Here is a 144,179-nt window from a genome sequence, read left to right as displayed (position 1 = left end):
CTACGTGATCCTGCCTCTCCCTCCTCCAGATCCTTTTCCTCATACTTTCTCTTGCCGTCCAGGCTCCAGCCACATGAAGCTCTTTGATGTCCCTCAAATTTGCTACATTCCTTTCTACCTCAGGGCCTTCACATGTGCTGTTCCTCACCCTGAAATGCTGTTCCCAATCTTTTCTTACTTGGTTAACACATTCACCCTCCAGATCTCCCCTTAAATGTCATCTCATCCTGGAAGACTTTATTGTTTTAATATAACAGCTTTATTGAAATATAATTCACATACCATATAATTCATCCACTTTAAAGTACACAATTCAATTGTTTTTAGTGTATTCACAGAGTTGGGTACCTATCACCACAATTTTAGAACATACTCATCACCCCAAAAAGAAGCCCTGTATCCATGAGTGGTCACTTCCCATTTCCCTCAACCCCTAGCTCCTAGCAATGACTAATCTACTTTCTGTCCCTATGGCTTTGCCCATTATAGACATTACATATAAATGGAACCAAACAATACGTGGCCTTTTGTGTCTGGCTTCTTTCACTGAGCCTCATATTTTCAAGGTTCATTCATGCTATAGCATGTAACAGCACTTCATTCACTTTTATGGCTAATATTCCATTGTGTGGACACACCACGGTCTATTTAACCCATACATCCGTTGATAAACATTTGGGTTGTTTCTGCTCTTTGACTATTATGAAGAGTGTTGCTGTGATGTGTGTGTACATATTTGTGTGGACATATTTTCGTTCCTCTTGGGTCTATACCTAGGAGTGGAATTTCTGGGTCATATGAGAACTCTGTGCTTAACCTTTGAAGAACTTCCTGATGGTCTAAGGAAGCCTTTCCTGACTCTCCAAGACTGAGGTTCCCTCTCACCATTTGTATATTCTCCTCATACCTTCTACTCCTCTTTCGGAGCAATTGTGACAAATATGTCAGCGACCTGGTTAACTCTCAACTTAATGCCCATACCCCCTCTGGACCATCAATGTCCAATAGAAATATGATGTAACCACATGCTTCCTTTCACAATTTGTAGCAGTCACATTAAAAAATAATCATAATAAGGGACTTCCCTGATGGCACAGTGGTTAAGGATTCACCTGCCAATGCAGGAGAACGGGTTCAAGCCCTAGCCAGGGAAGATCCCAGATGCCCGGAGCAACTAACCCCATGCGCCACAACTACTGAGCCTGCGCTCTAGAGCCCGCAAGCCACAACTGCTGAGCCCACATGCCACAACTATTGAAGCCCATGCACCTAGAGCCCGTGCTCTGCAACAACAGAAGCCACCACAATGAGAAACCCGCACATCACTACAAAGAGTAGCCCCTGCTCTCCGCGACTAGAGAAAGCCCACATGCAGCAACAAAGACTCAATGCAGCCAATAAAATAAATAATAAATAAATAAATTTTTTAAAAATAAAATAATCATAATAAAATGAAACAGTTGAAAGTAATTTTAGTATCTTTTATTTGACCAAGTATACCCAAAATAGCATTTCAGCATGTATTAAACATTTTTAAATAGTAATGAAACACTTCACATTATTTTTTTTTATATTTTCTTCAAAATCCAGCATGTATTTTCACTTCTGACACATCACGATTGGTACTCACCCCATTTCAAGTGCTCAGTAACCCCACGTGGCTAGTGGTTACCGTATTACTGGATAGGTGTAACCTAAACTTCTCATTCCCTGAAGGAAGGAACTTTGCCTTCTTTTACCAATTATCATATCCTTAGTTCCTGGTACAGTGTCTAGGATGGAACAGGCATCCCGTGAATATATGCTGAATACTGAATAAGTGAATCCATCCTAACCTGAACTCCTCCAAAAAACTCTCAAAACTTCACATAGATCCATCTAGTCTTTCCAGCAACTTGAATATGTTAAGAAAGGCAATGAAATGTGGGACTCCTGTGTGCAGTACCACAGGTCACCAGGACCTTCCACTCTTCAGGGAAATAGAGTTTTTGTTGAAGCCAGAATCAATTTAACAAGTAGGTGTTTTGTTTTGTTTTTTAATGTGACTGTGTTTTATTTTGTTTTATTTGTTTTATTTTTTGATGTGTGAACCACTTTGAATGGGCAGAGTGGCTGTTTGGGGAAGCCTATTTAATGTCCTCCTTTTATTTTAAAATGTTGACTAATGTTATTATAAAAGGAAGTAGCTCCAACAGGTAGGTGTGCATGTACTCTCTCTCTCTCTCTCTCTCTCACACACACACACACACACACACACACACGCACACACAGCCCATGAGTCCATGGGGCAAATGAATCTAAGAGCAGCTCCCTAATACCCAGCCTTCTTTGTGGTAAGGAAATAATTACCAGCATGTAAAAAGCCTATAGACATTCAACCATTCTCACTTCCTGCAAAATTCAAATCTACAATTGATTTTCCTTCTAGGCTCCTGAAACCAGCTTTGTCAAAATTACTCAGGAATAGAATGAGGCCAAGTATTGCCCCTCAGGGACTCAGGACAAAGCAAGTTAGCCATGGTCAGTGCAGAGTTGGACACATGCAATTACACCCAGACCTACGGGACAGCAATGCCCTGTATGGTTCCTTTCCAGCCAGGTCCCCACTGCCTGGGCTGCAGCCAGAAGCATTCAGGCACAGGTGCATTAAGCAAGTATTTATTGGATTTTATTGGTGGTTAGAGGGTTCTAGTCGATTACAGTGCATTAATGGACCCAATTCTTCACAATGCCCTAAATCCAGGCCTTTTGCCATATGATTTCACAGTCCTTCTCACTGAAGAGTCAGAGTGTATTTCTCCAACCCTTGACATTGGGTTTAGGTGTATGTCTTGCCTTGGCCAATGGAATGTTGGCCTATGTTACATGACCAAAAGTTTGCAAAGTAAGTGCTCAATCCTTCCTGCTCTCTTGTGCCTCTGCCATCATCATCAGAACACACCCAGGCAACCCTGCTAGTCCTGAGAGAAGATAAGAGACACTAGGAGCACAGCGCAGCTTCCCAGATGTACTCAGCCTAGATCAACCAACCCTTAGCTGATCTGCAGATCCACAAAAATATATAGTTATTGTGTTAAACCATTGGTTTGGGGTGGCTTGTTACATAGCACTTTTGTGGCAATAGTTGACCGATACAAAGGCCACTGTCCGTTATCTCTGTAAGTTTTAACTACATTTGAACAGACAGACAGCTACACGGGGATCCTCCAATTGCCTTTATTTATAACAAAGTGGACTGGAGAGCTAGTTTGGCCCTAACACTATCAGTTACCTACCCAGAAACTGGTTATTCCTTTCTTCTTCCCTGTTCACAGAACTCCTATTTCACTCAGTTATGGGGCAGCCTTGTTTTTTAGAAACACTGGCCTCAGAGAATGAATCATGATTGGTTTAAGCGGGGTTTGGCAAACCCAAACAGCCCAAGGGCCAAATCTGGCCCACTGACTGTTTTTGTAAATAAAGTTTTATTGGAGCAAAGCCATGCCCATTCATTTATGCACTGTCTGCTGCTTTCACACTACAATAGCAGAGTTGAGCAGTTGCAACAGAGGTCGTCTGAATCAAAAAGACTAAAATACTACTATTTTTTAACAGAAAAAGTTTGTTTTTCCCTAGTCTGAGGCTTAGATCCTAAAGTAATGTTATTCAAACTCCCCTGAGCCAGTGATTGGTTTAGGACTGGTCCCAAGATTCCATTCCAACTGCCCTATTGAGGGCTAATGTGGCTGAGATGCAAGAAGTCTGCTGAGATTTTCCAGGAGAGGCTTTAATATACAAATGTTCAGGGAGATGTTGTGCCCCTTCCTTCTTGCCTGTGTCTGTTGTCACGTGAGGACTTCATATTTGGATTGTGTCAGCCTCCTCCATCCCTCTGTGACGGGGAGAAAGGCAAGAGCATCACAGAAAAGGCAAACTAGAAATCCATTGTCTCAAGATATTCATTCTGCAAACTCTGCAGTCAGCTACCTCTGGTCTTAGTGTTTGAGACAGTAAACCCCTGTTGTTCAAGATGGGTGGATAGTAACTTACTGGCTGGATCTGCCTGGCAGGTCTTGTCTGTCTTGCCCCAAAAAGCCTGGGGTCTGTGCAAGGGACTGAGGAGGTGAACCCCACTGCCACAGTTTAGGCAAAGTAACCCACCCACTAATACGTGAATGTGGACAGATAGAGTCAGCATTTCCTCTGTCTCACCAACCAGATCAAAAGGAGCAGAGAGAGATGTGGAAACTTCCCTCCTAGCTCATCCCCAAGGGGACAAAAGTGATGCTGGAACCTCCTACCTCTATGGACCGAAGAGGGGAAACTAGGGAGAGTTCCAGGTAGGAGAGATGCAACAGTGGTCACAATGTTTACGGAGCTTTGGTCTGTGGACCCAGTAGGAACTGCATTTCTAGACACAGGGTTTAAGAATGGAAACTTGGAGTCATGTCTGCTGGCATTCTCCTTCCCTCCAAGCCAGAGGGAATACATTTTGCTCCACCACACCCGGGTGTAAGAAATGTCACATTCCTATTTCTGTAACTCCAGTTAAATCTGCTCAGAGTCCCCATACGCCTGGCAGGTGGGGAATTCAGTCTTGTCATTATCGGGGCTTCTTTTCCTTCTCTGTGATTTTACATAAGAACTCTGGGCTTACACACTGTTGGAAGGCCAGGCAGGAACTAGGTCCCTGGAGGTCACCATTGTTGCAGCTGCTTCTGGTAATATCTGGGGGCCATCTGCTACAAGCAGACCCTCATATGGTCATTCCACTGACCACAAGCTCAGCCACAGGGATCCTCACTATAGCAGGTTGCTACTACACATGGAAATTCCAAAAAGTCTCCTGTTAATCTTAACTCCCTCTAAAATCAAACTGCCCTCACTTTCCTACCTCTAAACACAAATGTTAGCTCCTCCCCATCACTCCAAACTTTGGTGGCAACTCAGCTAATCCTCCTCAAGGGCCCTCAGACACAAAAGCTCTTCACCTTTCCTCTTTAGGGAGGTGATGTGAGGTTATCTGAGATCTTCAGAAGCCCAGTGGTGGCTTCTTTCTTTAGAGGGGGGTGGGGAGTTTGACAGTAGGAACCACAGTCTCCTGTTCAAGTGCTGTGTTTACCTTGCTTGCCACTATATCCCCAGGGCTTGTCACATAGTAGGTGCTATAAGGACAGCACATAGTAGGTGCAGTTAGTGTCTGTTGAACAGAACTCTTGAGATTGATGCTATTAGCAGAAACCAGCCAAGCAAGAGGATGGAAAACCAACCAATTAAAAAAAAAATTCAAGTAATCATGGTTTTGAGCTCTGAATATACAGGGCACCAGCCCAAGTTTGGGCAATTTTAATACAACAACCATTTTGCCTCCAAACAAACTGGCATCAGCTCCAGAACCCTCCCTCTGCCTCTCAAAAAGAGCCAGTTTCTCCTTCTTTAAGTGGCAGCATTCCCCCTCAGGTTGCAAAGGAGCAGTATTCACCCCAATTGCCTCCAGCCAAGGACTGCAGCCAGGTGCCAAAGTTTTGATAGCTAAGCAGTATATTTTAGAGAGAAAAGCAAAATAACATCTCATCAATCTGTAAGTACCACCGCTTTCCAGAGGGCAGATCCTGTCTGTGGAAACTTCTGCAGGTTGAGCACTGACATGGCTCAACTACATACTTTGGGGATTTTTGCAGGGAATAGTGAAGGTGCTCTGTAAAATAAAGGGACAAGAACTCAGAGTTCCCAGAGCAATCCAGGAGGGAGGAGGTACATGGAAAAATGCAGGGGTGAAGCAAAGCAAGAGAAGTCAGTGAGTCGGCCAAGACCAAGCAGGAAGCGATGTGACCCTGTCCTTGGCCCCAAATCTCAACGAGTCAACAAAATCCATTCACGCTTGGTGCAAATGGTTTATGCTTTGGAGATTAAAGCAGACTGGGGGACAGAGGCAGCAGATGTGGACTCAAATCAAGCCTAGGACCTTGGGAAGGTTGTGAGATGTTGAGCCCCACCCCAGTCTCAGCAGAAATCTCAGGTAGGGCTTCATTTTACCACCTCAAAAATAAGTCCCATATACTTTAGCTCTCACCCCTCACTCCCAGCCCCACACCTCAGGCCTAGACAACCACTAATCTACTTTCTGTCTCTATAGATTCCCTATTCTGGGCTTTCATATTAATGGAATCATATAATCATATAATATGTGACCTTTTGTGTCTAGCTTCTTTCACTCAGCATAATGTTTTCGTGGTTCATCAATATTACAGCAGGTATCAGAAGTTCACTCCTTTTATGGACAAATAATATTCCATTGTGTGGCTATGCCACATTTTGTTTATCTGTTCATCTATTGAAGGGCATTTGGGCTATTTTCACCTTTTGGCTATTATGAATGATGCTACTATAAATATTCAAGGATAAGTTTTTGTGTGGACCTATGTTTTCATTTCTGAATAGACCTATCTCCAAGTAAGATATATAAATGGCCAATAGGTACATGAAAAGACACTCAACATCCTTAGCCACTGGAGAAATAAAAACCAAAACCACAATGAGATCTCACTTTACACCACAGGATGGCTAGAATCAAAAAGACTGCCAGTAACAAGGGTTGGTGAGGATGTGGAGCAACTGGAACCCTCACGCACTGCTGGTGGGAATGTCAAATGGTGCAGTACTTTGGAAAACAGTCTGGCAGTCCTTCAAACAACTAAATATAGAGTTACCACATGACCCAGCAATTCCATTCATAGGTAAAGATCCACTTGGGCTCTTCTAATATGTGGGAAATGAACCATCGGTACTTGGCAAGAACAAAGAGAGGGGGAAAGAGAAAGAAGTAGGAGTTGTGAGCAAAGCCTTCATGCAGGAGCTTGCGCTTGCTTTCCTTAGTGAGGACATCTTATTTTGATGAATGATTTTGGGGTTGAAGACACAAATATTCGTAAAAGGTAACCCCCTCAATGACTTCATCTGCTGCTCACCAAAGAAACCATTGTCTGTTCCAACCTGGGGAAGATGTGCTGGATGGAAGCTGGTGAGCCATAGTTAGTCTGACCTCTGCACTTTATGAAAGATGGAGGGTATTCTCAAGAGTGACATGAACTGTACTGAATTTTTTGCTTTGCCCAGTGACTTTAGAATCTCCTGCATAAGGCCTGGCATTCCTGTGTTTTTTATTGCTCCTGAGTAAATTTCCAGTTCAGCATAGTCTAGAGATGATTTGCTGAGAAACAAATCTTTTTCAAAGAAAATGCTAAGAATATGGGCGTAATTATACTGCAGTTAACACAAATTGCGTTTGTATATATGAAGCACAATATATTTTCATGTGTAATTTTTTTAAGTCTTTCATTCTCGCATAGCCTGCAGGATGAGGTCTATCAAGGCACCTGCCCCTCAAGACCCTGGGCTCTTATCTGATTTGTGTTAGGGTAGAGTCGCCTCTGATGGATCCATGCCTCAGTCATCCTTTTATCCTCCTCTCCTGGCAAGTTCTAGGTACAGTGGTACCCTGCATGTTTGTTGAATGAATAGGAGACAGGTAGCAACTGGGAATTCCAGAAGTGCAGTCAGGACTCCAGAAACTGTGGGTATCTCCAAGACACGATGGCCAAATTCCTCAGTCTCACCGTGATTCTCCATCTCAACTCGACCCCTATGTGTGGCCCTTGTTATAGAACTCCTGCACAGGGCAGTCCCAGCAGGGAAATATCCAGCCTAAAAGGTCAACAGTCTCTCAGCTGAGAAATCCTCATGTACAGAGAATCATGTGCTATCTATTCTTCTGTGCTCTTGATCAATTTTTAACCCTTTGATTCTGATCATTTAAATAAAGAAGCAAAAATGTCACATGGTGGCAGGTAGAATCCCAAACAAAGAAAAATCCAGAGCTGCCCACAAACCTTGTGCTTTCAAAGCTGGGATTTGATTTCAATTCTTTCTGTCTCATTTTTGAGTGATTTTTCTTAAAATGGCATCTACTGGGCTCAAGGCCCTAAGATTCCCGCAAAGCTGAGGTTCACATGGGAATTTTGCACACACCCACACAGGTACACACTGTCATTTGCATGCAGACATCCACCCACAGACACACACACCCGGAGACACACACACCACCAAAGACAGAAAGCAAACTTCACCATAAAAGCACGGTCCCCCAGAAAGGCAGAAATGCACCCTTCTTTCCAGGGGGACGTCTATTTTATTTGTTTAACTCAGACCCCAACAGTCAAGCTGTTGCTAAGCCCAGCTCTCAGTCTTCCCCCTCTAGAAAAGAGAGATGGATTTTTTTTTTCTTTACTCAAGAATATAGATTTTTAAAACAAACACTTCTGCATCTCAAAGCAGACTGTACTTTCTGAGCTGCACATATTGATCAGCATTTTATTGTCAATTTTCTTTCAGTTGAACTGAAAAAAATATAATCTAATTACGTCCTTAGTGACAGTTGGGAATCAGTCGCACTAAATCCAACGGGGTGTGTTTGTGTGATTGAGGTGTTTAATTTGGGGGACAATGAGGCTGAAGCCTTGGCTGTGTTTTGATGTAATTAGTGCAGAATCCCTCTAAAGTGTTGAACTATCACAAGGGCACAAAGTTCCTTCCAAAGCAGGAAGGGATTCAACCCCTAGAACTGAGTCAGCGTGGTCCGAGGCTCCCAGCGCCATTTAAGCCGTAACATTTTACCAGTGTCTCAAGAGTCCCTGGGATGTGGAATAGGAAAGACGGAAATTCTCCAAGTCTTGGCTAAGCTTCTATAAAGAGAAATAACCTGGGCTTGTAGATACTCCACACTGTGGTTCTCTAAGCTGCTGACTCCCAGATTGTTCTATTTCATAAGCCAATAAAATATTTTTTTTATTTGGGAACCAACACAAGGTTGACATTTTTTTGGAGTGGTGGGGTTTAAGAATGGACATTTTTAACCACTGATTTCACCCCCACCCCCCAAAAAAATAACACCATAATCAATCAACCTGGATTAGGCTTTGGTGCAATAACAAACCACCCCTAAGTCTCAGTGCCTTAGGATAACAGGAGTTGCTTTTCTCACTCACACTCATGTGCATTCCACATCAAGGAGCAGGCTGGAGGGGATTCTGTTCCCATGCTGAACTTACTCACGTAACAGAGGTTCCATCACCACTCAGAGCAGCACACGGAAAACAGAGCCAGAAGACCATGCACTAGTGTTAAATGCTCCAGCCTAGAACTGACACCGTGCACTTTTGCCCCCAGCCCATTGGCCAATACTAGTCACATCCTTCCCCCATCCCACCCAAGGAAATGGAGGAAGGGGGTGTCATCCTCCCACTGCCAAGAAGGATACAAGAACTGGATATGAGTAAGTACTGGACATTTCTACCCCATAGCATTTCAGAAGAAAAAGAATCCAAAGATGCAGAACAAAATCGAACAGAATAGACATCACTTCAACATAAAGAACAATCCCCTAGAAAGGCTAAAGAGCAATTTTTCCCCTATGTGCACATTCCCACAACATGTTCCCAGTTGTTTTTCATTTCATCCTTGACCCATGAACATTTTACACAGAATGGTCATGATACAAGGAACACCACTTGGGGACCACAGCTCTGAGACAGGTGATAAAAAGGCCCTAAGAATAGACCACAGAGGCCCTAGGAAAGATCTGGCAGGGCCAGGATGCTCAAATTTCTCACCATCAATGAGCAGACATTCACGGGGAGCATGTATGCATCATAGCCTCAAACAGGGGGGCTTTACAGCTTCCTTCTAATGCCCTTGCTCTGATCCCCACCATCACTAAAGCTGTCTGGTCTCAGTATCTAAAGTTCCCACTCTAGCTACGTTCCCCCCCCACCCCGCCCCCACTCCTCCTCCCTTCTAAATCTGCTCTTCACAACCTCAGCACCCTTCTTGCTTTGCCTTTCTCGTCAGCCTGGACCATACACTCATCTCAAGATCCCTCAGTTTCTTTCACTTGTTTCTTTTTCTTCAATTAAATTCATGCAACATTAAACGTAGTACTTTTTCTTTAAAAAAAAAAAAAACCCCATTTTGTCTGATCAAAAGTGTCTGTCCAGGGACTTCCCTGGTGGTGCAGTGGCTAAGAATCCACCTGCCAATGCAGGGGACACGGGTTCAACCCCTAGTCCGGGAAGATCCCACATACCGAGCAGCAACTAAGCCTGTGCCACAACTACTGAAGCCCTTGCGCCTAGAGCCCGTGCAAAGACCCAACACAGCTAAAAATAAATAAATAAATATTTTAAAATAAATAAATTTTAGAAAAAAGAAGTGTCTGTCCATCTCTCTAGCCATCCTTCTATCTGTGTACAGGCTTAGTCTGGGATGATGTCCACTTTATAGTTAGGAGTTTTATTTCTTGAGGTGGTAAGATTTGAGGTGATTCTGCTATCTTCCTTGTACTTTTCTGTATCCCTTGAACTTTTTAAACACCTATTTCGTTAAAAATAATCAAGGTTGGGACTCCCCTGGTGATCCAGTGATTTAAAAATAAGACTCCTTGCTTCCACTGCAGGGGGCTTGGGTTCGATCGCTGGTCAGGGAACTAAGATCCCGCATGCTGGGTAGCATGGCCAAAAAATTTTAAAAATAATAAAAAAATAATAATAAATAGGGTATTGTTTTTTTAATCTACTCTGTATTACACCTATTCATATACTCTCCTAATCTCCCTACTTGATTACAAACTTCCTGAGTTATTAGTTCATTTTGTGGTCCCAGCATCAGAGACTCTGATTCAAAAAGGTGGGACCTTGGAATCTGCAGGTCTAGAAACCATCTCAGAAGATTCCCTCACAGGTGTCCTAAGGCTAGCATTCTAAGAAGCCTTGATACAAAAGAAAGGATCCTTGAGAAGTTTCTACAGTTTATCTTCCTTCCCAGCACAGGAAGCAACTGAAGTATTATCCAATCAGTACCAAACATGGTACTGAGTGTGTGTGTGTGTGTGTGTGTGTGTGTGTGTGTGTGTGTGTGGAATTCAGAAACAGTTTGATCAAGTTTGAGGATGTAAAGGAGGTTCCTCTTTTATATCCCAAGTTCCACCTCACACATGGTGGTAACTAGTGAGGACACCTGTTCCTCCAGCTTTGTGTCCCATGGTTTTTGTTCATAGATGAAGTGTGTTCATCCCCAAATCCAATCTCAGTTAGCCACAGTACACTTGTACAGGAGATTTGATGGTACCCACTCCACAGGAGAAATCAACATGGCCCTCATGGTGGTGTTAAGCGGAAGTGAAAATCTGAATTCAATTAGTGAGGATGACACTGAAGCATTTCCCAGGAAAAGCTTTCGGCAGCTCCGTCCATTTATAACCTTGCTCCATTTCAGGGCAAAGCCTTCCTTAAGCTATAGTGGCTGCCATTAGAGTAAATCACACTGACTCACAGCAAATGCAGATGAAAGACAAAAAGGTTCTTTTAACAAAGATTCACATCACACACACACACACACACATGCCTCCCTAGAGCCTGACTGCATTCAGCAAGCAATGCTGTTCCACTGAGCACCCATGGAAACTGGTTCAGTGATGCAAATGTGAGAGATGACCCTGACATCAAGGAGCTTACAGTCCTGGGGGAAGAAACTGGCTTGGACACAAGTGAAGACTTTGAAATGGAGTAGAAGAGCCCACCTTGACAAAGTAGCACCAAGGACTAGTTTCCAAACTGGGTCCCTGAGGCAGAGCCAGGCCTGCTACAGGAGACTCACTTGGCGGCTTTTGTAACCATAGACCCCAGCTGAGCCCTAAGCATCAGAATCTCTGGGCATGAGCCCCAGGAATTGGTGTATTTAATAAACACCCCCATTGTGATCCTAATGTTCCTAAAGGTTAGAGAAATATGGAACTACGGAAAACATCAAAGAAGGCACTAAAATAAACCCACAAGTGTTGACTTCTGTGCTGACTACTGTGTTAACATCCTGTCTGCATGACCCCTGATACTTAGAAAACCTTGCAAGGGAAGAATTTGTGGGAATGACTGTGGGTATTGTCGACCAAACCCAGGCACCTTCAAGACTCAAACCCTGCCCTGCTGGTCACCGCTCCGCCTACAGGAGCCAGCAGGGAGTCTTCCTACAAGTTTTAATACAATGCATCCCATTTTACAAGGTCATTGGGGCCCCGTGATGTTAAATAACCTGCCTAAGTTCTCCCAGCTTATAACTGTCAAAAATCCGGGGTTCAAACCCCAATCCACCTGACTCCAAAGATGTTTCCACTTGCTTCAACCCCAGAGCTGTCCCAATTGTAGAGATGACTGAACCCACCCAACAGCCACTTTTATTTTTAGAAACTGTCTCAGGTCCCCCTTCAAATATTAGAGGAGGGCCATTTCTTACAGAGCAACCCTGTAGAAAGCATACAAAGCAGTTCCCCCATTTAAGACCCTAAGCAGTCCTGGGTCCTGGTCCCGCTTCTGTACTTTCCTTAGTTTTCCCTGTGCATGAAATAGCAACAACAATCTTTGACACATTCCTTCCCCCAGTGGAGATAGGGAGGAAGGGTTAACTCCATTCGGTTTTTGAATAGACAGTTTCAGGGTCAACAATGATTTCACAGGATAGAAAATATCAGTCACAGAACACTTTGCATTCAAATAGAATGTTTTCATTTTCAAAGGGCCCTCACTTACCATCTCATCTTATCCTAATAGTCCTGGGAGGGAAGCAGGCTTGGTATTTCTAACCCCGCTCCCCAGACAGGAAACAGAGGCACAGGCTTTCCAGATGCCACACAGGGAGGGTGATAATAGGTGAAGGCCACATTCATGGCCAGCCCCCTCCCCTCTGAGACACTCCCAGATCTGGTGGACTTTTGGCAGAGGGGACAAAAGGGGTAGGTCACTCAACTCTACCAGTGGAGACCAGGACCCAACCCCGCCAGGCCCTGGTTACTCAGCCGCACCCTGTCTGGGACCTCCAGGTGATGTGCCAACTAGTAACCACTCTTCAAGTCTCAGCTGACACAGAAATTCCTTGGGGAACATTTCTTTGAGCCACCAAGATTGGGCCAGAGCCCCCCCATAACTGTCTGGGCTTCCCCTACTGCAGGACATATCACCCTGTGTGCCACTATTTGTTCAAATATGTGTCTTCCCTATGCTTACCATGTTATCTGCAGCACCTACAAAGAATAAGAAGAAACTGTAAAACTTAACATCTATTGTGTGTGGATGATGCCCTTTTTATGCGGCACCTTATTTAATCCTCAACTATATCTGCAACAGTAGGAGCAATTAATAGCCAATTGTCAGATTAGAAAACTGAGCCACAGAGAGACTATGTAACTTGCCCAAGGAGTTAGCTAGGAGGTGGTGGAACTCTGTTCAAGCCCAGGTTTAGCCTGTGTTCTCAACCACTAGAGTAGGTGCCTTCCCAGAATCTACTAGGTGGTTGATGAGTCTTTGCTGAATAAATGAACAGAGGTACAAGCAGATAGGTGGATGGATGGATGGATGGATGGTATGGTGGATGAGTAGATGGATGGAAGGAGGGAGGAAGAGGGGGAGGGTTTGGTGGGTGGATAAATGGATGGAGGGAGGGACGGGTGGGAGTGCTGGGTGGATGGATGGAGGGAGGGAGGGTTGAGAGTGTTGGGTGAATGGATGGGTGGGTGGGTGGGTAGATGGATGCGTGGAGGAAGGGACTTGAGCAGCACTATTTGCCATTTATTCAGAGCCCTCTAAACAACCAAATGAGTTATTTAGGATATCTTTTCACCTGTGGCTGAGCAGGCAAGAAGCTTGCCCAGGAAATACACATCATTTGGGGTAGTGCCCAGCCTCAGTCACTGCTCTCTGAACACCCCCGTTATTGACTAGGAAAGTAAAAACTTGCATTGATAATTAATGCAAATTATGGCTATAACTGAAGGCTGATGAACTGATGACAGTTGGGCAATCAATAATCAATGCCTTGGCAGTGTCACACTGCTGGCATTCTAGGTAAATCCCACGAAAGGATCTTTAATCCCTCCATCAAATTTAACAGCCTCATCAATTATTCCCCAACCATGAGGAGAAGGAGGGGTTTATTAAATACTTGAAGTTCACCCCAGTAGACTCAGCCCCTTTTGTCCACCTGGACCTGACCCTCAGCCCTGAGAATCCTTCAGTCCTCCAAGTCAGCCCTTCTTCCAGCCTTTGGATTGACCCTAGTGACTGCCCAGCCATCAGGTAGCTTCACTTTCTTCACAGACCCTCTTTTTTAAGGCTTTCCTTCAATCTGGCCTTCACCAAAGGCTAGGGTAGTTGTTGACAAAATCCAAGTCAACCTGGGTAAGGGAGGCGGGTAGGGAGCAGGCCTCAGTTATGGGATCAAGTTCTAAGCAACCTTGAAGAGGGAAAAGAAACTGAACATCTACCAAGAGAGACAGTGTGGATTTTACATAACTGAAGCTAAAGAAGATTAGGGGGCCATGGCAGACCACAAGATCTAAATATGACATAGACTCTATCCTCCCACACCAACAACTGCTCTTCAAATATTATGAAGGCCTTTGCTAAGGGTAAGACAGAAAGATGGGGCATTCTATGCTATACAATAAGAAGGTGCATAGGCAGATATGTTCCTACATCACCTTCTGGGGGACCCCTGGGATTCTGGTAACACATGTCCTGCATATTATCTCTCACTTCTGCTGTTGGAGAGCTACCATAGTTAAGTGGTTAACAGCATGTACCCAGAGACCAACCAGGTGGATTCAAATCCAGCCCCACCTCTGAGTGACTGCATAACAACCCGCAAATTATGTAATTTTCCTGAGCCTCAGGTTCCTCATCTGTAAAATGGGTATGCCTTGTGCATTAATCAAATTCTACCTGGACAGATGCTAAACACCAGAAACACAGTGGGAATCAAGAACAAGCATGGCCCCTGCTCCCACGGTGATTATAGTGTAGAAGGAGACAGGTATTCATCAAAAAATCATGCCCAAAGAAATATGTATCTCTAGTTGGGCTAAACCTAAACAGAGAGTCAGCTGGTGCTATAAGAACAGGTAACAGGGGGTTGTTGTGACTTAGTGTGGCCAGGCTGCCCTGAGGCAGTGGTGACTCAGCTGGAAGATGAGTTGTTTACCAGGTGAAGAGGGGAGGGAAAGAGCTTTCTAGGCAGAGAAAGCAGAATGTGCAAAGGCCCTGTGGCAGAAAAGAGCATAGCATGTGTACAGGAGCTTGAAAGACACTAGAGAAAGCAAGTGAGGGTGCAAATGATCATAGCACCTGCCTCACAGAGGAGCTGCAAGGAAACAGAGACCTTGTCTATAACAAGTTCAATAAAAGACTAAACAGTAACACAAGACAAGTTTCTTTCCGGCTTTTCCCATGAAGGGCTGCAGTGGACTCAGAGGTCGAGTCCAGTGTCCTCCTTGTCAGCCCCCCAGCCAGCTAGATGCAAATGCACCCTCAATCACAATCAAATATCAAAACCACACAGAACCTGCCAAGGGGGAAGAGGCAGCTTTCTTACAAAGCTGTGGTTGGTTTCTACCGAGTCTTTCAGATGGAAATTAGGCAGCTCTTCACCAGGGCCTGAGAGAAGAGCCTCTTGCCCCACCCAGCAGAGAGCAGATGAATCAGGCACACTGGTGGATCAATCACCCCGCGCATGTGAACAAGTTTATGGTGGAAATGAAGGGCTTTATTTGTTTGGCAAAACACAGAGTGGTTTAATCACCAGGAGGGAAGAGTGTCTGCTGGCCCAGCCTTTCTGGAAGGGGGAGCAGTGCAGACGAGGGCTTCCGTTTCATCTGCAGGCCCCTTGCAGAGGGAGCTGGGGAAAGCTTTGCATCCATCTGGCACGCTGTTTGCATCTCGCCTGGCTGGGCGGCTGGGCTCCAAACGAGGGTGGATGGGGCGGCTCTTGCCCTGTGTTTGGAGAGGGATGGGAGGGAAACCAATGGAAGTGGCAGGGGGAGGGCAGGGACCAGAGTATCCAATCCCCCAGACTCTGGGCCACTAAGCAACCTTGGATGGTCGTCGCAATCCATCCTCACCCTGGTGCCTACAGACAGTCCCTCATATGGAGATACACCAAAGCATATTCACAACCCCCCACAGGATTGCCAGATGTAGCAAGTAAAAAAACAAGATGCCATTCAAACTTGAATTTCAGATAAACAACAAATCATTTTTTAGTGTAAGTATGTCCCAAATATTGCTTTGGGATACACTTATTGTAAAAAAAAAAAATTGTTAATTTGAAAATCAAGTTTAACTGGACCTCCTGCATTTAATCTGGCAACCCCACAAACAACCCAAGACTCGGAAACTCACAGAGAAGGTCACACACGCACAAGAATACCAGCGTACAGGCTAACACACATACATACACACATACAAGCCCACATGCCTCGCAGGGTCCAAAGCAAAGGGGGAAGCAAGGGCAAAATTATGGGTGCTGCCCCCACCACACTTCCCTGTCTTCTGTGTCTGGGCTCAGAACCAGCAGAGTCCCAGCCATCTTGGGGTCACTTGGCATCCAGGACCAAGCTGGGGCTGGAGGTACCCTGATGCAGCAGGACACTGACCTGCATCTGCCTGGATTCTGGCCTGGAAGACACAGCAGAGCCCTTTGGGCTTGCCAAGTACAGCAAGGGGCAAGGGGCTCTGAGGACGGAGGTTCATCTTGGAGCCCACCAGCTGGGGGCTCACTAATGAGCCTGTTTCCTTTCATCTACTCCCGCTGCCTTTGCCCCAATCTCCATCCCTGCCAATCACTCACTTCGTGTTTACCGAGCAGCTACTACAGGCCTGGCACTGGACTCAGCACAAAAGACATATCCCTGGTAAAGCCATAGCCCAACATGCCAAAAACTCAGCAACGACCTGCCCAGCACTGGCTGAAAGTGCACGACAAGCCAAGCATCACGGAAGTGGTGGTCATTTCCTTGAATCCTCCCAACAGCCAAGGAGGCAGCTGTCATTGTTATATTATCCCCATTTTACATCTGAGGAAACTGAGACCAGAGAGCTGAAATGGCTTGCTCAAGGGCACACAGGTGGGAAGCATCAAGGCCTGGAGGAGGCACATGCCAACCTTGAATCTTGCAGTAGCATAACCAAGAATGTTTGGGAAAGAGAACTTTCCCTCGGGTGAGGCCACCTGCCAAAGTCAGAAGCCGGGGTCCTGCCAGGAGAGGCTGGTAGGATAACTGGGGCCCCAGTGGTGGCAGGGTGTAGATTGACCCCAGTAAAAGTGAGGCAGGCAATGCCATCTGACCAGTGCCCTTCAGGCTTCAGAGGATGACCCCAATAGAGGATGGTATATGTGAGCCTTGAGGGGCTGGGGAGGCAGGGAGATATTTAACCAGGATGCAGATTCAGCACAGATCCCTCTCTGCCCTGGATATGCTGCCCCTAGAAAGTTCCTAGAGAAGCAAAGGCACAGAATCCCAAGCAATGTGTGCCAGCATATTCATCACAATGCCATCTGCAACAGGGAAGAAATGGGAACCATTCAAAGACCCAGCAATCTAGGGTCTGCCAAATAAAGTACAGTGCATCCACACAGAAGAATAACTGCCTTACAAGCAAGGTTGAGTCCAGGTTTCCCAGTAAGATGATGCCAAAGACACATCATGGAGTGAAAAGGAAGATTTTCCAGACAATAAATGAAGCATTGTCCCATTTTTATTTTAAAAAGATTAAAATTAAACTATTTATGGGCAACTATACATGCTTGAATACACAGAGAGAGATGGAAGGGTATACGCCAAGCCCCCAGCCCCCCGCCCCTGGTGTCACCTCTGAGAAGCAAGGTTGAAGAGCGGCAGATAAAAGTGTTGTTTGCTCTGTTTTATATATACTTGTATTGCTAAAATTCTTTACAATGAGCAAATAATAATGTGTACTGCTAATAACCAGAACAAAAGCCAAGAAATTCTACTCAGACCATGTAGATGCTTTCATCCAGCCCGATTCCTAGAAGCCAAGGCTTACAACTCCATCAGGACAATACAGAACACAGAATCAAAAAGAAAAATGAAAAGGGCAGTAGATTTTCCCTCCCAGGCATCACACGCCTTCAAATTTAAGCCAACATGTTTCCAAGTCACAAAGTCTTCCTTATCCAGAGACGCAAGACACAAGCCCCAGAGCAAAGACACAAGCTCTGCTCAGGTTTCTTCAGGAAGGAGGTCTGACAGGCAAGGCAAGGCAAGGCAGGTCTGCTCACAGTCAGGGGTGGAGGGACCGGGCAGGAGGGGCCACAGAGCCAAGGAAGCCCATTGGGCAGCCCCTACTTTCCCCAAAGACCCTCAGAACCCAGAGATGCACAGAGTCCCTGAAAGCCTGTTTCTATGACACCCTGGAACACAGTGAGAGGAGCCAGAGAGATGGAAACAAGCAAAATTCACAGAACCCAGTCACGCTTGGAGCATGCTAACAGTGTCTGCTCTTCTCTCTGTTTTTGGAAATCCACCTTTCTCCTTTGTGCCTTCAAGGTCCTTGCTTCTGCACGCTGGCTCTCCTCTCTGCCTGTTTGCCTCTACCCTCTCTTTGGAGTTCTTCCCCTGCAGCTTTTCCCAGGGCCCCGCCCACTCCAGACTGCACCCTGCCTGGGACACTGGCTCCCCAGGCAGTGAGGTCTAGGGTTCAGATGCAGCTGAGACTCTCTGGAGAAGCAAAGGCAGGAGCCTTATGGACTGTGAGTAACCTGACAACTTCCCGCTGGAGCTGATAAGGGAAAAGGTCAGCTACTCCTCAGAACAGCCCCACGAATATAGGGCTCTCTCAGTGGCCTCCCAGGGGATCTGTGCTGATGGTCAGAAGTACTGCCACCTCCACGTGCAGCTGCCTGCAAGGAACGCAGGAAGCCATGTGTTGCTCAGAGAACAAAAAAGGAGGGAATTAAATGCACCATCTGCTTATTAGTGAGAGATTTTGAGGCAGACGCTTAAATATGCATGCCCAGACATCATAAAACTTTGGGGTAAATGTTAATTTCAATAATCTGAGTTATTGTGCTTGCAAAAAAAAAAAAAAATCTTTCTTTTCCCTCTCTTCTTAGTGATTTGGAGGCTCTGTACTCCAGAGTCACAATGCCAAGAAGGTTGAACTCATAAGATTTTGGCAGCTGTGCAAAGTGGGACCTCAAACTCACTGGGGATCCATCTTAGAAAGATGCTTAGAAGGAGGCCACCAAGTCACCATTTCCTCCCTCCTTTCTCACCCCCATCCAAAAGTCAGACAGCACTAGCCTGGTGCCCAGCTGTAGAGATAAGGAAAGCCCATTCAGAATCTCAGTCCTTCCCCTGACACCAAAGACTCAAAAAGTTGAGAGGAGGGGGAGCTGTCTCCTCCTCTGGAGTCCCACAAGATGAGTACTTGTTGCAAACCCAGCCCACAACTATGTGCATTTCAAGGGCAGCTGTACTCACTCCCCCATAGGACACCATGGGGGTACAAAACCCTTCACCTGAGATTCTCAGTATAAATGTTTTCAGCTTTCTGTCCGAACTATTCAAGTCTCCCATTGTAGCAGGAAAGTGGCCACAGACAATATGTATGTGAATGGGTGTAGCTGTGTGTCAATAAAACTTTATTTACAAACACAGGTGGGAGGCAGCTTAGGCCCGTGGATCAAAGTCTGTCTCCTCCACTAGAGTAGCGTCTCCAGGAGAACAGGGACTGATCCAACCTGTAGACCAGCACCTAGTCTGGCATCTGGCACACAGGAGCTGCTCAAATACTTGGAGAAGGAATGAGAAAGGAAAGTGGCCCCCAGCATAGAGAGGTGAGGGTCTCCCGACGGCACCATCTTGTGCCGAGGAACACAGCCAGGGCAGGGCTCTCCACCAAGGCTGGGTCCTTTTCCAAGATAGCAGAGGAAAGTGATAGCTGAGTGTTTTAAGAGGACAGAGGCTTTGGAGCCTCACACACAAACTATAGTTTTGCAAGAGTGTCACGACCACGGAGCATCCTGTGTTTCACTGCACACACCCTGGCTGGGTGCTGGAGTGTTCAGACTTAGGATGAATCTTTGCACCCCTCTCCTAGTTGGCCTCCATTAAAATTCTAGCAAGAGCCAATGAGCACATTAAATCCAATGGGGTCTCTTCAACACAAATGACCCTTGTCCTTCTCCCTCTCCTATGGAGTCACAATTCTCTGCCTGCTGGTCCTCCGACCCTTCTCATGGATTCTTCTCTCATTGTTAAGATTTCCCAGGCTTATACTAAAGCCCCTTCTCTTGCCACTCCTCTCTCTCCCCAGTCAATCTCGGGTGTCCTCTTGGCCTCAACTACCATCGACACCGATGACCCTCAAGTCTGAATCTCCATCCCTGACCCATTTATCCATTAGATGTTGCTACCTGGGTCTCACAGCAACGTCAGCCAGAGTCCAGAATCAAATCCATGGTCTTCCTGCCTTTCTGGAGGTCGACTTGACTCTGCATCTTCCTCATTTCCAATACCCAATAGATCCTTAAGTCCTTTGAAATATGTCTCATAAGGTACACAACTCAGGGTCCTCAATTCAGGTACACAACTCCACCACTGCCACCACCATCATCCAGGCCACCAGCATCCCTGACAGAGACTCCTGTCCCAGCCCCCAAACTGGTCTCCCTCCTTTTCCCTGAGCTTCAAGTCATGCTCTAGAGGACACAAAGGGACAATGACCATCTTGCTGAAATTTTTTAAATTAGGAAGACACTGGCTTGCAGTCCAAGTCTTTCCAACTGAGAAGCCCAAATCAAGCTCCAGTTTGCCAGCACTGGGGTTCGATATTTCTGAAATGATTAAAGCCAAGGGCAACACAGCTCACACTCTAAAAGTACTCCAGACAGCAGCTTCCCTGATGGCACAGTGGTTAAGAATCTGCCTGCCAATGCAGGAGACACGGGTTCGAGCCCTGGTCCAGGAAGATCCCACATGCTGCAGAGCAACTAAGCCCGTGTGTCGCAACTATTGAGCCTGCGCTCTAGAGCCGGCGAGCCACAACAATTGAGCCCATGCACTGCAACTACTGAAGCGCACGTGCCTAGAGCCCATGCTCCGCAATTAGTGAAGCCACCGCAATAAGAAGCCCGAGCACTGAAATGAAGAGTAGCCCCCGCTCTCCACAACTACAGAAAGCCTGAGCACAGCAATGAAGACCCAAAGCAGCCAATATATAAAAAATAAGTAAGCAACTAAATAAATTTTTAAAAAATAAAAATAAAAAATAAAACTACTCCAGACACAAAGGGATCCACCTCCCCAGGGACTGAGGGGTCTGAACTGTCCAGTATGCAGCCTGTGCCTCTCTGTTTTAGCTGAAAGGAATGCCCTCCATGCCTTCTTCCTCCTCCAAGGACCCTCCACATCTGGCACCCCACTCTTGGCCCTTGGAGGATGAGGAAACCTCCTGCCGTTTCCCACTCCAGCACAGCATTCCACAGACGCTTGCCTCACAAATTACAGAAGAGCTGAAACAGATACACCGTGCTCTGGTGGGCGGCCATGTCTTCATGTCAGCTTGAGAGATCGTTGCCAGGGAAATATCTATATCTCGGCAAAGAGAGCTTCCACCCTGTGGAGTCCAGCTGTGCTCAAATGGGAATCCTGAAACCCAGATGTTGGTCCAAACGCCCTGTCTCGGCAGCCAGCTTTGGAACTCTCCACTGTGGGAGTGAACCCCACGTGCCGCCTGCCCTGCCTACCCACACCCCTGCCCCCAGAATCCTGGACCCCAAGAACCAAGGAGGAAATTGGGGGAAGCCAATGAGTTCCACGCAGAAAGCTGAGACACTAACTGAATCCAATCTGAGGTTTAGGTGGACAGTATTCCCCTCTTACATGTCACCAGTGAATAAGCGGATGGAGGACGGAGTCTGATCCACCCAAATTATTAAAAAAGGAGATGACCATTTGTTTTGTGCTTTTTCCATGTCTAAATGCTATGCCAAGCATTTTCTATTTATTATCTTGTTGTTTTATTGAACGCTCACATAACCTGCTACTGAGATTATCTCCATTTTATAGATGAGGAAACTGAAGCTCCTGGAGGTTGTGTAAACTTCCCAAGGCCACATAGCTCATAAGGGGTACAGCAGGGACCCAGACTCAACACCCACACTCTGAAATATTTTTTTGCAAGTCTAGATTCATGGCTCTAAGCCAAGGTGATTTCACCCGCCGGCTCCTGCTACCACAGACAATGTCTGAGGACACTCTGGGTTGTTGCAACTGGGGGCAGGATATCAACGCTACTGGTATCTAGTGGGTAGAAGACAGGGATCCTGCTAAGTATCCCTACAATAACAGGGCAGCCCCCTCCCCATAACAGAGAATGATCTGGCTCCAAATGTTAATAACAGCGCCAAAGTTGAGACACCCAGGTGCAGACCACCAGTAAGAAGGGGAAAGACCTACAGTCTGGATTCACCCCTACGGAGAGCCCCATACTGACAACAACCTTCTCTGCTCTAGTCTCAACCCCAGGGACTCTTGAGTGGAGAGTCCAATGAGGGATTTCACAGATTCCAATGAGTTATTACCCTTGAAAGCTCAATGCTGCCCAGAAACAACCCAGCAACAACCCAGAAATCTATGCCAAGCTGTCTGATCTTGGGAAAAGCTGAACAAACACCTGGGGTTGATAACCAATTACCTAGGAAAGATTTTTCTCTCCTTCCAGGAAGAGCTGCAGGTCAGACTCACCCCTGGGGTCACTCTAAAGGAATCAATAAAGGCTCTGGGAGGACCAGTTCTTCAATACCTTCTCAGCCTCACTGGTCCTGGAGGGGCAAAAAGAGTCTGTAAAACTTCTGATCCCTGGTGGGGAGGTCAGCACTCAGTAATCACACACAACCTCCTTCCACCGCACATCCAGCAGGATTCGGGTGCTGAGAGGCCTCCTGGGGCTCCAGTTTAGCTCCTAAAAGCATCTCCTAAAAGCATCCCCAGCAGAGGAAGCAACCCCCTCCTTAAAGACAAGAGCCAAGCCCAGGAGCCACTCTGAGGGACAAACAGTCATATGTAAACCTCAGCCATTCAGAGCACCAGACACAGTAATGGGAAAGGGTATTTTATTCTTAAAAACATCTAGATACAACATGGACAGGGAGGTGTTGCCCATGCAGCTTCTGCAGAGAAAAGCCCAAATTGATTACATCCAAAAATAATCTGCTATTAAAGAACAAGGATGATTTTGACATTTCAACCAAGCTAATGGTCTACACAGACAAAATCTCATGAAAAAGCATTCTATTTTTCTTGATCCATTTGGATATGGTCTGTGAGTGAAGAAATGGCTCTCCTCCTTAAAGAAATAGCTGCTGCTCCTGGCACCAGCCTGAAACTGCTTCTAGGTTCTTTAAAGAGAATATTCCTATAGAAACTAAAACAGAAAAATCTGTCTGGTGGGCATTCTGGGCAGCCTGTACTTTGGTCAACCTTTAAACTTGAAAACCAAGACACCAGCTCCATGAGGAGCCACTGCCCCCAGAAGATCCAAAAGGAAAGAATCATATTCAGGTTCAGAAAACAAGGATGATTTCTGTTCAGTTACGACATAACCCTTCAAACCATGGTATTCCCACTTCCCTTCGTGAACCAAAAAGTTCAGTGGAGTTTCTGCCTTGTAAAAACGTTTTCCCCTGCACATAAATCCTTTAACCTACAAAAGGCATTTACCACTTACCATAAGATCCTTATCTCTTGTAATGAACCCCCAGAACCAAACATGGCTGCAAGCAAGGTGCACAGAGAGAATTTCAGCACTAAATCGCATTCATTGAGTAAATACTACACACAAGGTACAACGCTAAGTGCTCTCTATGGATAACCTTCACTTAATCTCAGGAACAATAACCCCATGAAACAAGGCCTGTTGACATATCCTTTGCACCACTGAGAATACTAAGGCTCAGAAAGGCTAAGTAACTTGCCCCCAGTCATCAGCTAAGAAGGGCCATAACCAGGATTCAGACCCGAGTAGACTGGCTCCAAACCCACATCCCTAAGCATCCCACTGCACTTGGTCGCTTCATTCCATTCTGGTGTCCTGGTCTTTGGCAAAGTTCCATGTAAAAGAGGGAGGTGACAGAAGGAGGGGAGGGCTTCTAACAGTGGAAGTTTCACAGCACTGCATGGCCCCCATAATTGTGTCTCAGACCGGGGACCTCTCCTCTCACCATACTGGGACATGTCCCTTCCCACTCTTTCCACGATGTGTCCCAGGAACCTTCCATAAATATCATCCTTCTCTTGGCATCTCAGAGAGAAATTCTCCTGGTTCGGGTGTCCAGGTGGCCCACGATCTGAACACAATCACAGCCACAGGGAGGTGAGGGCTCTGAAGCAGCGCCTGGGAGCAGCTCCACGCCGAGTCAGCCAGGCTTTGATGCAGCCTAATGAATAGGAGGCAGGCTGCTGCCGTCTGCGTGGATTCGGGAGAAATAAGGGGACCTCTCCCTTGTGGGCTCACTAGCCACAAATCAAATTTTTAAGATGAGCTCAGCGAAGCAAATGGTCAAGAATAAAAATGTTTGGAAGAAACAAAAAGGTCAAACCCATTATCAATTTAAAACTCTCAAGGTGGCAGCCCTTGTCACAGGGACAGCTGTCCAGCCAGCCCTCATCTGTCCTCCAGACACTTGTACCCCCAAGTGTAAGGTCAGACAGGTCACAACTGGAAGATTCAGAAGAGGAAGCAGAAAGAAGGGGTTGGGGGGGGGGTCAAGCTGGCCATGGAGCTTCATCCTACACACACCTGGTGACTCACAGACCCACGCACATATGCAACAAATCACCCCCTCACGTACCCTCAGCTGGTGGGGACCAGAGCCAGGCGGCACCCGAGGGGATACAGAGAACTTTGCTTCACTGTCCGTCTCTGGAGGGATGGGGAGAGAAGAGTGACTTCAGGGTTGGAAGCCACCTGCCTTCTCTCTCAACTCTCCAGGCCCAGCCAGCCTGGGGAGCAGTGACAAGAAGATGAGGGGCAGGTGAGGGTCTTGGTGAGCTGCCACCCACACACATGCTGACAGAGCAGGGTCTGCAGAGCCTGTGACCAGCACTTCCCACCCAAGCCCCTTACCAGGTGGAAGACAACCAGCAAAGTCCCAGAGAGGCGCTTAAACAGCTCTGCCCAGGTTGGGGGGTGCAGGGTGAGGGCTGCTCAGAGTAAACCCCCACCTCCTTTCCCTTCTGGGCGCCCCCGGGACACAGAGCTCCCCCTCCCTTTTTGACAACCGCAGAGCCCACGGGTCTCCCGGAGCCAGCGACGACGTCGTGGGAGAATCAGCAAGTCGATCCCACATAAACAAGAAGGGAGTTGCCACCAACAACGAAGCATCTAGTTTCTCAGGAGGTCCCCACAAGCTGTCACACCGCGCCTGCCCGCCCGCAGGAGTTGCTGCCCGATTATCAACTTGGACCTGACCGCCGACGGGGAGCATCCCTGCCCACCCCCCAGACCCCGTCCCTCCTGCGCCCCCGCTCACTTACACCTCTGTCTTCGACACCTGTCTGGGTGCCGGTCTCTTCCCTGCCCAGACGTGGCGCGTCTTCTCCTTCCTCCTTCGCTGCGCTTCCTCCTTCCAGCCCCAGCCTCAACCTCTTCTCCTCCGGAGGGGCATCCTCCTCCTCCCGCCTCTGCCGGCCATCCCTCGCTCTAAGCTTGCCCGTGTCCTCGGGGCTCCCGGAAGAGCTGGCCATGGCTCCAGGGGGCTGTGCCTGCACTTGGGAGAAAGGAAAGACCCAGCAGCCTTCCGAATCCAGCGGCCTGTCGGTGGGAGATCGGGCTTCTGAGCGCGGGCTCGGTGGGTTCGCGCGGCTCGGCTCGGAGCTGGGCTCCTCCGTGGACCACTCCTGTCTCTCTGCCGCCCCCTGCTGGCTGCTTACGTGCACCGCGGGCACGCGTGTAAGAGGCCTGCGCGGGTCTCACCTGCCTGGGGCCAGGCACGCTCAGGCAAATCCTGGCCCTCAGTTTGCACACGGATGGTCTCCCTGCCCAAGGAAGGGAGGGGAGAAGGGACAGGCAGACGTCCACTCCTCCAACGACCTGCAAGGATGGACACCCTGGTCCTTGGTACTGTTCTGCATCTTGAGTGGTTTGGAGGTGGCTGGAAAACTGAGAGTGCTCAAAACACAAGGAGAATTCAGTCTAGAGAATGATGTGCTTAATGCAAAGGCACCATCTTTCAAAGCTGTGCTTACCTATCAAGGGTGTTTACTGAGCATCTTTATGAGCCAGGCATGGCGATGCAGGAGGGAGTTACAACAGTGACCATGGCAGGCATTATCTCTGCCCGGTGGAGCCCAGCGCCTGCAGGGGAAGGTGATGATTGATTGACATTGTCAACGGGGCAAAGAGCTGCAAAGGAAATGTGCTAGGGGTACAGAAACCTAAAACAGAAGAGCCTCAGAAGGTCTGGGGCTGGGGGAGGAGCAGAGGAAGTGAACACTGAATGGAGGTGTACAAGATGAGTAGTTCTCAGCCAGGTGCAGGGTGTTCAGGCAGAGGGAATAGCACATGCAAAAGCCCAGAGGCTGGGGGTGGGGGGGAGGCAGCAAGAAGCCTGCGGGGATGCCGGAGGATGGGCGAGAGGAGAGTGGTGTGGTGGGTGGAGAGGTTGCCGGGGTTTCCCAGGCATGCAGGGCAGGACCAGATAGAGGACCACTGCAGGGGCTCAGCACTGCAGCAGTGCAAATGGACAAAGGGAGGAGACACTGAGAAATACTTTGGAGTGATGGGTTGATAACTCTGAGTGTGCCCCCCACGTGCCCTTAGCACCAATGTGGGGCTCCCTCCTTGGCTGTGTGAGTTGGGCCAGGAGGTATATTCTGGACATTAAAGGGTTATACCTAGTGTCCAGGGCAGCGTGAATGAGCACCAGGCGCCTATGTGTCCCGAGCTTACCCAACCAAGAGCTGAGACCATATTGTAATTGCTTGTTAAATTTTTTCTGCCACTAAGCTCCTGCAGGCAGTTGCTGCCTCTGCCTTTTTCATGATTTTATCCTTAAAAGCTATCACAGTGGGTGGCACACAGTAGGTGTTCAAGAAACAATTGTGGGGTAAGTAAAAAAGATCTGCTTCCGCCCAGGGTTCTCTGAATCCTGCATGTTCCCCTTCTTGCTTCAGCCCCTTCTCCTCTCCTCCATCTCTTCCCTCTGCCCCAGCACAAATAAAACCCTGTTATTATCCCCACTGCACAGAGAAGGAGACAGCGGAGTAGAGAAGGCAAGCAATGTGCCCAAGGCACCCTATAGTGGGAACTGCTGCCACTGAATTGAGAACCCTAAATGCAGTGGCGGGGGGCAGGGGTGTCACTGGATCTTAGGGTGGCAGAGGCCAAGTGGTGGCTCTCAACCACCAAGGCAAATGGTCATGGGCAGAGTCAAAGCAGAAGTCAGAAAAGTCTGACTCACACCGAACTGTAGCAGTGGCCAGTTGAGCACAGTGTTCCTAGAAGTGAAATAGATGGCTAGCCTATTGAATTCTTACTTGATCTGTATAAACAAAAGAGTTCTAGGTCAAGTGAACAAAAGCCTAACTTGAATCATAAAAACAGATGGTCATGACCCCTCAATCAATTCCCAGGCTTGAGCCAGTTTACAGACCCAGGGAGGCTGGGTCCCCTTAAGCAAGGACCTTGATACACTGCCAAAAGTGTATACTCTTAATCTTTCTCCCAGCCTTCCCCCAAAGGGACCCACACCTTTTATCAGAGTGACTGCATTGGGAAAAGGGGGGAAAATCAGACATATCCAGGATCACTGAACACAGGCTCAGAACTGACACTAATTCTAGGAGACCCAAAACATCACTGGGGTCCACCAGTCAGAGTAGGGCTTATGTAGGTCAGACAATGAATGGAGTTTTAGCTCCACCATCTCACAGTGGGCCCAGTGGGCCCCCAAACCCATCCTGTGGTTATTAATACAATGGCAGAGCTGAGATTCAAACCCAGAGTGTCCAGCTTAGAGGCTGTGCTCTTAACCACAAAACAGTCTGACATCCCTAGGAAGAAAGTATAATATCTTATACCATGGAGAAACTAATCCCATGTTCCACAACTACTGAGCCCGCGTGCTGCAACTACTGAAGCCCATGCACCCAAAGCCTGTGCTCTGCAACAAGAGAAGCCACCACGCTAAGAATCCCACGCACTGCAACAAAGAGTAATCCCCCCTTGCCACAACTGGAGAAAAGCCCACGTGTAGCAATGAAGACCCAAAAACGCAGCCAAAAATTTAAAAAAAGAAAAAAAAGAAATTAAGCAGAAAAATTAGGGACAATCAAAAGGTCATAGGCCTGACATCCAAAAAAAGGACACAAGTTTACTAAGTAGGGCTAGATCCCCAGGGACCACTCCTCACCTTCCCAGCAGTTTGACTAGATCTGATGATCAAGGTGGGGGAAAGGCCAAAACAAAGGTAAGCCCTTCTGTTTTCCCCTGAGAAAAGGTCTGTAAATTCTTTGGGAGGCCTCTCAGATATAGAATAAACAAGTAATAAAACAACAAGCTACAGTGATGGAAACTGTGAAAGAGGTTATGGACCATGTGAAGGAAGATACGCCCTCTGCATTGGTGGGGTATTTGGATTGCCATCCTAACCCACACACCCACAGAAAAGAGGCACCTGACCCCAAAGAAAGCCTGGAAAATAAGATTCCAACACAAGGATTCAAATGCAAGTAGTTTATTTTGGAGGTGATTCCAGGAAACTGGTGATAGATTAAGAACATGGGTTGGAGCAGGGAAGGAAGCTTATAAGGGGCTTGTTGGCAGTCAAGTTACCACTGTGGACCTAAAGCTAATCCAACTGGGAGAAAATGTAAATGGTGCACCTCTGAGTTATCCCACCTAGCGGTATGGGAGCTAGGTATTCACTCAATCTTGACTGACAGCTACTCCCTGGAGGTTCCTAATTCCTGTGTGCTTCTGGCAAAGTGGGCATTGGTGGCCGTAGAGAGCTTCAAGCAAATGCAAGTCAGAATGTGCAGCAGTGGCGAGGGCAAGCAATGGGGGCAAGGGCACCAACAACATCTGCTGCAAAGCCTCACCCCATCCTTTGGCAGGTCCCAAAGATGCCTGGATTCTCACCCTACCACGGTGGGGCTGAGAGAGCAGGTTAGCTCAGCTGGGGCTTTGGGGGCAGAGCTCAGTCGGGGCTCTGGCTTTACGCTTAACCACATAACCTCAGGCAGGAAAACTGACCTTTGGGAGCTTCAGTTTTCTCATCTATAAAATGGGTGTAATAGTACCTTGTGGAATATTGTAAGAATTGAACAGAATTGTGCATATTAAACTCTTAGCCTAACATATAATAACGGCTCAAAAAGAAAGTGTATTCATTTGGGAATTCCCTGGCAGTCCAGTGGTTAGGATTCAGCACTTTCACTGCTAGGGCCAGGGATCAATCCCTGGTAGAGAAACTAAGATCCCACAAGCTGCATGCCACTGCCCAGGAAAATAAACAAACAAACAAACAGAGAGGAGAAAAAAATGTTTTAAAAGAAAGTGTGTTTACTAATATCATTAACTTTTCTTTTCTTACAGGGAAGGCAAGTCTGGAGCTGAAGTTGGCAGGCCCTGAGGCTTCCAGATGCAACGGTGGAGAGAAGGAGGAAGACTGAATAAGGATGAGACTGACAGCCAAAATCAGGAAGTCAGAGGCAAGGGCCGGGAGGACAGCGGCATCCCGCACTGCAGCCAGGTCAGCCACGAGAAGCTGTGAGTCCGACATCTGAAGCTGGTCATAAACTGGGGCATGAGGAACATAAACCCCATGGCTTCCCTGCTGAAATCCCTCTTGCAAATGTTTAGCCATCGGTGAGGTACAGGGAGGAATTCAGTGCTTGGGACCACACTCTTTGCACTAACACCAGCCTTAGGTGGTTAGCTGAGGGCCAGGACTCCATCAAGATGAGACAAAGACTCTCCCTAAGCTCCCATCTATCCAAGCTTTCTGGGCACTGACCCTCCCATCAGGGCAGACCCCCTGATCCCAAGGCACTGCTGTTGCCTCTCCAATGAGATATCCCAACAGAGGGTACTGACCCCTCCAAACCCGTAACTTCTTCAGGAAACTGACCCACAAGCCATTATCTCCTGGTGCCAGCTACACATCACCCACAGCATGTCCATTGGCTGTATGGACCCCCAATGTACCCCCCAATGCTAGCCATGACCCCCAGTGTCAGTCAGGACCCCCAATGTGCTGAACTGAAAAGTTAGGATTTGTGCTGTTCTGCACCATTGCTGAGAATCCCATAAATCCCATCTTACTTCCCATCAGCAGTCGCTGGGGACAGGTAGCTTTCTCCTCCACACGGTATCCCAGGTCACCAGGCATCTTTGCTCAGAGACTCTCGGCTTCTACTTCATTTGGAATGCATGTGTATCTGTATCCTGCACCTATATTTACACAAGGACTCATCGTTCCTACCAGGGGTATCAATGAGCTTTCCATCAGCCCAGCGATAAGGGCATAATCTTGCTGGTGGTTTATTCTTTTTTAAAATATATATATATTTCTATTTTTTAAGATTTATTATTTATTATTTTTTTTTATTTTTGGCTACATTGGGTCTTCGTTGCTGCGCACGGGCTTTCTCTAGTTGTGGCAAGCGGGGGCTGCTCTTTGTTGTGGTGTGCAGCTTTCTCATTGTGGTGGCTTCTCTTGTTGCAGAGCACAGGCTCTAGGTGCACAGGCTTCAGTAATTGCGGCACATGGGCTCAGTAGTTGTGGCTCACGGGCTTTAGAGCGCAGGCTCAGTAGTTGTGGTTCATGGGCTTAGTTGCTCCACAGCATACGGGATCTTCCTGGTTGAGGGATCGAACTTGTGTCCCCACCACTGGCAGGCAGATTCTTAACCACTGCACCACCACGGAAGCCCTGGTGGTTTATTCTTAACTTTAATTTTTTTTGTTAAATGTTTTATATTATCAAGATGCAAATGACAGTCCAACAAGTCACCAGATTCCAGGTTCAAAAATGTCACTTTTTGCCTTTGTCACATCTCACCTTTAATTCTGGGATGTGACCAGAATCCCGTGTTTTTCTTCTCCTCATCCCAAGGATCATCACAATCCAACCCTTCATCTACTTAAACAGTTCATGCACAGGGTTTCTGAGGGTCTCTCCTAAGCCCCCAGAACCCAGATTTGTCCCTCCTCAGCTCTGAGCCAAAGTGGTGAACAGGTGTCTGCCAGGATGAGAATGCAAACACCAGACGTCAGCATTTGTCTAAACCACTCCTGCCGGCCCTTCCTACAGGTGTCCTGACGCGTGCATATTTGTCTTGATTGTCCCAGTCCCCCTCCCCTTGTTCTTACTAAGTGGGTACGCGCTGTGTCCCATTGTTTTCTGCCAGGAGGCGCTGATTGCTGCAAGAGCCTTTTAATACACATACAACACTTAGAACAAAGACGAATCCCTGCCTTCTCTCTGGCACGACTGCACCATAAATTGCAGAGTTTAGAGAAGAGAGCGTCAAAGGCAGCGCCCACACAGCCTGTATGTGTGAGAGACAGCACCGGGAGAGGAGGGAGGCAGCCCCCATCCCCAACACCCTCGTCCTGAGCCATGAGGAGGCCCAGACAGGGCCCTGGGGCAGCAGTGGGAGTGAGCACAGTGAGACCTGGGGCAGGCGGAGGTCCTGAGCTCAGAGCTTCTGGACAGAACCAAAGCCAAGCTCTCTGGGCCCCTAGGACCCTCGACATCTCACCATTACCATCTTGACGTTTAAGGGCTCATTTTTGTGCGTCAATTTTTTTTTCCAGAAATCTCCATGTAATTCATTGTGTGAATGGGGAGATTAAAATGAGTTTCTATGGGCCATGGGATAAAAACCCATAATAGCTCATGAACTGTTGAACCCACTAAGATTATATGTGTCTGTTTCCATTTTTCTCAGAGGGAAGATTTTGAATTCAAAATCACAAAGGGTTCCATGAGTCCCCAAGGCAAACTGTGCATTCATTTCAATACTGAATATACCTTGATCTTGGATATGACCAAGAAAAGGAGAAAAGGGGAAATGTCATTGTTTGGATGCCTCCACTATGCAGGGCACTAATGTGAACCATCTCATTTCTGTTTTTTTGGTTTTTTGTTTTGTTTTGTTTTGGCTGTGTTGGGTCTTCACTGCTGCATGTGGGCTCTCTCTAGTTGTGGCAAGCAGCGGCTACTCTTCATTGCGGTGCACGGGCTTCTCATTGTAGTGGCTTCTCTTGTCCCAGAGCACGGGTTCTAGGCACGCAGGCTTCAGTTGTTGTGGCCCATGGGCTTAGTTGCTCCGTGGCATGTGGGATCTTCCTGGACCAGGGATTGAACTGGTGTCCCCTTCATTGGCAGGCAGATTCTTAACCACTGCACCACCAGGAAAGTCTCCAACTCATTTCTTTCTCGTGCTAACTCTATGAAGTACTTATTAACAGCCCCATTTTTCAGATAAGGAGACTGAGGACAGAGAGTACAAGTTACTTCCACATGCCATCCAGTTGGTAAGAGCTATGGTAATAATATTAGCAAGATAATAATAGCTGATGTTCCTGAGAGCTTACAATGTCTCGGGCACTGTTCTAAACATTTTATATATGTTAACCAATTAAGTCTTCAATACAGCCCACTGAGGTGATTATTATTATTATTACCACTATCACCATTTTACACACAGGAAGCTGAAGGATAGAGCTGGAACTTGCATCTCAATTATCTGCCTTCAGTCCATGTTCTTTAACCTTTCAGTGACACCATCTCCCAGAACCTTCTGGTGATTCCTATAAGATCAGGCTGACGACTGTTTAAACCAGGAAAGACCACAACGTGTTCTGTACTCATTCCAGGTTTAGCACTAGCAAGGGTCTCATCCTTAGTTCTCTCTGTGTTCAAACACCACTTGCCCCCCCAGAAGCTTGCACATTCATGTTAGTAACAAAACAAGAGGCAAAGAAAGCTCACCCAAGACCACAGTGAGTAACGGAAATAAGGTTTGAACCCAGGTGTCTGTCTTGTGAGCCTGAGCTCTTAGCCACAATGCAGTCACCTGCCCAACATTTTACCTTCCTATAATGGGAAGCTCTGGCTTAACAGAAGACAGTGAGGTCCCTGGAAGGTCCATGTGAGGCACAGAAGGTAGACAGCAAGCCCCTGGTCACCTTCAGAAGATTATTCCAGAGAAAATCAAATAGCAACGTGGGTTGGAAGACACCCTTGATTAACCAGATAGAGGAGGAAATTCCCCATCCCTTGGGCTGAGAAAAGAGTCTCCTAAGACAGAACAGAAGTGTCTTTCATCTTTCCTCCCACATTGCTGCCAACACTCAGCAAGAGTCCCAGTGGGTAAGACTACCTGTGTTTGCACCCCAGCTATGCCACTATTTATTTTATGAACGTGAGCAAAATCAATTTCCAAGCAATGCCTCCAGTGCCGAGTAGAATTCATACAGTAATAATTACCACTGTTCTTACACACAAGCACACCTATTAACACATACACAGACAAAATTTAAGGATCCTGAGGGAGTGAACACTTGCAAAAAAGATACATGTTATCTCCCTATCATGGACCTCTGGCATCTGACCCCTCATCTACACCTAAGTAGGACTCATTATCTCCCTCTCTCTCTCTCCCCCCTAACTCTTCCCTCTCTTCCTCCTAGGCCTCCTCATGTTTTTCTCAATACATAAACCCTGATAACCCTTCCAGATACCCCTTTTCTTGCTGGCTGACTCCCTGGTTTCTAATCCCTCGAAGCTGGAGCTGTACTTCAGCACCACGGCCAGAGCAAATCTCCCCTTTTCTGTCAGGACAGTAGATGACTGCATTTCTGACTCACCCTCTGTCCCCATCCATCCCTCTCACTCCCTCTTGCTCCCCTTCTCAGTCCCCTCCCTCTCCTTCTCTTCCCCTCTACTTAATGCTGTTCGCACACACCTGTGGTGATGTCGAAGCTTTAACCAAGGAGAGAAGTTGTTATGACAGATACAGGGACACAATCCAGCTGGCCAAGAAAACACAGCTTGTGCGGGTCCCAGGCAAGAGCACCACCTGGAGATACCATGTCTTGGCTCTGACATCTGACTGATTTGGGCACTGACCCCCTGTAGAAGGGACTAGGGGTCAAAGGGGTTAAATACTGAGGTCCACACTGTACTTACCAGACATTTCCACCCCAGTCCAGAGCAGGGGAAATATTGAGGAATAAAAGGGCTAAGAAGTGAGCACTCAGGTTCTTCCTCACTGCCCACACTTGCTACCCTCTCCTACTCACAACTAAGAAAGGACAGTGTGTGTTATGTATACCCAAGTGTGTGTGTATAACTGGTTCTGTGTGTACATATATGCTGTGGAGTAGGTAGGGAGGATTAGGGAGAGAGGGAGGTGTCCATGAACAACCCTAGCAGTAGGATGGGATGCAGTCCAGATCAATTTGAGAGCAGAAAAAAAACAACAGATGTTAATCGCCTGGTGAGAGGTTCATTACCCTGTGCAAATAATCTTAAAAGAGCTAACATTTGTGAGCAATTGACATAGCCAGGCACTGCTAACTGCTTTATATTCATCATGCCATAACAATCATAACAACTCTATGATGTAGGCATTATTCCCATTATACAGATGAGAACACTAAGGCTCAAAGAGGTTGAGTAACTTGATCAGAGTCACACAGCTAGTAAGTGACAGACAGACAAAAGCATGAGCATGAAAAAGGCAAGAGCAATCTGGTTGAAAGGGCAGAAACTAAGTCCTACACACAGAAGGTCAATGAATTAGGGTTTCATAAGCGTGGAGATTATCTTTTCCCCTGCCTTCCAATCTCAGTAAAGAATTTTTATAAAGACAATGCTGATAAGTTCTTCTCCATGTGTGTGGAATACCAAAGAAAAAGGGGAAAAAAGTAAAGTGACAAATCAAAGCATAAGTGTTTTCAGTTGGATAAATGATAGACCTTCCTGTTAAGGTGTATTTTTTTTTAAGCTAGGACATTAACACTCTGATGCAATAGCACTGGGCAAGGGAACTGGGAGGCTTGAATTTGAATTCTGCCTCTTCCCATAGTTTGCTCAGTCCTTTGGGTCTTAGTCTCCCTCCACTCCACCCCACCCTCCAGCTACCAAAAAAGGAGGGGCTCCGACCAGGTTATCTGATCCTTCCGGCTAAAGTGGTGCTTATGTTCCCAAAAGGTGCTTCATGACAAGGACTCCTTCCTTTCAAGAGAGAAAAAAAAAAACATCAGCAGCACTGGACCCTCTTTCCCCCTCTTTCCCCACCAAGGAGATTAAGGCACGGGGCATCCCCAGCCACCAATGGGGGCCACATATGACTTCAGTCCCTCAGAAAAATGCTCGCTGAGTCTGCCTGCAGTGCCAGCTGCCCCCCAGTCCCCTCTGAAGCCAGTCACACACACACCCCCCTTCAGGTGCTAATCCATCAGCTGGGTTTCCTGGGGAAACAGAACTCATTCTTAAGCTCTCTTTTATGGCTTTTACCCAGAATTGATTTGAATAAATCACTCTAATGCTCTCTCTACAATGGAACCAATTGTAAAAAAGGTTTATTTGCTCAGTTTTGAAAGCGGGTTGGAGCTTTCTTCTTCCCATTCCAGGGCTGATGGAAAAAAAGGAAGCACGCACATTAAATTTGACAAAGAAGGATTCCTCAAAAGGTAGGGACCCAAAACCCTCCCAGGATTCCCCAGCAAGGGGGTTCCCTGCTGGACTCATACCTGGAGAAGGAGGCCATAGATAACTAAATGGGGTTTATCTGCTCCTGATGCTAATACCTTGATATGATACCTGCTGTGCTCAGCCAGAGGCTTGAGGAAGTAAGCCTTCCCTGAAATCCCCTGTTTTCCTGGTTTTTCTGATTTCTCCTCTCTCAGAAAGGACACAGCGAGAGCTAACCTCCACTGAGTTCTGCCAACATACCAGGCACTGCATTGTCTCAAAGGCACCTCCAGTTCAATGATCCCAGTGACGAGGGTTTTCTTTCTATTTTGCAAATGCCCCTGAAGTCTTGCCTACCTCAGGACCTTTGCATGTGCTGTCCCTCTGCCTCTCTCCAATTCCCACACACACCCAGCTCTGCAAAGCTAGCTCCTACTCTTCCTTCATTTCTCTTCCCCAGTGCCACTGCATCCTAGGGGTCTTCCCCAAACAAACTGATATAAATGTTATTCTCTCATGGACCATCCTGTTCTTTTTCTCCATATTATTTTATGGCATAGAAGCAAGATGCTGTCTTGTTTAAGGATGCAGGTTTGGGAGCCAGGGACCTGAGAGTGAACCCTCACTTCTCTTATTAGATGTAGACTTGGAGAAAGTTACTTAATCACTCTGAGCCTCAGTTTCCTCACCTGTAAAATGGGGGTTCTAAAAGTGCCCACCTCTTGGAGCGGCTGTAAAGATTAACTGAGCTGACATCTGTAAGGTGTTTAGAAATGTTCCTGGCAGGAAGTAACCACCCCATCAATGTTTGCTGCTACTTGTGTTGTGACTGCTTGATGCATGTCTGTCCCCTCACCTGCCTGTGTGCTCCAAGAGCACAGAGCTTGGTCATCCTGTTTCTTGTGAGAGCTTCAGGACCAAGTTCAGTGCCCAGCACACCTGGGTACTAAAAAAATACTTGTCAAAAGAATGGAAATTTTGTTTGTTTGTTTGTTTTATGTTCACTTCACACAGACTTTAAAGAGACAAAGCAGAAATGGCACTGATTTTTACCATTTTACAGATGGGAAACTAAGGCTGAAAACCTCGATTTATCCAAGCCTGGCCAATCAGGTGTCCAAGCAAGGCGAGAGCCCATGTGGCCAGCACTTTTCTCACCCGAGGGCAGAAAGCAGAAACCTGGGACCGCCCCCTCTCCCTCTGGAAACTGAGACCACCGCACCTTGGCAATAAGGAAGTCATAGCTCAGTTCCAGACCCAGAGAATAGGCTTAAAGGGCTGCTGCAAACTTGCCCCACCTGCCCCTCCCAGGGGATCCTGATGAGCTGCAAAGATCGGGCCCAGGGCTCTGCCTGGTGGTACAAGAGGAGGGGTGGAGGCCACGATAGGGGGGCCGAGGACCCAGTGCTCAGAGGGTCCTCACTCTCCAATGAACACATGCAACAGGGGAGCACACTCACGAAGAGCATTGACCTTCAAAATCAAGCAGAGGTAGGAACCATGTGTACTTTTGTTCACTGAAATCCCCAGCACTCTTGGCAAAGCACTGCCCTTGATAATTATTCATCAAATGAGTCAGTGAATAAACTGATGGTTGAATAAATGAGTGAATCACAGCAACAATGATAACACTTATTTGTCCAGCTCCCTTCTCTCTCTAACTCCTAATTTGGGGAGGTAGAGCCTCATAATGGCTAAGAGGGCACACTGTGAAACTGCTAGGGTTCAAATCCCAGCTCTACCATTTACTAACCCTATGACACTAAACAAGTAACCTAGCCCCTCTGTGCCTCAGTTTCCCCATCTGTGAAAGAAGGGTGTAAATAGTTCCTTCCTAGTGAGACTGTGATGTTTAGATGAATTCATACCTACAAAGCACATGGAACAGTGTCTGGCACACAGTAAGTGCTCAAAATAAGTGTGCTGTTACCGTTACCGTACTGGCTTTTCTCCGTATGTTTATTATCTTCAGGCTTTATTTGATTTGCCTCTTGCTATAAGCTTCCTTGAGCCCTTTTGGGGAAGAGGCAGAACACAAATCAATTTAATAAATGAACTACTCAAATATAACATTTACAGGGTGAACTTAATCTAACAGATTTTCTCCTAATAAGACACACTTGCAAATTAAACTGTCTAATTTGGTAATATCTTTCAAAATGTTAAATGCTCATACCCTCTGTCCCAGAAATCTCACTTCTAGGGACTGATCTTAGAGATACACTCACATGAGTGAGCCAAGGTGGCACACAAGAAAATTCATTGCAGCATCATTTGAGAAAGCAAACAGCCAGAAACAACCTACATGTCCATGCACGGAAGACTGGCTAAATGAATTTATGGTGTAGCCTAAAGCAGGATGTATGCTGGTACTAAAAATGGAGCAAAGTTTTATGCATTGACATGGAAAAATCTCTAAGATATACTGTTTATGGGGGGAAAAAAGTTGCAGAATGTTGTAGAGAGCATGACTTCATTTGTGCTTCTAAATACACCCCCCCCACACACACACACATCCACAGTCATTATGCACATCATGCACATATTAAAGTTGAAGAAGCTGAGGCTCAGAACCCTAAGATCCCACAGCTAGGAAATGACAACCTACACTCTTACCCACTCTGCCTGGTGACAGGATCTCAGCCCAGGGAGACACAGTAGTGATCAGAGCACAGCTCCAAGGAGTCATCCTGGGAACAGATAAAGAGAAGCTAAAACAGCCAAGAGTGCTGACATTGAGCAGAGCCTGGGGGTGTGCACTAGCTCTTTTTTCCCTGCTAGTTCCAATGTCTTGTTGTGTCTTTCTCTTCCAGACCTCAGCATTTGGGATAATACTTTTGGAAAATGTGCCATCCTCCAAAAAAAATACATCAATAAAATAAAACAGTAAAAATAAAAAATAAACAAAATGTAGTATGTGCACATATGGAATATTATTCAGTCTTAAAAAGAAAATAGAATTAACACATGCTACAACATGGATGCACCTTGAGGACATTATGCAGTGACATAAGCCAGACATGAGAGGACAAATGTTGCATGAATACACTCATACGAGGTTCTTAGAGCCGTCAAATGTGTAGAGACAGAAAGTAGAATGGGGGGAGGAGAGAGTGGGAATGAGCGTTTAATGGGTAAGGAGTTTCAGTTTGGGAAGATGAAGAAGTTCTGGAGGTGGATGGTGGTGGTGGCTATACAACAATGTGAATGTACTTAATGCCACTCAACTATATGCTTAAAAATGGTTACAATGGTAAATTTTATGTTACATCTATTTTATCACCCATAAAAAGGTTTTTTTTAATAAATATCTCTTATAGCTTTTTTCTTTTTTCTTTTTTTTTTTTTTTTTTTTTTTTGTGGCCACACCACACGACTTGCGGGATCTTAGTTCCCTGACCAGGGATCAAACCCATGCTCCCTGCAGTGGAAGCACAGACTCTTAACCACTGGACCGCCAGAGAAGTCCCACAAAAGTTTTTAAAAGTGTGCTATCCTGCTAAACCACATAGAGTATCCATGGAAATCCATGTAGAAAAAACCTGAGGGAGATGAGTGGGATCAGATTTGGCGACAGAGGCTCAACTCTGAGAACTACCCACCCAACCCTCACCCCCTTTGTCTCTGCCCTACCCCCTGCCTTCAAAATAAAGCAATTGGTTGAAACCTTTTGTTTTGACTTTCTTTGAGAAAGTATCTCATCCTAAATCAATAGATCCTTGACAATTATAAATTACTTTCAAATTTAGTCAAAAGACCAGATAGTGGCTCCATGACAATACTCATGGGTCCCAAATTCACACTCTTGTGCTCTGAGCACATTTTCCACATAATAGGAATTTCCACCCTGATTAAGTGGGTTTGAAGTATGTGTGGCTTCCCCTCATGACATCACCCTCAAAAGTTTAAGGCCATGTCCCCCAAGCCACTCAGGTTTGCTCAGTGACTGCTGATGCACAGACTCATCCAAATCTCCTTGAAGCTTGTATTGGTTAGGATGCTTTTGGAATCAAGTAACAAAAAATCTGGGCTCAAGCAGGCTCACCCAGTAAAGAAATGTAGTTTCTCATACAAGTGGCAGGCCAAGGGAGGGTGGGGCCCAGGTGCCTTCCGCATCTGAATAATTCCATCAAGACCTAGTCTCTTTCCATTTCTCTCCTCTGCCAACCTCAATCTACACTCCATCCTAAGGCTGGTTCCCCTCCTGGTCATAGGATGGATGGGATGGTATTTGGGGCTCCATGTTCTATATACTTTAATGTCCAGGAGGATGTAGGGAATCCCTCTCCCTCATTCAGGAAATACAAGTTCCCCTCAGCAAAACTAGGTCAACTTGAAGACACACTGCCCAGACAGATAACAGTCACCAGGGTAATGACATGTACTAATTAGGCTAATTCAGGGGTCAGCAAACTACAATCTGCATCTCAAATCTGGCCCACCGTTTGGTTTTGTAAATTAAGTTTTATTGGAATACAGCTATGCCCATTCATTCATATATTGCCCGTGGCTACTTTCTCTCTACAGTGGCAGAGTTGAGTAGTTGCAACAGGCCACACAACCTACAAAGCCTAAAATGGTTACTCTCTGGCCCTTTACAGAAAGAGTTTGCTGGTCCCTGGATTAACTCGCCAGATGAAGTATAAAGGCCATTGGGCAGTCAACTCCAATGCCCACCACTCACCTGTTTATTACTTTTAGCCAACATTAACTCTTAGACTAACAAGGTTCTATTAGTTTATCACCCACTGGGTAAAATAGTACTTCCTTTTGAATGCTCTTGTCTCCTTTTAAACTTCAAGGAACGTCATTTAGTTCTTCCAATCCGGGATTTAGTGTTTGTGAGAAAACTGATATAACAGAACTCACGTGAGACCTGGAGTAAACAGCCAAGCCAGTAGCCAAGTGGAAGCACTGTGATGGACATATGATGTCACCACCCACCAAGCATCCATTCCCCTTTCTCTTGGTAAGGTCACTCCCACTTTTCCTTTAGGGCCTGTATCAGTTGTCTATCACTGCATAACAAATGACCCCAAAATTTAGTGGCTTAAAATAACAACAATTTATTCTGCTCACAAATCTGCAGTCTTGGCAGGGCTCAGCAGGGCAGCTCACCTCCACTGCATCCAACCTCACCCTGGTTAATGGAAAATTTACTTTCAAGATGGTTCCTTCACATGGATGGCAAATTGGTGCTTGCTGTTGGCCCTGGAGCTTGGTGAAAGAGGTGGGCTTTGGGCCTCTATGCCTCTCCATGTGGTCCTCTCCATGGGCTGCCTGGGCTTCCTCATGACATGGTGGCTAAGTTCTGTAGAGTGGAGGAACGAGGAAGCTGTATCACCTTTTATGACATACGCTCAGAAGTCACAAATTGCCATTCTCACCAGAGTCACGTGCACAGATTCAGTGGGAGGGAACAGAGATCCCACCTCTCAGTGGGAGGGGGGTTAGTCAGAACCATTCTGACTGGAGCCATTGGATATTCTTGTTTTAATAAAAACAGTTCAGCACCATATTTTTGCCTTATTTGTTGACATCATCTCTCTCTGGATGGAGTAATATATTTGCAACATTCCAGACTCAACCAATACACTCATTAAGACTCTTTGACTTGCAAACAGCAGAAACACAATTCAAACTAGTTTGTATTAAAATGTTATTGACTTATGGACCCAGGAAGCTTGAGGGAATGGTCCTAGCTTCAAGCTCAGCCAGATCCAGGTTCAAATAGTGTCATCAGTGCTCTCCATATCTCTCTCTCTTTTTATCCCTCATTTCAGCTCTGCTTTATTAGCAGACAAGCCTGATCCAGGTGGACACAAGACAGCAGTTCACAGCCTCAAACCTATGTCCTAGACACAGCTCTCAATGCCAATTTACGAAGAAGCATCTTTCCTGAAACCTCTAAGAAAAGATTTGTGGAAAACCATGATGGGCCCCATTCTTATAATATGCCACTCCTGAACCAATCAATAGCTGTCAGGATCAAGCCTTCCACTTGGACAAGCTTGAGTCACATGACTACCCTGAACCACAGGAACTAAACAAGATTACTCTTAAAGTGGGAGAGAGTGGTTGACCTAAGATAGAGGTGCTGACCTGTCCTTTGTATCCAGTGGTCAACCAGCATGATCTGAAGAAGCAGGAAATCACAAAGGGCTCTAAGACCAGTATCAAGTAATGCTCTAGGACCCCAAAGCTACAGTTGTTTCCAAATTCCAAAAGGACAGCTGGGTGAGCTGCTTGTTTGTTGGTTTGTTTTGATTCAGTAAAGAAAGATGTGAGCTCCAGGATCTCTTGGGAGGCTTCCAGATAAAGAAGTACATGGTTAAAATTCGCTTTTGGAGCCCACACTCACGACAAATGCAATCATGGTTCTATACGTCTGGCACCAGCAGACAGTAATCTTTCAACAAGTTTGAAATCTCACTTCGTGTATTTTTCTCAGCCTTGTCACTAGAACTTCAAAGTTAATCTGAAGATACTCCTGAGTTAGTAGGAAGCTCAGCAATATTTCCTTCCTGACAAATCTTTGTGCTTCAGCTCCAGCAATCTCGGGAATGCAAGGTGACTCCTCATTGGCAAAATACTGCATTTGTCCCTTCCACAGGAAGGGCTGTTGCTCACCATACGTAGTGAGGTTTTTCCAAATCCAAGAAAGAAATATGTCCGCTTTGTTCCATAACCCAAGAAGAAAATAAAACAAAGATTCTCACATATAAGAGAAGGTTGAATTGTGTTTGTTATTCTCAGCTTCGAGGCTACATTGATTACTTCTAGACAAAAAAAAAAAGAGAGTTCCATTTCTAATATACAGTCACCCTACATCAGATTTATATACTTGAGTTTAAAGGAAGCCAAGTAAAGTTATCTGTTCTTGTTGTACCTGATTAACCTCAATACACAAATCCTACAAATCAATAGTTAATTAAAAATGTGGCACTGCCTCTGTAGTTAAGTTACCTCATCCCTCTGCAAACTCTACCCACCTTGTATATTATGAAGCTAAAAGCCATGCAGGCCACCCTCTAGGGCAAGGTAGAATTGTACATACAAGAAAGTAAACATATTTCCAAAATATTTCTGCACAGGGACCTCAAATGTAATCTTTTGACTGTACTTATAACTCGAGACATCCCATAGAAGCTGTCTCGAGTGGTCTGCAGAGCTTCCCAAGTCTTGGAATCATTTCCTCATGTGGCCATCCAGGCCCTATCCTTTGCATAGTCAAGGTTTGTAAAGATGCTCCCATGGTGATCTGAAGTACAGGTTTTCCATTTTCAAATTGTCTCCAGGGTGAGAGCTTAAGAACTCACCCTCACCCTGATCTCATATTCACCCACGTCTTCAAAGCTACAAATAATCAAGAACAATAAGGTAGAACTGATTTACTTGTCATTTCCTGGTTACTGGTAACTCTTTGTGGGTTTCTTTGTTTTTAACTTCACACTCATTTCTGCCATAACAAAATCATATATTTTTTTGATAAATGCATTGGTGCCGTGCCTTATTTCAAAGGGGGATCGAAGTTGCTAAGAAAACAGTGCAGTGGAAATAGCTTTGCCAGAATTACCCGTTGCAGTAGACTCAAGTCACACATTGATTTCACAAAGATTTCTCCTGATGGTCTTCTCTGTGCTCCCACCACCAGCAGTCTTCTTCTGGTAAGAGATGCATCCAACCCTTGCCCCGGACTCAACTTGGGCCAATCATAGTATCTCAAACCCCTGGTCTACAGGTGGAAAAGTGGCCCAGGAGGGCCCATCACAACCCTTTCCTGGGAGTTTTCACATGGGCGCTGGGAAGGGAAGTCTATTTTCTTCCTGGTGACAAAGCCATGAAGATGAATAGCCAAGACATATCTGCCAAGATCCCCACCATATACAAAGATTCCATCTGTTGTAGGAGGAAAGAAACTAAGACATAGAAGTGAGAGATGGAACAAAAATGGGCAAGAGAGAGCTGCTCCATGGTCTGGTTATGAAACCCAACACATTCCCTTTTCTGCTTCAGTGGGTTAGAAGCTGAAGTCTGGAAGAATACCGCACGAAGAGATGAAGACAAGACACCCATCCCTCTGGCCTTTATTGAAGTCAATGTTTAAGTATTTTAACTGGTCCTCAATACCCAACTTAGCTGACAGAATCCAAAAGATCAGAATCTCACCAGCCAGGGGTTGGTTCCTGCCCGTCCATCCTCCTCAATTGCAGGAACTGGGGAAGACTCCACTCCTCCTTTTTGTAAACCAACCCCTACCCAGGACCCGGAAATCAGGGGCACCTGACCACTCCTCTTGGACTACCTGGGGTTGGATTTTCAAGAACATGAACTCAGCATTTGGTGAGCACCATTAGCCAATGGGCTACCTAAAGAGAAGTGGAATCCTGGGAGACAGGGAAACAAATTGGGTATCCAAAGAGTCTAGACAGAAGGATGGGATCTGAGGATCCCAAGGGAGGGGAGAATCAAAGAGAAATGGGGGAGAGTCTGAGGGGACTGTCTATGAAGATGACATAGTGGCTCTAGCCATTTTAGAGAAAGCCTACAGCCTCAGGAATGGGCATGGAAGATGTCAACTCAGTTTGGACAAAGTATTGGGTTGGCCAAAAAGTTCATTCCAACAGCTGACCAACAGCTCAGGTCAACAGCAGTGGTTCCAGGAAGCCACCTTGCAGCTGTAGAGTTATTCGTAGTGGTCCTGGGATAAACCAAGAGCATCCACTTTCATGCCCAGCAAGCGACAGCCTCCCCAATTTTTATTAACAATAGTTAACATGTTTTAGCACTTTTTAGGTGCCAGGAACCATGGTAAGAGTTTATCAGGCATCATATCAATTATTTCTTGCAATAATTCTATGAGGTATGGATTCCATTTTTTTCCCCATATTACAGATGAGGAGAATTTATAGTCTTATAATTCAGAGAAATTAAGTCAGTTTCACCAAGTCAATGGCACAGCCGGGATTCCGAATGAATTCTTTCTGACTCCAAAGCAGCAATGCCAGGGTGCACTTCTGCCCAGACCCTCCCGGTTCTCCTCCAAGACATTGGACTCTGTCACTGACACCCACACCTTCAGGCACTGGATAGCACCTTTTTTCCAATCCTCAGACCACCAAAATTGGATCAAGGATCAGCACTGGTTCAGAATTGCAGTTGCTGGCTCTATGCCCATGGTTGGACCACCTGGGATAGCATCAACCTCCACCAAAGCCTGCCTACATTCTCCACCCCCTCTTTACATAGTAATGAGAATGCTGTGGTTCACCACCCCCTCATTAAAGCTGACTCGGTTCCCCCAGCCCCACTCTACTCAGTCTCCCTGCCCTTCCCCATCAACCCACCCCAGGCAGGCCCAGAATGCCTCATGGTCAAATCCACCCATGTATTGACAAAGGTTCACAATTTTCCATCTCAAGTTCACAGCCAAGGTCTGTGCACTGGGCACAAAAGAGAGAATAGTTTGGCTTATTTCCAATGAAATGAAAGTACAGAGCAGAGGAGAAATGAGGAAGACCAGCCCTGAAGCTGCACCAAGTACCATAAATGACAAATGCTGTACACTCATGTCAGGAAGCCAAGGCTATAAAATCCACAAGTGAATTAGGAAGGAGTCCAAAGCAGTGATGTCATGTGAGAACATCTTTATGTAGTGCTGCTGCCTTGCAATGAGGCTGGCGCTCGCCTCCTGGTCAGACAAGCTCTCAGACCCCAGTGGTGCCTCCCATCAGGAGGAGGTGAAGAAAAGGCAGAAATGAATCTAAAATGAATTCTGAAGTCACTACTTCTCCCAAGGAAGCCACGGTGGCCAGGAAACACAGCCACCCTCTCCTTCTCCATGAAAAGCATTCCAAGAAAGATGTCAGAGTGGACATTTGTCCATCTGTGGCCAACACCCCCATTAGCATCTTGATCTGTCTTTGGGGAAAAGTCCTCATTGTGTACAGCCTTGGCAGGAGGCAAATCCCAAAGCCCATTTCCCACTGCCAACCCCCTTCCCAAACACCCATGATACTTCCTACCAGGACTTTGACTCTTGCTGAAGGGTTGCAAAGACAGGGGTCAGTTCTATCCTAATAGATAGCTCCAGCTGTCTGACTCCAACTGCCATACACACACACACACACACACACACACACACACACACACACACACCATTCCTGCCCATTCCCCAAGCTTGGTCCTGTAGCTGCCTGTGGATTCTGTGAGTCCCTAAGAACCTTGTAGTGAACTCTCTTTTTGCTTCATAGACTGGGTTAGTTGCTGGTGTTGGCAGCCAAGAATCCTGACTCATGCACTCTTCTTTGTGTTCGCTGTGTTTGGGTTTTGGAGCCAGTAGCCCTGAAGATATTTCAAACCATGGGCATTGGTGCAATTCTACAAAACAGAGCCAGAAACTACTTAGATACTTGCCAGGAAGAAGCACTTACAAATGCTTGAGGAATTGTTCATGATAGTGATGTACTGAATGAGGCCCAAATTGGGGGAGGTCCTCTTTTCAGAGCCTCAGGGCCTTTGCACATGCTCCTCCCTGGGATTCCCATCTGCCTAACACCCACACCTCATCCAAGCCTCAGTCTAAATGTCACTTCCTCAGAAAAGCTATCATAACTGGCCATCATATGTTGGCTTGTTGTTTATCTGTTTAAGGTCCATGTGTCCCATCAGACTATAAACTCCACGGCTATTTTTCTCATCACTTTCTCCCCAGTGCCTAGCAAAGTGTGGCATCTAATAGGCATTCCAGGGGCTTCCCTGGTAGCGCAGTGGTTAAGAATCCGCCTGCCAATGCAGGGGACACGGGTTTGATCCCTGGTCACATGCCACGGAGTCACTAAGCCCCTGCGCCACAACTACTGAGCCTGAGCTCTAGAGCCCATGAGTCACAACTAATGAGCCCACATGCTGCAACTACTGAAGCCCACGCACCTAGAGCCAGTGCTCCACAACAAGAGAAGCCACCACAATGAGAAGCCTGTGTACCACAACGAAGAGTAGCCCCTCCTCTCTGCAACTAGAGAAAGCCTGCATGCAGTAACGAAGACCCAACACCGCCAATAAATAAAGATAAAATAAATAAATAATTCTTTTTAAAAAATAGGCATTCCAAAAATATTTGTGAAGGAATTCACATTCATGGGATAGAATCACCCATCCAAATTATTATTATTATTATTATTATTATTATTATAACTTTTGTGACATCCATGAGGTAGATGTTATTATCATCCCTATTTTACAGGTGAGGAGTCTAAGAAGCAAGGAGCTTCAGGAATTTGCTGTAAGTCACCTAGACAGTGCAGGGTGGAGAGGGGATTTGAACCCAGGCATTCTGACTCAAGTCCTCTTAATCACCCCCACAGAGCTTTATGCAAAGTAGATGTTCTGATTATTTTTTTCTGTATAACAAACCACCCCAAAAGTTAAAAAACTACACAATTTGCTCAGGGATCCACAAGAAAGGCTTATTTTTGCTCTTCACAGGATCAGCTGGGGTGGCTTCAGTGGGAGCTGGAGGGACATTCTTAACATGGCTCATTCCATGGCTGGAGAGTTGATGCCAGTGTCAGCTGAGATCGCAGCCAGGGCTGTGAGCGAGCAGCCTCAGTTCCTCCACATGGGCCTTGCCACAGGCTGCCTGGGCTTCCTCACACCATGGTGGCTGGGTAAGAAGCATGAGTTTGCAAACAGAACTTAGCCTCCAAAGTCACAGAGAGCTACTGCCGCTGCATCCTATTTGTGGAAACAGTCAGATTCAAAGGGAGGGGAATCGCAGTTGGCCTCTCCGTGGGGGTGTGATAGATTTCTAAAAGAATCCATAGGATGAGAGATAGTATTGATATTACAATCTGCCACAGCAAACAAGATATTGCATGATTTCTCCAAACTGTCCTAACTTACTAACCTGACTTTAAAATAACCACCCCAATCACCCACCCCCAAGCACCCTAACTACGAGTTTAGAAAACCACTGGACTTGGGACTTCCCTGTTGGTCCAGTGGGTAAGACTCCGAGGTCCCTAATGCAGGGGACCCGGGTTCAATCCCTGATCAGGGAAGTAGATCCCACATGCTGCAACTAAGAAGTCCACATGTCACAACGAAGACTCAGCACAGCCTAAATAAATAAATATTTCAAAAAGACAAAGAAAACCACTGGACTCAAAGAAAAGAAGCTAGGGAAAGTAAAAGTCACTTGTGGGGCAAGCATGGAGAAGAGAGACATTGCCCACAATATTTACATATTTTCACTTCATTTCCCTACAATGCCTGAAGCTCTACTCATTAGAAACTCATTTGAGATAACTAGTAACCAATTTAAAAATGCAAACACCTCAGGGTCTAACCAGAGTCCTCCAAACTGTCCTGTAAATGGGATTCATCAAGGATTTCCTCCTGCCCCCTGCTGAGAGGCAGTGACAAGGGGAGACTGGAGGAGGGCTATGGGTAACTGTTGCTAAAAACCCTTATGGATAAAGTATGTGGGGTAAAGAGCAAGTGGAGTTCAGTAGAGGAGTAGAGAGGTAAGCTTTTTTATGCATCTGAACTGCACTCTGGTTTGGGGCTCTGCAAATATAGCCCCAATCAGGCTGCAAGATCAGTCGCTCCTGGTGGGCCAAGCCACTTTTCAAAACACCCTTGCACAGCTGTGCAGAGTGGCCAGCTCCACTGGCAGCTGGCAGAGCCATAAGTCACGCTGTCATCACTCCCTTCAAACCTCTTCTGTAAATACTTTGAATCAATGCGATAGGAATGAACATTTGCTGCAGAATGGCAGGTGCCACAAGGAACACAGTTCCTCTCCACTTGGAAAGCAAAACCTTCTGGCTGTTTGCACCTATGAGAGCCCACAGGAAAAGCCTTTTATATTGGTGTGGCCGTTAGGCTGGGCAAATTTTCTCCAGGGGGTGAGTTTCTCTCTAAGAGTTAACTTGTACTCTGAGGTGCCATTTGTCAATGACACTGTTCTCCAGCTGACTTTTCAAAGTATTGCTGCTCCCTAAATGGTCATCAGCCTTGCCCTGCAAGCCCCCAGGTGACGCTGAACTTAGGTGAGAAAGCAGGAAGTTTCAGGGGAATTCCAGTTCAGCATCTTAGAATCTCAATGTGGGATAAATTTTTTCCCCCAAGCTCTGGGCCAAACCTTGTTTGTAATCTGCTTTGGTTTTTGGAAAGTGCTAGGATAAGGGTCTGTACGGACATTGGAAGGGGCACCTAATCGAGTATCAGATGGTCAGAAATACCTCCCCCATCAGACAACCTTAAGTTGAAGACTAGAATGTGATATGAGTTATCTAGATGAATGAGGAAGATGGTGGAAGGTTGTTCCAAGCAGAGGACCAGCATATGCAAAGATTGAGAGATGAAAGAGTGTTCAAGGAGCTGAAAGAAGTTCATAAAATTGTTTGAGTAAAGAGTGAGGAATGTGGAAGTAAGTTGAAGCCAAACCATAAAGGTTTTTATCAGCCATGTTTATCATGTGTACAAAGGGAGCCAGTAGGTGTCTTTAAGCAGAGGAGTAACGATCCTCTTTGTGCTCTAAAAAGAGAAATCCAGCTGGAGAATGGATGGGAGGGCAGGATATCAGGTGGGAGGCTGCTATAAGCCAAGTGAGACAAGCTAGTTGGCCAAACCAAGGTTGTGGTGATGTGGATGGAGGGGAGTAGACTAACTTGATTGAGGTGGGGGCGGGGGAAGAATGCAGGATGGCATCTTGCAAGTTTTTTGGAAGCATGATGGATACTGGGGTGAGTTGGACCTGATGAACCCAAGCAGAAGAGGAAGTCAGGAAAAGAAGGGTAAGCTGAGGTGAGTGCAAGAGGGACACACAAGTGGAAGTGACCCGTGTGCAGTTTGATATGCCAGAGTGGAGTCATGTGGAGAGTTCTGGAATGTAAATAAACATTGAAGTATTAGGGAACCATTGACTGAAACCACCCACCTTGGTCAGGCACAATGATAACCACCTGCATGAGATGTCTTGAGAGAGGTCCTGATAAGGAACACGGTGCTGCCGTGAAAACTAACCAGGAAATTTGGGAGGGAACAAAAGGAGGGAGGACACGCCAGTCCAAATGTCCTACCAACCTCCCAGAATCCTCCTCACTGGAATCCACCTTGGCTGAGAGATGTGCACACCACCAGGAACGACCCTGAGTCAGACCAAATGTGGGCCAAGCAAGATAACTGGCCAGAGACAACACGGAAACCAACCCCATTACCATAAAGCCTGACACTGGGACCATGTGGCAGAGCAGTTCTCCTGGGTTCCTTTACCCTGCTGCTCTCCACCTGGGCACCCCTTCCAAATAAAGTCTTTGCTTTGTCAGTACGTGTCTCCTCAGACAATTCATCTCCGGGTGTTAGACAAGAGCCCACTCTCAGGCCCTGGAAGCGGTCCCTATTCCTGCAACAAAAGGACCCTGGGAGTAGGTGATCCCCCAGAAGAAGGTTCAGAGGAATAAAAATAGAATACAGGGGACAGATGACGGAAAGTAACCTTCCAACCCTCAGACATCTTTCCAAAAAACACTGATTGGAGGTTTCCTCAGTATGAGTTATTCAGGACCATATTTAAAGATCATATTCAAAATCATTCAAGACATTTAATACTGCTTTAAGAAAAAGTAAACCTAAAAAACAAGAGTTCAGCTATTGCACAGACTGTGAAGCAATTTTCCAGCAAGTGTCTATCAAACAAAAATCTGATCTGACTCCAGAGGGTGTGACATCAAGTGTAAGAATCCAATTCCATTGTCTAAAAGAGCCTTTCTGCCAGGTACAAGACCCTAATCCAATTGAAGTGATTTTCTATTGATTAACAGGCTGGGAATACACAGGTTGTTGGTTTTTGAGATTCCTTCCCTGGGTCTTGATACCAGCTGTGAATAATTTTCAGAGTTAGAAACCTCCCAACCATCAAAATAAAAATGACACTCAGTCACGAAGGAGGCAGATTACAGGTCAATCACCTTGATTATTTTTTAACTGTGAGGAGCCATTAATGTTACTGAATAAGCAAATCTGTTTGCATAACCAGATTTTTATAGGCTACTGGGAATAAAGGTTTTCCTAAGTGGATGATTTGTACAACGATAGCCTTTGGGTCTCTGATGGTACAGCTCTGATGAGGAAATGTTCCTTTAATTATGGGGAAGGCCAATTACCACGTTATAGCCACATTGTTTTGCAGATTGCATATAATTTCGCCATTTCCATAGCTTCAGCACTATAATTCTGGAGAAAACGCAGGCACCAAGAAGACACTTGAGGCACATTATGCTGGAGATGAAGATGTTTTAGCGAATTCAATTTAAGCTACAACATTAAAGTTATTTTGTTGAATAAAACATAACGCAATAATGAGCTTGTGTATGTCAACTCTATAGTGGAGGTAATAATAGCTAGAGAGAGAGCGTCCTCTCTCCCCTTTTTCATGCTCATTAGAGTAATAGATAATGCTATGGAGAGGACCTTGCTCTAATATGTGCTTCAACTCAGGTTAAGTGTGTTTCCTGCAACTGCACTTCATGGGGGAAAAACAGTAAAGGGACTAATTTGGGAGCCATTTACAGAAGTGCTACTACTTGATGTTCTTTATCCACTGAGATTTCTTGTTCCCAGTGCCAACCAGGAAAGGACTTTCTTGAGAAGCTCAGGTTAATCACTATCTTTTACGTACTCAGCACTGGGAGGTTTGTAGAGAGAAACTGAAGAAATCAGTAGAGTGGAGAGAGAGGAAGAACATGATGGCAGAGAGGCAAAGCTATTGCAGTGTTGATCTCAATTCTGCCACTAATTAGTGGGACCAATGACCTCCCCCTCTAGAATTCAGTTATTCTTGTCTGTAAAATGGAGGAGTTGGAGGGTCTTCAAGGCCCCCTCAAACTACTACCATTCCAGGACCACATCCTGAACGTGCAGGAAGATTACATTTCCCAGACTCCCTTGTGGTTACCATGTAACTGCATTTCCACCAATAGGAATGTAGGAAATCACATGTCACTTCTGGTCCAAGCTAATGAAAAGCAAGTGTAGGTTCACCATGCTTCCTCTCTTTCCCATCCACATGGTTACAAGAGATGGCAGAATTACAAGATGGAAACCTCCAAGATCTCTGAAACACTGTTGGAGGAGAGCCACCAAGAGAGCCCCTGACTTGCACTGGACTGTTATGTGGGTGATAATTAAATAATCATTGTGTGAAACCTCTGAGATTCCAGGGTTTCTTTGTCACAATAGCACTGTGTAGTGTTACCCTGACTAACATATAAGGTTCTGAGAGATCTAGCAGACAGAGAAAGAAGTTAGACTTCAATTACACTGCTAACCTTGATTATACATTTAAAAATTAAACAGATCATCCACATTTCTTTTGAGCATGCATGGCATGTATGCAAAATACTGGCCACATATATAGATCATAAGAGAAATCTCAACAAAATCCACATAATTGTCATTATACAGATGACATTTTCTCACTATAATGCAGCAAAATTAGAAATCGATGGTAAAAAGACAGCTAAACACAAGCATACATTTGGAAAATTCAAAAATCCTTCTGAGTAATCCATGACTTAAAGGAGAAATCACAATAGAAATTACTAAGTATTTCTAACTGAATGACAACAAAACTATATATTTTTATGCCTTTTTCCACATGGATTCATTCAGCTACTTGGCTTTCACTTTCATCATGTTCTAGGAGGCAGTGGTTGCTTATTCCACCCCTACCTACATTTACGGTGACATGTAATTGATAAGAACATACTTCTTTCTTCCAGAGAGCTAAACACTGAGCTGAATTGTGCAGCAACACAACCATGGAAGGCACAACTATGTGTAACTGGTGGGGCAGGGTGTCGGGGGGTGAGGGGGTGGGACAGTGAGCATGCACAGATTTGCAAACTTGTGCAGTGACAGGCACAAATAATCCCCTGGGCATCCCTCTTTTGCTACATTGAGCATCCGGGCAGAAACTAAAAGTCAATCACTGAGCCATCTCAACACTCATTTTATTTTAACTTTTGGCAACATGTTGCAACTGAGAGAAAGAAAAGCAACAAGAGTGTAAAATAATGTACACACATGTGTAAAAGAAAATGATGAAACCAATTGTATGTTTATCTCTCCTTAGCTCCTCAGGCCATCTGTCTCATCATATACCAAGCATCCATCTACAGACTTGTTCCTGAGGTAGTGTCCCAGACATATGAAGCCCTTTCCAGGAGCCTCCGTGCAGGTTAGCCTGTGGGGCAAGCTTGCACTAGGGGAATCATGTGTAAGAAGGAGCTTCAGACAGTGCTTCCCTCTGGGAAGGAGGGATACAGGATTGGGTGGGGTGGCTTGGCTGTATCTGTGATGTTATTTCTTTAGAAACCAAAAAAGGTCTGAAGCATATATTGCAAAGTTATGTTGTTAAGGGGGTATTTTTCCTTATTGTCTGTTTTTTTCTGCATGCTGGAAACGTTGCACAATTTAAAAGAAAATAATAAATCACAAGAAAAAAGTACTTAGAGAAACACCTAAACCTCCTTTGAAACAACATTCCAACTGACTTGAAGTTGCTGAAAGCTAAAAGTAGACCCAGATGGAAAAGTGACTGAGAATTGGTCGGAGAACGCCTCCAAGGAGGGTCTCCCAAGGACATGTCTTATGCAGCCCCGCCTCTCCTGCTGCAGGTTCACCCAGTGCCAAGGAGTTCCACATCTGGCCAAGAGCTAAGTTCTAAAACAGAGTTTGATTCCTGAGTGTCCAGCTTGATGTGTCTTTGTGAACTCCAAGGTCGATGTTATAACTGCAGATATAACAGCAGATGGGAATGTGGTTCTGGAAGGAGCAGGACAGCAGCCCCACTTCCCCCACTGAGGGATCCTGCAGCACACTCACATGCCCTCAAATGCAGGCCCCCTGCACCCCCTACACCCACTCCTGCTCCATCCTGATTTGGGGGAAGAGTGCCTGGAGCCCCATCTTGTATCAACACATCAGGGCTCTGGGAATGATCCTGGAACATTTTCGGATCCATCTCAGGCACCAGAAAACCCAAAATGTTTTAAGCACTTTCCCCTCTCACATCTGAAACACCAAAGTTCATCACAAATTTTAGCCTAAATTCAAATGTTTCTCTGCAGGTTTTATAATCAAATTCTAGCCTAAAACCAGTCATCCACTTACACTTTTTGTTTGTTTGTTTGCTTCTGTCTTTTAGGTACCAGGTGAATTTCTGATGAAGGTTCCAAACTTTTTGGTGGGGCATCCAAACCCTCCCTATACTGGCCCAGGGTTCAGAGGGTGGGAGGAGAAACAAAAAGTTTAAGGACAAGGCTGCTACTATGCCCCAGATGCAACAACCAGGAAAATCCTGTCAATCAAGGAAACAAAAATCCTTCTAAACTCTGCAATACTACTATACTACTGCACACCTAAAAAAAAAATTAAATGAACAAAAATAAGATGCCTTCCAGGACAGGGTTGCTGTAATCAGAGTTCCCTGATCAGCCGTGGACCCAGTCATCCCTCAAAAAATGGTTATTGAGCACCTATTGTGTGCCAGGCACCGCTTCAGACACTGAGGATAGAGCAGTGAGCAAGATGGACAAAAATCATGGATCTCATGAGGCCTACAGTCTAGGTGAGGGAGACAGTGAAAAAAATTAATATATTAACATGTGTTATTAATATATCATGTATGGAATGTATTAATATAGAGTTATAGCTAATTAATATATCATAATGTAATAATATATGTATATATAACTATATAAGATTACATGTATAATACATACATGTTACATATACATATATATGTACAGGTAGAAAGCAAGTGACTGAGATGTAAGTGCTAAGTAAAGCAAGAAAGGGAATAAGTGTGGGGCTTGAGTTGCAGCCCAGCCTCAGCTGAGTGGCCAGGGAAGACGACCCTGAAGGCCAAGGTCAAGTCCTGCAGCTCTCTTATAAGAAGAGCATTCCAGGTGGAAGGAACAGCAAGAGTGAGTGGTCTGCGGCTTGGTTGGTTGCAGGAATCACCCGGAGCAGGTGGACAGTAACTGGACGGTAAGTTATCCTCCCATCAGTGTCATGAGTGTTGGCTCCTTTCTGAGTCACTGAATCTAATGAAACATCCCAGGGAAGCAGGCAAGGTGATGTCATGCCCAATTTCAAGATGGGGGAAAAGAAGGCACAGAAATGTAAAAGGACATAGAAATAAAAACACTCCCAAGATCTGCATCCCCCCTCACATCCCAGTAGTGATTCCCAGCAGCGGTTCCCCAGGGCTTCTCCCTGCCTCCACCTCCACAGCTGCCTCTCTGCTCAGGGTCCACTGCATCTCTCCTCTGGGTCATTACAGCACCTCTGACTGGCTCTTCTGCTTCTGTCCTTCCTCCTGCAGCAGCCAGAATATGTCACCCCCATGCTCACATCACCTCCTGTTGCCTCCATCTCACTGGGCAAAGCCAAGCCCCCCACCTCCTGCTGCTCTACCCACACCCTCCTCTGGGTGAGGAGGAGCCAACACTCATGACATTGATGCGAGGATAACTTACCTTTCAGGTTACGCTGTCATAAATGCCACACGCTTGAACTCACCAAGATAGAGTCCATCCTCCATCGAGGTAGGAGTGGTGGAGAAAACCACACCCCACACACAGACAGCCAGTCTCCCCAAAAGCCCACCCCCACTCAGATCCTCTTTTATTACTCTCAGGAAAATGGTGGGAAAATTGGATAAAGCAAGATACCAAAGTTCTGGTGTGTGACAGAGAGGGCTCCTACTTGCTGATAACATGCAGACACGGCAGGTCAAAAGTACCAGTTTATTGCTCCAGGGCCGCTCAGTATCAGAGTTCCAAAGCAGCGGGCTGAGTCAGCTCATTCCCAGCCACTCAACCTTCCAGAACATCATCTCCGCAAATCTGCAGTGCAATGCTGATTTCTGAGCTCATCTTCTGGGTGAAAAGGAACTGCCTCTGGGGGTGGGGTGGGATGGGCCACTATCTCCACAACAAGTGGCAATGATGGCAGATGGCAGATGCCCAGGCTTTCCCAGGTTGGGGGGGGGGGGGGGTCACTGTCCTAGGAACACAGGTGTTCCGAATGTAACATCTGTGAAGCATTCTCTTCTCTATTCAGTCCTGCCACAAGAATCTCATTAACAGATGCTTCTGTGTTTAAAAATTTAAAATCTCTCCTTTGGAATATATGATGTCTGGGTTTTGCTTCTAAATTACAGAGGCAGTGGGGGCAGGGGTGGGGAGTGTATGGGGGTGTAGATGAAACAAGATTGGCCATGAGCTGGGAATTGTTGAATGGCGTCATGGGTACACAGCATGCATTAAACTTCTCTCTCTACTTTTAATATATTTGAAATTTTCTGTAATAAATTTTTAACCACCTTAGAGCAGTTTGGCAATATCTAATAAAATTACATTCCCTTTGACACTGCAATTCCACCTCTTGAAATTCATCAGATATACTAGCAAAAGCTCCAAATAAAGTGCTATTCCTTGCAGTACTGGTTCTAAGAGTAAGAGGCTGGAAACAAGCTAAGTGTTCATCAAGAGGGGATTGGTTAAATAAATTACACCACATCAAACAACGGAACAGATCTGTGCAGCCAAAAGGTAAAGAGCACCCTATACTCTACCATGGGACAAGCTCCAAGATAAAATGTGATAGGCAGAAAAATGCACCCCTCCAAAGAAAAAGTCTATGTTTTATCCCTGAGAATATGTCCCCTAACATGGCAAAATGGACTTTTAAGGTAGGATTACGCTAAGGATTTTGAGATCAGGAGATTATTCTGGATTATCCAGGTGAGTCCAATGCAATCACAAGAGACCTTATAATAGGGAGGAAGGAGGGTCAGAGTCAGAGAGGGATTTGAAGATGTTATGCAGCTGGCTTTGAAGATGGAGGGAGGAAGGGGCCTTGAGCCAAGGACTGCAGGCAGCTTCTAGATGCCAGACAAGGCAAAATAGCAACTTGGTTTTAGCCCAGTGAGACCCATTTGGGATTTCTGGCCTCCAGAGTGTGCCAAAAAAAACTTTATAAACTTTTTATTTTATATTGGAGTATAGCCACAATGTTGTGATAGTTTCGGGTGCACAGCAAAGTGACTCAGCCATCCATATACATGTATCCATTCTCCCCCAAACTCCCCTCCCATCCAGGCTGCCACATAACATTGAGCAGCTGTTTTAAGTACTAAGTTTGTGATAATTTGTTACAGCAGCAATAGGAAACCAATACATCATTTAAATGGAAAAATAAGATGCAAAACAGTGTTCATAGTAAGATATCATCTATAGGAGATGGGTAGGTATAGGTAGAGATATAGATATAAATATACTCCCTTGAAGGAGACAAGAAACTGATAACACTGATTGCCTGTGAGGAGAACGAGGAGCAGATGAAAGGGATGGAAGGGTGACTTTTCAATGTGTACCCCTGTCTTAGTCTATTCAGGCTGCTATAACAGAATGCCATAGACTGGGTGGCTTACAAACAACAGAAATTTCTTCTTCACAATTCTGGAGGCTAGGAAGTCAATGATCAAGGTGCTGACAGATTTGATGTCTTCTCGCTGTGTCCTCATATGACAGAAGGGGTGAGGGAGCTCTCTGGGATCTCCTTCATAAGAGCACTAATCCCATTCATGAGGGCTCCACTCTCATGACCTAATCACCTTTCGAAGGCCCCACCTCCTAATACCATCGCATTGTGGGGTAGGATTTCAACATATGAATTTGATGGGGTTGGGGATGGGGAGGGCGTGGGACACAGACATTCAGTCTATAGGAGGCCTTTTGTACAATACTTTTTTAGTTTTGTACAATACTTTTTGAGTTTTGTACCATGTGAATGGTTTGGCTAGAGAAAACAATAACATTTCGATTAAAATAAAGCTCCTTCCATTACTATGATGTACAGATTTTCAAGGTTCAGATTATTTTAAATGTATAAACTCAAAAAGCATGGAAACAGAGTAATCACTACCCAATGGTTGGGGCTCCTGGGTATCTGGGAAGCAGAGACAAAAATAGGAGGAAAATCTTACCAAATTTCACTGGCTACATGGCATTCAACAACTCCAAGGGAGTTGGCCAGTGGCCCCTTCCAGGACTGACTTGGGAAATTTCTCCCAAATAATAAATAAGCCCATACCACCAACCTTCTCCAGTCTCATCTCGGTTCTTCTCCCTTCCCCGAACACACCCCAAAATGGCAGAAGGAACAAGGCCAATGCCACCTTTCCTGGAGCCTGGTCTGTCCTTCCATGCTCCACGTGGGCCACAGCTAGACTCTTAAACACCCCTTGCTCCACCTAAAAAAATTCTCAATTCCCCTGGTTTTATATATCAGCTAGGAATAGTGGAAGACTGTAACAGCCCCAGGCAAAAATGCTTCCAGACCTAAAATGATTAGCTTTACGGGAGCTATTATGCAAATGTATGGCCATTTCAAAGCTATTCAGCCTTGCAAAGACCTAACAGAGAATGGGGAGTGGAGTCAAATTCAAAAGTTTTTGATTATCCAAGTTCACTCAAATTCTACTTTGAATATTAAAACCCACTACAATTATTATGTGATCCCCCGTACCATCAGATCTTTTTAAGCCTTACTTCTATCGTGCTCAAAATCAGGGCGGTGGAGAACTAACCCAAGAACAAAGTTTAGTCTAGTGTTATCAGTCCCTGGGGATTTTCTCTCTCCTCACCTCTGTACCTGGACCACAGCATCAGCCTGATCTCTTAGACAACCGAGAGGAGGCAGCTGCAGGCACACCCAAACTCAGACTATGAGCCAGGTCCAGACCGAGGTCCCTGACTACCCAGAAAGAGATAGGAGAACATTTACTCAGCACTTGCTACCAGCCGGACACACTTTAGAATATATCACTTGTAATAACTCATATACTCCTCTCAGCAACCCTATGAGATTGGTATTGTTACTACCAACCACTCTGCCAAATGGAAATCGAGGCAACGCTGATGCATGGCAGAGCTGGGCTTCCACCCAGCGATTCAACCACTGGGCCCCACCACCTCCTGGATCCATGTATGTTTCCCCTCAAAAGTATATAAAACTAGTAATTCGAGATTTCTTAGGTACGACATGAACATATCCTACTTGGATGGACAAGGATCTGGAAAGGATGGGATTGGACCCCGGAAACAGCCTGAGTTCAGCCTTGGCCCTGACAATACTCCTTGTGTCATCATGGATGAGAGTCTTTTATTATTATTGTTGTTGTTATTATTATTATTATTTTAATATTAAGATATGACTGTAATATTCACCCTCTTATTTTATAAGTAATTTTCTATTTTTTTAATTTTTATTTTACATTGGAGTATAGTTGATTAACAGTGATGTGTTAGTTACAGCGAAGTGATTCAGTTATATCCATGCAAATATCCGTTCTTTTTCAAATTATTTTCCCATTTAAGTTATTACAGAATATTGAGCTGAGTTCCCTATGCTATAAAGTAGGTCCTTGTTGGTTACCTATTTTAAATATAGTAGTGAAAATTCACCCTCTTGAAGCGTACACTTCAGTACTTTTTAGTATATTCACAAAGTTATGCAACCATCACCACTGTCTAATTCCAGAACATTTTCTTCACTTAAAAGAAACCCTAGGACTTCCCTGGTGGTCCAGTGGTTAAGACTCCACGTTTCCACTGCAGGGGGCATGGATTCAACCCCTGGTCAGGGACTAAGATGTCATGTGGTGTGGCCAAAAAAAAAAAGGAATCCCATACCTATTAGTGGTCACTCCCCATGCCTTGAAGGCCCTGAAGCTGCTAATCTAGGTTCTGAGAGACAAGACTCTTATCCTCTCCATCTGCACAGAAGGGCTGGTAACAGCACCTGCCTGTTGGTCTGTGATGAGAATGAGATGAGATCGTGTGTAGAAACCCACTGTGTGATAAGTGGCATACGTATGCTGAAATCTAAATCCAGGCACTGGGCTGATACACGCCTCTCCTCTCTATTCACCATCCTCAAGGGTGTGTCAAGAGAGACTCCCAGCTCCAAGGCCTAACTCAGAAATGCGGGATATTCGTCAGTACGTTCCCTCCTTTCCCAAATAAATTACTCTCCTGAGAAGACTTTCATAGATGAGTGCAGACCCTGCCTGATGAGTCCCGGACCCCACATCCAGCAAAGGACTTGGATGTGACGGTCTCAGACTAACTGATCATGCCACTTCTTTCCTTAAAAACCTTCAGTGTCTCCCCATTCCCCAAAGATGAAAATGCATGTCTGACTCTCCACAATCTGGCCTCCACCTACTACCTCCAATGATCACTGAATGTTGCAGAGATTCCAGTTACTCTGGAGAAGCTCCTTTGAACTCAGGTTCCTCCTACTGCTCACTTGTGACCTTAAAAAAATCACTTTACCTAAAGAAGATGTGGTACTTATATACAATGGAATATGACTCAGCCATAAAAAAGAATGAAATAATGCCATTTGCAGCAACATGGATGCACCTAGAGATGATCATACTAAGTGAAGTAAGTCAGACGAAGAAAGACAAATATCATATGATATCGCTAATATATGGAATCTAAAAAAGAATGATACAAATGAACTTACATACAAAACAGAAATAGACTCACAGATGTAAAAAACAAATTTATGGTTACCGGGGGAAAGGCGAGGGGAGGGATTAATTGGAAGATTGGATTGACACACACACACTACTATATATAAAATAAATAACTAATAAGGACCTACTGTACAGCACAGGGAACTCTACTCAGTACTCTGTAATGACCTATATGTGAAAAGAATCTTAAATAGAGTGGATATCTGTATATGTATAACTGATTCACTATGTTATACAGCAGAAACTAACACAACATTGTAAATCAACTATACTTCAATGAAAATTTTTTTTTAAATCACTTTACGTCTCTGAGCCTAAGGATCCTCATCTTTAGGATAAGGGAGCAATGATGGCTCCCTTGCAGGGCTGCAGTGGTTATTAAGTGGGGTTATAATTGAAGGGGACCTATATGGCTCCTGACATACACTGGACCAGAGCTCATGTATTTTTTTTTTTTTTTTTTTGGTAAAGAGCCACATAGTAAATATTTTACATTTTGTGAGCCACACAGCCTATCACAATTACTCAAGGCTGCAGTTGTAGCACAAAAGCAACCAAACACCATATGTAAAGGACTGAGCATGACTGTGTTCCAATAAAACTTTATTTACAAAAGCAGGTGGTGTTCTGGTTTGGACTGTAGTTTGCCAGTCCCTGCACTAGTCGATAAATCTCTCTCGTTCACCTACAACACTTTTTTCCTGACTCCTCACAGTTTCCTGCCCACAACCCTGCACCCCCCACTCCATGCCTTCACTCTGGCCAGTGCACCATCCCAGAATGTCCAGCATGAGCATCCTACTTCTTTTCTGGGTATTTGCCTGGCTTTCCCATGCTCTGCAGGCTCCCAAAGCCCATACTCCCATCAGCAAGTATCCACAGCATCTCGTGGTAAGTGGTTTACAATTCTCTCTTCCAAACTGGACAAGGAAGCCCTATGGTCCTCCTGTTCTCAGGGGCTAACACAGCATCCAGCACATTGTAGGCGATTAGCAAATGTTTATAGAAAGAACCAACAGTAACCGCCACATACAGCAGGATGAGGAATCTCACAGACATGATGTTGAGGGAAAGAAGCCAGACATAGAAGAGTTGCTACTGGATGACTTCAGTTTTACAAAGTTTAAGAATAGCCAAAACAGATCAATGACCATAGAAATCAGAATAGATGGTTACCTCAGTGGAGTAGGAGGTGATGACCTGGGCAGGAGCCCAACAGAAATGTCTGGGTGCTGAAAAGGTGCTGTATCTGCATCTCGGTGGTGGCTACACAGGTATATCAGTTTGCTAAGCTACCATACCAAAGTACCGCAAAGCGGGCAGCTTAAGACAACAGAAATTTGTGATCTCAGAGTTCTGGAGGCCAGAAGTCTGAGATAAAGATGTCACAGGGTTGTGCGCTTTCTCCAGCAGTTCATGGAAGGGGAGAAACCTTCCATGCCTCCCTTCTAGCTTCTGGTGGTCGCCAGCAATCTTGACTTCTTAGTTCATAGAGGCATCATCTTAATCTGTGCTTTCATCTTCACATAGCCTTCTCTGTGTGTGTGTGTGTGTGTGTGTGTGTGTGTGCATGCACGCCCAAATTTCTCTCTTCTTATAAGGACACCAGTCATATTGGACAAAGGGCTCACCCTAACCCACTACGACCTCATCCTAACTAATTATATCTTCAACAACCCTGTTACCAATCAGGTCACATGCTGAGGTCCTGTGGGTTAGGACTTCAGCATATCTTCTATGGGGACACAATTCAACCTGCAACAACGGGTGTACACGTGTGTAGGAAAAAATCATCAAATTGCACATTTAAGATAAGTGCACTATACTGTGTAAATATTATATCTCCATAAAAAAATAGAAGGAGAAATAAATAAGTGATAACCAACAAGCCCCACTTCTCTGTCAGCATCTGAGAGAGCCAGTAATAATATCCCCACTTATGCAGAAGGTATAATGTGGTGGTGTTGTTTTTGTAAATATTTATTTATTCATTTTACTTTTGGCTGCATTGGGTCTTAGTTGCAGTACATGGGATCTTTATTGCAACATGAGAGATGCAGGATCCTCCACTGTGGCATGTGGGCTCCTTGTTGCAGCTCGCGGGCTCCTCCCTAGTTGTGACATGCCGGCTCAGTAGTTGCAGTGCATGGGCTCTCTAGTTGTAGCCCGCATGTTCAGTAGTTGAGGTGAGGCATGTGGGATCCTAGTTCTCCGCCCAGGGATCGAACCCGAATCCCCTGCATAAATCCCCTCCCCATAAAATCTGCTGGGTTCCTGAGATGTGCCTCTTCCAGAGGTCAGGGAGAGACTGAGGGTGAAGCAGTCATCATTTTCAGAGTGAAGCCGCCTCAAAATTAGCAAGGACCAGCCAGCTGCTCACTTCCACCCTCACATGCTGCCCTTGGCAGACAAGAAGGAATTTTTAAAGACTGATTACACATTCTTTTTTATTGGTGCCATGTTTGTAGTGTTTGCTGTCCCCAGCTGGTGCCACAGTAGGTGATGTAAAAAGATGTATGAATAATGTATACAACCACTCCAGAGTCATCAGAGAACCTCGCTGCCAAAAACAGGGAAGGCACGGCAAACCGAGATAATGGATTTGAGAGGGAAGCAAGAGACATGCATATTCCTGCTCAGTTTTCCCTGAAAACTGTGGGCTACTGTCAGCTTGAAGATGAGCAAGTGGGATCTGTATCCAGCCCTAGAGAAAGCTCCCATCAAGAACACACAGGGTATTCCAACACAGCAATCCCACATTTGGAAATGCAACCCACCAAAACACAATTGTGGATGTACAAATATTTATAGACAAGGATGTTCGTTTCAGCACTGTCCTAATGGGGGTAGGGGGTGGGAGAAGAACTTAAAGCTACTGATTTAATAGAGTTTCTCCAGAAAGTCTCCCTCTTGGGGCAGGAGCCCTCCAAACAGAAGCTGCCTCATAATGAGACAATCGCTGATGTGAGTTGATGCATGTAAATCTTGAGAGATAGTAAGATGATAGGACTTTCTTGCAGCAGGGAGACAATATAGGGAAATAGAAGAGCACAATGCATTGGTTGGAAATTTATTTGGAAGAGTTGGGGGGTTGTTCATCCATGGGTAGAGGCCCTTGCTCCACTCTTTCTTTCTCTCTTAGTTCCATCTAAGGAGGTTGAACAAAAGAGATGCTTGCTTTCCCAGCCTCCCTTGCAGCTTGGGGTAACCACACAACCCAGTCTTGACCAATGAGACGCAAAGGGATATCTCCTGGGAAAGATGTCTCCTCCTACATAGGAAGACTGATCTCATTTTTTTTTTTTTTTTTTTTTTTTTTTTTTTTTTTGCTGCATTGGGTCTTTGTTGCTGTGTGCAGGCTTTCCCTAGTTGAGGTGAGTGGGGACTACTCTTCATTGCGGTGCGCGGGCTTCTCATTGTGGTGGCTTCTTTTGTTTCAGAGCATGGGCTCTAGGCACATGGGCTTCAGTAGCTGTGGCACATGGGCTCAATAGTTGTGGCTCATGGGCTCTAGAGTGCAGGCTCAGTAGTTGTGGCACCTGGGCTTAGTGGCTCTGCAGCATGTGGGATCTTCCAGGACCAGGGTTGAACCCGAGTCCCCTGCATTGACAGGCAGATTCTTTTTGTTTGTTCCTTTGTTTGTTTGTTTTTTGTTTGTTGGGGTGGTTTTGTTGTTGTTGTTGTTTTAAGCTCTTTATTGGAGTGGCAGGTGGATTCTTAACTACTGCACCACCAGGGAAGTCCCTAATCTCATTTCTTCTCCTTTTTCCTCTTCCCCCTCCTTCATGCCCCCCTTCCTCTTCTTCCTATTTCTTCTTCTTCCCATCCACCTTCCCCTCCCTCTCCCTCTCCTTCTTTCTCTTTCTCCTTCTTCTTCTTCTTCCCTCTGTCTCTCTCTCTCCAGACACAGACGGAGCTCTATAAAGTTTTCGTGCTTGAGCCACAGCAGCCATCTTCTAATCATGAGGGAAAAGCTAAGAGAATGGCAGAATCCCCATCCCAGAGCCCTGACGTCAGGGAGCTTCTGAATCATCCCCAGAAACAGCAAACTCTAGGCTTCTTGTGGATCTCCCCAATCACAAGCTGAGAGGTGGGTTCTTGGTTGCTTGCAGATTAATGTGCCCTTAACCACTCTGTGACCTGGCCACGGTAGCACCCATTCAGCCTCAGAAAAGTCCCGGCCTTTTGCCTGGGTACTTGGAAATACCAGGACAATCCATGTAGTAGGTTGAAGAGTATCCCCCCAAAATAATCACATCTACCCCAACCCTCAGAACATGACCTTAATTGGAAATAGGGTCTTTGCAGATATAATTAAGGTAAGAATTGAGATGAGGTTATTAGGGTGGGCCCTAAGTCCAATGACAGTATCCTTATAAGAAAAGGACATACAGATACACAGGGAAGAAGGCCATATGAAGACAGAGGCAGGGATTGGGGTGACGCAGCCACAAATCAGGGATTGCCAGGAGCCATCAGAATCTGGAAGAGGCAAGAAAGGATTCTCCCCTAGAGCCTTCCAAGCGAGCATGACCATGCCAACACATTAATTCCATACCTCTGGACTTCAGCACTGTGAGAGAGTAGATTTTTGTTGTTTTACACCATCAAGTTATGGTAATTTGTTGCAGCAGCCCCAGGAAACTACAACACTCAACTGTATTCCATGGCACTAACACTTGCTGGGACCCACTGGCAAAACCACTGTGCCTCCCTGACCAGGCTGTGGGTACGACCACCTTGCCCCCATCCCATGGTCAGCAAACCTCCTCCCTCCCTGCCTGGCTCAGAGACCAATTCCTTCCTCCCCAGTGGGTCTGGGATGGCAAGAGGCAGCAATGAAGCAAGCTGTCATTTTACTCAAGTCTGGAGGGTCTGCATCCTCAGTATAAGGGCCCCTATAGAGGAGGAAAAAATACTTTCATTTAATTCACATTTGCTACTAGAAAATGTGTCTTTACCTAGATTAAACACAGCTGAAATTCCCATTGATAAGAGACTGGATAAATAGGTTACGGTATATATTTATCAGTGAATATTACACTGTAGTTTAAAAGGAATAAGGTATACTGAGATATTTATAAATTCAGTGATACAACATTTGCGATTTTCTATTTTGTTTTTGTTCTTAATATTTATTTGTTTGTTTGTTTGTTTATTGGCTATGTTGGGTCTTCATTGCTCACGTGGGCTTTAGTTGCGGCAAGCAGGGGCTACTCTTCATTGTGGTGCATGAGCTTCTCATTGCAGTGGCTTCACTTGTTGTGGAGCATAGGCTCTAGGCACACAGGCTTCTGTAGTTGTGGCAGGTGGGCTCAATAGTTGTGGCTCGCAGGCTCTAGAGCTCAGGCTCAGTAGTTGTGGTGGGCTTAGTTCTTCGCAGCATGTGGGATCTTCCCAGACCAGGGATCGAACCCATGTCCCCTGCATTGGCAGGAGGATTCTTAACAACTGTGGCACCAGGGAAGTCCCAAGGGATTTTCTTTAAAATAATGTGGAAAGGAGAGAAGCAGATGGAGGGAGCATCTAGATAAAATGTTTGGCCAAGAGTTGATAATTGTTGAGCTGAGTAAAGAGGGATTCATCTTACTACTCTCTCTACTTTTTTTTATGTTTGAAAGTTTCTGGGAAAAGGAGTTTTTTTAAATGAGGCAGTCTTTCTGCACTGTCTTAGAAAGAAGTTCATGATATATTCTAAATTAAGAGAAGCAGCAAATTGAAGAATAATATATTACAGTATAATCCCACTTATTTGTGTGGGGGTGTGTGTGTGCCCACGCTTTATATGACTAAGTATGGAGAATCATCTATAATTATTATTACAGATAATAATTACAAGATCTATAATGATTTGATTATGAAATCTATAAATTCTGTAATAATCTATACAACAAACCCAATAACGGTGATAAAATTTGGCCCACTGTTATTCTCTCTCAAATCACCATTTCTTTTCCACAATAGCACTTCTCGCCATTGTGATTACACATTCACAGGCCCGTGAATATTAATACTCCATAGATATTTGCCAGGAGAGTGTGTGGCTTCTCTGCCTCATACCTGTGGAGCCCGAGAACTTGGTGAATTCACCAAATGAGCAAGTGAGAGACTGGACCCCAGGAGACTCTGGAAGTTTATTACCATTCCAGAGTGGTTTATTATTTACTTTTTTAAAAATAGAAATTCTGCTTTTGGCAGAATAGGCTGTGGGCTCAAGTGCAAAATTATAACATGAAGGCAGACCTTGGGAACCACCCAGGCAGCCACAAACAAGATCACAGGCTTGAAATCGATCAACACAAAAACCCTGCAAGCCTTCCCACCAGGAAAAGTCAGTTTTGACAGAAGCATTTTGCTGGAACCCAGGGGTCAGCTCAGGGGGGTTGGGGGTGGCAGCAGTGCTTAAGCCAAGAGCATTGGGGAGCGAGGGCTTCGTTACAAAGAGTCGATCTTGCCTAGGGTTCGTTCTGCCAAGTTCAGCCCAAGTAGTTATGAAAAGGCTTGGACACAAGTAAGCCAGGCCCAAGGTAGGCACACTGGCTCAACATGGGGCAAGGTACCTCACGTCAGGATTCTTGCCTTCTGTACCTGTATTGGAAGTTTAAAGATGTGCACCATGAATGCCCTCTTGGCTCGGAGGAAGGGCAGGTTGTGGCAAGAGAAGATCAGAACTCACCCAACCCAACACACACTATGTACCACCCACCACTTACCCAAAAACACCGTACAAAGTAGAGGCTGAGAGTTTGGGCACTGGTGCCAACAGACCTGGGTTCCAGTCCTGGCCTGGCTCCTAGTCTTGGCCACGTGGATTCAATTCTCTAAGCCTCCATTTCCTCATCTATAAAGTGGGGCATGATGTTCCTACTGGACAAGGCTGGTGTGAAGATTAAATGAGATGATAATGCTTAAGACAGCTGAAGCACATGATGTCCCAGAAGCAGAACCCTTGAGATAATGATTTGGGTACAGCAGTTGATCTGGGCAGTGATCTTAAGAAGCACTGATTGGAAAGTGGAGATGTGAGACAGTGAGGAAGCTAATACAAGAGGTGTGATGACGAGGTCCCTGCTATGGACAACTGGAGCTCAGTCACACTGGGAAACTCAGGGAGATGACCTGGAGCAAGTCTCAGAACTTTGTCTCCTGAAGGGGAAGGAAGCTGGGTTTTGGAAGGAAGATGCCTATAGTTGGTTGAGGATGTTCCCAGACTGGTAACTCGCTGATACATCTGGTCTACCCCCTGCATGGCTGAGCAATCAGGTGGTCATGGTGCAGGAAGAAGCTCTGTGTACACAGGAGTGTCTGCAATAGCCACATGCTATGGTGGACAAGAGAGCACACTTCGAAGCCCAGGCTGCCTGGCTTGGAATCCTGACTCCACCACCTACAAGCCATGAGGCCTTGAGAGAGCAGGAGAGGCAAGAGTTCCCAGCCAATAACCAGGGCTTTTGACAGAACATGAGGACATGAAGGCAAGCAGCAAAGGTCACTCCACTGGGGCACAGTGTTCATTTAAAACATCAACCCAGTGATCCCAGAGAAACATAAGTGCTTTGTAATATAAAATACAGGTACAAGCAAGAAAACCACCTAAAGGTAGGTGGGATGACCCAGTAGACATCCAGAAAGAACCCTGTGAGTCTCACCTACAACAGTGATTCTCTAGATTCTGTGCATCAGGGTCACCAGGGAGGGTGGATAAAATGCAGATTCCTGGGCTCCAGCACCAGAGATTATAATACAGCAGATCCATGGTGGGGCCCAGGAGCTCGTGTTTTAGCAAGCTCTCCAGATGATTTGATGCAGGTGGACAAAGAACCCCGTTTTGAGAAACACAATGCTAACAGAACCCAAGGCATTAGATTTCAGATCTCCCGGCAACACCAGGTGGGTAAGAGACACCTCCAGGGAGAGGGCACTACTCAGCTTTTAAAATGAATGTGTACACGTGAATTCACATGACACACATAAATGCGCACGTTAAGAACACCAACAAACAGGACTTGGAAAACCAGCTGTGCTGACTCAACAAAATAAATGACTCTGCTCCCAACATACTCCAGAAATTATCAAAGAATAATTCATAAGTTCCACCACCACCACAACTACCACCAATTCTACCCTCCCCCCCAAGAAAAACCCTGTTGAGAATAAGCCATGGTTAATGAGGCTGGTGGTTATCTGCTGAGTAAGTGCTGGCCACGCAAGTTAAACTGCCTGAAGATGGATTCAATTTATAGGTCCAATTTTTCCAGAAATGCAAAGAAAAATGTTTGCATGAGAAGAACGGCCAGATGCCACAGGCCTGGGTGAGAGAGACAGCAGCGTTCCACCAGGACAAACTTGGAAGTTGGTCTAGGAAGGGCAGCTGGCTCCCCAGATGCCTTTGTTTCCTCTCTATTAGACTCATTCTTTTTTATTTTTTTTATTTACTTATTTATTTAGGCTACACCCATCTTAGTTGCAACGAGTGGGATCTTCATTGCAGCATATTTAATTGTGGCATGCGGACTCCTTAGTTGCAGCACGTGGACTTCTTAGCTGTGGCATGCAAACTCTTAGTTGCGGCATGCATGTGGGATCTAGTTCCCCGACCAGAGATAGAACCCGGGTCCCTGGCACTGAGAGCAAAGAGTCCTACCCACTGGACCACCAGGGAAGTCCCTCTCTCAGACTCATTCTTTTCCCCCTCCATCTCCTGAGCCAAAGGCAGCAGAAGGAAACTCTCCTACACCTTTCTGTCACCTTGAGCGATGCTCCCTACCCCCTGCTTCTGCAAGTGAAGGTAGTTCCCACCTCTTTTGCTTATCCCCCCATCTGTCTCCAGACAGTGGACAGACAGGCTACATTCAATGCGTGTCAGGGCTGAGGAATTTTTCCACAGTGCCTTGAAAACTTTATTGCTCAAAGCAAGGTCCTCTGACCAGCAGCATCGTTATCAGCACCTACTCAGGATCTCATCAGAAACGCAGAACCTCAGACTCCTCTCCCACAGACCCACTGAATCAGGATGGGTGTTTGCCCCGTCCCCATCTAGCCCCTGTGGGCAATGGAGTCGGCAATTCCCCATATCACATTTCCGGTGCTTACATGGCTTTCCTCCTTGGGGAAACTGGAGGAACAGGTATGTTCCCCTCACACGTGCCACCCCTCTGTGTTAGTTTCTCATGGCTGCTATAGCAAACAAGTTGGCTTAAGACAACAGAAGTTTATTCTAACATAGTTCTGGAGGCAGATGTCCAAAATCAAGGTGTCAGCAGGGCTGTGCTCCCTCTGAAGACTCTAGGGAAGACTCCTTCCTCACCTCTTCCAGCTGCTGGTGGCTCCCAGAGAGCCTTGGCATCCTTGGCTTATAGCTGCATCACTCCAGTCTCTGCCTCCATCGCACATACCCTTTTCCCTGTGTCTCTGTGTCTCTAGATATAAATCCCCCTCTTCTTTGTCTTATGAAGACTCTAGTCTTTGGATTAGAACTCCCTGCTCTCAATCCAGTATGATCTCACCTTAACTTGATTGCATCTACAAAAACCCCATTTCCAAATAAGACCACATGCACGGGTGCCGGGTGTTAGGACTCATATATATCTTTTTGGGGGACACAATTTAGCTCACTGTGTACACCACTAACCACACTCCCCTCCACCTCATTGCTTACCCTTCTCTCTGCCCATACCAGCCGCCTACCACAACCCTCGGAAGCTCCACTCTGTCCCCCAATCCTTCACAGGGATACTTTTCAGCATTCCTCCTCCTGGTGCCCATCTCAGTCTCAGCCCAGCCATCACCTCCCCTAGGAAGCCTTCTCACCCCAAGTTCCCCATTAAAGGGCCCTTGTCTTTTCCCAAGCTATACGCCATGCTTTGTAGTTGCCTTTTAGACTCTCTCTCCTACCACTATCCATAAACTCCCAGAGGGAGTCTGTCTACTATTTTAACTCTAGTATGTAGCACTATGTGGATATGTAGTAGGCACTCAGATATTTGTTAAAGAATGAATGAGCAACAGAATGAATGGAAGGGAGAGAGCGGGAAAGAAGGGGGGAGACAATAACATGTATCAAACCCCAGATTTACAAGGATGTAGGCTGTGGCAAGAGACACTTTAAACAAAAATGCCTTAGATTGTCAGGAACTACTCAGCACTTTTTATTTCCTCTCTTAATCAATACTGCCCCATCTCAGCGCTTGCTCTTGTCTCATTAACATTTATCAACAAGCTCGATGATACGTGGGCTTTTGCAATTGTTTCCTGACTCTGAATTTTAGTTCATCTCACAGGCGGCCCATTTAGCATCAGGAGAGGACAAAGGCTTCTTCTAATCTGTATCCCACGAGCAACACTGGCTTTATCAATGTCATTCCCAACCCAGGCTGGCGGGAGCCCTCCCTCCTCCTCTGGAGCTGCATGGATTCTAAGAATCCTTCATAATCCAAACTGATGCTCCATCTTGCTCTATCATGCCACCTTTTTGTTGAGAGAGGAGGGTCCTTCCCCATCCTGCCTGGCAGTGATGTACAAGCAAGCAGCTTCCGTACCTTCTGTGGGGCAGATGTTGACAAGGACTGAGTGCATTTCAAAGTGCAGAAGGAGCTGCATTTGCAGACAGAGGGAAGGGGCTCTGGGGCCCATCAAGACATCCCCGGGTGTTTCCTCCCCTGCAGTTCCTTTAGGGGAACTGTGGGCATCTGTCACACGTCAGCCCAAAGGGGTCTCAGAGTGGCCCTCTCAACTCGCTTCCTGGCAATGACCTCGTTACACTCAAGCTTTTGCTGAGAAGAATCTAGAGACTTCAGGGTTAGTGGCTTTTTGTGTCTAGCCGACCTTGACTTCTATATCACTTGTTATCAAGTGTACCCCACAGCCCCATGAGCACAAAGAGACTGTTTTTCTGCACAGGTGGTTGGTAATTTGGTTCTCGGCACCTCACACCAGCTCCTCTGGGCCTCCTTCTGCGGAATTGAGACAGCATTTGTGTTGTTTCAAAGAGCCTCTGACATCTGGTAGATTCCAAAAAAAATCACCACTTAAAATTCGTCTTCTCTCTGGGTTTTATTTCATCCGAGACTTGTTTTCCTTGGCCTGCAGTCTGCAGAGCCATTGGGAAGAAGCATCATGGGTGTTGCTCTGTTCCCATGATCCCACCTGTTGCTCACCTGCATCTGTGATCATAGCATCTGGTGATTCTAACTCATGGCTGGTAGGTCTCAGTTAAGGGAGCAGGGAAGGGCTGGGGGACTGCAGACACCACCTCAGGAGGAAGAGAGAAAAAGAATCTAAAAGACCAGAGACTTCTCTGGTGGTGGAGTGGATAAGACTCCACGCTCCCAATGCAGGAAGCCCGGGTTCGATCCCTGGTTAGGGAACTAGAAACCACATGCATGCTGCAACTAAAAGTTCGCATGCCACAACTAAGACCCAGTGCAACCAAATAAATAAATATTTTTTAAAAAATAAATAAAATAAAATTAGGTACTGAAAGAAGTTTATTAGGAACTTTCTAGGTGGTGCAGTGATTAAGAATCCACCTGCCAATGCAGGGGACACAGATTCGATCCCTGCCCCAGGAAGATCCCACGTGCCACGGAGCAACTTGCCCATGCACCACAATTATTGAGCCTGCGCTCTAGGGCCTGTGAGCCACAACTGTTGAACCCATGTGTTGCAAATACTGAAGCCCACACGCCTAGAGCCTGTGCTCTGCAACCAGAGAAGCCACCACAATGAGGAGCCCATGCACCACAATGAAGAGTAGCCCCCACTCACCACAACTAGAGAAAGCCCGTGTGCAGCAACGAAGACCCGATGCAGCCAATAAATAAATAAATAAATAAATAATTTTTTTTAAAAAAGGAAGAATCTAAAAGACCAGGTATTACCTTGGTCATGGCTGGTTAGAAAAGCACAACCCCAACAAAGCATAAAATGGACAAAGTTTTTCACACTTGCCTCTCAGCTTCCTCCATCTTAGGCCAGCACCAGGATCTCTTGACCTCTGGGATGTGCTCATCTGTGATAATCCCTCCTCCACCACCAATATCTGCTCCTCTGGGAGGAAGGAAGTTGTGGTAAGCAGAATTCTAAGATGGCCCCCAACATTCCCACCCTCTGATGTCCATGTCCTGTATAACCTCTCCTTGAGTGTGGTCAGAATCTGTGATTAGGTCACATGGCAAAGGGGAAGAAATTTTCTGATGTGATTAAGGTCCCTCATCAGTTGATCCAGAGTTAAAAGAGAGATCATCCTGGGTGGGCCTGATCTAATCAGTGTCACCTTTAAAGCAGGTGAGGTTTCAGAGAGATTCACCCCTTGGCCTCCAAGGAAAAGCAGAGAGTGATGCTCTGAGCTGCCTGTGGAGAGGAGCAGCCTCTAGGAGCTGAGAGCGTCAGCCCCACAACCACAAGAAACTAAATTTGACCAAGAAACTGAATAAGCTTGGAGGACTACCCCAAGCCTCAGATGAGACCCCAGCCCTGACTGACACCTTAATTGCAGCCTGTGAGACCCAGCTATGCCCTGCCCAGACTCTTGACCTGTGGAAACGGTGAGATAAAAAACAGGTGTTATTTTAAGCTGCTAAGTTTGTGGTAATTTGTTACCCAGTAATAGACATTTAATATAGAAGTAAACTAACACTTTTGACCATCAATTGAAGTTATTTCCATTCTCTCTTACTTAATCATCTTTATCTCAGCTCTGAAAAATGGATGCTGTTAACTCCATTTATTATAGATGAGGCTGAGGCCCAGGAAGGTGATGGAATTTAGCAAAGGCTGCCTCACTATCTGGCACTTGAGCTAGAACTCAGCCCCAAGTCCATGCAAATGAAGTCCACAATCTTTAAAACACCCACTAAATTTTGCCCCTCTCCCTCACCCTTGCTCTTCAGAAACTTATTCCTTCAATGATAAATCCCAATCAAGTGTTCAAAGCTGTTGAACTTCTAATTTTGACACAATTTAGTAACTAACCTCCCAAACCAATAATAATAATAAATAGTATTTTGAGCCCATATGTTTTAATCACTGGGCTATCCCCAGAGGGATAGATGATGCTATTATTATTGTTGCTGTTATTGCCTCCATTTTATTGATGAAGCATAAAAAGGTAAAGAAACTTTTCAAAGATCACACAACCAACAAGCAGTAGAAATAGCACTTGAACCCAAGCGAACTAACATCAGAGCCCTGCTTTTAACTATCACACCATATTGTCCTCCAAAAACAGTCTTAAGTCTGACATTCTGAAACAAAACAGTGCCCAATAAGACATTGGAAATGCACATATCTTCTGAAGGCTAATGGATTAGAATTCGCTTCAGAACTTTGGAGGAATCACAAATAACTGTATTTAAGTGAGTTCTTCTGTGTAACTGATGGGAACAGCTGATGAGGCTGTTCACAGATATTTTGGCTCTCCTTCCAGGCACATGGAAGTTGGGCATGACCATGTGATTTTCTCCAATGAAACATGAGCAGAGGTAACTTGTGTCATTTCCAGGTAGAATACTTAAGAGACTGTGGGATTCCCATGTGCTGGTGATCAAGGAGACACATACAGATGTAGCTTCCACCAGCATGGACCCCTGAGTGACTAAGATTGAACAAGCTACTCCCAAAATGCCCAGATATACACTAGACACACAACATGACCAAGAATAAACCCTGCTGCATTGAGCCACTATGATTCGGAGATTGTTGTCACAGCAGCATAACCCAAACCATCCTGACTAATACACTGCCCTAACTAGGGCTTCTTACCCAAAGCAAAGGCATTTTTAAAGTCAATGACGTAAATAATAGAGCAAGTACCAACACAATCTGCCACTTTGTCAGACTAACAAACCCAAACAAAGCCAACACCCAGAAGTTAAAAGAAACAAATCATTAGATTGAAAACAGAACTGTCAAAAGAGGCACAACTGACTAATTTAGTGAATGGCAATGAACATCAGGCAAGACACAGATGTTGTCATCACCATCATTTATTGTATGCCTAATTGTGCATGATGTCTGACTAAGGAAAACACAAAGTGTTTAATCTCATTATCTATAGTTCAGAGAAGTAACTCCATTTTTTTACCCCTTCACTCTGGACTTATTTATCCAGCAATGTGTCAGGCACTTGCTGGGTGCTGGTGATACAACAATGAACAAGGTAGGTGTGCCCCAACCCTTGAGGAGCTTACTGCTATTGGGGGAGACAAACAAAAAATAATAAACTCCATGAAGAGAGCAGCAAGAGGCTGAAGTGGAGAATAACAAGGAAACCACTTTATAAAAGGGTCAGGAAAGACCTCTCTATGGAGCTGACATTTAAGCTAACTTAAAGGATAATCAGAGGCTTGTTTGGGGAGGAGCAGAGGAAAATCACTCCAGGCGAGAACAATGGGTCCTAGGGTAGGAAAAAGTTTGTTGGGTCCAAAGAACCAAAAGGAGGCCAGGGTGACTGAATTAAAGTAGGCAAAGGGGAGGAGGCAGGAAGGAGGTGGAGGAGTGAACAGGAGCCTGAGGGAGACTTATGGTCTGGATTTTATTCTCCACACACTGAGAAGCCAAAGCAGGGACCATAAGATCCACTTAGCCTCCAGGTGGGAAATGGGTTGCTGAGGGTTAAGAGCAGAAGCAGGATGACCAGAGGCTGCTGCTGTACCCTGGCTGAGATATGATGTCCTGGGCTAAGGCAGTGGCAGCAAAGATGGAGAGAATGGACAAGTTGAGACAAAGTTCAGAATCACAGGACTTACTGATGGGAGACGGGAAAAGAGGACAATGCCTGGTTTACAGCCTTGAACAGCTGGGTAGCTGGTGTGCTATTTAAGGAAAGGGGAAGGCATGGCTGGGGCACAGGGAGGGAGGGGGACGGGAAGAGTTTGGCTTTGGTGGCTTTGGACATGTTAAGCATGAGATGTTGACTGTTAACAAAGGGAAAAAATAAAGAAAAACACTGAATGTATAAGCTGGTGTTTTAAGGAGCTGGAGAAGGACCTCTGAGGGTCATCAGCCAAGGAGCAGCAGCTAAAGCTATGGAAACGGAAGCCGACCTAGGAGCAAGTCCAGAGAGAGCGGAGGAGAGTGTCTGAACTAGGCTGTGAGAACAACCAACGTTTAAGAGGTGATTGTGTTGGACGAGCAAAGACCTGATCAAATGCCACTCCCCCCTCAACCCTGCATCATGCCAAGTGGGGGCTCAGCCTCTGGGGACTTCCAGTGAGCCCCCATGTGTCTCTCTTTCTTCTGAGACCTTTTCCAAAATCCTCCTTCCATACTTAGTGAAACAGGATTCTCAACATACCTGCCTTTTCCTCCCCTATCCAGTCTAAGCAAAAACTTTTGACTATGAGAGTAATAAAGAAGCCTTCAGTGTCTGTTCTGCACTGCTAATTCCATCAGATATCTCGTTATTCACGCCTGGCAGTCTAATTTTCTTCTTTCGACTCTTCCAGCACAGTCACAGCCTTAATTATTGACCTTTTCACTCTTCTAACACCACCACTTCCCCTCGCCTTTGCTCTCAGGAAGTTCTGCTCATACAATTATCTGCTGGATCCTCACCTGGGAAAAGAAATTGTTTTCTGTGGACAAGTCCTCCCCTTCTAATCTCAATCAGACAAGTCAGAGATCTCTGTACATCAAACATTAAACTCACGCTCGACAGATCATGCTTCTGGTTTCTTTCCCACCAGCCTGTGGATGAACAGGTTTACAACCTTCGCAGAGATGTCCCAAGGGTGACAGTCACTCTTGCTCTCTTTCTCCTGCTCAAAATGCAGCAGGAGAGAGTGTTATATCATCATGTTTGCAGAGTATGCACCTTGTTCTCAGAGCCACATTTTAAGAGAGATGGACACGCTAATAGGCATTCAGAATATGACTGCGATGATGGAGAAGAAAATCAAAGCCACACCAAAAAAGCAATGGTCAAAAGAGTTAGACATATTCTGTCCAAAGAGAATATGCTGGTGCAGGGGTCAGGAAAAATGAGAGCTGCCATGTGTTTTTGCAAATAATGTTTTATTAGAACTCAGCCACATCCATTTGTTTACATATTGTCTATGGTTGCTTATCATTCTACAGTAGCAGAGCTGAGTAGTTGTGACAGAGACGGTCAGGCCTGCCAGGTCTATCTGGATCATCATAGAAAAGGTCTGCCAACGCCTACTATGGAAAGAAAACGGAATGAGGGAGGGAAAAGGGGAGGGAAGGAGGGAGAGAGAGGAAATATGGCTGTATTCCAAATATCTATTGTAAGAAAAAGAAATTCGATTTGTTTAGTGTTGGTCCAAGATACCAAACAAGGAGCGATAGATTTGAAGTTACAGGACAAGAGTTCAGCTGAAGATAAGGATGAGCTCTCCAGCAGGCGTGGAATCCACACCAGAAGGGCTGCTTGGAGCAGTGAAGATGATGTCACTGGATGTCCATGTGTGTCAAGTGGACTAAAGTCCCCAGAGGCATGCAGGTTTAGCTAAAGATTGTACTACAGGAAGCATGCAAGCTGAAGAGGTTTTGAAAGGCAGGGTGTGGTTGGAGAAAGGGCTGTGGCTAAAGAGAGCAGCAGGGAGAAATTATGGGGAGGAAGGACAGAGTGATACGGCCATATAGTGAGGAACTTTATGAAACATGGAAGTTTAACCATGTGATGTGTGACATAACCTCTTCTATGTTCTCCTGAAATTTTCAGTTAAAGCAATATTCTGTCAACGCTTCTGGGGTTGTATTTGTGGAGATTTTGAGGCAGGCATGTGATGTGGCATTTGTCTTAAGGTAACAGCATATTAGCCCAAAGAGACCTGGGTCCGTTCTAGTTGAACCAACTCTTGTAGGTATGTCACAGATGCTGGGAGGCCATTCAAATCCTGCCAACCCTGAGGCCATAAGAGTCTTTGAAAACATGATCTGGCTTAACACTAATACTTCATTGAACACTCAACATGAATCTTGCTGAAGTGAAGCCATAGGAATATCTTTTTTTTTTTTTTTTCATTTTTCTTTAATTTCAGATCCTTCTTAGGAATTGCTAAGGCTTAACAATATGTAGAAGATTTAAGGAGGCAAAATAATTTCTGAGTTTGGGGATTTCCCTGAGGATGGTCCAAACCTGTGTAAATTTCATAGGAATTCTCCAAACCCATACAATGTACAACACTAAGAGTGAATTAGAAAACTAGAGACTTTGGGTGGCTATGATGTACCAACGTATTAGGTCCATCAGTTGTAACAAATATACCATCTGGTGGGGATGTTGATAATAGGGGAGACTGTGCATGTGCAGGGCAGAGGGCATGTGGGAAATCTCTGTACCTTCCTCTTGATTTTGCCGTGAACCTAAAACTGCTCTAAAAATGTTGTCTTCAAAGAAAATTTTCATAAAGGTTTCAAACAAGAAGGACATTGAGGACATAAGTTGGCTCTGGGTTGGATCCTAGGAACTCATGAATCTTCAGCAGATGGGAATTGTGTACCCTATATGCTCACACCCCTGTGGGCTATTTCTATTACACTCAAAACTTAGTAGCTTTGAACCACAACAATTTATTATTTCTCATGATTCTGTGAGTTGGCTGGGCATTTCCTCTGCTGGTCTGATTTGGGCTCACTCATGTGGCTACATGCAGCTGGAGGTCCAGCTGGGCTGGAAGGTCAACAATGGCCTCACGTACGTGCTTTTGGCAGATGGTGCTGCTTGCGGCCAGGAACTTGGTTTTTCTTCACGTGCCCTCTTGTCCTCCAGAGCCCTTCTCTACATGGCCCCTTGAGCAGGAGAGCCAGGGCGTACTTGGTTCTGGCTTCTAAGAGAGCAAAAATAAGGGAAGCTACAAGGGCTCTTAAGGCCTAGGACCAAATGTCGGACACCATCACTTCAGCTGCATTCTGTTGGTCAAAGCAAGTCGTAAGCCAGCCCAGGTTCAAGAGGAGGGAAATAAATTCCACCTTTTAATGAAGAGTTTAAAATCACATTGCAAAAGAACATGTGTAGGATGTTGCACTGGTCTTTGGAAAATACCTAACATACACACACACACACACACACACACACACACACACACCCCTTTATATGCAACTGTGCTCCAGGTGCATCCACTGCCAACCAGAACCTAAACTTGACAGTACTCAATGGAAGAAAGAAATTAGAGTGTCCTACATGCCCATTTTCCTTTTGCTTGACTTCAGCCCCATCACAAGCAGACCCTATCAGAGTTTACAACCCTTGAGAAGCATTGTAATTGATCTTTGGATCAATTACTAAGTATTTGAATCCATAGCAACAGCCTGCCCATAGGAAACGTTCAACTCATGCTAGGTTTTTCCCTTCTGCTAAATCATGCTGAGAGAACCACAGTGAAACTTTATATTTAAAAAAATGTTCAAAGCCCCAATCATTAACAGGTTTAACAGGATGCATCTCCTAATCCTTTCCTTTCATCACGGACATCTCTTTTATTGTTTTTTCAGCCTAACACCCCTCTCTTCTATTGAGATTTGCACCCCTTCCTAGCCTAGAGTTATGTGGCTCTAGTGGGGGCTGCCATATTCCTAGTTGGCATGACTCTACCCCTGTGGTCACAGCTGATTGACCCAGTGATAGGCATCTGACCCAAACAGGTCAGAGTTCTTCCCTCAGGTCTGTTTTTCTTAGCTGGAACTGGGAAAATAAAGTCATGGTCTATGATGACAGGAACTGTGGTGTGAAATAAAGAGAAGCATTTGTGGCCACACTCCTCACCTTATGCAGAAAGCCAGTCCCAAGGGAGAGGAAACTGAGGTAATATGCAGACAAAGGTAGACACAGAGATGGAGAGAGAGATCAGGGCGGGGTAAGTCCCTGGTTCCTAGAGCTCAGCCACATCCCTGCCTTTCTGCAGAGTGACTTCAGTGAAGTGGGAAATTATGTCCAAAAAGGCCTCTTGCAGATGCCATGCCCATAGCCCACCAGTACTCACCATTCTAGTACTGCATGCATCCCAGACTGAAACTCACCATGTTGGCCTTCTTCCCTTCCTTGAATCACTTCCTCACTCCCCTATGGGCGCTCCCTGGGGTCACCTCCCAAACAAACCACTTGCATTCCCATCCTTTTTTCAGGGTCTGCTTTGAGGGAAAAACAAACTAAAGCATAGTCCCTTTTCTTACCTACACTAGAAAGATGTGGATTTCTGTCACCTGCAACCAAGAGTTCTATTACCTTCTGCTGGGATGATTCCAAAAATGTGTTTGGAAATTCCCCCATTTCACTCCAGTGACTATGGCATAAATTTGTAGATTTCTTACAATTTAATGGTGTTCTTGATCAGCCATAAGTTTCACAAAATGCACCGCACTTCCATAACAGTTCTCCATGACTGATATAACCTCCATGGAAAAGAAAGTAAGAGTCAGAGATGGCTCTACAGGGCTGGCAAAGAAGAATCTAGTCCAGGATGGCATGGGTGTGAGATGTTTCTTAAACTGTCAGACCCTCAAGCCTGCATGACCCATAGCTGAGTACTGACTAGGACAGCTTGAAAACATAGTGGCCAGGAAGAGATCTACTCTCTCCTCCATATTTCATCCTCCACCCCATCTAAAGTGCTCAATAACTATTTGCTAAAATAGATGATAGATTTATACCTTCCAAACCAGAGCTCCCAAAGAGAAACTGAGATACACAACAATGCTGTGACCATAAGCATCACAGTGACTACAATGAGAATTCTCTCTAGCCCCCCACCTGCACTAAGCTCTGCTGATTACACCAAATGTTGCCCTGTGAGGAAGTTTCAGTGGACATGTTGGATTGTTGCATGACTGCTGGCTGTGTTTTATGTGTTTTATGAGTTTTTATGTGTTTCCAGAATATTGAGGTATATATGGACTGTCCCTAGAAGGGCCTAAGTGATTAATATACAACTCCCAAAGGGCCAAACTATTAAATACTTAGTACCAGTATTCACATTCCCTCAGAGAATCTACATACCAGGGACTTAAGGTTCTCTCTGAACCAAAGAACGCCTGGTCTTTGACAGTGCTGATCCTGGTATCAACAGCAGCTCTCTTCCAGGCCTCACTTCCTCAGAGTAGCATACATTGTTCTTTGCCACCAAGGGTATCCAGGGACACAAACTAAAGATAATGATGCTTTATTGGCCCTCAATCATCTGTTCTTTCCACGTGCTGCAAGGAGTGCCAAGTCCAATTTGTCCAAGCACAAAATAGCATATTGGCATCATTAGATCATATAAAGAAACTCTCAGTGGCAATTTATTATTGTACTAAAAGTAACTAACATTTGTTGAGCACTTACCAGTACTAAGGACCCATGTAAATGCTTAACCTGCTTCATTAGCCAGGATAGACTAGGTTATGCCACAGCAACAAATTAACTCCAAAATATCAGTGGTTTGGCAACAGAGGCTGACTTCTCACATTCCATGTCCATCATGGGTTAGCTGGGGACGGTGCTCTATTTGGTCACTCACAGACCCAGAAGGATGGAAACTACAATCTCAAATGCAAGGCTTCCACAGTTACTATGGCAAGGGATGAGAGGGTGAGATGGTTACACACCAGCCCTTGAAAGCTTCAGGCTGGAAGTCATACACGTAGCTTCCACTCAAAACACATGGGCCACGAGTACAGGGGACTGGGAAGTGAGGGGGAGCATGTGGATATCCCATGAGCAGTAAGCGTTCCTGTCAACACGCATCATGTCATTGGAGCCTCACAACCTCAGGAAATAGAACATTATTCCTTTTGTACAAAACAGGAACCAGAGGCACAGAGGGGTTATGAGATTTGCCCCAAGTGTAAAATGTAAGCCCAGAGCAGAGATGTGAGCCCAGGCCTGCAAGCTGCATAGTCATCACAAAATTCTACAAAATTCCCTCATGTAGCAAAACATGGTGCTAATTAATGAGAGGGCAAGTTCTGCAAATACAAAATGGAGCTCCCCTGACACACCACCTCCTCACCCCCAACATTCAACCTAAGCAAATACCTGGAACAGAATTCTCAGGCAATTTCAGGAAGACGGAAATGGGTCATTTCATCTGGGTCTGATATCCAGCCCACAGTTCACCCACATCAAGACAATATCTTCTGAAAACTTCACCCAAAAACCTGGGCAAACTGTCACCTCCTGCCACTGGAAAACCCATTGGTGACATCTTTATACAATTCACAGATCTTTCTAAAGCTGTGAAGGTAAACGTCATCCATGTACCTGTAGAAAGCAGCCACAGGCAGATCTGTTAGGAGACTGTTGTCATATCCAGATGAATGGTTGAGGGAAGATGCTTCCAATAGGCTAATTCCTCCCAGCCTGCAAAACTCAATTCTAGCACCACCTCCTCCAGGGAGCCCTCCTCTGCCTGGCTTCTCCAAGTTAGGACCCTCTCCCTATGCTCCTGCATCACCTCCCATTCACACTTCTGGCAGGGCCCCCCTTATTTGTCTGCCTGTCCCCTGGACTCTGAGCCACCCACAGGCAACCTCTGCATCTATACTTCTGTGTCCCTGGCACCTGGCACACAGTATGTGCTCAATCAATGGGGGGTGGATGGGTGGATGCTTAAGGCTCTTCCCTTCGGGAATTTAAACCCCTGTATGCAGCAAACATGTAGCCAAGTATTAAAATTACAGTCCCAGCCTCTCTTTTGCTGTGTGGCCTTGAATAGGTTCTACAGGACTCTCTGAGCTGTCTATTCAGCTACAAAGTAAAAACCACCACACAAATATGTTTGAAAAATTAAGTGGAAAGCAGAGAGTATTGAAACAAAAGCTCATATACAAATGTTCACAGCCAGATTATTCACAACAGCCAAAAGGTGGAAACAACCCAAATGTCCATCATCTGGTGTATGGATATATAAAATGGGGAACATTACAGTGGAATACTATTCAGCCATAAAATGGAATGAAGCACTGACACAGGCTACAACGTGAATGAACCTTGAAAACATGGTGCTCAGTAAAAGAAGCCAGACACAAAAGGCCAGATATTGTATGGTCCACTTATATGAAATGTCCAGAATAGGTAAATCCAAACAGACAGAAAGCAGATTAGTGGTTGCTGGGGCAGGGAGGGAGGAGGAATGAGGAGTGACTGCTAATGGGTATGGAGTTTCCTTTTGGGTGATGAAAATAGTCTGGAACTAGATAGTGGTGATGGTTGCACAACACTGTGAATGTTCTAAATGTCACTGAATTTGTCCACTTTCAAATGGTTAAAGTGGTAAATTTTACCTTATGTTTTATTGGACCACAATGATTTTTTTTAATTCTTATAAGGAATTTTCAACTAAAAACCTTTCTAGGATTTCAAAAAAATTAAATGGGATAGAATAGATGATGTATATACTGTTCCCAGCCCTCGTGGGCACTCAATCCACAGTGGCTGTTTCCATAGTCATAATGAACAATAATTTGTTCTCCCTATAAAAACAGGCTATATTGAGTATCGGAAAGCACCAAACTAATTTGTTCTCCAAATGTTCACAACAGTGGAATTCATATGAGTCCAAAGTATTTCACATGGTTTGCCTTTTTTTATCGCGGTAAATACACATAATATTTAGCATTTTTTACCATTTTAAAGTGCACAGTGCAGCGGCATTAAGTCAATTCACATTGTTGTGCAACCACCACCACCATCCACCTCCAGAACTTTTCCATCACATCAAACATGCCATCTCACTATGCTCTAGGTGTTCTGATCCACAACGGAGCTGGGGCAGAATTATCAACATGGACTTTGCTCAACTGCGGATAAAAAGGGAGAAAATGGGAGCAGACTGTGAACTCTGCGATGCGAACGTAGGAGGCACTGGGGACATGACAGGGCCCGGAGCCCTCGTGCTGCTGCTGCCCGTCCTGCTGGGCTGGGCTGGCTGCCACCCCATCCCCGGGAGGAAGGGCTTCCACAAGCTGCTGCTGATCTCCTTCGATGGGTTCCGCTGGGACTACGACCAGGACGTGGACACCCCCAACATGGACCGCCTGGCCCGGGAGGGCGTGAAGGCCAAGTACCTCACACCGCCCTTCGTGACAATGACTTCCCCGTCCCACTTTACCACCATCTCAGGTAAGCTCCGTCATGCAGCCAGGCCACTATGCTGGTGGAAGCCCAGCATCCATCATTCCCTGAAACAGAGCCAATTCTCAGTCAGCTCTGGGGAGACCGAGGCAGCCCATGCCACCTGGAGTCACACCCTGGAAGAAGCACTAGCTTAGAATATTCGGGGAAGCACAGGGATGTTTCTAGAACCCGTGAGCTTCAGACAGAATAGGGACCACGGCTTCAGCCTCCTAAGGGATCTCCCCAATGCCCAGGCCCACCCTATGCTCCACCCTGCCTTTCACATCGTGGCTGGTGATCTTTTTAAAAAGTAAACCGTTAAAAGAATTTTATAAACATAATAAAACATTAAGATTTAAGGTAATCAGTTAGATCAGGTAACTACCCTGCTTAATACTGGTCCATTGGAGGGACATGTACGATCTTTGAAGAGAATTCAAATTTTGTCTTTCGGTGACCCAGGAAGGTCCTCATGGCCTGGCCTCTGACCCACTCTCTCCTGACCTCTCTCATCTCTCTTCCCCTCACAAGCTTCCCTCCAGATCACAAAGGTCCCCTGCCTGGGCCTCCAACCAGCCCCACCTGCCTCAGGGCCTTCGCCCAAGCTGTGGTCCAACGGGGGAGACAGACATTATGCAAGTAAACACACCAATAGATGTCATTACAAGTCAGAGAGGCACCAAGAAGGAGGAGGAGAGCTTCTCCAGGAGAAGATAGCAAGGGCAAATTGACTTGAAATCGGAGAGGCAGGGAAGTGTTCTCTGAGGAAGGGGCAGTTGAGCTTCGAGTGAAAGAGACCTCAGGAGCCCAGAGGAAGGAAAAAGTGTTCCAGGCAGAGGGACCAGCACGTATGAGGTCTTTGTGACAGGAAGGAACGTGATTGTTCCAGAATCCCAGTTGGACTAAACAAATAAAGAGATTCCAATCTAAAAGAGAGGCAGAGAGACATATACGCACTACTATATATAAAATAGAAAACTAATAAGAACCTGCTATATAGCACAGGGAACTCTACTCAATACTCTGCAATGGTCTATATGGGAAAAGAATTAAAAAAAAAAAGAGTGGATATATGTATACGCATAACTGATTCACTTTGCTGTACACCTGAAACTAACACAACATTGCAAATCAACTACACTCCAATAAAAACTTAAAAATATATTAAAAATAAAAATACTTGGCCCTACCACATAAAAATTAAATAAAAATCTCTGAGGATGGAGGGGGGAAAGGAAAAAAAAATGAATAAATATAAGAGAGACAGAAAAGGAGGTAGTCAGCATGCAAAGGACTCCACTATAATAAGACTAACATTAGCTTCCGTTTTTCAAATGTGAGCCTGATGCTGGGCTCTGTGGCAGGTGCTTTGCCTCCATCATCATCAGTATGATACTGCAAAGCAAATGTCCCCCAGTCCACAAGTGAGAAAATGACGACTCAGCAAGGCTGAGTAACTGACCAGTCACTAGGTCAGGAAGTGGGAAAGGAGAAGCCAGGCTAGGAACCAGGGTGCTCCTGGCCACATGGAAGTGGTTCTGCCCAGTTCTGAGCTGGGAATCTGCAGACCCCTCTCTCAAGGCAGGGAGGGGTGCTGGTAGCGTGAATCTTGCCCCCACTCAGAGGACCACTCGCTGGGGTCCAAAGGCAGCGCTAGGAACCTCTGACATGATGGGCAAACTGCTAGTGCCTTTTTGCTGGGAGAGGGTTTCACTGCTTCCACCAGATTCTCATAGGGGCCCTTGAAACAGAAACTCAAAAAATAAGGCTGAGCAACCACTCAGAGGGAGATTTGCTGAGAGAGATTTTCCAACATGTAAACTCTTTGAGAGGCAAGTCATTTGGGAACTATTAGCACCAGGAAGCAGGAGCTAAAGAGCCCTTTTCTGGAGAAAGCGAATGCTGCTTCCCAGCGGCATTAACTTCATAACACTTAAAAGATCTCCCGTGGGCAGATTCTGGGTCCCTGAATGCTGAGAATACAATGGGCACAAAATATTATAAGGCACACTCACCTTTTATTTATTCCCAGAAGGCTTTTGATAAGAAGATACAAACAGTGACAGCAAATTTTTTAAATTACAAAATCACCCCAACGCCTCTCCTACATTCACTGCCAGCAGGGAATGGAAACGGGTACAGCTTCAGTGAAGGGTAATTTGGCAACATCCCATACAATTACAAATGCACAAACTTTCTTATTTGGCAATTCCACTTGCAGGACTCTATCCTACTGTCATGTATTTGTTTGTGGAAAATGATGTACATACAAAGTTATTCATTGCATTAGTGTCTGTAAGAGTAAAAGAAAATAGAAATACCTGACTATCCATCCAGAGGGGAGTGGCTAAATAAAATACTGGACGTGCATAGAATGGCATAGTCTGTCACCTTTAAAAGAAAAACTGAAGTTTTTTGTGTCCAGTAGGAAGTTACCTCCAAGAAGGATTAAGTGACAAAAGCAAGATGCAAAGAATATGTGTGGCATGTATATATGTGTGTGTATAATATATGTGTGTATATATATGCATACAATTGCTTACAGATGCACAGAGGATCTCTAAAGAAATAAACAAGAAATTGGTAACACTAGTTCCTCCAGGGAGGGGATGAGGTGGAAGGGAGACTTTGGATTGTACATCCTGTGTACATTTTTAATTCTTGGACCATGTGGATGTATTGCCTATAAATAACAAAATTTATATATACATAAAGTACTCTTTTTAATTCACCCCCATAGAAAAAAATATGTTCCTCCGTCCCTCTAATTTATAACAAACCTGCTATTTATTGAGCTGGTGAACAGTCACTGCTTTAAAATGGGTTTTGTAGCCTCAGTACTATTGATATCTGGGACCAAATGGTTCTTTGTGGTAGGGGCCATCCTGTGCACTGTGGGATGTTGGGCAGCATCCCTGGTCTCTCTCCTCTAGGTGCCAGGAGTGCCCCCTCCTCCCACTGGGACAACCAAAAATGTCCCCAGACATTGCCCAACGCTGTCTGGGAGACAAATTGGCCCCCAGGTGAAAACCCCTGTCTTGAGTGGTTGAACCACCACCTGGTTTACAAAAATACTCAGCAAGTACCACGATCATCATATCCTTCGATTCTCATAACAGTGATAAGAAGTCAGAACAGGTGAGATATCCAAGGCCCATGAATGTGCAAATCTGAGGCCCCAGAACAGACCTTCTGTTAAGGGGCAGAAGCAGGATTTGAACTCAACCCTGGACGGTTCCAAACACTGGTCCTCAATCCCTGCCTCTAGCATGCCTACAGCCCTCTGGTGTCCTTTCTTCTAATTAAATAGTCATTCCAAACACCTTTGAATGTTGCACATCCTCAGAGCTTCCAGGCAGCAGGCAGACATCCTGAATATGTTGTATTAATGACACAGAGGCCACCCTAGACCCAGCAAAAACACCAGCATTTATCTTCATGAGCTGGACTCAAGCCGACCTCTGTCTGACTCCAATGTGGAAAAGCATCATCCGTAATAGAAAAGATAATGGATAAAAATTGGTGCTGCCAGCACCAGAAGACCTCTTCTGATTTCAGGGGGTAGGCCCAACACAAAGTATGATAAAAGGGGCTCTCTGGGCCTAACGACTAATTAACTAGAGTTCTTACAAACACCTCGGGGCAAGTCAACTCGGGAGAGAGGTGAGGAGACGATGCTGCTGCTCTGCTTCTCAGCTCAGCTGCACAAGGATGCAGCTCCCACAAGGACTCAGGTCCGAGAAGCCACGTAACCACCCCTCCAAGCTTCCCAGACAGAGTCCAGGGGGCCAGGGACCAGGTGGTCCCAGGCAGGGAGCACGGCAGGGAGAGGCCATGCCCCAGGCATAAGACTTAGCTGACTTGGCTGGCTGGGTCAGAACTCTGGGCCCCCTGGATCCATATCTGAGCAACAGGGCCTCCCCGTGCCTGGGGGCTGTCAGGTGTGCGAATATCTGAGCACTCACCCCAGACTTAGGATCACATGAACCCTCATTAGCTTTCCTGATGCTGGTGAAGAAAGTCTTCCCGGAGAGTTTGTTAGAGCGCTTACACTGTATTCATCCTTTCAATCGATGAATACTGTTTGAGAATCTCCATTGCGCCAGGCAGTGTAGTCAGTAGCCAGCTACACATGTGTCTCCAGGGTCTGGCCATCTTTCTAGGGCTTGATGCACAGCTTGGGCTCCCGCCCCCTCTGCTCCCAGATTCCACAGATCTTTTAGACGGGTTGCTTCCTTCTTTCTGGAGCTCCACCAGAGTAAAGGACAAAGAACCCCTTTCTTGGGGATCCTTCCACTTCTTTGCTTCCTTTCTCAGGGAACCAGACAGGAGAGATTTGTTCTTATTCCTCTGTGTCCCCCCCACCCCATCCTCTACACCCCAACTCCTCCATGGCTCCCACAATGGGCTGAGCATGTGAAACCCCAAAGCCAGAAGGAATCTCTGCTTTCTGCACTTTCTCCCATGGCATCCTTTCCTTGGAGCATGAAAAACAGAAATCCTGACTCTGAATGAAAGAAAGACTAAGGGAGAGAGGATTTCAAACAATAAAGCTGGCTATTAACTCAAAATATCCCACCTCATCATCTCTCCACATGAGAAAATCTCTGCATCCTTACAAAGGGTGCGTTTTCCCTCCAAGTATTTGCCCCCCAGCACCACCTGCAAGACAGTAGAAGTGGGGCCTCTGTCTAGGATGGAGGCTCCCAAGACCTGGCCCTAGGGGTGCCGTTCTCCCTCCAGCCCCCCAGGGCTGGGCACTGGGCAGGTCTGCATGTTGATCAAACGGCTCCCCTCCCTCACTAGAAGGGCCATTACTTCCTCCAAGGCAGTTTTCCTCTTCCCACCTGGCTCCATCCCCCACCTTCATCGTCCCCTACCTCTATGTACACACACACACACACACACACACACACACACACACATACACACGTACCTGGCCACAGCACCTGGCAGTTCCTTAAGATGGAATGCCGTATTCTTTTTCTATGGTTGCATAACAAATAACCACAAACTTAGCGGCTTAGAACAACACCCATTTATTATCTCTCAGGTTCCATGGTCAGGAGTCCGAGCATGGCTGAATTTAGTCCTCTGCTCAGGGTCTCACAAGGTCGCAATCAAGGTGCCAGCTGGGGTGGTATCTCATCTGAGGCTTGCAGTCCTCTCTCAAGTTCACGAAATTGTTGGAAGACTTCATTTCCTTGCAGCTGTAGAACCCAGGCAGCTTGCTTCTTCAAAACCAACTGGAGAGTATCTCTCTCCTCCAGAACCTCAGCTAAGAGCACACCTGATGAGATCAGGCCCACATGGGATAATCTCCCTTTGGAATAACTCGAAGTGAACTGATTAGGGCCCTTAGTTACTATACAAAATCCTTTCAACTTTTCAATGTCTATTGGTTAGAAGCCAGCCACAGATCCCACCCATGTGCAAGGAGAGAGAATTATACAAGGCATGTATATCTGGGACAGGAATCTTGGGGCCATCTTATTTTTGCCTACCATGAACAGCTCTTAGAAAGAGCACAGATAACCAGGGGGTGAGCATCAGTCTTTGTGTAAAGGCAACAGGTAACAGAGGATGGTGCCCCAGCATGGAGCTCCAGAAAGTCCCAGAACTATGGTCTAACCCCAGAGGCCCAGGGGCTGATGCAAGAGGGGCACTGACTGATCATGGAGGCTGGGGCCCCCACATCACAGTCTCCACATCTATAGGAGACTCTCTCTGTTGCTTAGGCAAAGGTCATGATGATTATGATGATTTTGAAGAAGAAGGAGTAGGAGAGGGACTTTCCTGGTGGCACAGTGGTTAAGAATCTGCCTGCCAATGCAGGGGACACGGGTTCAATCCCTGGTCCAGGAAGATCCCACATGCCATGAAGCAACTAAGCCCGAGTGCCACAACTACTGAGCCTATGCTCTAGAGCTCATGAACCACAACTACTGAGCCCATATGCCTTGATCCTGTGCTCCACAACAAGAGAAGACACCACAATGAGAAGCCCGTGCACTGCAACAAAGAGTAGCCCCCACTTGCTGCAACTAGAGAAAGCCCATGCACAGCAACAAACACCCAACACAGCCAAAAAGAAATAAATTTATTTAAAAAAAAAAAAAAGGAGGAGGAAGAGGAAGATTATTAATTTGAAAGTACTTATACTAATTTCCTAGGGCTGCCATAAGAAATCACCACAAACTATATGGCTTAAAACAACAGAAATTTATTGTCATGGTTCTAGAGGCCAGAAGTTTGAGATCAAGGTGTCAATAGAGCAATACTCCTTCTGAAAGCTGTAGGGAATCCATTGTCTCTTCCAGCTGCTTGTGGTTTGCTGGTGATCTTTGGCATTCCTTGGCTTATAGATGGATCCCTCCAACCCTCCATCCAACCCATGGAGTGCTTCCTGTGTCTGTCTTCACGTGGCCCTCTTGTTATAAGGACACTAGTAACTCGGATTAGGGGCCCACCCTACTCTAGTATGACCTCACCTCTGCAATGACCCTATTTCCAAAAAAGGTCACATTCTGAGGTTCTGGGGTTTAGGACTCCAACATATCTTTTTTGAGGAGCATAAATCAAACCATAACACATAATTAATTGAGAGCTACAGGCATGGCCACATCCAGATTCTCAAGTTACGTCATCAGAACAATCGAGCTCTCTCTTTACTTCTCCCTCTCCTTCTCTCTCTCTCTCCTAAGAGCGAACACAAAATTCCTAAGATTGACTTTCCCTGGACCAATCTCCTTCTAGAACCAATCTCTGTGGCCAGGGAGATAGAATATGATGACTACAAGCTGGGACCATATACCAACCCCTACACAAACCATGTTACCCATGGGGGGCTAGTGAGTCCCCAGTGGAAAGTTAGGGACTGTTATCAGAGGGAGAAGCAACTGAAGAAAGACTGGAAGAAACCTCAGTGATCCACCACCCAGCCTGGACCCAACGGTGTGGGGATAGGGGGTTGCAGTCGGTGACCCAGGACTGAGGCCCAAGAATCCCAGCTCCATCCATGGGGCTGCCCAGAGGGCACGGGCTCCCAGTGGATTCAGCGACCACACCTCCCAGCACCATCCCTCTGTGTCCCTGAACTCTGTCATAATTTCCCTCAGACCTTGCTGAAATGAAAAGCCATTCTCTGGGGGTGAGCAGCTCATTCCACTAGTTTAAATCACACAATTCCCTCTCTCCAGAAGCCTGTACTTACTGCTCCATCACTGGTAATGACAATGAACATTTCTGCAATTTCAGTTTTTATTGCAAAGTGATTGAGGACCAGCAAGAATAAGTTATGCTGCTGAAACTAAGGAAATCCCGCCAAGCAAATAGTGGGTGGATAGGAAGTCTTATGGCAGCAGTGTGTATTTCCTCCCCCAAGGAACGGATTGAAAATAAGAAGCTATCACCACCATGTTTCAGGCAAAAGCCATGATAGTATAATCTGACAATTTCAGATCTAGTCAAATGGATATGACCCAGGGGTGAAGATGAGATGCTCCATAATGAGAGGATGGTTGAGAATAATGCAAGTGAGGTCCTCGCAGTTCCATGTTTCCTCTTTTCTTGAAAGTACACTCGATGGCATGCTCAGAGCTCATGGTGGCCAGAAATAAGGTCTCTCCCAGTTCCAGAACCCCTAGGGCAACCCCAAAACTGGAGCAACCACGTATAGCTGTGTAGACTGTGTACTGCACAATTTGTTTTCACAAATACTATCTGGGTGGTGACCCTTGAGGTATGCAGGGCACCACTTGCACAAATGAGCAGTCACATTCTATCCCAAAATCAACCTATAAGAAGTAAGGGACTTTCCTGGTGGCACAGTGGTTAAGAATCTGCCTGCCAATGCAGGGGACATGGGTTTGATCCCTGGTCCGGGAAGATCCCACATGCCGCAGAGCAACTAAGCCCGTGCACCACACTACTGAAGCTCGCTCACCTAGAGCCCGTGCTCCCAACAAGAGAAGCCACTGCAATGAGAAGCCCACACACAGCAACGAAGAGTAGCCCCCACTATCCGCAACTAGAGAGAGCCTGCGTGCGGCAATGAAGACTCAAGGCAGCCAATAAATAAATAAATAATTTTTTTTTAAAATATGAAAAAAAAAGAAGTAAAAACTCCTTATAGATGTTGTAATCTGTCATGAGTCCACCTCGCCTTCATGAGGCAGAGCAAAGAAAGTGTGGCCAAATGCACTCGGATGATCTTTAAGACTGGATCAGGGTTTCTCAATATCCTACTATTAACATTTGGGGCCAGCTCTTTCTCTGTCTTGGGGGAGGGGGCTGTCCTGTGCATTGTAGAGTGTTTAGCAGCATCCCTGGCCTCCACTCACAAGATTCCAGCAGCATCCCCCTCCTAGTTGTGCCAATCAAAAATGCCTCCAAAAAGGGAACTCTCCTGCACTGTTGGTGGGAATGTAAGTTGGTACAGCCACTATGCAAAACAATTTGGAGGTTCCTTAAAAAACTACAAATAGAACTACCATATGATCCAGTAATCCCACTCCTGGGCATATACCCAAAGAAAACCATAATCCCAAAAGAAACTTGTACCATAATGTTTATTGCAGTACTATTTACAATAGCCAGGACATGGAAGCAACCTAAATGCCCAGCAACAAATGAATGGATACAGAAGATGTGGCATATATATACAATGGAATATTACTCAGCTATAAAAAGGGATGAGATGGAGCTATATGTAATGAGGTGGATAGAACTACAATCTGTCATACAGAGTGAAGTATGTCAGAAAGAGAAAGACAAATATTGTATGCTAACTCACATATACGGAATCTAAAAATGGTACTGATGGAACTCAGTGACAAGAACAAGGATGCAGATACAGAGAATGGACTGGAGAACTCGAGGTATGGGAGGGGGCGGGGGGTGAAGGGGAAACTGAGACGAAGCGAGAGAGTAGCACAGACATATATATACTACCAACTGTAAAATAGTCAGTGGGAAGTTGTTGTATAACAAAGGGAGTCCAACTCGAGGATGGAAGATGCCTTAGAGGACTGGGGCGGGGAGGGTGGGGGGGACTCGAGGCGGGGGGAGTCAAGGAAGGGAGGGAATACGGGGATATGTGTATAAAAACAGATGATTGAACCTGGTGTACCCCCAAAAAAATAAAAAATAAAAAATAAAAATAAAAATAAATAAATAAAATAAATAATACTGGTGTTCCTAAAAAAAAAAAAATGCCTCCAGACATTGCCCAATGTTCCTTGGGAGGTAAAATCAATCCCTAATTGAGAACCCCTGGACTAGATGTGTAATATGCAAATCACAAGTAAATCAGAAAGTGTCACACAGGTGATACTCAAGCCAGTGAACAAGAAGTCTGAAAGAGAAAGGAGAGGTAGAGAAAGAGAAAGCAAATTAAATTCCTGCTCTCAGTAACAACATAACCCCAGCAGATGTTGTTGGAAACCCAGTTAGAAGATGCTATAAACCTTAATCAGCTCCCATCCTGCTCATCCAGAAACAACTCTCTGCTGAAAAAGTCCTGAAAGCCAACAAAGCCACAAACATGAACAAAGAGAGCAAAGAAAACCACAGACTGGGATAGAAAAGATGTCCTTCCAACACCAACCAATTCCATGAGGGGGAAAAAAGTGGAGTCGTGGAAAAAAACTGAAAATAAGGAAGGCTGGGAAACCAGGATATTTCCTAACTTTTCATCATGGAAATTTCTAACATGCAGAAACAGCAGAGAAAATTTCTCAATGAAGCCCCATGTACCCCAGCACTGAGCTGCAAAAACGTGTCCACATTTCACCAATCTTATTCCACTGTCCTCACCCAAAGCCATTTCTTTCCTCCTTCCCTTTCTTCCTTCCTTCTTTCCTTCTTTGAATCTTTTACAGCAAATTTCAGACATCAAGTCACTGCATGCATAACACATCAGCATGCAGTTCTAACATAAGGGTTTGGTCTGTTTTTACAAAACCTCCAAGTCATATGTAACAGGTTTGACATGAGGAAACTAGGATTCTTGCGGGTGGAGAAAAGATCTGATTGCCACATTGGAGTTTCTCCTACTAGTGCTTCTCAAATTTGAACGTGTATACGAATCACCTGGGGATCTGGTTAGAATGCAGATATTGGTTCAGTGGGTCTGGGGTGGGGCCTAAGAGTCTGCATTTCTAACAAGCTTCCAGGTGATGCCAGTACTGCAGGTCCAAGTGTCATACAGTGGAAGGGCCGGCCCGAAACACCAGAGCAGTGGAGCAAAAAATCATGACTGCTAGGGATTCTCAGGCCTTGAGTGAGAGGAGAAGTTAGAACCACTTGCAACTGAGGACTCAGATGTATTCATTTCCTATGGCTGCTGTAACGAAGTACCATAAACTGGGTGGCTTAAAGCAACAGAAAGTCTGGAGGCCAGAAGTCCAAAGTCAGGGTGTCAGTGGGCTGAGCTCCCTCCAGAGGTTCCAGGGGAAAAGCCTTCTTTGTCTCTTCCAATTCTGATGGCTGCCAGCATTCCTGGGCTTCTGGCCACAACACTCCAATCTCTGCTTCTGCGGTCACGTTGCCTCCTCCTTTTCTATCTGTGCCTTCTCTTCTGCCTCTTATAAGGACACTTGTCTTTGCATTTAGAACCCACACAGATAATCCAGGATAATCTCCTCATCTCAAAATCCTTAACTGAATTACAACTGCAAAGACCCGATTTCCAAATAAGGCAACACTCATAGGTTCTGAGAATAAGAATATGGACATATCCTTGGGGAGCGGTGGGGGGCAACATTCATCCCACTACACCGGTAAGAGGAGAAAATGAAGTGAGAAAAAAAAAATGCAGAAGAGAGGACAGATCCCGTTTCTGTGACAGTGGCCAGTAAGGCAGTCCAAGGGTAGAAATGTGTGTTAACAGGGTTCCCAGATGGAAGGCAAATGTAGCTGTCTGCTTCCGGCTTCTTGAAGAGAGAACATTTCTGTTTCTGACAGTACATTAAAGGATGAGGTGGGGAGTGAGAAAGCCATTCTCAGTTGGCCTAGTTCCTGAGGAATCGTGCCTCTGCCTTAGGGCCATTCTCAAGTCTTGTTCAAGGATAGAATGATTTATTGATGGCCATAATTAAAAAGCAATGCCAAAAAAGAAGCAGTCAGCACTTTTCATCTGCGCTTACACATGAGCAAGAGTGGTTTAGTAAAATGGACACTAGGGTCTTATTTCCCCATCCAGAAAGGGGCTGCCATCATGGGATGTCCTGTTGGGGTCAAGCCTCACATCTGCAGCAGGAGTTGATAAGGTTTTAAATTTCGACTGGTGCACTGAGCTACCTGTTCTCATCCCCAGCACTTTTAATGCAGGTCCAGGGGGCCATCAATGGATGGCCCTCTGGTGTGTAGACTTGGGGTGAGTGTGGTTTTGAGCCCCAGTGAGGGCTTTCTTCCACCAGTGTCTTGGCTGTAGGTCTGAATGAGCTTGTTTACTTGAGACTGGAGCACTGGGTTGATTTAAGGTGGTTGGTTGACTAGATTTAGCGGCTGTTCTTCCTCACTGATTTCATACTAGCTGATTAATAAGACCTTTCTTCTTTTGTTTGGGGAATGTAAACTTAATAAAGCACTGAACCCCACAAATTAGGAAGAAAATTAAGACATGTTTATAGCTTAATATGGTAGGTTGGTTCACAGGAATTACTGAATGAAACACAGTAGGTCCTTAAAATATTGTTAAACAACTGAATGCATGATAAAGTGTGTCTATGCCCAAATGGTCTATTGGCAAAGTTACTGTTCCACCTGAAAATTAGCAGGTAGGAATTGAGCAAATGTTGGGGGCGGGGGCTCTTATTGAGTATATTAACTTATGCAATTTATTGTATTTTATAGGTTTATTTAATGATTTAACTATTATGTATAGGTTTATTTTCATCCCACTACAGTATTTTTTTCCCAAATTGACTTTGGACTCAATCAAGGTCCGCTTCCTACTTGCTCAGTTCATACCTGGCCATCCTCAAATGGGGCAGAGGGTTGGAGGGAATTTGTTCAATTAAATCCAACAAACATTTGTTGAATGCCTACTAAGGGTAAAGGTCTATGCTTTGTGCCATGGAGACACCAAAATAAATGAGGCACAGCCCCTACTCTCAGCCATGTCAGAGAGCAACAATTGTAAGAAAAAGAAATCCATTCACACTAGCACAAGGAAAAGGACCACAAGGCAAGCCTCTAACAAGCAAATTCATGAGCATGGGAACCAAATTAGAGGGAATCGGGGAATAGAAACTGCAATTATAGAAACCAAACTTCCTCTTCTCGCTCTCAGAAGCCCAGTGGTCTTTCTTATCAGCCCATGGGCTTTCTTGTCTCTTCTTCCCTCACTCGTGACCACCTTTCTCTTTTCACTCCCGGTTCATCATGGGAGACAGCAAAGCCCACCACCAGCTGGTTAGTTCCTGTGTCTCTTGGTTCAAGTCTTGAGAAACAGAAAATTGGGTTTCCGGTCAACCAACTGAACATAGGGAGGAGACATGGTACAAATACAGTGCTAAACCTGCCTTTCAGCAGGGCCTAGAAGTAGTGGAATTCCAAGAGAAAATACCTGTGAGTACTGCAGGCACCCAGAACACACTCTATTTTTAACTCTCTCCCGCCCCCTAGAGTGTAAATACCATGAGACAGCTTATGATAGTATTTGGCTCAAAATATTTGAGAAAGGGAGGGAGAAAGGAAGGAGTTGGCTCAAACTCTGGACTTCCTGGTTTCCTAAATTCACTCTGCAAGTATTCGAGAAATAAATAAATATCAGTTCCTGACAATCAGGGGAAGGAGTTGATTCTAGCTGGTTTGTTCCCAGACTTGAAATGCTCGGCTGCCTGAATTACCCGCACCTTGCCATAACTGATACAGTGTGGGAGTATGCATTGTACCCTGATTAAAGCATAATTAGTAAGCAGCAGGAATCCCATTCACTAGGAGAGCTCATTCTACTTCCTGTTTCACTTGCATAATTACCCACGTCGCCAGACACTGAAATGACAGCAATGACAGACTCTGAGAATGATAGAGCAAGAAAGACCCTTGGAAACCGTTAACCCCGCTCGTTCTACAGATGGGAAAACTGAGGTCCACAGAGAAAGCAAGGACTTACAAGAGCCAAGACCAAGTGTCCTGCCTCTGAGCCCAGCCCCCCTTGTGCAGCATGGTGTGACCCAAGTGAAACCAGCTCCTTTGCAGCCTCTGGAACTCCAGGCACAGCCAACAGTGTCACCTTCACGTAGTTTTCCCAGCCAGGTCCCCCTCAATTGCCTCCAGAATAGAAAACGCAATTCAAGTAAAACCATGATGGCTGCTCCCTGCAGCTGCTTGTTTCTTAGCTTCCCCTCTCCTCTGTCTTGTGTTGCCCATGTTCCAGAACTGGCCCTTGACCAAGATAAAGAGACTTGAGCGGCAGGAAGGAGGAACCAACAGGGCAGTGGAAACCTCTGCAGGGTCATGAGTGGTCCCTGGCTGCTGGCTGGATTTAGAACGTGCCTGTAGGTGTCAGGGTGGAAGTAACCCAAACATCACGGAGACGGTTTCCTTTGTACAATTACTGGGACGAGCCATGCCACAGAATGGAAGGGTCATGCTCCCTGAGCTCATTTTAGGTTAGTTGTTTGAAACTTAGGTAATATCACTTTGAGGGGAAAACAGATTCTATGATTGGTTCCCAGGCTAGCCTACTTAACTGATGTTCTAATTGACCTCTGGGTCCCAGGGCCTAGAAGCCAGAATCCACAGGGTGCAGGAGGAGGAAGTTTCTGTGCCCGTGGCTTCCTCCAATCCCCCCTGACACATCCTCCCAGTGGCTCTGGACCCCTCCGGTTCCCCAGATACCAGAGTAACCCAGGTTCTGATGGCTGCCTGCGTGCCCTCCCCAGAGAGGGGACAGTGGGCTACTGAACTCAGATTTTGGAGCAAGGCACAATCTGCTGGAACCAATCCACATGCATGTGTGAATGACAAACAGCCCCTGAGCCAGTGGTTCTGACATGTCAGCGGGCACTAAAACCACCTGGAGAGGTTGTTAAAATGCAGACTCCTGGAACCCACCCCACAACTGTAGATTCAGCAAGGGCTAAAGTGGGGACCTGGGGATCTGTGTTTTTAACAAGCAACTCAATTGATTCTAATGTTGATAGTAGAAAACACCATGGAGAAACACTAGAATAGGTGAAATGGCAGGTGTTTGTAATTCCAGGTGATTTGCTCTTTACTGAGTGAGAGGGTCACACAGAACAGCATTCAGGATACTATAAGTTTTTTTAAAAGAAGGCAAAGGAAAGCTCCCTGGGTGAATTATCTCTGTGCTTCCATGTCATCTGCTGCAATGGCATGGCTTAGCCATCATGAAGCCATAACAAGAGGGTTCCTTATAGATTTCAGAAGGCCCATTTGGCCTCTGCCTACCCCTAACAGAGTACTCTCACTCATGGTATTCACAGGCTATAATGTTCAACATCATCAGGCATTCAGGAAATGCAACTCAAAACAACAATGAGATACTGACACTTACTAAACTGGCCATAATCAAAACAAGGAAAATAGCAAGTGTTGGTGAGGAGGTGGGGAAACTGGAAAACTTGAACATTGCTGGTGGGAAGGTAAAATGATGCAGCCACTGTGGAAAATAGTGTGGTAGTTCCCTGAAAAGTTAATCATGGAGTTACCATATGACCCGGCAATTGTATTCCTAAGTAGCGACCAAGAGAATTGAAAACAGGAACTCAAACAGATACTTGCACATGAATGTTCACAGCAGCATTATTCACAGCAGCCAAAAAACGGAAACAACCCAAATGTCTATCAACTGATGGATGGATAAACAAATTCTGGTCTATCCAGACAATGGAATACTATGCGGCCATTAAAAAGGAATGAAGTACTGATTCATGCTACAACAAGGAGGAAGCTGGGAAACATGAAGCTCAGTGAAAGAAGCCAGACACGAAAGACCACATATTGTATGGTATAATTTCTATGAAATGTCCAGAAAAAGTATAATAAATCCATAGAAACAGAAAGCAGATTAGTGGCCACCAGGGGATGGGGGAATGGAAGGCTGCAGAGTAACTGCTAGGAGGTAGAGCCTCCTTTTGGGGCAATGAAAATGTACTAGAACTAGAAAGAGGTAGTGGTTGCACAACATTGTGAATGTGCTATATGCCACAGAATTGTTCACTTTAAAATGTTAATGGTTGGCTAAATGTCCATCAACAGATGAATGGATAAAGAAGATGTGGTACATATATACAATGGAATATTACTCAGCTGTAAAAGGGAATGAAATTGGGACATCTGTAGAGACATGGATGGACCTAGAGACTGTCATATAGAGTGAAGTGAGTCAGAAAGAGAAAACAAATATTGTATATTAACACATATATGCGGAATATAGAAAAATGGTACAAATCAACCAGTTTGCAAGGCAGAAATAGACACACATGTAGAGAACAAACACGTGGACACCAAGCGGGGAAAGCAGGAGTGGGAGGTGGGGGCGGAGTTGGGGTGGGATGAATTGGGAGATTGGGATTGCCATATATACATTACTAATAAGAAAAAATATATATCAAATTGTACACTTTAAATATATGAGGTTTATTGTATGTCAAAAAAAAATGTTAATGGTTGGGACTTCTGTGGTGGTCCAGTGGTTAAGACTCCACACTTCCACTGTAGGGGGCACAGGTTCAATCCCTGGTTGGGGAACTAAGATCCCACACGCTGTGTGGCACGGCCAAAAAAAAAGTTAATGGTTAATTTTATGTCAATTTTATGTTAATTTTATCTGAGGTGGGGGACTGGGGCTATAATCAAATTTCCTGGGTTCCACACCCAGCTCTGCCACATGACCTTGAGCAAACTCTGTGCCTCTGTTTCCTGCAAAGAGGGAAATCTCTAAGGGGGGGGGGGGCTATAATAGTTCCCACCTTACAGAGCCATTGGGAGCTTTAGAGGAGTTAATCTTCCCAAAGAAAAGGCATTGGCATATGGCGTGATGATAAACGTGTGCTATAATTCCATCACACAAACCCCACCCCTGTTACACATGCAAACCAAGGCTTGTTCAAGTTCACACAGCAAGTCCAGGAGCCAAGTCAGGGTTGGCACCCAGCTCTCATAAACTCAAAGCCCATGCTCTTCCCCTGTCAACCATCTGATCTGATCGCTGACCAGGAATCTTGACACCTTGAGGCCCCAATCCCTGGTAGCAGCACAGCTTCCTTCCGTGTGGTTGGCTGTCAGGCCTGCCTACAAGGCAGAAATGATAAAGCCACAACTGTGTTTGCTTCTTCCCCATTGAAAGCCTTGGCCACCCTAGGGGGACTTTACACACCAGGGACTCTGACCCAGCAAAGAGCTCTTCGCTTCTCTGTGCCCATGACCATCAAGTTCTAGTCCAGAATATCCTTCTTCCCATGGACGTTGGAGAAATCCTCACTATCTTATTACAATCAGTAGGATCACCCAGAGGCTTCATCTCCAGGAGGTGAGGGAGTAGACACTCAGCTCTCCCGTTGGATCTTTCAGCTCCCCCGTTAGACTGGCCCCCATGTGCAGTCCCCTTTTCCCTGGTACAATGTAAGATCACAGGGTTTTTTCCATATCTGGTTCAATTTCTATGTTTTTAAGAACAATCTATTGATAGCTTACATTCCCCAGTATCTGTCTTCCTCCTCTAAGCAGAGATAAATAAGTCTGCACCCATCTATGTTTACAAATCCTTCCTGGGACTTCCCTGGCAGTCTAGTGGTTAAGACTCCACGCTTCCAATGCAAGGGGTGTGGGTTCGATCCCTGTTCAGGGAACTAAGATCGCACATGAAGTGTGGCCAAAAAAAAAAAATTCTTCCTGATTCCCTTGGTTCCCTCAAACAGCCCAGCTTGTGGGAGTCCTAGGAGAAACCCTGGGGTGTTTGCCAAGAATCAGGCCCATTGGAGGTTCCATATAGAATCAGGTCATCGCAAGCAGAAGAGGAAACTTATCCCACAAGAAGTGTCCAAATCCCAGGTTCTCACTTCTGGACACAGAATAACCCAAGGAACTTGGCTTCCCTGTGCCCTGCCTTCCCTCCTCCCTCATCAGCTTCCACAGCCAGCACCAACTTCCCCAGGGCCATGAGGTCTGTTTCAGGGAGCAGACCCAGTCTGGCAGGTGTGAGATGTGATAACCTTTCCTTTGTGGCTGGCAATGTTTGCACCCCAGAGAAACAAGTCTTAAGCCCAGAGGGACAGCCCCCAGAATAAGCAGGCCAACTGGAAGGATGCTGGGGGAGGTGGTCTTAAGAATATATAGACACCCTGGCAGCATCCATTCATAGAACTTACCAGTACCTTCCCCTCTTTATCCCCAAGGTTGCTTGATCAAAGATCACGGAGCCATCCACAACATGATGTTTAACACAGAGACACTCTGGAAGTACTCCTTCAAGACCACACAGAACAAGACTGAGTGGTGGGACAACGGCATTCTTCCCCTCTGGATCACAGCCCAGAGACAGGTACCGCCAGAGACGCTGGGCTGACTTCCTGGGACATGGCCTCTCGTTCCTAGCATGTGGATGGGGGGTTAGAAGCTGTGCGGCCTTAGGCAAGTGACTTAACCTCTCTCAGCATCTATTTCCCTAAATGTGGTATAGGGATCATGATGATTAATAGAGTTGATGTAAGGATTAAATAAGATGTATACTTAATGCATATGTCAGTCAGTTTTAGCTGTTACAGATGGATGAGTCTCCATGAGGACAGAGTAGGCTTAATCATGACTGTACCTCTAGGGCTCATCATCGGGTCTGGACCTAGCAGCTCTTTAATAAATATCTCTTCATACACTTGCCTATGACTTAGGCATAAAAGCTCTTAGGAACAAAGTTTACCGCTCAATGCATGAAAAGCTCTGATGAGAACATTTGCTTGAAAGTATCCCAGCAGCCATTCATTACCGCTTTGAAAAGGCAGAAATCAGATTTGTGTGTTGAACTCCCAGTGCCAAACCTTTTGCCAGCTTTGCATTTTCTCAATGAGCTTCCAAAGTCATCACTCCAGAATAGATCCTCCACCTCCTCTTCGCCCAAGACACCAGCCTTGGCTCCAAAGCTACCCTGGGTCCTGACACTTCATCTCTGTGCTCCTAGTCCATGCCACGCATGTTACATTGCAAGAGGGTGCAATTGCAGCATCTCAGAACACAGGCTGTGGACTTAGACTCCCAGAGCAGGATCCAACCTTCTCCAGCTACATTACCTTAAGCAATGACCTCTGCTCTGTGCTTGACTTGCCCCATCCATTGCATGAGGATTATCAGAGTCTCTGCTTCACAGGCTCTTTAGGAGTATTAACTGTGATAACACATGTAAGTTGCTTAGTGATAACTGCTCAAATGATCAGTCATTCTTATGAATGGAGGTCGAATCATTTTAGCAGGGCTTCAGCTGGTCACTACAGCTCTAGGCCAGAACTATCCAATGAAGCATTCTATGATGATGACATGTTCTATTCCACATGGTCCAATGCAGAAGCCACAAGCCACAGGTGGTAACTGAGCCCTTGAAATGTAGCTGGTAAGACTGAGGAATTGAATGTTTAATTGTATTTCATTTTAATTAATTTCAATTAAAATCTAAATACTACACAGGCGAGGGGCTACCATATTGGACAACACAGCTCTCGAAGAATCACAGGGGGCTATCGATGACCCTAATCTACCTCATGTTCATGTTCTCCCCCTAATTGTTGGGCTCTAGATTCCTTCCTCTTCTGTCACATTTTTAAACTTTGAGGCACAAACTATGCAAATAAACTGTCCTTCCAAGAAAAATAATATCCATAACACTCACTATGCGCCAGGCACTGATTTAAGTGCTTTATGTATATTAATGTATCACAACCCTGAGGTGGGTGCTAAGATTATGCCCCTGAGGGCATGAGTAAACTGAGGCACCAGGTGATACCATAACTTCTCAAAGTCACAGAGAGGCAGAGCTGGGATGTGAACTCACTCTGGGTTCAGCAACTCAACTCAACCATGACATATTTCTTCTGTGGCCAAAGCATTTAGTGATGCATTTCAGAGTGAATCTTATATCTGCCTAGCTGCTAAGAAGGTCTGGATAGTCTTGCTTAATTCACTATTCAAAACCCAGGCCTCTCTTGCTATGGAATTTGTTCACTGGCATGAGGCTTCTGGTGGCATTTTCCCTTCCTGGAGTTTTTTTATGCATGGTTCCTATCTCTTTGTCATTTATCTGCAGGACTCTGCTTCCTCCTGCTCAATTCATAATCAGAGTGCTTTTCCTCTTTGCTGAATTTATAAGCGGTTGTGCAAAAAGAGGATCTGGTGCAGGGCCAGGCAACTAACATGCCACTCATCTGGTAAGCGAATGTCAAGTTGGTATATTGCGTTCTGCCTTTGGCAGCTCCTGCCTGGGACAGGGCCATCAGCCAGCTCCCTGAGGAGGTGACGCAAGAGCTCCTGTAATCAGAGCAAACCTGCAGCTCCAGGTCGGCCTCACTGGAAATGGGGACAAATGCCAAGTGCCATTCGGGGGCACGTGTGTGTTGCCAGGCAGGGCTGCAGAAGAGCGGCCTACCCTGTATCCCTCATTGGGAAAATCCATCCTTCTTCTGAGTCTCTTCCAGGCAGGCTTTGTGGAGACTAATGCATTAACCTTTAACAGGACTAGAATGTTTTCCTTCAGTGACTCTAATGCTGCTGGAGTCCACTGAGATTCCCAAGAACTGGCATCCCTTGGCAGATGATGCCTAGGAGATGGGATTCCTGACCACCTTTGCATCCACCATCCACGGTCCATGAGCACATCCACACTCCAGCAGGACTTCCCTAATGGTCAGGCTATGAATGGAGAGGCTCCACTGGGAGCAGGCTGGGATTTTAAGTGAGCGCCTGGGTAACTGAACTTGATCAATGGCTGAGGTTTTTCACCAAGTTCAGTAAGTCCTAATTCTCAGAGAAAGGCAGGCAGCCGTGACTGCAAGACCCGGGAAAACCTGGAAAACCTGGTGGCATATTTCTCCTCTCTATGGAAGAGCCACAGAGAGTATTAAGATGTGAAATGGCAGAGGGATGATATGGGTGAGGTCCTCGTGCTTGCCAAGAGTCTGTTACAGGACCATGGTAGGCTACCACCAGGAGGGAATCTGGAGAGAGGGTGGAGAGGGCAGCTATGGTTCTCAGTGTCAGCCAGGTCTCCAGATAATAGCTTCCAAACTTGGAAGAGTTGTAAGAAAGAGAGTGCCAGCAGCTCCTGCTTAGAAGAGCATTAATAGAAACATAATACGTCCCAGTATTGGCCCAAACCATGTCTCTATCACGCATCATCAAGGCTTTAAGAATAATAATCTGACCTCTGAAAAGGTGTGGGAGGGAGAGGAAATACAGAATCTTGGCCATCTAGCTTCTTCTGTTCAGTGATGCCTCCAGAATACAGAAAAGCAATGAAAACACTCAGAACCAACCTTGACTTCTGAATTTCAAATACATGGAGTCCTTCTCTTTCCACTCAGCTATTCCCTAGAACAAGCAACAAACTCTTTCCCTAAACCACTAAACATACTCTCCACCAAAGCACAACTGTGGTAAACACTTCACGGGCCTTCCTAAAACCCGTGTGCCTTTTGACATGAATTCTGTCCCCTAAAAGAAGAGACAAGACAAAGTGCAAAACCAAACTGAAACTCTTTCTCTAACGATTGGTTCTGAAGAGTTTGGTAGATTCTGTACAAAACCCAACAGTCAGGCTTTGCCCTAAGAAATGCCAACTCTTGTTTTAAAGAAGCAACTTAAAGAGTAATAGCCACACTGATGCAACACTACACTAAGGAAGAATAATGCACCTAATAAAACTAGCGATTTTGCAATTGCTATTGCTACTGGAAACACTGATTATGCTAATTAAAGGGTAGAATAGTAAATACCCACTCTTTTGCATCCAATTAAGTGCTCAGATTGTTTCTCAGAAGTATTTGTTGAAAATAGCACTTTTGATTATCGTGGGTCCCAAATAAAGAGAGTCAAGTGTATGTGTGTATGTGTGTGTGTATGTGTACGCATGCTCACCTACACATTTCTCTCTGGAGCTCATTTCACAAAGCAGCATAAATCCTAAAATTCCCATAGGACCAAGTACAAAAAAAAAAATCACAGTTTCCTAAGACTACAGCTTGGGATACCTTTAAAGAAAGAGTAAGTGTTGAGAACACAGCACGAGAAAACAATTTCAAGTTGGGAATATCTGAGATTCAACAGGCAAATACCAGGAACTTAACTGGATATGCAGAGCTGCCTAAGTCCCTCACAATGTCAGTGTCAGCTTATTCTAAATAATAAAATAGCCAGTCAAACTACATTCTACAAAACGTTAGAAGTTCCATCCTTCCAGTCAATTCCATACTCAAGAGCAAAGTCAATTTACATGGAAGTTAAAGTACCATCGCTAAAAACAGAATTATGTCTAATGCCAATCAGAAATACAATAAATAAATATTAGAGGATTTGCAAGTGAAAGCAACCATAGAAATTCTATTATCAGAAAGGAAAATGTGTTACCTGTAGAGGTTACAAATAAGATGCTAAAACCCAAAAGAGAAAGCATTTCTGTAACTATTTCCAAAAGTTAATCAAGAGTGAGAATAGGCGATGATTGGTGATGACCTGGAGGGGTGGGACAGGAAGGGAGGCTCAAGAGGGAGGGGATTTGGGGATATATGTATAAATATAGCTGATTCACTCTGTTGTACAGCAAAAACTGGCACAACAGTATAAACCAATTATACTCCAATAAAGATCTGAAAAAACGTAAAAAAAAAGAGTGAGAATAGAATGGAGTTTCTAGCCATAAAAGGAGATATGATTCATCCATTCATTCGACACACATTTAGTCAGCATTCAGCACTTACTCTGAGCCAGACCTGTTCTAGGTCCCAGGAAAAGTGCACTCAACAATATCAGCATAGCTCCTGATTTCTCAGAGCTCACATTGTAGAGGAACTACAGTACAACAAAGTAAGAAAATTAATGTAATTTCAGACTGGGGAAAGTGCTTTAGAGAAAATAAAACTGGAACTCAAAATAGAAAATGAATGCTGGAGGGCAGAAGGGACAATATTTCACCTATAGCTATGGGTAGTAGAGCTTCCGGAACCCTGTAAAGTACTTGGTATTAAGATTTCTGTCTCAGTTCAAGCTTCCTCAAAGCAGGGCCTGAGGCAGGGATGCAGTGCATGTAATGTATTGAGGGGGAGCTCTCAGGAGATGGGAGTGAGGAAAACTGACAGGGCAGGAGGAAGAGCTGAGTGAGACGTGGCCTGATCCCATGGGGAGCACTGGAACATGAATTGCACCACCATGTTATCCCACCCTGAAGTCAGGGAACTGGCTTTATGTCCTGCTGTCAATCACTGGCCATGGGCTGCTGGGGACAGAGGAGCAGTATAGGATACCTGCTCAGGTGAGGCAGGACTTGGCTGCTTGACAAGGGAATTTTCCAGAACATAGAGCAGCTGAGAGACATTAGCAGCCACCCTCACGGAAGTGGGTGTGGGTGCACTCGTCCAGTATGGGGATCTGGGTGGGGCACCAACAGCATCCCCTACAACTTCCAAATTGCTTTCCTGATTCTCTCTCTCAAATGGCACATGGGAAGTTTTGGCATTACACTTGGTTATATTTCTGCCCATTTATAGGCCAGATGGCCACAACCGAGGTGCCATTATCCCACAATTCTTCCTCATAATTTACTCTCCATACCAAACTGACACCATTACACCAGCACTCTCTTGGCTCTACTAAAGCCAGTGAACTTTAGAGTGTTTTTCAGAATATCTTAATCTTGGGTGATACAAGAAGTGTCACAGAACAGCCCTCAAGTTAATAGCCAAGATGAAGGAAAGTACTTGCTTCCCAAATAAGCAGGTCAGTCATTCACGGAACCAGAAATCTATTGAATGCCTACTAAGTGCCCAGTCCTGGTTGAGGAGCTGCTTTACAACAACAGAACCTATTCAGTGAGATGGTTCCATCTTATTGTTAACTTGTTGGTGAGTGTACATAAAATTATTTTATTTTCCAAGCTTTGTCAAAAACCACCTTTCTGCTGGGGAGCAAATCACTTAATATTTTCAGGACTTTGAAATCACTTGTGTTGTTAACACAGCCTCATTTTCAGTCTGAAGACTCAGTTCTGCTCATGGTAAAACTTTGATGTCATACCCAAGTCAAAGCTCTGCTCCCCAGCATGCTCCCTACCCTCGTGTAGACCCTCTGGTGGCCCCAGCAGTCTGGAGTAGAAGGAGCGTGACCCATGGTCTACTCTCTCGGACCCCCAACCCCACTTTTCCCAGTTTACCCACTGGAGACAAGGAGAGGGAAGAAATGGCAGCTCCTCCCATGACGGCTTGTGGGGAGGCCGGGGCCCTTTTCCTAGTGGCTGTAATCTACTGCCCTGCATAGTTGCCCACGGCCTGACATATAGAGTATAAAGGTCGCTGGGCCCCACTGACAAGGGTATCAGGGTCAAAAAGCAATCCCAGGCCCCGCCCAGGCCTTGCAAGACTCAGCCGCATTTCATGGCTGGCCCACCCCGTTCCTCTGATGTAAGGAATCCCATGCCCCATGCTGCTGCAGCCATTTCTGCCATGACTGGAGGCTCTAATCTCACCTTCCTTCTGCAGATTCCAACCTTGGGGTCTACAGGCATATTTCAGATCCACCTTCAGGACCCCTCAGGAAACAGAAAGTGGAGGAAATATTCTTTGCTCCCTCTTCACCTGACCATGTGGTCTGGCCCAATGCTCTTTGTTCCTCTCCAGGAAAACTAAAAGCTGAGCTCATTGAACACTTACTAATGTGTTCCACATGCATTTCATCCTCACAACCACCCCACAAGGTGGAATTAACATCCCACTTTACAGATGAGGAAACAGAGGTGGAGAGCATCTGAGTAACATGCATCCAAGTGGGAGAGAAAAGATAAACCCAGGCAATCTAGCATGGAGCACTCCTTTAACTGCCCTATTGTCTGCCTCTGGGTCAGGTGTCAAGCACAGTGCTGAGCAGACCTCTGCACAGGGAACAAGATGACAGTTTCCCCTTCAATGCAAATACCCCCAAATTGTATAAATATACACCAGAACCAGTTAGGCAGATCTTCCCCTCTCCAACAGCCCCAGAGGAAATTCCCAGATCTTATCTCATTGGCTCTGACTGGGACACAGGCCCAAGGCTGAACCAATTGCTGCGGCCAGGGGATGCAGTGTCCTCTGACTGGCCAGGCTAGAGCCACATCCCACCTCTGGAGCCTGATGTGGAGCCAAAAGATCCCAAACCAGGCATGGAGCAAGAGCAGGGAGGAGAGCCTCCAGGGGACGTCAGATGCTATGAACCAGCAGACACGGGAGTGGGTGCTGGGCAGGCACACATATTAACTGTCCACTGCACACACGGGGAAGGCTTGTGGTGGATTGTTAGGTCTAGAGGCAGAGAAAAGAGTGCCTGCTATGTGCCAAAACACAATGCCCAACACGTTATCTTGAGTTACCTGGATTAATCCTCACAAAAACCCTATCAATGTTTTGGCATTTTACAGGTAGAAATGCTGAAGCACTAAGAGATTAAAGAACTCACTCACCATCACCAATTTAAGAAAGTGCCATTTTTCTTCCATTCTAAGGAACAGTTTTTTTTCATTCTGTCACCCCAAATTTGAAGACATCTTCCAGTCACGGGAGTGTCATGGTTTCATTGGTAGCATTTTTCTTCATAGGAGCATGTAAAATAACAGCATGTCTCACAACTAAGGGTGTTTTAGATTCCACAAGATCCTGGTGATGCCAGGAATGAAGCCCAATCCTGTCTGACTCCAAAGCCACATGTTTCCTATGCCTCTGGACTGGGGCAGGGATGCCAACAGGTTGGGCTTTGCACATTATGAGAAAGATAGGAGAAAAGGCCCTGATAGACTTTTCTTCTTGCACTTGCAGGGGAGGAAAACAGCGTCTTTCCACTATCCTGGGGGAGGCACCAAGTACAAAGGGGAGGCCGTCCAGCAGTCCCTGGTGGAGTCATACACCCACCCAAACAGCAACGAGACGGAGTGGAGGGAGAACATTGATATCGTCGTGAACTAGTTCACTAAAGAAGACTTTGACTTCGTGGCTGTACTACGGAGAGCCGGATAACGTGGGACACTGCTTCGGGCCTGAGACACAGAACCGGAGGGTGATGATTCAGCAAATCGACAGGACCATCAGGTACCTGTTGGAAGCCATTGGGAGGCATGGCTTGACCGAGCACCTCAATGTCATCATCACATCCGACCACGGCATGACCACCGTGAAAAAGAAGCCCAGTGTCACTGAGATCCTCCTGACCAACTACATCAGCTTCAGGGACTTGGTCAAGTTTGACATTGTGGATTATGGTGGCTTTGGGATGCTCCTGCCCAAACCGGGGCAAGAGGAAGCTGTTTACCAAGCGCGGAAGAATGCACACCCACACCTCAAAGTCTACAAGAAGGAAGAATTTCCAGAACACTTCCATTTTGCCCAACACGAGCGGGTTCTGCCAATCATGATGTACGGCGACTCTGGTTATAACATCAATGGGGTGAGTAGATTCTAAAATGAATAAATTCCATCTTGAATCTGGAAGGCAGCCACTAAGGAAGAACCGTTCTGAAAAAAATTAAAACGTAAGTGCATGCATGGTGAATTTTAACCCACTGTTTTCTAAGTGTTCCCCACCTCCCACCCCACGTCCCAGCCAACACACCCTATCCCATGTTACCATTAAGCAATGAAAAAGACACACATCTCTGACCAAGGTTAAGTGTCCAGGGCTATGTTAAAAATTTAACATGAGTTATTTCATTTTTGTCTTCCCAACAACCCTAAAGATAGGTACTCTTATCTCCCCATTTTAACGAGGAAGAAACTAAAGCTAGAGAGAAGTGATTTGGGATTAGAAGTGTAAGGCTAATGTCTGAACCTAAGCCTATGTGTTTGACCATTATGCACAGATAACCAAGAGAGTTACCCAAAAATAAACACCTTCTGGTTCCCACTTGCATATATCAGAATAAAAAAGGCAATCCTGTTGACATAAATATTTATACACAGATACCCATAGAGGCATTTATTCATAATAAGCAAAAGGTGGAAACAACCCAAATGCCCATCAACTGATGAATGGATAAACAAATTAGGGTATATTCATACAATGGAACATTAGGTAGCCATTAAAAGGAAACGAAGTGCCAATACATGTGATAATTGGAATGAACCTTGAGAACACTATGCTCAGTGAAAGAAGTCAGATACAAAAGACCACATATCGTATGATTCCATTTAAACGAAATGTCCAGAATACACAAATCTATAGACACAGGGCATAGACTGGTGGTTGTCTAGGTCTGAGGGAAGTCGGAGGGAATGGGGAGTAACTGCTGAAGCATATAGGCTTTCTTTTAGGGGTGATGGAAGTGTTCTAAAATTGACTGTGATGATAGTTTCACAACTCTACAAATACACCAGAAATCATTGAATTGTATACTTTAAATGGGTACATTGCACTGTATATGAATTATATCTCAACAAAGCTGTATGAAAAAAAATAAGCAAGCCTAAAGAAGAAAATATCAAAATCAATGCTAATTGTGAGACATAAATTAGGTCTTTTTTTTTTAAACTATAATTCATGGCAGAACAAAGTTTAGGTGATGTTTATAAACATCACATGACAGAAGACCATCCGAGGTATGGCTTGAAGAATCCTTGTCTAAGGCTATGAACAGGAGCCAAACACTATAATTATGTTTGCAACCTGTATACTCTTAGCTAGCTACAGGTCCAGAGTATAACGGGTATGGGAAAACTCATAAGCTTATTGTTTAATGCTGGTGAAAACATTCACAGTAACACACAACATTTTATTGGTATTTTGTAATCCCTCAAGTGGCCTGGAGCTCAGGCCTTGCCAAGAAAAGACTGAATAGTCACTGGCCGCTTTTTAAACCTGGTTCATGATCTAACAGGTTGAGAGGGATGTTAAGACATTTAATCGGACAGTCATATTCCCAGCGTGACCAACCAGGTAGTCTGTGGGATAGGATGCTGTGATCAGTATAATCTTCCGCAAACTGCCCATTAGACAGAAAATCCTTTGGGTCTCAATGCTCTCGTTTAGTCCGCTTCTCGGATTCCCACCCAACTGCCTGCCTTGATGTACTGAGCACAGTGGGTGTGACTCTTCTCTCTTCAGGATTGAGGAGCTTTCAAAGCACACGAGGCCATCACTGGCGGCACTTAACAGTTCTTAACAGGCTGCCCCATGGCCTCAGAGGCCGTTGGACAGGTTTCTTTAGCCAGGTGAGGGAGCCTGAGCAGAACAGACAGGCACTTTCTATACTTATCAAGCCAACTAGAAGACCAAATTTTCAATATACAGAGCATCGCATGTCTTACATGCCAGAGTATCTGTTGGTCCTAAGAAAATATAAACAGTGCTGTGCTGTGACTAATGTTACCTAGTCATTTGAAAATGGGGACAGAAAAAACCTACCTGGCATTCATTAAACAATTACCTATAGTCCTTACTCCCTCCTCTCTAATCTTTTCCCCACACACACCCAAAATATATACATATATACACTTTTGTGCCATAAGAAACATATCTGATGCTAGAGAGGGTGTGGAGAAAAGGGAACCCTCTTGCACTGTTGGTGGGAATGCAAATTGGTACAGCCACTATGGACAACAGTTTGGAGGTTCCTTAAAAAACTAAAAATGTAACTACCGTATGACCCAGCAATCCCACTACAGGGCATATACCCAGAGAAGACCATAATCCAAAAAGAAACACGCACCATAATTTTCACTGTAGCACTATTTACAATAGCGAGGATGTAGAAGCCACCTAAATGCCCGTCAATAGATGAATGGATAAAGAAGATGTGGCACATATATACAATGGAATATTACTCAGCCATAAAAAAGAATGAAATTGAGTTATTTGTAATGAGGTGGATAGACCTAGAGCCTGTCATACAGAGCAAAGTAAGCCTGAAAGAGAAAAACAAATACTGTATTCTAACTCATCTATATGGAATCTAAAAAAAAATGGTACTGATGAACCCAGTGACAGGGCAAGAATAAAGATGCAGATGTAGAGAATGGACTTGAGGACACGCGGTTGGGGGCGGCAAAGCGGAAGCTGAGACGAAGTGAGAGAGTAGCATTGACATGTATACACTACCAAATGTAAAACAGATAGCTAGTGGGAAGTTCCTGCATAACATAGGGAGATAAACTTGATGATGGGTGATGACTTAGAGGGCCAGGATAGGGAGGGTGGAAGGGAGTCGCGGGAGGGAGGGGATATGGGGATATATGTATAAATACAGCTGATTCACTTTGGTGTACCTCCAAAACTGGCACAACAGTGTAAAGCAATTATATTCCAATAAAGAGCTTTAAGAAAAAAAAAAAGAAAGAAAGAAACATATCTGGCTCTAGAACCAGTCCGCTCCAACACTGGAAACTGCCCTGAGTCATGCAGGACAGTTTCCTCATCTGTAAAATGGGGGTGATAATGATAGTGCTCTCACTCTATATTCAGAACAATTCACGGTACACAGTAAGCCCTCTTTGTTTGAGCCTATTATGACTGTCAGTATTACTATCTTATTGCTGTTTCTAACAAGTGTGCTTTTCTTTATTCTCTTCCTTCAAGATCTTCCATTCCGTCTTCTCTCTACCACTGCCATCAGCAGTGTCCTTCCTTGTCATTTAAGTTTTCAAAGATTTCCTGGACCCAACAAGCATGACATTAACTAAAGGGCAGTTTTCTTTCAGGGTACTGGAATCTAAAATGGCTCTTTTGTTATTATTTTTTAGCAAATTATAATGTATTTCAACAAAGGAGATCATGGCTTTGATAATGTCTACATGGACATGAAGACCATATTCAGAGCTTTTGGGCCAGATTTCAAGAAGAATCACCTGGCTGAGTCTTTTGACAGCATCCACATCTACCCCCTCATGTGTAAGCTCCTGGGGGTTACCCCTGAGCCCCACAATGGCTCCCTGACAGTCACCCAGGAAATACTTACAGACACTTACGACCAGCAGCCAGGTGAGATATTAAAGCCACCATCAAGAGATTGATAGTGTGGTCTGTTCTGTCCTGAGACAGAAAAGATTCAAAAAGGGGTTTCTTGAATGGGGGAAAAGTCAAGCAGAATAATCCTGTTTCCTGGCAGCTTCAGTGCCCCCAGCGCAAGATTATCATCAGCAGCTCTGAATAGGTAGCAGAGGAAGTAGGAAATCCCTCACTGTGTTGGTGACATTTTATATAGTGCCTTTGGGGCAAAAAGGAAGGCTCTCCAAAGAGGAAGTCAGGTTATAATCCTTCTGAGCCTCAGAAAGCATGTGTGGTCTGCCCCCAGATGCCCCTTGTAGATTCTGAAAAGCAGCCTTCCTTCAGCAACTCTGTGCATGCTGGTGCCTGGAGGAAAGCTGCTCACAGGAGAGGCATGAAGCCTTAGCACTCTACTCATGGCTAGAAAAGGGGGCAGGGGTTCTTGTAAATGAGGCTGTGAGTTCTTAAGACTTCAAAATCCTAAATCTCCATGACATAAAGGAAGAAAGGAAGCATTTCTGGGAATTCATTTGTTTACAAACACTGGCCAGCTTTTCTTCTGCGGGGAGAGACTTAGCATACTGCCGGATGATTTATCAGATGCTTAGAGCAACCACACCAATCGAAATGGACTACAAAGAACCGTTTCCTGCATCCTTCTCCCTTCTTCCAAGCCACTGGCCCACGATCTTCTTGTGAATTTACTGGAAGCAGGCTGTTTTGCAGAAAACTAAGTAAATGAATGGCAGTTCCCTAAGTTACTGAGAATTTAAGTTTTAGAGCTTGCTACAACTCTTTGGCCCCCACAGCTGTCCCATAGTCCTGGAAGCCTGGGGTAAAGTATGTTTGATTAACAGTTATTGATAAGCAGGACATCCCACCAACTGACTTTCAGCAAATTGGCTTTTAGCAAATTGATCATTTGGCAAAGTGGTCATTAGGCAAATAGGTCATTTGGTGAATAGGTCGTTTAGTAAATCGGCTTTCAATGACTTGTCCTATGAGATTTCTCTACGGTGAGCACTTTCTTGTGTTAATGTACATTTCGTTTCCATAATTAATATTCACTAGCGTCTGGATGGGAAACTTCCCAGGGACCCAGGAGCAGCCTCTTAATCAGATAATTTTAAACCACCTGATTTTTTATTAACAGGAGCAGAAATGCAGAGGGCATCTGCTCTCCAAAACACAGCGATTGGTCTCGGAATTGTCACAGGAGTTCTTGTGGTTCTGTTTGTCACTGGTGTGATATTCACAGCCTTTAGTCGGAAAAAGAAGTGAGTAGTCTCGCAGGTTTTCTGTGGTTATCAGTGCACATTGTAGTAATCCATTTCAACCTCTTCCTGAGTGCCTTGGAATTCACCAATCTGAGAACCCAGCAATCACGGCCATCTTCATGGGCTTACAGCTTGGACAGTCATACAGGGCCCAGGACTCAGAAAACCCCCAGCTTGGTTTGATCTCAAAAATCTTGATTTTTTAACAAAGGCCCCATTTTCATTTTGCACTGGGCCCCCAAAATTATGTTCCTGTTGCATTCGTTTCCTAGGGCTGCCATAACAAAGAACTACACACTGGGTGGCTTTCAACAGCAGAAATTTGTTGTCTCACAGAACTGGAGGCTAGAAGTCTGAGATCAAGGTGTCCACATGAGCCCTCTGAAATCTGTAGGGAAGAATCCTTCCTTGCTTCTACTAGCTTCTGGTGGTTGCCAGCAATCCTTGGCATCTCTGCCTCCACTGTCACAGGGCCAATTTCTCCCTGTGTCTCTGTCTTCACATGGTGTTCTCTACTCTTATAAGGACACCAGTCATGGGATCTACAGCCCCCTGTATTCCAGTATGACCTCCTCCTATCTCAATTATACGTGCAGAGACCTTATTTCCAAATAAGGTCACACCCCTACGTACCAGGGGTCAGGACTTCCAACATATCCTTTTCGGGGGACACAATTCAACACATAACACTGGTCCTGCCACCAACCAAAGCATTCTATGGCCCTGGTGCACCTCTTTGTACATCTCCATAGTTCTATCATGAGACTGAGCTGCCCACATCCCTTACCATTCCTCTACTTTCAAAGAGCTCCTGTCCCAACAGCATGGGGAGCCTCCTGAACACTGTAAACAGCCTAAGGAAAGTCAGAACTTTACTTAACCTCAGCTCCATTACAAAGCCCACACTTACTGTAATTTATATTTGAACTATAAAATTTTCCTATAAGTTGAAACATGACCTATAAAGGTCTCTACACCCTGAAGCAACATTTTAGAAAGAAATCAATTGGTCCTTTTCTACAGAAACCATTAGCCATGGGAGAGATAAAGGAAAAACCTCAAGGTACTGATTGAATGGCCATTCCCGCAGCATAAATTCTAAAAGGTAATCCATTCCATACAGTTAAAATGCACTAGCTTTTCATCATCACCATCATCACCATTAGAGAAAGCCTCAGATCCGGAGGTTGAATCTTCACTCTAACATGTGCACATACAAATCTCCGCTGCCACTGACCTAATGCTTCTCGCAACATCAACACCACCTGGAATTTTCACTTTTTATGTTAAACAGCAGCCCTAATCTTCACTTACACCTGAACATACCACACCCTCGAGGTCCATGGGACATTACATAGCCCTTCAGTGCCTTGATTCTTCCAAGTTCAGATCTGAGATGTATTACCTTATGACTTTTGTCCCTCCCAAGAGCCCACACGTGAAGATAAAGGTGTCTTCTGTGTGCAGGTCAGTGGTGTGGCCCACTCAGGGTCCTTCCCCAATTTGCTTCCCATCAATGGCATCAGGAAGGCTGGACCAGTCTAGATTTATTAATACCTTAGTGTAACGTCATACAGTATCGCTTACTCTGGTGTTGACCATGCATGTCCTTTTGCTCCTCGGAGGAAAGGTAATTAATAGCTATTATGTGTATTAAAATGGATAACCAACAAGGACCTACTGTATAGCACAGCAAATTCTGCTCACTATTATGTGGCAGCCTGGGTGGGAGAGGAGTTTGGGAAAGAATGGATACATGTATATGTATGGCTGAGTCCCTTTGCTGTGCACCCGAAACTATCCCATTGTTAATCGGCTATACTCCAATATAAAGTAAAAAGTTTAAAACTAGCTATTATGTATATTAATAGAAAGCTCAGTATTTATGAGTTTAACTGACCCATTCCCATTGGTTTTCACTGTCTACTGCAGGCAGAGAGTGGACCAAAACAGCAAAAGTGAGCCAGTACGCTTGACCGAGCTCTTACATTGTTCCTTCAGGACCAAGATGCAACCATATCATATTTCAGGTGTTTCTACCCCCAGGATGCTGTGGCTCAGAGGATTCATGCAACATCTCAGATCCAGAAACCTTTAATTCCATGTAAAAACACAGCAATAACCACAGTCTGGCCTCATTTAAATAAAGTGTTAATAGAATAAAAGACAAACAATTGTCTTTTATTGTTAATTGTCAGATCCTGGTAGAAGAACAGATATAAGAGAATAAATGCATTTAATTAGAATTAATTCTCCTCTCGTTCTCATAGCTGAGCAGGGCTCAAGTGTTTCTCATCTGAAAGGGGTAATAAGATTTCATCTGTCCCCCTCATCTACCTTATGCAAGCATATTTAACAAATTATCTCTCAAGACACTTCCAAATGGAGTTTTATGAGAGATTTGTGAAGGTAAACGTATTAGACTTTGAACACAGTTCAAACTCCAGAAGCAGCGCCAGTGTCTTTCACTGTCCTGTTTTTCACTCAAGACATAATAAGGTCAAATGGAAGTAATTTTTTTTCTTTTCTTCCCCATCCCCACCTCTGTACCACTCTTACTCTTCTTCCAGATTCCTTTCCCTGCAAAGTCAAAACTCCTACTCTAAGCCCTGATAGTTCCATGTGCTCACTGGCACCGGTATATATTGCCATTGTGCTTCTGTATTTATTTGTGTGATAATTAGTTCAATACCTACTTCCCCCATGAGACCCTGAGCCCCTGGAAGGCAGGAACCACTTCTGGTTCTTCTCACTGTTGCATCCTCAATGCCTGATACTGCCAGGCACATAGCGCTTAATAACAATTTGGTGAACGAAAGACTCTATGGGTTTGAGACATCCTAACTGGGGTCTGGGGTTGGGGGAGCAGGGGCTCCTACCTTGTGTTGGAGGAGCTCATTGAGAGGTCAATGAAATCAAAGGTAATTATTGTTAATTTCATCACACCTGTAGCCTGCCTTCACTCCTCAAGCTCACTTTAGTTTTTGCTATAAAAAACTTGCAGGTCCTCTAAGCCTAAACAATAAGATGTTTGCCCAAGTTGTTTTCCAGGAACCTGGAGCTGGCTGTGTCTAGTTCGAAGAGCCGGTTAAGACTGGTTAGGGCCGCCGACCCTTCGACTAGGCATGCGCGAGTGTCTGCTCCGTGACCTTTTGACATCAGGGGCTCAAAAAACCCACCCTCAGAACCTGCTAACCATTATTTGGACAAGGGTCCCATGAAGAACCCTTAGGAAAAAAAACAACAAAAAAAAAACCCTTAGCTTAGTTGCACCTGTGTGAAACCCCACCTTTTTCTTATTCCCAATCACCTTACTCCACGCCCACGCCCCCTCCCCCCACCCGCGACCCAGAACACCCTGCTTCTTTAGCCCATAAATACCCCAGCCCCTTGCCCGCAGGAAAGCAGATTTGAGGTTTGTTCTCTGGTTTCCTCGCGCAGCTGCCCTGGGAGTAAGCCCTTTTTCTGCTGCAGACTTCGGCGTCTCAGCGTTTATGGCTTGCTGGGCGTCTGGCAAACGAACCTGGGTTGGGTAACAAGGGGACCGCCGGTTGACCCTCCAAGCTGGACCCGGGCAGCCAGGGGCTCCTCACCCCTCTCCCGCCCTCAGAAGTACCTTCTGCCCACTGATCCCACAGGAGAAGCTGTTTCAAGAGGGCAGCCTTGGGAATTCCCTGGCGGTCCAGTGGTTACAGCTCGGTCAGTGCTGGAACCTGGGTTCCATCCCTGGTCAGGGAACTAAGATCCCACAAGCCGGGCAGCCAAAAATAATTTTTTAATTAAATATTTTTTTTAAAAGTGCAGCCTCAAGAAAAAAAAAAGCTCAGCCTCGAGGGAGCAATGTGCTGTGGAGACACCGGACTGTGTACTGACTGGGCCCCGTTAAGGCCTCCATATAACTGTTAAGACTCTGACAGGAGGGTGTCGAGATCTATTCATCTTGAGGTGCCCAAGACAAGCCTCGTAAGCAAGCTCCCTCGCTCACTAAAACTGCCACCTACCAACACGGAGGGGCCTGCTGCTTTGGTGTCTCCTTGCCCTCCGAGTACTGGGCAGTTTGCAAACCAACACCTTTACCTCAGTGCCCTCTGCCAAGGAGAGAAAGGGCAGCGACGGCCTGAGCCCATCGGCCCGCAGACCTGAGGAGACCCCCCGCACCCGAGGCTGAGCTTGAGGGCACAGTCCCAGGGGGGTGAGGGGAGCGCTAGGATAAGGCCCACGGGACGACGCGTCTGCCCACAGGGCCCCTGTCAAAAAGTCCCTCCTGAAAGTGCTGGAACAGCGGGAATGATTACCTGGCCCTGGACCTGACTGGAAGCTCCCAGGGAGCCCTCGCTGCCCCGCCCAGCAGAGCTTGGCGCCAAACCCTGACTCCGCCCCACCGGAGCCCTGGCCCCGCCCCTTCCCGACTCTGACCCCACCTCCCAGGCCCCAAACCTGCCCCAGAGCCCGCCTTCAGGGCCCGCCTCCAACTTCCCCAAGTCCCACCTCCCAGGACCCCCTCAACGCCTCGACGCTCCCGCAACCTCCGCACGCACCACCTGCGGGCACCTCCTCCTGAACCCCCGCTCCCTCTCTAAACCCCGCCTCCTAGGCTCTGCGCCCCGCCTCCCAGGGCCAGAGCCTCGCCTGGCCCCGCCCCAAACCCCGCCTCGGCCCCGTGCAGCGCCCTGAGCCACCTCCCAGAGCAGCCGAGCTCCCGCCTCGTCTCCCGGGCAACGCCGCGGCCCCGCCCCGCCATGGCGCCTGAGGAGAGCGCGGACGTCGCGCTCCTGCTGCGGAGTTTCGAGCGCCGCTTCCTGGCGGCTCGCACGCTACGCTCCTTCCCCTGGCAGGTGGGCGGCGGGGAGCGAGGGAGGTGGGTTGGGGGAGCTCCGGGGGGTCACGGTGGGTCGGAGCTCCGGGCTCGCGCCCCCGCCCTCCCCGCCACGTGACGGCCTCCGCTCCCCAGCGGGTCCTGGCAGCACATCCGGTCTCCCGGGCATCGCTGGGCCCGCGCGGGCTGGCGGCGGAGAGCCTGAGGTCCACCTGCGCGCCCTTGCGCACCTCCAGCGCTCGACCTTCAGTTCCCTCCTCCCTTGGGCCCTTGCCGACCTCCGCTGCGTTTGCAGAATGAATCCCACGAATTGAAGGAATGCAGGATTTCCTCTCAACTCTCTTCTTCGCTGGGTTTTTAGGGACATGGACAGTTCGTGATTTTTTTTTTTTTTAAGCCGGTTATCATCCTGGCCATTGGGTAAGAGATGCTGTTGCTCATTTAAGCAGCCAACATCCACAGGACAGCGGGAGACCACGCTGCGTTGAGCTCAGTGATCAGGTCACAGACCCCCTCGGGCACGGGTCTTCTCACCTGTGCCAGCAGCATTGAAAAAAGTCCTCTCAGAGGCAGCTGATGGAAGAGACAGGGAGGTACAAAACAGTCCAGAAAAGAGACGAAAGAGCTCACCTCCCTGCTCTGGGTGCCTTCCATTCCCACACAGGCATGTGGCAGAGGTAGCAGCTTCCTTCTGCCAAGGCAGGGGCTCTAATGACACTGCGTCCTTTATAATTCATAATTCATGTGCGGTGAGCTCAGTGAGATGACTCAGTTTGGACATGCATTCCTCCCCAGGTCTGCCCCGTCTTAAGAGTGGAGGTTGGTCATTTGTGTTCTTTCACTGACATAAGACATTTAGCACTTTGGGAGATTATTTCCTGTCAGAAAGGAATATGCGCATTTTTTAACCCCAAATTTAAACCTTCATAACAGCATCCATGGGGCCCAATTCATATCGACTGTTATTGTTCATGGGAAATGAGTGCTTACGCAGCACCAGGCCCCTGCTAAATGCTTGCTGAGGCTCACTCACAGCGCGTTTGCCGTGGCAACTATTACTGTCATTGATTTGACTAGAAAAGAAGTTGAGAGCAGCACTGGAGAACCCAGACCTGGGAGACAGATAGCCTGCTTTGAATCCTGGCCCTGCCCCACCCCACAGAAGCTATGTGACCTTTGGCAAGTGACTGCGTCTCTCTGTGTCTTCATACTTTTAGCTTAATCTCATAGAGCTGTTGTCAGGATTACATGAATATGTGGGGGGTGTTTTTTGTTTGATTTTTGGTTGGTTTGTTTTTGGCTGCACCATGCAGCATCCAGAATCTTAGTTCTCCAACCTGGGGATGGAACCCGTGCCCTCTGCAGTAGAAGCTCAGAGTCTTAACCACTGGACCACCAGGGAAGTCCCAGGAGTACATGAATATACGTTAGCTATTTTTGTTCTATCACCAAGTGTTTACAGAATGCCTTCCTTAAGCCAGGCACCAGGATCGGCAGCATACAGACAAGGCCCTGCTTGGATGGGAGAGCCAGAGAATAGACTAGTAAACGAATAAGTGAGAAATCACGGAGATATCACGGTGTCCGTAAAGTCAGTAAAACAGGAAAATGTATCAAATTAGGAGAGTCGGGAAGGCCTTCCAAGGAGGTGACATAGGAGCTGGAACCCGAACAGTGAAGCAGCCAGCCTGCTGTGAGAAGGTCTCGGGGAGCCCATCAAGCGTTAATGCCATGGCTCCCCCCATAATTCCTGGCTGACCAGTTCAGCCACAGAGCTGGTCTGTGACCCAGGTGAGGCTAAGCTGCCAGAGCTAATGCAAACCAAGAGTCCGTCTTCTGACATTCTTTCTCTGATTCATCCAGGTGTAACCTGGAACTTCGCAAGGTCAGGCTTTCAGCTGCCTATAGCTTCCACATCATTTGACCCCAGGTCCCTGGGGAGAGATCACTTAGCACTTTGCCAGCATGTCCTATTGCATGTTTAATGTTCCTGTGATAATGCCCTTGAGATTTCTCTCTCTTCCCCCCTCTCTCTTTGGGTAGAGCCTAGAAGAGAAATTAAGGGACTCATCAAGTTCTGAGCTGCTGCTGGATATTTTGCAGAAGGTAAGAATCACAGAATCACTGGAACGCATCACTGGCCTGATTTGCTCATGAAGACATAAGAGAAGCGCGCTGGATGCACCTGTATCCTTTAAAAAGAAAGACACTGCGTCTGTGTGTGAGCATCTCAGACAGCTCCAGCTCTTTTGTTTTCTTAGATAAAGACATCAGAATATACAACAAGCTGCATGATAGCAGGGAATCTGGGGATTTTTTTTTTAAACCATCCGCAGAGAAAATGGAGATGACAGCTGTAGGAACATCTAGCATTTGCTAGCTGTTCAGAGACTTTCTTCTTTACATTTAAGGGGAAAATAATCAGGCGAGTTTTGCCCACCCCTGTGTCTTTTCTACTTGTGGATGGGCCCCTGCTTTTTGGAAGTGGGGTTTGGACTCTGAGGCACGTCTGGGTGCAGGTAGAGGCAGGACCACCACTGTGCTTGGCCTGTCCCACTCTGCCTGCCCCTGGCCATGTGGATCAAGTGTAGATCACACTGCATCTGGGCTCTCTACCCTCTAAAGGGTCATGAATCCTTCTGAAAACCTAAAGGTGTGGACACTACCCCAAGAAAAAATGCACCAGAAGAGTACATTTTGTGTACAAATGCGCAGAAATCACACACCCCCCTCCAACCACCAATCCCATCTAAGGAACCATGGTTCAGTATTCCGGTGTGGAGGTTGAACCAAGAGTATCCATCTGACCACCACGTGGAGAAGATGCAGCTGATCTAAGGAAGACTCCTGGGGGATCCAGCGGTTTAGGACTGTGAGCTCAGGGATCTGAGGCCATTGCGATGCAGTCTGCTCTGATTTTCACCCTGAGGTTAAAACCTAACACCAGCCAACTAGAAAGCTCCTGAAGATTTTTGTGGGCATTTTGTTGCCCTTGAGTAAAATTGCACCCCTCCAACCAACAGGCCCCATGGGACCCAGTCCCTGCTCTCACTGCTCCCTGTACCCTGCCCCCCTCTTCCAAAATGCCAGGCAGGAACTGCCTCAGAGCACGCGCAGGCTACCCACCTGCCTGGACTCGCTCCCCTGCTCTTTGCTTCTCTAGGCTTCGGCCGAAGTGTTGCCCTGAGAGCCCCCCTCCCCCTCCACCATATCCCCTAGAGCCCCCACCTTCCTGTCGCAGCCAGCACAGCACTCCAGCGGGGTGTGAGCTGCAGGAGGGCAGGTGCTAAATCTGCCTTGTTTGCACCTTTTGTGGCTCTCACCTCCTCCACGGAGCCAGACAGTCCCACATCTGTCCTCACTACAAGTTCTAGTTCCTGCTGGCTGCTCTGGGAAGGGGTATATCCTAGTCCTGCTCTAACAGAACGCCACAGACTGGGTGGCTTGTGAACAACAGGAATTTATTTCTCAGTTCTGGAGGCTGGGAAGTCCAAGATCAGGGTGCCAGCAGATTCAATGTCTTGTGAAGGCCCACTTCGTGGTCCACAGAGAACTGTCTGCTTGCTGTGTCCTCACATGACAGAAGGGGCGAGGGAGCTCTCTAGGGTCCCTTTTATAAGATCACTAATCCCATTTATGGGGGCTTTACCCTCATAATGTAATCATGCCACAAAGGCCCCCACCTCCTAACATCATCACATTGGGTATTAGAGTCAACATGAATTTAGAGCGGACACAAATATTCAGTCTATAGCAGGGTGTTAGCTTGAGTCTGTATGTCCCATATTCCTGCCCAGGAAGGACATTAGAAACACTGTCATGGTCTGTACCACTGTAGTGGAGAAATCTTTTTATAAAAGGGCTTATGTCATAAACTCTTTAGATGCATAAGGGTCACCAAGGGCCAGAATTCCGGGGATCAGGTAACTAGGGTTTGCCCTATATTCACTTGAAGCTCATGGGAGACGTAAGGCAGAGTCTCTCCAGCAACCCACACTGTGTTCCTTGTCACAGACCATGAAGCATCCTCTGTGCGTGAAGCACCCACCGTCAGTGAAGTATGCCCGGAGCTTTCTCTCTGAGCTCATCAGAAAGGTCAGTGATGAGCACTGTCTATCTGGTAACCAGGATGTCTGGGACTTGGCTGGCTCTCCAGAAGTGGGCTTTGCCTGTTGGAGCTCAGATCCATCCTATGCTCTTTGCCTGCTCTGCAGACCCCCGTATAGCAGGGGGCTCCCTAGGCAACTGCTCCCAGCTGGGTTCCACCAATGAGAAGCCATGGAGGGCAGGAGGAGGGAGAGGCCAGGGTATTTCCTCTGTGCTTTGAGGGGTCTCCAGCAGTGGCTGCATCTCTTCTGTGGTCCTAGTCCCCCCATGGAACCTTCCCACTCCTACCAGGCAGCCACTGAGTGTGGGAAACCCTACCTTCTCCTTCTGTCCTGCCAGCCCTCACATATCCCATTTCTGCTGCCCTACACTACACCTCACCCTCACCCTCTCTACACCTCTTTGAGGTCCTCCAGGTCCCCCCACCAAGTGACCTATATTAAGTCAATCACATCTCAAATCCCCCCTCCAAATTTGGTGAAAACCCTCCAGCCAGTGTTTACAAGTCAGAGTAAAAGCAAACAGGTGGAACCTTGGTTTGATTCACAAGGGTCAACTTAATCCTCTTGCTGAAGCGCCCTCTCTGCCCGTCCCCAGCATGAGGCTGTCCACACGGAGCCTTTGGACGAGCTGTATGAGGCATTGGCGGAGATCCTGACAACTGAGGAGCCCACCCAGTGCCACCGGAGCTACCTGCTGGTAGGAGACGTGCACCCTCCTCCACACACACAGTTTATTCAGGCTCCAGTCAGCTTCACGTGGGTTCAATCCTGACTCCTCAGCTGTGTAGTCTTAGATGAGGCCAGTTAAGCTTCCTGAGCCTCAGTTTCCTCATCTGTAAACCAAGCACTTCAACAAATAACACCTGTCTCATGGGGTGGCTGAGGTTAAGTGAGGTAGTGCACAAGAACTGCACAGCAGTGACCTGGTGCTCAGACCTCAATAAATATTTGGTGGATAGATGTTACAGGACAGCAGTCTCTTCCCCACTGTCCACTGCCACCATCACCAGCCCGACAGATGCCATGGCCCTCTCACTGGTCACCTGGCTTCTTACCCCACAAAATCCGTTCTGCACACAACAGTTTTTGTTTTGTTTGTTCTTTAACCTTTCATTATAAAACACAGAAAACCATGCAAAAGAATTAGGTAAGCGAATTGTTGCAAGGCGGCTACCATGGTAACTGCCAATCTGGGCAAGGACTTTAATAGCCAGCCCACAAGGCCCCCACCTGACCCGTCCCCCTTCCAGCCCTCCCTCCCTTTCTGAATAATCACTCTGAGGTCTTACCACTGCCATGTGCACCACTGGACACCTGCGCGTAGTATTGCCCGTTAACTAGGTTAGGACCTGGCTCAAAACCTCCGTTCTTCCGCAGGTCCCCCCAGCTCCTTCTCTTCCTGAAGGTTTGGCTTAGACAGCTTTCTGCAGCACATACATGGTGCTGTTCAGCTTGTTCCTCCGTCCTCTGTTTCCCACAATTTGGTGGCTGGATTCAGAGGCCCACTTGGATGCTTGTCTGTTTGCTGTCTTTGGCAAGAACACAGCATGGGTCCTAGAAGGCACATCATCTGTTTTTTTATCTTCTTCATGGTAGCACTTATGGATGCTTAAAGCTTAGACTCATTAATTCATTAGAGAATGCAAAAGGGTGATTTTCTGATTCTATCATTTTGTTTTCATTCATTAGCTGGAGAAATTTTATAGGAAATGCCTTCTTTCACCTGTATTTGGTTACCTACTGATATAGCTCGTAGAGGAAAGGCAGGATACAGACTTGATTCTTTCCTTTTCAAGACAGTGAATTGGTTTCCTGTCATTCCCAGCAGGGCTTTAATCCATTGCAAATCATGTCATTACTGAAGCTCAAAATGTGCTATTTTGAGCCACTTGAAATAGGCTTCCGAGTCCTTTGACATCACTTCATAGTTTTTGTGCTCTACTTTATGTCAAGCTTTTCTAGACTCATCTTGTATATTTCCTGCCCCAGACCTGGAATCAGCCATGTCTTAAAGAAGCCCTCGTTTCTTTCAGTGGGAAATGATATTTAGAGACCACAGTCTGGGCATTAGGGATGATCATTGCTGCTGTCTAGGCCTTTCCGTGGACCTAGGATATGCATGGAGATATATATTCATACTTTTTAAGAGAAAATACCTCATGAGTCCTTATTGATGTTTCTGATTCTAGGTCAGAACAGCAAGGTGTTCACTGTAGCCTCTTCTGCATTATGTCCCCATCTCCTTCTGCACTGGAAATTCTTGTTCCCGAGAGCACAGGGGATGATGTTAGGATATCCCCCAGCTGCCTATATTGGCTTATCCCATATTACTCATGCAGCCATCTCAGAACAGCAGTGCTAATACCTCCCACCAACTATGGTTACTAAAAACACTGTAAATTTTTATATGCGCCATCCTCATTCTCCCTAGATAGTCATCATAGAGCCGTTACATAGTATTACCACAAACTCAGCAGCTCAAAACAACATTGATGTATCTTCCAGTTCTATAGGTCAGAAGTCAGCTGCTTTCTCTTCTTTGAGTCTCACAGAGCTAAAATCGGGGTGTCTGCAGGACTGGGCCTTGGGGGAGAACCGTTCCAAGCAGTTAGGTCATAGGAACAATTGCACTTCCTGTGGCTGCAGAACTGAGCCATTTCCTTGCTGGCCCTTGGCCCAGGGTTGTTCTCAGCTTCTAGAGGCTGCCCTGTCCCCTGACTCATGGCCCCTTCGTTCCAAAGCCAGCAACCGCTTTAGCTCCCTCCTGCCTCTTTCTTCTGCATCTCCCAGACTTCAGCCCTGATGACTAAAGCAGGCCCACCCAGGTAATCCAGGATAATTTCCCCATGTCAAGTTCTGTAACCTTAAGCGCATCTTCAGAGTCCCTTTGCCAAGTAATGTAAAACAGTCACAGGGTCCAAAGATTCAGGCAGAGACGTTACCAACCACATACCGTAGTCTCTTCCTTTTCCATCTCTACATCGGTCTGTACGTTGGTGTCTCTCTAGCCATTTTGGTTGTCTCAAGTTTGTTTTCAAGCAGTTTGTTTAAGAAGGGCTTGTCAGATGGACCTTCCCAGACTTCTTGCATGTTGATAACAGTTTGAGGTGTTTATACTTGAATCCTGACTCACACCTTCTCTCCCTGAGTCTCTTAAATATATTTCTCCATTTTCTTTGGCATAAGGCGTTGCTGTGCAAAAGCCTGATGATAATTTAATTTTCTTTCTCTTTTATGTCACATGCCCTCTTCTCTTAGATAGCCAAAGCATTTTTTTCTTTAAAGTCGAGTGATTCCATTAGACCATGTCTCGAGGTTGTGATCATTCTGGGTCAGTGACCTCGGATGCAGTGTGTATTCCTGCAATATTCATTTCAAATCTGTTTGGTTTTTTTAGGAAAGCTTTCTTGAATTATAATTTTTAGTATTTGTTCTTTTTTGTTTTCCATTAAAGGTACCTAAAGATGGGTGGCTTACACAACAGAAATTTATCATCTCACAGTTCTGGAAACTATAAGTCTAAAATCAAGGTGTCAGCAGGGCTGGTTCCTTCTGAGGCTGCGAGGCCAGCAGATGGCCATCTTCTTCCTGCGTGTGTGTCCTATTGTCCTCTTCCTTTAAGGACACAGTCAGATTAGATTAGGGTTCCCTTATGTCCTTATTTTAACTTGGTTCCCTCTGTAAAGATCCCATCTTCAGCAATTCCCTGGCAATCCAATGGTTAGGACTCTGCTTTCACTGCCGGGGGCAGGGGTTCAATCCCTGGTCAGGGAACTAAGGTCCCACAAGCTGCATGGCACAACCACGACAAAGGGAAAAAAAAAGACTTCGTCTCCAAAAAAGGTCACATTTTGAGGTGCTGGGGGTTAGAACTTCAGCATACAAATTTGGGGGGGAAACGACTGAACCCATTACAATCTCTTTCTTAATTTCTTTTTGATTTTTAAAATTTCACTCCTTTTCACCTATTTATCTTAAGGGTTTATCTGTTTTTATGTTTCAGTTTGTTGTTAGGCTCATGCTTTTTGGAGTAGCCTTTATTTCTGAAATGATGTTTTCTGTGATTTTCACACATTTCTGAGTGTTTCTAGTGGCCATTCAGCTCTCGCCCCAGGGGCCCTCACACCCCCACTACTGGAGCAGGCAAGTTCTTTCCTAGAAGGGCCCCTGCATTTCCAGCGAATGCCTATTGGCACTTGGGGTCCCCGCCCTCAGGTCCACCACATGTCCCGCTGCTTCCCTCTTCTGTCTCCACTGACACGTCTGGCTCACGAGGGTTGTGTCACCCACCTGCTCAGAACCCGCCAGTGGCTCCCATCACATTTAGACTCAAATCCTAATTCCTTACGTGATCCACACCTGCCCTGGTCGCTGGATTAATGCGTTCTCCCTGTTTCTGCCCAGCCCTCCGGGGACTCAGTCACGCTCTCCGAGAGCACGGCCATCATTTCCCACGGCACCACGGGCCTGGTCACGTGGAATGCCGCGCTCTACCTGGCGGAATGGGCCATGGAGAACCCAGCGGCCTTCACTAACAGGTGACCTGGGGGCACAGGGCTGGGCACCCGGGAAGTTTGCCTCAGCATGGTCACGGACACAACCCCTTCTCCCCGTCATGCAGGACTGTCTTAGAGCTCGGCAGTGGAGCCGGCCTCACGGGCCTGGCCATTTGCAAGACCTGCCGGCCCAGAGCATACGTCTTCAGCGACTGTCACAGCCGTGTTCTCCAGCAGCTCCGAGGGAATGTCCTTCTCAATGGCCTCTCATTACAGCCAAGCATCACCACCCCAGCCCAGCACCCAGGACATGACACCCCCGACACAGAGAGCCCCAGGGTGACGGTGGCCCAGCTGGACTGGGACATTGTGACGGTCTCTCAGCTTGCTGCCCTCCAGCCAGACGTCGTCATTGCCACAGGTACAGCCCAGCTCAGGCCACTGGAGCGCGGCCTCCCTGCAGCTCCATCTGGCTCTCAGCACAGGGAAGGGGACAGTGGACGCTGCTTGGCAGGAGGAATGAAGGGACTTGGGTCAGGTGGGCCTCCAGGGTGACATCAAAACACAGAGTGTGCCTCCTGGGTGCCCTAAAGCCACAGCCCCCCCCCCCCCATTTGAGACTGTGACCACGCATACACCCACTCTAATGGTACATCCTATAAAGGAACCAGCTCTTCCCAGCAAGGCCTGCGATGAACAGAACAGGCCCCAGGGCACCAGACCTGAGTGACCAGTCTTAGCCAGGCCACAGCCTAGCAGACAGACTTCATGTCCCTCTCCAGCAGCCTGAGGGAGGCCTCTCAGTTGCCATCCAGAACCTAAATGAAATGGCCAGAGCAGCCCCACCTACACCCCTCATTTTCAGATGAGGGCACAAGTGGCCACAGCAGCCTCGTTCTTTCAGGGCCACAAAGAACAGCACGATCCTGATTGCTCTGGATCCTGCGTGCCCTGGGCCAGGCCGAGGGTCAGGGAAGGAGCTCTGGGTGCCCCTCCATCAGCACCTGCTTCCTTCTGTGTGTCCCTAAGGCCGAGGGCTCTGCCTGTGTGTCTCTGTCCTGGGTCTACAAAAATGAGCCCCACAAGGAGGGACCACCCACTCTGATGCAGGGCAGGGCCCTTGAGGGACCCTGTATGGCATGGCCACCAACAGGCCCGTCATCCTCCACCAGGCTCACCCAGCCCCGTCTGGTTGATGGTGCTGTGCTCTGGCCTGGCCACAGCTCTGAAACCCAGGCCCAGGGCAGCTGGAGCACAGAGGCTAAGCAGCTCGTCCCTGCAGGCCCGGCTGGTCCCCCACAGGAAGGAAACGAGAAGTCTGAGGCAGAGGCAGAGTTTGCTTCATTAAGCATCTTCTAAATAGGCCATAGGTGCAAAGAATTGATTTTTTTCTTTTAAAGGAATGCCAGTGAGTCCGGGACATTTTTCATGCATTGCAGTGTCTTTCAGCAGCTTCTTTTCTCTGCTAAGAGTTTTCTTTTTTTACCCCCATACTTTTCTTAGCGTCCAACAGCACGAACCTAATAGAACTCTGCTTTCCAGGCCCTTATCCTGCTGCCATTGTTGGCACAACCCAGAGGCCTCCATCCTGGGGTCCTGGGTCCTGGAGGAGCCCCTTCAAGTAACCTGGGGTTTTCATCGCAGATGTGCTGTATTGCCCAGAAACTGTCCTCTCCCTGGTCGGGGTCCTGCAGAAGCTCTCTGCCTGCCGGAAGGACCAGCGGGCTCCTGACGCCTACGTTGCCTTCACCGTCCGCAACCCGGATACATGCCAGCTGTTCACCACGGAGCTGGGTAAGCCCCGGTCCCCAGGCCGGGCTGCTGTCTCTGCGAGGCTGGCTACCCAGGCCTGCAGGACCACTGTGCTGACCCCACACAGGACTCCAGGGAGGCAGAAATCAGGAAAGTAAAAGAGTGGGGCCCTGGAGACAAACCAGGAAGCCCCAAACCACTATGTGCTGGGCTGACGCCCCCCACCCTCCACCCAGGAGGTCAGCAGAAGAGCCAGGGCCGCAGAGCCAGTGCTCTGGGGAGGAGGAGGCAGCTTACGCAGTGATCTCGGAAGTCTGAGACCAGCAGTCCTACTGTGTGTTGAGGGCAGGCTTTGAGAGCCACCCATCTTTCACTGTAAAACAGAAGATGGTGGATGCCAGGTGGTATCAGGGTAGAGTTCTGGCCACACGGTGGTCAGATGCAGGCTCTGGAGGTGGGTCCCAGGTGAAACCAGGCCACCCTTCTCCAGGTCCTTATTGTACGGTGGAAACACCCACCTCAGAGGTGGAACAGGGCCAGCACACAGGGCACACTCAGGAAAACGGCAGCTGCCATTACTAGATCAGTCACATGGTAAATGGAAGAGAAGGGATGCTTTAGAAAAGAGGATGGGGTCTGCCTGAGTTTGCACTGCTGCCGGCAGGCATTGTTCTCAGACCTGACCTGTGTCAGCCCCTCTAGCACCTGGTAGAGGGGCGGGGAGTGGGGGTATGCGATGCTGTCAACCTCTGTCTCACCCATGAAAATACCAGGGTGTGGGGCGGCTAAGTAGTCACCCAGGTACCCACGGACTGAAGCCAGGCAGCCGGCTCCTGCTCTCCACCCCTCACCCCACAACCCCCACCTTGCGATCCCCAGCACAGGCCTGATCAGGGCTTCCCACACATGACCAGGCAGCAGTGCAGAGCCCTGTGCGTGCCCCAACGCGCCCCCCTCCCCCCACCACACCCAGCAAAGCTCTCCCACGGGTGCCTCTGCCAACAGAGATGACCAACACCCACCCCGTACACCATGACCCACGGACAGGGGTGTTCAGCTTCAAAAAATAAGTCCTCCTTCAGATGCTTACATGAAAAAATATGCACACTGTATTTTAAGAAAGCTGAGTGCTAAACAGCATATATATAGTATAAGCCCATTTTTATTTTAAAAAACTGTCACAATACACATGAGGAAACTCCATGCACACCAATGAACATCATTAACATGTTATACTTGGGCGGCAGGGTCATGACGCTTACACACTGTATGTCTAGTATTTCATTCTTATAAATACTAATTTTTCATTCATAAAAAGCTGACGATAAAACAATCCTTGCCAGAGGCTCATCAGACCCAGACATTTGTGCTTACAGAGAGGACGTGAGCCTCTCTGACACACATCCAGCCTCTGAATGCACCAGACTGAACAGTCAGACACGGGTTCAAACCTCAGCTCCTACTGAGGTGTGCCCGGTGACAGGGTAGCGGCCCAGATGGAGCTGTGACTTTCCAGGGATGCGCATGGCCTGGTGGGTAGACATGGCAAACCTGGCTACTGTGAGCTGCTTACAAATGGGATTCCTGGCCCCACCCCGGAGGCTGATTCCAGGTGTCTGGATGGGGCCTGGAAATCTGTGGTCTGTACACTCCCACCCCCAGGCCTGTCCCAAAGCCCCACACTGATAGGGTGGTGTCCCATCCCCAAACCCCACCATCCTGAGATGTGTATGTTCTGCTTCCAGGCCAGGCTGGGATCCCGTGGGAAGAAGTGCCTCATCATGACCAGAAACTGTTTCCTTACGAAGAGCACTCAGAGATGGCAATTCTGAAACTAATGCTGTAGATTTACAAATGGTTTTGAGGAATAATGTGAAAATTAAATCACTATCCTGCAAAGAATCTGATAAAACTTCCACTGGACTTGAATATTTGAAGAATGTTAAATTCTGATTTGGGAACCACAAAATGTTTTAATAAAATATAAACTGTTCAAGCGTGTAGGTACTCTTCTCTGCCAGCTGGCTTAGTTCTTAAGCAAATCACCATAAATCAGAAATGAAATTTTTGGCTCAGAGAAAAGCATTTCATTTGCAGAAATAAAAACACAAATCATGTTTTCCCTGAACCTGCACACACATCCCTCGCGGAGCCAAGCCCAATGCACACGGGGCACATCTAACTGCCCCTGCAGGGCGGTGGGCTGTGGTGCCTGTTTTCAAGGCAGGAATCAAAACATTAGGGACACAACCAGGCAGATGCTGGGAAAAGCAGACGCCAGGAGACAGAACAGGGACAAAGCCATGCTGAAGTTGCCACAAATGACAGAAAAGTCATAAACTGGGGGAAAGAAGACTCATAAGACAGAAAGAGGAAAGAGAGAAGGGATTCAGAGCCTCCAAAGAAACAGGCTGTGCCAGTTTCCCAGGCCACAACATCCTGATTAATAGTAACTTCATTCCCCGGGCAATACCCACTGCCAGCTTTTCAGCTGCTGTCCACCAGGAGGCGCTGCTCTACCGAGTTTGCCCAGAGACAGGCCAGCAGCAAAGGCTGCGAGGAGGGGAGTGGGCCGGCTCCTGGGGAGGAGAATGAAAGGCAAGGCAGGGTGGGTGTCAGCGTGAGGGTCTCTCCACATCGTCCAGCACAAGACATCTCAAGGGTTTCGGTCGTTGGCCTGAGGGGTCACGTGTCCGTAATCAAAGGGAGCACTGTCTGCTTCCAGCTCTCATCCCAGCGAAGCTGCTCTGACTCCCTGAGGTTCTTGCGGAACTGGTTCAGTTTGCCAGCAGGATCGGGAAACTTTGAGAAAAGCACCTAGAAGACCAGAACTTACCTCATCACCACTTTCCACCCCCACCCCAGATCCCACCTGAGCTGCCCCTCCTCCCCAGCAGCCCAGGCTCCTGCCGCACCCCAAACCCAGCTGCCAGGCCAATCACTCTGCCAAAACCCCCCTCCTTCACGGCACTTCCAGAACCACCACCAGTGTCCTGAGGTCTCCAGCGGGACTCCCACTCTGGCCCAGCTTCCACACCAGACCTGGCTAAGTAAACCTTCTCAACAGCTTCTAACCCCGATGTCCCCAACCCAGCAAGCCCTCTCCCTCACCCGGTGCAGGGGAGCCCTCACACCCCAGCCATGCTCCATCTCTTGCTCTGCTCTGACTTGACAGCACAGCCAAGCTGCAGGGTTCACCATCCACACCCCATGCCCTGCGGGCAGCCCCCGCCTCTGCCTCTGCCATGCTCTGCTGTTCCTTCCACCAGGAGCACCCACCCCTCAGCCTCAGCCCAGCACCGTCCTGCCCACATGCTGAGAACTAGGTGATGCCTGCATTCTTTCCAGCTCTGCTAGACTAAGGTGTCTGCAGGTGCCAGCCTGTGGGCCACATGCAACCCTCCGCCTGTCTTTGTAAATAAAGTTTTATTGGAACACAGCCACACCCTGTCATTCACAGACTGTGGATGCTTTCACGTTACAACAGAGTTGAGCAGTTCTGACAGAGACTATGGCAAAGTCTAAAATATTTTCTTTATGGGCCTTTTTAGAAAGTTTGCTACTCTTGATTGCAACTGTGAAGAATGATGACATATTACTTTTTGTAATTCTTAATACTTTTTGTAGTAAGAAATAAGGATCCATTAAAGACACCCACCCATCTCATAAGGTTGGTCCAGGAAGCTCCCTCACTCCTCACTCTCCGTTCTCGGATCCAATCACCCCCTAAATGGCACACAGTCCCCCTGGCTCTAGTGTCACCTGTGTGGTGTGAGCTCCGTAAACCCAGACAGCAGGTGGGACGAGCCCTGACCCCTCCGGGGCCTGACTCTGAGATGGCTGCTCCCCAACCCAGACCCAGCCCAGGCCCACCCACCCAGGTGCAGAAACAAGGAGTTTCCAAAACCCTACAAGCCACAGTGTGGGAGCAGACACACTACCTGCAGCTGAGCTGCCAGCTCCTCTGCGTCCTCAAACACCAGGCCGTTTTCCCCGTGTTTCACAAGCTCGTGTAAGCTGCAGAGAGGATGGCAGGAGGTCTGAGAGCTGCCCGGAGGAGAAACAGAATCCTGGGTGCCCATCTGCTCCCCCTCAACCCCATGCCACCCGCAGGCTAAGCTGGAGGTCAGGAACAGTCATTTTGGTTTCAAGGAGCCTGTTCTTCAATTTGGTGTCTGAATAGAAAAAAGACCTAGAAGGATACACATTTTTTAAAAATCCAAACTGATTCAGGGAAGGAGGGGCAGTAAAGGGACATTTGGACTTTTTGTGGTCTTTTCAGTGAGAACGTGCTTGAGAAGTTCTGCATTTTTTTCCTTAATTCCACAGCAGAGAAACCAGGTAAAACACAAGCCCGCTGGAGGCTGGCTCAGAGGTGACTGGGGGGTTGATCCCAATGTGATCCAAACCTGGGGTCTGAGATCCTGGATTTCCCATTCAGAAGCTGCATCCTCAGTTCATGGTGGGGCCACTGTTTCTAGAACCTCTTCTAACACTACTCTCCAAACACCCTCTCCTGCCCATTTTTGCCAGGAAGAGCAGAGACAGAATTACACCTATTTAACTGATTTGAATCCAACTACGTTAGCTCAGACAAAAGGGACAGAGAGAGAAGTAAGTCCATGTGAGTTGTCCAGGCAACTCCAGCCACCATTCCACCCCAGGAGCACACCCCATGAGGAGAGTATCTGACTCATAATTTTTATTCAGCGTGAGTTCTAAGTGGAAGCCACCACATCTGGTGGGGCAGCCCACCCACAGGGACCACAAGGCTCCTGCTCCCTAGGGTGGCCAGGCTGCACAGATGGGGAGGTGGAGCCCTCCAGGGAGGTTTCTTGGGCAATTCTGACCGTGCTGGTTCCCATCCACCCCGCCTCCCCAGCCAAGCTGCTGATTAGAGAACCTAACCCGGGAGGACTGGGTTTCTGCTCTTACCACCGGAAGCTCACGGCGCACACGGGCAGGCAGCACCCGAACATGTCCACCACCTTCATGGGCAGGTCCAGGCTGCTGGAGGACCGGTGCAGGCAGACGCCCAAGTCCGCAGACCCTGCAGGGCGAGGGGGAGGGGGCCATCAGTGCTGGCCGTGCAGCCGGTGACCACACGTCCCGCAGGAGTGTGGACCCAGGCCTGCAGGGAGAAGTAAGAAAGGGGTAATAACGCCCCCAACCCTGCGTACAACTGCCTGGAGTGGGCCGAGCAGCCTGGCCTGATGTGGAAACACAGAGGTGCTTCCCACCTGCTGCTCCTGGCCACTCAGCCCTCTCTGAAAACTACCTGCCCGTCACCAATGTTTCTATTTAAATTGACTCCCTTTGTCTCCTTAACCGTGATTTATTTTAAAAGAAGCCATAGCAATGATCGCTTAATGGGTTCTGAGTTTCTGCTTGGGGTAATGAAAATGTTCTGGCAAGAGACAATGGCAGTGATGGCAAAACACCATGAGTGTAATTAATGCCACTGAACTGCATACACTTAAAAATGGAAAAATGGTTAAAATGGCAAACTTTGTTATGTGCCTTTTATCACAATAATTAGAAAAACAACCCAAAGCAGACCCAACAGAACACTAGCTGTCACTGTGAGTTTAAAGCCAAGGAAGCAACCTCACGTCACTCAGTGCTGCCAGAGCTCCTGCTTTCAAAGGCTCCCCGCCCGAGACAGCTTACTGGCTGCTGAGACCTATCGGCACCAAGCCAACAAGCCCTCCCCGAGGGATCAACACAGCGAGAGATGGGCAGCTGTTCTCACTGGGAGAGTCCACACTGTTTAACTCGTGGTCTCTGCACCTCCCAGTCTTGGAAAGTAGCCCCAACCCAAGCCTGACCCAGCCTTCCTGCCCAAGGGAAAAGCAGGACTGAGTGGAGAGCATGGAGGCTGAGGGCACTGGACGTAACCTTGGCAAAAAGGCAGGGAGGGGCTGGTACACCAGGAAACAGCCTGGTCTCCAGGAGTCCAGCCAGGGCCCATCCCAGCCTGAGGCCTGTGTGTACAGGGCCCCTGAGCAGAGAATGGCGTTAAATCTTTAAAGGGTCATAGAAGCAAAGAACATGCAAAAGAAGCTGGTAAAACATTTACTATCTGGCCCTTTTCAGAAGAACTCTGTCCCCTGCCTTCGGGTATTCCCTTGTAAACCCCAGCCCTCTCCCTGCAGGCCTCTTACCTAGAAGCAAGGGGTAGTCCTCGGCCTCTAGCCACGGGGTACAGACCTGGATGTGCTGGAAACGCTTCTGGCAGATGAGGCGGCCGTAATAGTCCTTCAGAGGCCCTTTGCCTTACAGAGAAAAACGGAGTCACTGCACTGGGCCCCCCCCCCAGGCCCTGTCCCACAGCCCCAGGCCTGAGAAGCCCCTGCCAGGGCACGAGCAGAAGGCCCACACTCAGCAGCTCCAATCAGGCCCCCATCCAGAAACAACCCTCCAGGGGTGTGCATCCTGACCACTGAGGCCACGGCCCTGCCCTCAGCAGGCCTTGGGCTGGGAATGCAGCTGGAATAAACTCTGGCCGGGCACCAGAGTGCCAACCCATATGGCTTCTCACAAAGACTGTCCCTGTGTCCCGGCCAGCCCCCCAGGCAGTGTGCAGTGGCGGGCTCCTGCCACCCCTGGGGGTCCGGAGACCAGAAGGAGGGAAGTGTCCAAGGGGGTGGTGGCTGGCCCAGGACCCTCCTCCTCCAACCAAACCTCCTCTGCTTCTCTCTCTTAAACTGGGCTATTTTGGACACGGTCTTACAATGGACAGTGGACTCATTTAAAACAAAACAAAAACAAGATGCGCAGACACCACTGTGAAGTAGAAAGCTCAGTATCTCTCAGGTCGCACTATCTGAGATTCAAACCTAGACTCCGTGCCCTGCCATGAAGCCCTTCTGAGCCTCAGCCTCCCCCCTGTCAAGCTGGCGTAGAAAACCATACATCAGAGTTGGGGTGAGGGTCAACGAGACAATGAACATCGCAGGCCTGACACGGGGAAGGCCTTCCGTCCCCTCCACCACCCCACTGAATACAGGAACAGGGATGGTCCCAGGTGGGTACCTGTTATAACACACACCAGAGAGGGGAGGCTTTCTCCATCGTCGATCAGCTGTTCAAACTCTGTGTTTAGGAAAATAAATATATGATAACCAAGACCACGTAGTCAGGTGAGTGAGAGGCTGATGGGAGGGGGGCGGGGAGAGGCAATCCCTTCTCCTGGAGGCGGCACTTCAGAGCCAGGCTGGTCACTCACTGACCCAAATGGGAACTCGGGCCTGCCACCTCCACCCCGTATCCTCGGGCTGGCCCACCCAGTGGCCCTGGGGTCAGGAACACTCTGCTGAGGACACCACGCGAGGCCGGGCGAGCATCCTGCAACTCAACAGCCCCAGACAAGCCCAGCTCCAGATCACAGCCACACACCTACTTTCTAATGCTGCCAGCAAGATGGAGAAGTCTTCATCCTCTATGAGAAAAGAGAAGAGAGTGTCAAGGGTCGGTTTCTAGATGCCTCCCCTCCCAGTTCAACATGCTCCCCTTTCTCATCAGGGCCCCGAATATGTGTGGAGCGCAGGCCTGGCTGGGGTGAGGAGAACACAGGCTCAGCCAGGTGCTGACATAAGCCCCAAGTGCCCAGGAGCATCCTAAGACCTGTCCAGCTCGTGCTGCTGACCAACAGGGCCGGCCGCCCAGCAAGGCGGGTCACCGTTCCGCTCTGGGCATCCCATTCCGTGAAGGCCGACCTCTCCGTGCCTGGGTCCGAGGGGTCTGAGCTGAAGGAGCAGAGAGAGCCTGTGAGCTGCCACAGAGCAGGCCCTCAGGCCTGTGACCCCTCCAGCTGCCCCCAGGTTACCGAAAGGAACAAAGACCAGGTGTGAGGAGAGCCACTCAGAGGGGCTTCCCTTACCCCAGGAGACACCCAGAGAACATACAGGTACACAGACCCCACCATGGGGTCAGGAACCCTGGCAGGAGGGTAAGGACACCCACAGCCTAGTGCAGGGCAAACACTTCCTTAAAAGGCCATAGAGTAAACACTGCAGGCTTGGGGGCCATACTGTCTCTGTTGCAAAGCTCAGCTCTGCTCTTGTAGTGTGGAACCAGCCACAAACAACAGGTAAATGAATGAACGTGCTGTGTTTCAATGAAAGTTTATTTATAAAAGCAGGCAGCAGGTCTGCAGCTATAGTTTGCCAACCCCTGGGTTAGTGGATCCCCAGGTCAGCACCAAGCATAAAACAAGGCAACTGAAAGCTGAAGACAGCAGACTTACCGGGCCCTGAATGCAGAGTAGGTGCAGCTTAGCTTCATAAAGAGCTGGTGTTGCAGGTCCAAAGGCGTCTCTTTAAAGAAAGATGCTGGCTTGTCGTAGACGGTCACAGCTCTGCAACAAGATCATTGGGGGCTCTAGGGAGGGGCGAAGAAAAGCCTAAGGAATATAAGACCCAGAAGGATCCTGAAGAAGAAGGGTGCTTGGGGATCCAACTCTCAACAACAATAAGCTTTAGAATTACTTGGGGAAGCACAGAGAGAAGTTCTAATACCAAAACTGCCTGGACCATCTGGCTGGCTGGGAAAGAAACTCCAGTCTCCTCCTCCCTCTGCCTCCCCAAACCAGTATCCATCTCCCAGACCCCTGGGAGCCCCTGGTGCCTAAAACATGACACAGCAGCTGGGAGTCAATGGTGCCAGGAGGGACCCCTTGAGTCCCAAGGCCCCTACTTGATGCCCCAGTTCTCTGCCAGGTCTTCCCGCATCGCATTGGTCACACAGAGGTTCAGGTGGGACAGGCGTCCACAGAACTTCTCATACCTGAAAAGAAGCATCAGTGGTCAGCCCAGAGCTCCAGGCCAGGCACCACCACCCCAACCGCCATGGGACTCGACACCTTCTGACACAAAAGAGGCTGCAGAGCTGGGGTCTCCCAAATCAGGTCACTGGTGAGGTACCTTCTCAGTGTTTGCACTGAGTTCTACCACCTGTACTATTATTTCCCTCACGCCTTTCTTTAAATCAGATTGCTTTTCAGCTTAAATACAATTACTTTCGAGGGAAACCATATATCACTACAGAAAGGAAAATCCAGTCTCTCCTGCCATAAAACAAACAAGAAATACAATAAAGGCCTCGTTATTGAATCTCAGCCACACTGCACTATTTCCTGCAAAGGCTGTGGGGCTGAGGCTCACTCCCAATGTGTTACAAATGGAGTTTAGCAAATGCCAGAAAGGTATTATCAACATATTAGCTCCAAACTGAGACTTGAGCCCTGGTGACAGGGCAGAACTGAAAGAGAACTGGAAATGAACAGGGTTATTTCACATGTGCGTGTACCACAGCCTGTTCCTCACTCAGGATGCAGCGAAAGCTCTGGAGCTGGACTGCCTGGGATGGAATTTTGGAGCTCACACGTATTAGCTGTGTGGCAAGGACGGGAGGGCTCTCAGCCTCGGTTTCCTGGTGTGTGAAAAGACAGTGATCACAGGACACCCTCACTGGGCAGAAGTGGAGTATGAATGGGATAAAGGCTTGGCAGGAGGCCTGGCATACAGCAAGTGCTCACTGATTGCTGCTGTGACCCCACCCACAAATGACCCATCAGGGAAAAGGCTGCAGCCGGCCGATGGCTTGAGGCTGCAAGTCCACACCAAGGCAGATGGTATAACTCAGGCTCAGAACACACATTGTTTCCTCCTCCAGGTCCAACCTGCTCCCATGGCCCTCCTTCACTCTCCCCGTCTCAACAGCTGCAGCAGACTGTGGCCCACGTCCCCATCTGCCAGCGGCAGTCCCCAGTTTTCATTTGGGGATCTGGTCTGTGTGCACCTTGGACCCCAGCTCTCCAGCTGAGCACTTGTCCCAAGCCTGAGACAACAGGGTACTGAAACCCCCCCAAGCTCACTGGGGGTCAGAGGACACCAGGTGAGCAAGGGCCAACCACAGGCTCTCTCCACTGAGCCTGGTGGGGTGGGGATGAGGGTGAGCGCCTCCCCGAACCTGAGAAACACCTCTAGGAGGGAGTTTGGAGAGAAAGATACGAGCGGTTCTGATGACACCCTTTTTGAGCTCAAAGTCAGCCATTTCTCAGGACTTTCCGTGTCATGGGCCAACAAACGCCCTCCCTTGCTCAGGCCTATTTCTATCACTCGTCACCAGTGTCAGCCCAAACCCCCAGCCTTGCCCTCATCCCCACAGGGCACACGGGGAATCAGCTTCCCCAGGTCCCCACAGTGGCTCTTCTTCCCACCACAGTTTGGGGAAGGTGTCTGCACCCTCCTCCCAGAGCCTTACCACTTGGCCAGCAGAACGAGGGGATGGCCTGAACCATGCACCAGACCCATAATGGAGTAGCCGTAGTTGTGCCAGTCGATGACGAGCTTGCTCCCACAGAGGCAGCCCGCGAACCAGCAGATGGCAATGGCGGGCAGGCCCGGAGGGTTCTGGGAAGGAGAGACTCGAATGAAGAGGAGGAAACCAGACCACGGTCGAGAATAAAGTGAGTGAAAATAGTTGCAATGTACATGGCAGAGTCAATTATTTTTACAGAGCTCTTGATAGCTGATAAGCAGAAGACCCTCTTCCTCACCAAAAGGTATAAAAAGTCATAGAAATGACCAACCTGAAAAGCCCAAGAGCACTGATATCGAAGGAGATGAAAAATGGAACAAGGGGTGCCTTTTTCACCTATCAGAATGGAAACTCTAAAACACCTAACGATATCTGGTAGTGGTGAGCATGTGGTGGAAGATGCCTCCCTGTTAGGTGTGGGAAAAATTGACCCAACCTTACTCTAGGACTATCCAGTAACACACCACAACATTTTAAAAGTGCACGGACTCTGACCAAGCACTTCCCATCCCAGGAATTTATCCCAAGGAAGAAACTGAACCCATGCAAAAGACATATGTTCACTGACACTCCTCACCATACAATTTTAAAAGTAAAAAAGTCAGGAAGAATCTGAGTGTTCATTAAGAAGAGACTAAATAAATAATTAGGGTACATCTCATATCAGGATACAATACAGTCAATTAAAAGAAGGAGTTTCTCTATGTTAAAAAGCAGAGAATATAAGAGGCTGAGTAGAACTCCAGAACTACAGCGACAACCTGGTTCAAATCCTGATTCCAGCACTTCCTAGCTGTGTGACAATGGGTTACTTACAGAACCTCTCTGGGTCTAGGTTTTCCCATCTCTAAGTGTAGGTAGTACAAGAACCTACTTCTTAGGATTGTTGTGATGAATTCAGTGAGACAATGCATGTAAAACACTTAGATGTGTAATAAGTACAAAATAAGACTATCAGTAAAACACGGAAAAACAGAAGGGGTGAGTATCATAAACAGGATGGACACACCCCATAGGCTCCTACTCGTGTTTTTAAAAGTTTATACACACACATGAACATGCAATTTATTTACTGATTTGCACATTTTTAAAAAACTGGAAGGTAGAGAAAACTGTTAAAACAGTGGTTCTCACAGGGGGAGATGGAGCTGACACGTACCTGGAGAAAGATGTAGGCTGCTGGCTCCCTGCACATCAACTTCCACAGCAAGTGCACTGCCTGAAACACAACTTTGACTCCATACTGGAGAATGTGGGGCCCAACTGCAAGTCAGAAAACGGGTATTACTAGTAAGGGAGTTCTTGGCAGTTTGCAAATTCCCCCCCCCACCCTGCCCTACACACAGATGCAGAGGAACTGGGAGCTGACGGCTTCCTACCTGCAAGTCTCTGAAGTTCTGTCAGACTCACAATCCGAATTCTGTCGCTCTGCAAGAGCTCATCGTGGGGTCTGGAGTCTGAAAACAACGTCCCCTTTAATGTGCTGGGCAAGAGGATCTACTTTAAAGTCAGATGATCCCTGCCCACCCCCAGGCTGAATAGGGCAGAGTGTTTTGGAAACCGCTCTGTGTTCCTCTGTAGCCAGGACAGAGAATGAGGCCAGTTCTTGTCCAGATTCCACTAGATCACCCACAGAGGGAGGGCTGGAATCTTATCCACTTTTACTTAACACAATGCGTGGCACACAGTAGGCATTCAAGCTGACCTAGATTTCCCTGGGTGGGGAATTATCACACCACGGAAAGACTCCCTAGGATGTCTCACTCCACCCCCTTACCCTGGGGCAGCAGACTCTAAACACGGACCAGAGGCAATCAGTGCTATTCCTGCTTTCCCCTGATTTGGGGCAGAGCTACCTTCTAAAGAGGTCATCGTCGGGAAGATGGAGGAGTAGACACCCCTAACTCCGCACTCTGAGGGAAAAAGCTGGACATGCTGCAAAAATGAAGCATCCCCTGCCTGCAGAGTTCTGCATTGAGGGTGAGGAGCGGAGAGCAGCAAGTCGCCTGTCGCCTCAGACAGCCTGACAAGAGAAGCCCCAGAGACCTGCTTACCAGCAGGGGTCACGCCCACCTGGGTTCCAGTCCATCTTTCCACTTACTAGAAGTAAGCGAGATTATGCACTGAGTTCATTTAGCTTAGCACAGTCCTGGCATATGGCAGGCGCTCGACTAAGGCTGACTTGTTCCTAGGGACCCACCCAGCAGAGACAGGGCAGAAACCTGGCAACAGCTGTCGAGGCCAGAATCCCGCTCGTCCAATCTCGGAGAGCAGCCAGAGGAAGGAGGAAAGAAAGGGGCGCCTCCGCCTCGGTCCCCCTGGGGTGGTCAAAGCCGAGGGTCAAAGGCTGAGAGAGCAGCCTCCCTCCCAGACCCCCGATCACTCACGGCAGAACCCCAAGAGGGTCACGGAGAAGCCGCGCTTGGCCAACGACAGTGCGTGGTATTGCATGCGGGGGCTGCGGCCCACGTCGCCCAGCACCACGACAATCACGTGGCGGGCCGCGCGCCCCCACCGCCAGCGCTTCCACACCACCAACAGCAGCAGCGGTAGGGACACAGACAGCACCAACAGGGCCACGCAGGAAGCCGCCATCTTGGCGGGCCGGCAACCGTCACGTGATCGCGCTCCTGGGGCCCAGCTCTGCGCAGCCGCAGACCGAGCCTCCGCGGTGGGCGGAGAGATGGGAGACTGGAACCTGGTTCCCTAAACTGGGGCCGCCCTCCTGGGGAGGGAGGTTTAGTGGTATTAAGGTAAAGCTGTTATTATGTGCGATCTAGGAACATATTTTCTTCTAAGTTCTAAGATAATTTCAAAATATTGTGAGATAACAATTTGGATGAAATGCATAAGCCTAATGTTGAGTAAAGAGGCCAGACAGCCAAAGTGCCGACTGGCCTGTTCAGAGGCGTGACCAGCTTTGGAGGGTCGGGAAGTGAGGGGGAAGGGGCCACTGGAGAGCTGGTGGGCGCTGTCGTTGTCTGTTTCTTGATCTGGGTGTGGTCCATTTGGGAAAATTGACCAAGCAGCAAAGATTCCTTTTTCACGATGTACGTTGTACTTGAATAAAGCGTTTAAAATATAAAGTGTGTACCTCAAAAGCTGGTACAAGAGTGTAAAGCAATTATATTCCAATAAAGAGCTTAAAAAGATACAAATTAAAAAATAAAATAAAATATAAAGAGTGAATTCCCTGGTGGTCGTGGTTAGGACTGGTCGCTTTCACTGCAATGGCCCAGGTTCAATCCCTGGTTAGGAGCTAAGATCCCACAAGCTCCACTGCAGGGCCAAAAAAGAAAAAAGGGGGAAAAAAGAGAGGGGAGGGAGGAAGATGACAATGAAGGAAGTAAAAACCATAACGATTTTAAGTATCCATTGTAAGAAGGGAAAATTTCCCCACTGCCCCTCCTGTCTCACCTCCCAAAGTAACCACACTAAAGAGTTTTGTGTGGGTCTATGTGACAGTGTTTTGATTTTGAAAGCAGTCCCCTTGAAGCCACTCCCCTACCCTCACCGTGGGAGCTGCCCCAGAACCTGCAGTTAGGCACAGCAACCACCTGGGGGGGGGGGGGGTCGCCCACTCACATGTTGGACAAAGAAACGACAGAGCACCTCCTCCCTTGAGGAGAGCCCAGACTGGGCAACACCAGGGACCCTAGAACCCAGCTCAAGATTTGGCATGTATCTCATTTGCTTCTCACAATAGCCCTGTGACTCCCCTTTTTACGGATAAGGACACTGAAGATCACATCATTAGCGAGTGTGTGGCAGAGGCAGGTCTTGAAACCTGAGTAGAAGAGGGTAAAGAAGGACAAGTGAATATGTAAAGATGGAGAGGTGGGCAGACAGACACCGTGGGCAGCCTCTTTAATCCCCCAGTTCCCAGGGAGGCACCTGCCTTCGGTTGCATTGCTGGGGGTTGTGAGGCTAGTACATGTGCCCTGCCCACTCCGGGCACCAGCTGTGGTGGAACCGGGCTGGGATCCGGAGACCTCAGCCTCAGGGGCTCCTTGATCTTGAACAAGTCACTCTCTATCAGTTGGCTTTCCTGACCTGTAAATTAAGGGAGGGGGACTTCACATGAGAGTGCTGCTCTCATTCTGATGATCTAAGAGGATAAGGACTAGGCGCCCTGGTTGTGACAAACCAGGAGTAAACGCCTCCCCCTGACTGAGGAAGGTGTTGGGATCGTTTCTCTAGGGAACGAGAGGAGCAGGGTGCAGCATCAGCCAGTCCTCCTTGTCCTGCTCGCCTACTTGACCGGCATCGCACATGAAATTCAATCCTCCCAGTGGTCAAGAAGGTACTGTTTCCCCTTTCAGAGACGGGAGGCTGAACCCTGGCAGGATTTCCACGATTAAGATGCAGACTCAGGTGTTGGAATCCCTGAACCACCTCGTCCTAGCTGTAAGACAGTGGGTCATAATAAGTCACTTTTCCCCCAGAGCCTCAGATGTTAAGGTATATAAAAGGAAATAAGAATAGTACCCACTTCAGGGGTTGTTGTAAGGACTAACAGGAGTGATGCCAGTGACAAGCTTCGCCTGGAGCAATCGTTCTCAGTGGCACACCCAAGGGAGTGAAAACCGGTTCTTGACCAGTAAAGAAAAACTTACTCTTTTTATGTGTAAAGCACAGATATAGATACAGCACACAAACAAATATGCAGTATATCTGCAGGATTAAAATTTCACCAGGGGACTTCCGTGGCGGGCTAGTGGTTGAGACTCTTTGCTTCCAATGCAGGGGCCATGGGTTCAATCCCTGGTTAGGGAACTAAGATCCCACATGCCTCGAGGCACGGCCAAAAAAAAAACATGCACCGAAGTTCTGAACAAACATTTGTGCAGGAGGAACCCTCCTACATCTCTGGTGGTTGTGTAAAATAGTGCAGCTGCTGTGGACAGTAGTCTGGCAGTTCTTCAATAAGTTAAATGTACAGTTGCCATGTGACCTAGCAATTGTAC

At 46.7% G+C, this 144,179-nt stretch overlaps 2 protein-coding genes and 1 pseudogene across 10 annotated transcripts; 2 read left to right on the top strand and 1 right to left on the bottom strand.

Annotated features, from left to right (window-relative positions):
* The first annotated feature begins 82,942 nt into the window (after positions 1-82,942).
* Positions 82,943-118,296, top strand: LOC130861046 (ectonucleotide pyrophosphatase/phosphodiesterase family member 7-like; annotated as a pseudogene).
* A 124-nt stretch (positions 118,297-118,420) lies between these two features.
* EEF2KMT (eukaryotic elongation factor 2 lysine methyltransferase) lies at positions 118,421-130,879 on the top strand. Of its 5 annotated transcripts, XM_057749971.1 has the most exons (10): positions 118,480-118,551; positions 118,894-118,952; positions 119,610-119,711; positions 120,576-120,638; positions 122,547-122,627; positions 123,237-123,338; positions 127,046-127,179; positions 127,263-127,558; positions 128,782-128,931; positions 130,635-130,879. In XM_057749971.1, exons 5-10 carry the CDS (start codon positions 122,550-122,552, stop codon positions 130,733-130,735), a joined length of 861 nt encoding a protein of 286 aa, XP_057605954.1. In that variant the 5' UTR covers positions 118,480-118,551; positions 118,894-118,952; positions 119,610-119,711; positions 120,576-120,638; positions 122,547-122,549; the 3' UTR covers positions 130,736-130,879. The 5 variants fall into 5 exon arrangements, with proteins under 5 accessions (XP_057605952.1, XP_057605953.1, XP_057605956.1 ...); XM_057749970.1 differs by lacking the exon at positions 118,894-118,952 and having other exon boundaries at positions 118,447-118,551; XM_057749969.1 differs by lacking the exons at positions 118,894-118,952; positions 119,610-119,711 and having other exon boundaries at positions 118,421-118,551.
* On the bottom strand, positions 130,879-141,812 carry ALG1 (ALG1 chitobiosyldiphosphodolichol beta-mannosyltransferase). Of its 5 annotated transcripts, none has more exons than XM_057749963.1 (13): positions 141,600-141,812; positions 140,592-140,669; positions 140,372-140,475; positions 139,156-139,304; positions 137,587-137,676; positions 137,138-137,248; positions 136,516-136,637; positions 136,292-136,330; positions 135,925-135,984; positions 135,054-135,164; positions 133,825-133,939; positions 132,831-132,936; positions 130,879-131,706 (listed from the first exon to the last, which is right to left on the bottom strand). In XM_057749963.1, the coding sequence occupies exons 1-13, from the start codon at positions 141,805-141,807 to the stop codon at positions 131,575-131,577; spliced, it is 1,425 nt and encodes a 474-aa protein (XP_057605946.1). In that variant the 5' UTR covers positions 141,808-141,812; the 3' UTR covers positions 130,879-131,574. The 5 variants fall into 5 exon arrangements, with proteins under 5 accessions (XP_057605946.1, XP_057605948.1, XP_057605947.1 ...); XM_057749965.1 differs by having other exon boundaries at positions 130,879-131,468; XM_057749964.1 differs by having other exon boundaries at positions 132,831-132,906.
* Positions 141,813-144,179: the final 2,367 nt, after the last annotated feature.

The sequence above is a fragment of the Hippopotamus amphibius genome, chromosome 9 (genome assembly GCF_030028045.1).
Source record: "Hippopotamus amphibius kiboko isolate mHipAmp2 chromosome 9, mHipAmp2.hap2, whole genome shotgun sequence".
NCBI classification, from domain to species: domain Eukaryota; kingdom Metazoa; phylum Chordata; class Mammalia; order Artiodactyla; family Hippopotamidae; genus Hippopotamus; species Hippopotamus amphibius.
This window is presented reverse-complemented; position numbering and strand designations above follow the sequence as displayed.

Excerpts from the sequence above, each read along its gene's own strand:
- EEF2KMT (XM_057749969.1), top strand. The coding sequence starts at position 118,456 with ATGGCGCCTGAGGAGAGCGCGGACGTCGCGCTCCTGCTGCGGAGTTTC. Across the intron at positions 127,559-128,781 it reads AGACGTCGTCATTGCCACAG|ATGTGCTGTATTGCCCAGAA; the intron begins GTACAGCCCAGC and ends TTTTCATCGCAG. Across the intron at positions 128,932-130,634 it reads GCTGTTCACCACGGAGCTGG|GCCAGGCTGGGATCCCGTGG; the intron begins GTAAGCCCCGGT and ends TTCTGCTTCCAG.
- ALG1 (XM_057749963.1), bottom strand. The coding sequence starts at position 141,807 with ATGGCGGCTTCCTGCGTGGCCCTGTTGGTGCTGTCTGTGTCCCTACCG. Across the intron at positions 139,305-140,371 it reads CAGCCTACATCTTTCTCCAG|AACCCTCCGGGCCTGCCCGC; the intron begins GTACGTGTCAGC and ends TCTCCTTCCCAG. Across the intron at positions 137,677-139,155 it reads CTCGTTCTGCTGGCCAAGTG|GTATGAGAAGTTCTGTGGAC; the intron begins GTAAGGCTCTGG and ends GCTTCTTTTCAG.